This window comes from Callospermophilus lateralis, chromosome 13 (genome assembly GCF_048772815.1).
Source record: "Callospermophilus lateralis isolate mCalLat2 chromosome 13, mCalLat2.hap1, whole genome shotgun sequence".
Classification (NCBI taxonomy): Eukaryota; Metazoa; Chordata; class Mammalia; order Rodentia; family Sciuridae; genus Callospermophilus; species Callospermophilus lateralis.
Window position 1 is genome coordinate 71,139,917 of NC_135317.1, and position 144,179 is coordinate 71,284,095.

The 144,179-nt window shown below is 39.1% G+C and overlaps 2 protein-coding genes and 1 non-coding gene across 5 annotated transcripts; 2 read left to right on the forward strand and 1 right to left on the reverse strand.

The window, feature by feature from the left end:
* The first annotated feature begins 4,942 nt into the window (after window positions 1-4,942).
* Window positions 4,943-5,106, forward strand: LOC143379758 (U1 spliceosomal RNA). Its single transcript, XR_013088537.1, has one exon. It is a non-coding gene; the product is annotated as a U1 spliceosomal RNA (small nuclear RNA).
* A 13,151-nt stretch (window positions 5,107-18,257) lies between these two features.
* Window positions 18,258-94,227, forward strand: Lpgat1 (lysophosphatidylglycerol acyltransferase 1). 3 transcript variants are annotated; one of them, XM_076873119.1, is made up of 9 exons: window positions 18,258-18,426; window positions 18,665-18,874; window positions 19,749-20,013; window positions 57,378-57,496; window positions 59,274-59,369; window positions 63,109-63,382; window positions 65,998-66,124; window positions 85,994-86,100; window positions 87,947-94,227. In XM_076873119.1, exons 3-9 carry the CDS (start codon window positions 19,758-19,760, stop codon window positions 88,096-88,098), a joined length of 1,131 nt encoding a protein of 376 aa, XP_076729234.1. In that variant the 5' UTR covers window positions 18,258-18,426; window positions 18,665-18,874; window positions 19,749-19,757; the 3' UTR covers window positions 88,099-94,227. The 3 variants fall into 3 exon arrangements, with proteins under 3 accessions (XP_076729234.1, XP_076961194.1, XP_076729236.1); XM_077105079.1 differs by lacking the exons at window positions 85,994-86,100; window positions 87,947-94,227 and adding an exon at window positions 68,615-68,812; XM_076873121.1 differs by lacking the exon at window positions 18,258-18,426 and having other exon boundaries at window positions 18,656-18,874.
* A 25,999-nt stretch (window positions 94,228-120,226) lies between these two features.
* Window positions 120,227-121,791, reverse strand: LOC143379160 (zinc finger CCHC-type and RNA-binding motif-containing protein 1). The gene has a single exon (XM_076831578.1). It carries the CDS (start codon window positions 121,604-121,606, stop codon window positions 120,953-120,955), a length of 654 nt encoding a protein of 217 aa, XP_076687693.1. The 5' UTR covers window positions 121,607-121,791; the 3' UTR covers window positions 120,227-120,952.
* Between the last annotated feature and the right edge of the window lie 22,388 nt (window positions 121,792-144,179).

Consider the following 144,179-nt stretch of genomic DNA (forward strand, 5'->3'; position numbering starts at 1 on the left):
TTTTCCCACAATTCAAACCATATTGAAAAAAACTGTCCCCACGTGAGCCCAAACTTTGTTTGACAATGGCTTTTTCTGAATGAGATTATGATTGCTTAATAATACTGTTTTTTTAATCAGAAAAAAAAGGTGAAGATGTATGAGATGTGTCACTAACTACTAAATCAGAAATTCTAGCGGGTAGAGCCTGGTAATTTCATTTAAAAATTATTCTTGATGATTATTATGCATACTAAAGTTTGAAAACCACTGGGTGGGGTGAACTTCAAATACTGCTTTCATATCATTTTATTGACTAGTACATTTTCTTTCTTTTTTTTTTTCCTTTGTAGTTGTAGATGGATAACATGTCTTTATTTTATTTGTTTTATTTTTATGTGCTGCTGAGGATTGAACTTAGTACCTCACACACTCTGCCAAGTGCTCTGCCACTGAGCTACAGCCTGAGCTAGACAAGTGCATTTTCTTAGGCCTAATCAAGTAAATGCCTTGAAGTCTATTATGACTAGTTAAAATGTTTCATGTGCTTATCATGTGATAAGCAATATAGATATATAAATACAATTCAATTCTCACAGCAACTTTTGTGAGTTACTATAATTATAACCCTTACAAATAAGGAAATGGGGGCACACAGTGATTACATAATTTATGAAGGTCACATAGCTATTAAAAGATGGAGGCAGGATTTAAATCCAAGGACAATCTAGCTCTAGGACCACACTCTTGCCACTCTGCTATTGAGCCTAGCTAGGCAACCATATGTTAAGATTACTGGCTATGCCTATCATAAAACTGACCTGTTGTTTACCTCTTATAAAATCAGTTTTTAATGACATAAAGGAAGGAGGCAGTGGTGCAGCTAAATGCAATGAGCATTATGATAAGATGGATTGCCTCTGCTAATCCTCCATCCTGGGGACAAAGCCTTTGTTCTGTGAATGAGATAAGGCTAAAATCTATTTTTCCCTTCAGAGCTCTACTGTGATGTTCCCATCACAGATTTCTAGATCCTCCTCAGCTCCCAGGTACTGAACACAGTGAAATCCGGAGATACCCTCACCAAAGATAGATCTACCCTTAGCATGGAAGGATTTCCTTGAAGAGGTGGAATGTCGTAACAGTTTAAGTAGGAAAGGAATCATCCCTGATAAAACCAAGGAAATCACAGCAATAAAAACAGGAAGGCACTATTCAAGGGTCAGCACAGTCAGTCCTGCCTCCTCTAGTACCACTATCCCTGGGGGCCCTGCACAGAGGACACACCTAGCCCACAGAAGTCAGCATAAAGAAGTGGCTCACTAGGGGCTGGGATTGTGACTCACTGGTAGAGCACTTGCCTAGCACGTGGGAGGCACTGGGTTCGATCCTCAACACCACATAAAAACAAATAAATAAATAAAACAAAGGAATTGTGTTCAACTACTACTAAACATATGTGTGTGTGTGTCTATATATATATATATATATATATATATATATATATATATATTTTTTTTTTTTTTAAAGAAGTGGCTCATTGGACCCTCAATATCTTGTATATGAATTAGGCAGGTTTCAGTCTCACAGCTTATACAGACAGAGCTAGACTGGAAACTAATCTTGCAATTCCAGATATCAAGCACTTTTCATTAAACCATTGTATCTCCTGAATGATTGGGATTAATATCGACAGTTTGTTGAAATCATGTATTCATGCAGATTGAGGGCAATGCTTGAGGTAAAAAACATGTATTTTTTTCAAGTCTACACAGTGGACATGTAATTTGTAAAGAATTTTGTTGAGAGATTCATTGTGTGGGGAATGGGGGGATGGGGCAGGGAGAGAGAAAGAGACAGGAAAAGATATGCTAGAAATCAAACCCAGGGCCTCACACATGTTAAACATGTATCCTACTATTGATCCACACCCTCAGTCCTTTTCTACTGAGAAAAATGACAGGGTTTCAGCAAAAAAGAACATTGTTATTTTGAAAAGTTGAAGAGCCACTCCCAGCTCAGCCCCACCACAGTCCTTGTTATCTTTTCTTAAGATCCTTCAGGTTGCAGGTATCATGATTTCATACAAAGAAAGGAATCTGCCTGAAGGAAAACTTTTAGAGCTAATAAGCAAATTCAGCACAGTTTCAGGATACAAGATTAACATACAAAAATAAATGCTATTTCTATATACTTGCTGTGAAACATCTTAAAATTAGGAAGCCAATTCTATTTATAACACCACCAAGAAAAACAAAATAGTTAGGAATAAACTTAATAAAAGGAGTGCGAAACGTCTACTTTGAAAACTATAAAATTTTATTGAAATTGAAGAAGACCTCAATAAATGATAAAACTTAATGTTGTTGAGTATGGTGGTGGTGCATACCTGTAATCCCAGCTACTTGGGAGACTGAGGCATGAGGATGGCAAATTCAAGGCCAGACTGGGTAGTTTTAAAAATCATCTCAAAAAATTTTAAAAAGGTTGGGGATATAGCTTAGTGCAATTCCCAGACTGGAAGAAAAAAAAAGATTTAATTTTGTTAAGAAGACAATATTCCTCAGGCATTTATAACACAATCCTTATCAAAATTCTATTTGGAGGCTGGGGAGTTAGCTCAGTAGTAAAGCACTTTCTTAGCATGCATGAGGGCCTGGGTTCAACCCCCATCACCACATAAAAAATAAACACAAAAATTTTAAAAAATAATTCTATCTGGCTTCTTTACAAAAATTGACAAGCACATCTAAAATCAAGGAACCCAGACTAGTCAAAACAGTCTTTAAAAAGAATGAAGTTGGAGGATTCACACGTCCTAATTTCAAAACTTATTACAAAGTTGTAATAATCAAGATAGCATGGTATGTCATAAGGAGAGACATACAGATCAATTGAGAATCCTAGAAATAAACCTTCACATTGATGGTCAGTCGACTTTGACATGTGTGCTAAGGCCATCCAATTAAGAAATAATAGTTTTTTTTGTTGTTGTTTGTTTGTTTTTAACGAGTGGTTCTGGGACAACTGAAGAGCCGTATATGAAATAGTAAAATTGAACCCCTACTTTGTACCACATATAAAAATTAACTCAAAATGTAGGACTAAAACTGTCAAAAGAAAACAGTATTGTAAACTTTATGATCTTGGATTAAGCAATGGTTAGATATGACACCAAACGCACATACAATAAAAGAGAAAAATAGATAAATTAGGCATTTTCAAATTAAGTATTTGGGCTTTTCCATCAAAACAGAAAACCTACAATATATATCTGAAGCAGATATATATTGAAAGTATGTTTTCCTATTCTTATATTTATAATTTATGAAAGATTATAAATCAAAAATAAAAAGAGAACCCAATGAAAAACAGACAACGCATGTGAATAGACTTTTTTCCAATTAAAATATACAAGTGGGCAATAGGCACATGCAAATCAAACCCACATTGAGCTACCACTTCACACCCCATTAGGAAAGGATAACCAAAGAGAGGGAAAATAACAAATGCTGGTGAGAATGTGGAGAAAAAGAAACACTCATAATTTTCTAGTGGGAAAATAAAATGGTATAATGGTTTTGGAAATTAGTACAGCAGTTCCTCAAAAGATTAAGCACAGGGTTACCATGTGACCCAGCAATTTCATGCCTAAATAGTCAAGACAATGGAGGTCATATGTCCATGCAAAACATTTGTATATGAATGTTCACAGCAATATTATCCATACTAGCCCCAAAGCAGAAACAACCCAAACATTTATCAACTGATGAATAGATAAATAAAATGTGGTATATCCAGACAATAGAATATTATTTGGTAATAAAAAGAAGTTCCAGTACATTCTATAACATGGACAAACCTTGCAAACATATTAAGTGAAAGAAGCCAAACACTAACGACCACATATTGTATGAGTCCATTTATATGAAATATGTAGAATAGGAAAATCTATAGAGTAGACAGAATATAGAATAGCAATGATCCAGGGCTAGGTAATTATAGGGGAAAGGAATGACTGCTAGTGGACGCATGGTTTCTTCTTGGGATGATGAAAACATTTTAATATGGATTTTACTAACAGTTGCACAATTCTGTAAATATACTAAAACCTGTAAATTCTGTAAATATACTTATATATATGAGATGACAATGTCTAAAAAAAACTGTTACATACTTGAAATAGGTGAATTGTGTAATATGCGAATTGCATCTCAATAAAGCTGATGTATGCCCCGCACATATTACTATATGTTTATATCACATATTACTATATGTTTATATCACATATTTCTTTATATATAACCATATATATTTAATTATATCATGATGTACACACATATCTAAAGAACCCTTGGGTCTATATCTTTTCCCATCACTTGCTCAACAGGTACTCTCGACTACTTAGAAATTAGATTGTTTAAAAATAGTAACAAAATTGAGATAGTTCCAGGAACTCTTTGGCTTAATGTGAATTGAGAAATATGAATTAAAACTTTAAACCATGTAAAGCTGGCTATGGATGGCTTTCTACTTTGGGGCAGGAAAGTAAGGACTTCTGATGAATCCGAGGGGAGATTTCTATTGAGTTTCAAGAAGAGATGCTGATATACCCATCATTAAGTAGAAAATATCATCTAAGTAAAAAATACTTGTAATACACCTAAGCCATCTAATATCATAGCTTTAGCAAGACAGCATACTGTAAAATATTGGTTGTTTACCTTTCTGATCTTCGACTGACTGGGAGCTGCAGTTCTGAGCTGCTCCCCAGCATCACAAGAGGATATGGTACTACATATTGCTAGCCCAGGAAAAGATCAAAATTTGAAACTGGAAGTATAGTTTCTACTGATTGCATGTCACTTTTGCATCATAAAAATGTCAAAAAATTGTAAGTCAAACTATCATAAATTGGGGATATCTATTAAAAAATATATTATATTTGAAATGAGACAAACGGATACTTACCTGACAGGGGAGATAATGTGATCACATAGGTGATTTTCCCAGGGTGGATCTTACCCATTGCACTCCAGATATGCTGACCCTTGTGATTTCTCCAAATGCAGGAAACTCAACTGCATAATTTGTGGTAGTAGGGTACTGAATTTGCACTTTCCCTTGAAAAAGAATAAGAAATGAATCAAACAGGATAGGAATCTGATCAGGGAGCTATAAAAAGATTCCCAAATGACTCAGAGGGATGGTTGAGTTCTGCTGTGAGATTTTTTTTTTTTTTAAACTAAGCCCAACAGCCTCAATATGAGTATGACAAAAAAAGGATTTAGGGCCCATTCTAGTTTGCTGGGTAGATATAAGATAAAGACTAGGGAAGGGCAAGTTGAGGAAACAGTGATCAAGGTGATTAGAGAGGTGAGAGAAGCCCAGAGGAGAAGTGGGAGGAAAAGAATGAGTGGTGGGTTTCAAGGTCTAGATGTGAGGGAGTGAGAACTGAAACAACAGGAAGTTGTGGTCAGAGATGGGAATAATGGCACTTAAGATCTCATAATTGAAGCAGTTCTGGGTGGTGACAAGGTCTAAGATGACCCTGATGGTGGGTTGCTGGTATATGGGTACTGCATAATCGCCAATTCAGCTTCTTTGGAGTGTCTAGACATTGGAGCAGCTTTTTAGCTGTTTTGGATGAATCAATTATCCTCAGAGAAGAAGGCAGGGTTTATTGTAGACAAGCACATCTGCTCCTGCTGCTGATGCACTTGACCCCCAGTCATCTAAGTGTATCCTGGTCACAGTCATAAGATTTTCAGTATTATTTCATTAAAATTATTTGTAGTGTATTTTATAATAAAATTAATTCATTCAAGTTAAAATCATGAAATGCTACTGGGTATAATTGGGCTCTTTTAGAATGAAACTTAATAATATTAAAACATACTAATTATTAATTGCAAAGAAAACATGTATGTACTTCACTGATTTAAAAAAACACTAAAAGTTTCTATAGGCTTATTAAGGCTTTATATATAACTGGAGAAAAACAAGCAAAAAGGCAATTATGCGTAAGTTTTGATTCTATAAAATCATTTTTTTCATTATTTTTTCTTGGCTCACAATTTGAATCTTTTATTGATAAGGCCATCAGTTAGTTTTCTGATGCAAAAAAGAGTACCACAATTAAAAAGGTGGAACTATATATCTACTAAAAAATTGGAACAACTTGCAAAGAATGTTAAAATTACCACAAACCACAATGACAATCATAAGTAAACAATAATTTCTTTAGCTATCTTCAGTACATGAGTCTTGGAATATGCAGAAACAAGTTATTAAAATACTTCCAGAAATGCAGTTCTACCAAAAATTTTTAAACAAATCACTGGTGGAAACCATTGAAGCACTTTCTAGTGGGAGGCAAAAACTTTTAGAGCATATCCAGGTTCTTTTTTTTTTTAGCACAATTTTTCATTTCTCTGATTGTACACAAAGTAGAGTCACAACATTTGTGTCATCATACATGTACCTAGGGTAATGATGTCTGTCCATTCTACCATCTTTCCTACCCCCATGCCCCTTCTCTTGGCTTTCCTTATAGCAGACCTGCTGGGTGTTAGGTATGGTTGGTAGGCTATAAAAAAGACCAGTTTCCTTGTGAAACCATTGATCTGAGGTAGTTTAAATCACCCTCAATAAAGGCAGCAGTTAAAGAGCCATAATTTTTCTTTAAAGCCTTTGATTCATAAAGCTAAGGTCTAGACCAGATAGTTTATACTTTGACTAAAGGCAGTGTCATTTGGACCTAACCTTGTGTTTTAGAGCTCAAAATAATATACAGAGTAGAGTAATCCCATGTGAGGTCTGAATCCAGATTTTACCTTTACATTTCAGATAACCCAGGTTTGTTTGTTTTGTTTTGTTTTGGGGGGATACTAGAGATTGAACCCAGAGGAGCTTAACCACTGAGCTACATCTCCAGTCCTTTTTATTTTTTATTTTGAAAACTGGTCTTGCTAAGCTGCTTAGGGCCTCACTAAGTTGCTGAGACTGGCTTTGAATTTACAATGCTCCTGCCTCAGCCTCCTGAGTTGCTGGGATTATAGGCGTGTGCCACCATACTAGGTCTCCTTGTTGTAGTCATAGTGGCATTTCCAGCATGGACAATTCTGCTATCCTAGACAGGTGAAGGAGCAGGTGGCCTTAGGAATCAGGGGCTGCTACCACTCAGTGTCTCCCCATTTAACCCTGGAACATCTCTGAATTAGCTAGACTTCCTGTTTGGCATTACCAGCTTTTTAATAGAAAAAGAGATTTGTTACACCTGAAAAAAAAAAAAAGAAAGAAAGAAAGAAAGAAAGAAAGGAAAGAAAGTGGCATTACATACCTCTCACCACTTCCTGCCAATTTTTCCTCTAAAATTCTCTCCAAACCCATACTCCTCTCCTCAACTCCACTGTCACCAGCCCAGCATGATCTGCCATTGCCTGCATACCCCAATAATCTCCTAACTGTTCTTATCAATTGCGCTCCTGCTTTACTCTAATTTGTTTTCCACACAGTAGCCAGAGTGTGATCTTCAGGGAAAATTCAGATCATTTACTACTAGAGTGACCAACCCCTTGGTTTGCCTGGAATCATTCCAGTTCTAACACTGAAAGTCCAACATCTGTCCCAGTTGGTCACCTGAGGATTCTGCTCAAAGTCTGCCAGCAGCTTCTAGTTGCCCCTGGAATAAAAGCCTTCCTGGTAGTTTGTGAGGCCCTACAGGGTGCTTAGCTACCTTTCCAGCTTCTCTCAGAGCTGGTATCCTCTGGGTTAACCACTCTGGGTATGCTGGCTCTACCTTAATTTCAAGAATTTACCTGTGTGTTTTTACTTTTTCACCATAGGCCTTGTCCTTCAGTTTCCTTTGGGGGATGTACTTTCTGCTCTCCTTCACTTAGTTAACTCAGGTTCATTCTTCGTATCTTAATTAATCCTCCCTTACTATGTCAGATCCCTCTGATACAAGCTCTTAGAATGTTCTGTTCCTTTCCTTCAGGACACTTATCAGAGTATGTCATTATAGGATTACTCATTAGTATTTAATGTATGCTTCTCCTACCAGGCTGTAAACTCGATAAGAACCATGTGTGTTTTTGTTTATCACTGTGGATTTAAATCCTAGAATGTGCCTGGCACATACAAGGGGCTCAATAAACATCCGCTTCAGTTCTACTGCTAATGCCATAGGCCAGACTTGAGACTTTGAAAGTATTTTCCTGCTTCTGTTTACCTTCCAAACTATGGTGTCTGCTACTGCCATGCCAATCTTTTAGATGTAAATTCTGTCAAAATTTCCACAACCATCGTGTTCCAAATTGATTTGCTGACCTACCCTTGTATATAATTAAAAACAGCAGCCACACATGATGTGGTAGGCCTATAATCCCAGTGACTTGGGAGGCTGAAGCAGGAGGATGACAAATTCAAGACCAGCCTTAGCAATCTGGTGAGACCCTGACTCAAAATAAAAAATAAAAAGGGCTGTGATATAGCTCTGTGGTATACTACCCCTGGGTTCAAATCTGCAGTATTGAAAAAAAAAAAAAAAAGCATACTTATTAAGAGTATAGTATGCACCAGTCCTGTGTATATTTAATATCTTTTGCTCCTCACTATCACCCTCTGAGACCTTCTCCCTTCTTTACAAGTGAGGAAACAAAGGCATAGAGAAATTAGATCACTAACATATTAAGGTCATAGGGTTAGTAAAAGGTGGAACTGGGATAATATCTGGATTATCCAGCTTCTGTTACTGTAGCCAATATCTGAGATAAATCAACTTAAAAAGAGAAAAATTTTATTTTGGCTCACAATTTTGGAGGTTTTAATCCATGACTGATCGGTTCTGCTGCATTGGGCCTGTGGCAGAATATCATGGCAGGAGTATGTGGTTGGCATAAAGCCATTCACCTCATGGTCAGGACACTTTAGAGAAGAAAAGAAAGGAGTTGGGGCCCCAATATCCCCTTCAAGGGCACACTCCCGGTGACAGGAAAACCTCCCACTAGTCCTCAAGGGCTCTCTATTAAAGGTTCCGCCACCTTCCCAAAACCCCACAGACTAGAGACCAAGGCTCGGACCCATGGTCATCTGGGGGACTCTTATTCAAATCATAACAGTTCCTGGTTGCATTTTTTTTTAAACTTTGAATTACATGTTTTATTTGTTCAAGTTAGTTTGTTCATGCATGACAGAAAAATCCAAAGAATAGTAATAATGGTTTAAGAAACTGACATAGAATTTACAGTCTCTCTCATGTTAAAGACTAGAGGAAAGCAGTCCAGGGTTATGTGTCCTGATCATCAGGCACTGGACATGTATTGTTTGCTCACCTTAGTTTACAACTTCCACTTTTAGGTCCAAAATGGCTACCTGAGATCCAGTTATCCTTACCCCTATTTAGTTTACAGAAAGGAGAAGATGTAAAGAATATCTTTAAAAGATACATTAGAGAAGTTGCAGCTGACACTTCTGTTTCTATCTCATCAGCAGGAACATAGTCATATGATCACCTTTGCGAAAGAGGTTTGGAAATGTCTTGGTTTTCATATGATATAGGCCTGAGGTTTTTTTTTTTTTTTTTTAATCCTCTTACCAGAAAGAAAGAAAGAATGGATATTGGGGGAAATAATCAGCATCTGCTAAACACACACATAGCAAGATCTACTTCTGACTTTCAAAATGCTCTACAATTGTGTTTCATTCTGCATAACCTAGTGTTCCACTTCTGGCTCTCTTTAAACCTTTGCCACAATGGGGCCAGTAACTTCTTTAGAACACCTCAGAAAAATAAAAACATTTTAAATTTTGATTTGTGTGTGGGGGGAAGGGTGATGGGGATTGAACATTTTTAGTTTTACTTTCCTTGTGTTCCTCCTTCCTGGGAAGGCTTCCTGTCAGCCAAGATAAATCCCACACACTCTTTACTGACCAGCTCACCCACTCCTTCTCCACTTCTTTTACTGTTCCAGTCTGCTTCCCTTTCTTTGAATTACAGTTGCAAACAATATCCACATAGCATAAGGGCATTTCATTATTGTCTAAAAGTCTCTATATTAGCTTTCTTTATCCCCAATAGAATGGGAGAAGCAACATCTGGGTCCATATTAAACATCTAATAAGTGCTTATTGATTAATATATAAAACAGCTTTATACATCTGTTGTTACACTTAATCCAGACTTTGGTTTTATTCAGATTTTGCCAAGGCAAGTTAGTTTACTTTTTTTTCGGGGGGGAGGGTTGGGTACTGGGATTGAACTCAGGGGCACTCGACCACTGAGCCACATCCCCAATACTATTTTGCATTTTTATTTAGAGACAGGGTCTCACTGAGTTGCTAAGCACCTTTCTTTTGTTGAGGATAGCTTTGAACTCGTGACCCGCCTGCCTCAGCCTCTAGAGCTGCTGGGATTACAGGCATGTGCCACTGTGCCTGGTGCAAGTTAGTTTATGTCTTATAAAGTTAGAGGGACTTCTTTAGTCCCTCTTCCATAAAAATACATTCATCTTACAAATATTTGGTGAGCATATGTCAAGAGCTCCCCCCTCCAGAAAAAACTTGTTCCAATTTCTGAATTGATATGATGTTGTTTGTTGAATTATAGTCTTTTTGAAACTCATGCACACACAAATCACCTGGGAGTTTTATTAGGATCCTAATTCAGGAGATCTGGGGTACAGAGTGAAATTCTGCATGTCCAAAACATCCCTGTTGACACTATGGTGGCAGGTGTGAAGAGCAAGACTGTAGAGAGCCTCAGATCGACTGCCTCAGATCACAGGAAGATGCTTTTTAAAGCCAGAGATCCTTGGATCAGAACCCTGAGAATGGGCCCCCAGAATCAGCATTTAACAAGTTCTTTCAGAAATTTACATGAACATAGAGTGGCAAAAGAGCCCCAGGTGAATCCTATGATTAGACATGTCTAAAAACATTGAAATAGATCATGTTGCTTTTTTTTTTTTTTTAAGATTGTTATTCGGTTCAGCATAACACAGAGCAGCTGAAACTACCAACAATTAATACAAGAATTAAATTATGTATAAATTTAACTTGAATGGTTCTAACCTTTGAAATTCCCATACTTAAAGAGGCCGCATTTTAGCCTCACTCTTTTGCCCACAGCTTTTTAAAATTCCTAGCACTAAAATAGGAACGGATCCAAGATCCCCCAGCTCTACTTGGGGGTTTCTCAAGGCTGGTTGCCAGTTGTTGATTTCAAATATTTTAGATTTCCACTTCAGTTTATGCTTTGAAGGCAAAATTTCAAAGAAACAAAGGTATGAAGAAATGAATCGTAAAATATTTCTTAAAGACATTTCAAGAGAAAACCACCTATAAAGAAATTCTCGTTCCTTCTTCTTCTTACTTCTTCGAAGCAATAATTGTCTACCTATTTCAGTTTGTGCATTTTTAATTTTTTCATTAGCATCAATAAGATCATGTGTGTGCAAAAGAACTTTGATGTCTGTAAAGCACTAGTGAAATGCAAGGTGGCATGGCTTTCAATGCACCAGAGTCTCAGCTAACAGGCTCAGTCCCCAAACTGATAAATTAACTTTAAACACACAATTAATGTAGGAGCAGAGTGAAAAGTTCTGCTCAGACCGCTTATGATTTATTCTACACTGCAGAAGGTTTGGATAAGCAATTTAACTCAGGAAAGTTAAGCCAGGTAAGGACAAATGATATTCTTTAAACAAAACATTAAACAACACTATCAGCCTAATGACTTATTAGCCTCTGATGTGCCAGATCACCAGGAGGCAGATTTAGCAAAGCAAAAGTGGGCAGGGTGTAGAGGGGAGCTGGACCTCTATAACCTTGCTAGGAGATTACATGGAGACCTAGAAGTAAGGTCACATTGGTTCACCAACCATTTGCCAGGACTGAGGACGTTCCTGGAATATGGGATTTTCAATGCTAAAAATATGAAAGTCCTGAGTAAATCAGAATCAGTGGGTCACCTTAAGACCACAGCAACTCAATTTCTGATCTAGTGTGTGGTGAGCAAGTCCCTTAACTTCTCCACACCCTACTTCCTCCACTCTTAAGTGGAATTATCCAGTGTTCCTTTTTTATTGAATTCCTCTCTCTTGTCAAACATCACTAAGTTCCACCACTCTAATACCAGAACAAAGATATCCCCAGTGATTTTTGTTTGTTTGTTTAATTTGTATGGAAACCCAGAAACACAGAGTACTGGAGAAATGAAGGTTTCCAGAAGTTAGGAGTGTGTTGTGAACACCAGGACTTGGAGTCACAAAAGAAAACTTGAGATGTGAGATTTACTGGTTTCTTTGGGGAGGAGTTGAGGCCAGAAGGTAGAGGGTATAATCTGGTTCAGAGCTAGTCAAGGTACTATTCTAGAAATTTCTGTGGGCAAAATCCAGGGAAATGCCAAGCTAGAATTCAGGTGACTATGAGGAAAGCAGTTTGGCTGGAAACTCAGAGGAACCAGGACCTTTTGAAGACCTAGCTTTCCCAAGGATGTAGAGAGGATGAAGAAAGATTTGTGTTTGAACAAGAGGATGGAGTGTGGAAGGTCAGAATTATTAGAAGAATGAAGCTACTGAGGGACCAGCAGATAAAGAAGTGAGATGGGAGAGTAGGAATTTGCTTGCAGTCTGAATGGAGATAGGTGAAACTGCTCCCAGAACTTCTCAAGTGTATTTAGGTTGTATACTGAGATCTCCTCAAACTTGAGATTCATAGTTGGAAGGTTGGTTGTAGCTACGCAGTACTACAAGAATGTAGAAGGAATGTGTACAAAGAAAACCATCTGTAAAGAAATTCTAAAGTAAATTGTGCGTGCTGTTCTCTTCTTTTCATTCTTTGTACTGGTGATTAAACACAGGGGCACTTCACTACTGAGCTACATCCACAGCCATTTTTATTTAATATTTTGAGACAGGGTCTCTCTTACTAAGTTTCTCAGGGCCTTGCTAATTTGCTGAGGCTTACCTATGAATCTGTGATCCTTCTGCCTGAGCTTCCAAGGTCGCTGGGATTATAGGCATGCACCACTGTGCCTGGCTGGATGTAGTGTTCTCTATAAATGCAATAGATAACTCAGGGAAAGGACTTGAGTCCTGGATGAGGAGACAGATTTTTCCTGGTAGTTAAATGATGGTCAGGGAGAACGATGGCATTGTAGGTAGGGGGACCATCAGAGTGAAGGTGTACTACTTTAAGAATAGAAAGGGCTGGTTGGGAAGTAATAAGAATGGAAAGAGAATATGACAATATTTTCCAGCCTCTCAACTTTATGGTGCTCACTGAAAATGGTAATAGTATGGGGTAAAGGAAGAAGCCAGCCAGCTGTCCAGCAGCACCAGCCTCTGCCACCTGAACCTAATTGAAGCATTTCAGTATGTATGGCTGTTGGTTAATAAACTCTTCTAGAATAATCAGTGAGGAATCAGGTGTAGAAGGCCCTAAAGTAAACCAGATTGATTCGGAAGAATGTAGAAAAACACTGTTAAAACAGGAAAACGCAATATTAAAAATGATCCTTTAAGAAAAAATTCTACAACCCTATTATCTAAGATGGATGGGAAGTAGTTGATAGCTTGAGACTAGAAGAAGGAAGATGTTTTAATAATAAAAAGGTACTATTATTTTATAAAGTTAGTGGTTAAACTGAGGTACTTCTAGCCATAGGTTGTTACCGAATAATCTATTTTCAAAGATCAAAGTAAATTTTAAAATGGAGTATTAGTAACATTATTTCTTCTGACCATGGTTTGAAAGATGATAATGATTTCACCATTCACTCTATCCTATTGTTAATTTTTGGGGGGGTACCATAGATTGAACTCAGGGGCACTCAACCACTGGGCCACATCTCCAGCTCTATTTTGTATTTTATTTAAAGACAGTCAAATCTTGGTGATTTGACTGTCTTTAAATAAAAATTACCTTGTCTAAACTATTTTAAAGTTATAAATCCAGTAGGTTCTATATTAAATGATTGCTGATACTAATAGAGAACATTCATACATATATTTCCCTTTTTTGTTTGAAGTTAAAGCTGACATTGGTGGCAAGGCCTAACTCTTTCAGGCTGCTGATTTTTTTTTTTTTAAAAGAGAGAGAGAGACAGAGAGAGAGAGAGAGAGAGAGAGAGACAGAGAGAGAGCGAGAGAGAGAGAGAGAGAGAGAGAGAATTTTTTAATATTTATTTTTTTAGTTTTCGGTGGACACAACATCTTTATTTTATTTTTATATGGTGCTGAGGATCGAACCCAGCGCCCCACAAATGCCAGGCAAGCGCTTGAGCCACATCCCCAGCCCAGGGATGCTGATTTTTAACTAACTACTCTTTTCTAGTGATGTGGGTCCTGTGCCAAGTCATTGCACATCTACAAAATGGTTGGTAGGGTTTCCCCTGGAGAGGAGATAGTTCATTGGAACTTCAGTGTAGAAACCAACACAGGTAAACAAAATGTTTTTTTTAATTGCCACTAGGAGAGGGGGAAAAAAATAAAGAGGGCCCAAGAGGATTTTTTGCCCTAGGGAACTCCTCTCTGGTTATAACCTAATTTGTTGCATATATGTGAACCAGATGGGTAGAATTAAATCTTCTAAGGTGTTATGGTTAGATTGTTTTCAAATGTCTGGAGACTCCAGGAAATGTGAGAAGTCCTATTGCTCTCTTGGAGGACTATCTCTGTAGGGCTTTCAAAACAGAAACTATCACACCTGTGACTACAGGGTGAGGTCTGTCTCCAATTTTTCCTATTGGTGGTATACATGAAAGCTCTGAAATTTTGGATTTCAGGTTTTGATAAAGGTTTAGGGAACAGGAACCTAATTGTCATTGAAGAGGGTCCTTGCTTTCTGCATATCTAACTTGAAAAACTGGCCGTCTAAATCTCCCTGTTACAGTCATCCATAGCATTTATGTATGTATGTATGTACGTATGTATGTATGTATGTATGTACCAGGGATTGAACCCAGGGGCACTCATTCACTACGACATATCCCCAGCACTTTTTATATTTTATTTTGAGACAGGGTCTTTCCAAGTTGCTTAGGGCCTTGTTAAATTGCTGAGGCTGGCTTTGAACTTTCAATCCTCCTGCCTCAGCCTCCTGAATCAGTGTTATTACGGGCATGTGCCACCATGCCTGGCTCTCCACAGCATTTATATATCCATCTGCCTGCAGTGCAGTGGGGGTAAGCAGGTTGCCTAAGTGGTTGAAGTGTGGTAGAGAACAAAAAAGGCAAGAGGAAGGTATTGTATATAAAGTGAAAGAATACAAAATGTATAACTAAAATGAACTGTGAAACCCAAGAAATAAATATAAGCATTATCTGAAATTGTTCCCAGAAGATGTTAGCACAGTTTTTCATGATTTGTAGGTGATGAATTATTTATTTATTTATTTATTGGTACTGAGGATTAAAACCAGGGTGTATATTACTGAGCTACACTTCTAGCCCTATTTTTTGTTTTGACACAGGGTCTCACTAAATTGCTGAGGCTGGACTCAAATTTGCAATCCTCCTGCCTCAGCCTCCTGGGTTACTGGGATTACAGGCCTGTGCCACTGCACCTGGTTGCCACATTATCTTAAAACTCAATGTGCTTATGTGGTCAGAAAGTTAAAGACAGACACACACACACACACACACACACACACACACATACACACCCTTGGCACAAAACTAGGGCATATCTGTACCTGGAACACGATGTGTTTTATTGAGCTTCAAGAAAATTCTAATGACAGGTTGGGGATAGAGCATGTGCTTAGCAGGTATGCAAGCCCTGGGTTCAATCCTTAACACCAGCCACCTGAAGTCTAATGAGGTTGGAGCTGGTCAATAGGAGAACACCTGCAATGACCAATGAGATGAGGGATTCCAGGTCCTTCCTATGAGGAGCTAGTGAAACGGTAGAATTTAGAAAAGAGTAGAAGGATGTTATAGCTCAGCTGTGCCCCCATAATTCATATGTTGAAGTCCTAACCTCTCCTTTTTCAGATTGTGACTCTTTGGAGATGGGGTCTTTAAAGAGGTAAGTAAGTTAAGATGCAGACATCAATGTGGGCCCTAATCCAATCTCAGTTGTCCTTATAAGAAGATATTTGGAGAGAGAAACTAAGAAGAGCAAGCAGACAGGTGCATGTACTGGGAGATGACCATGTGAACACCCAGTGAAAATGTGGCCACCTGCAAACCAAGAAGCAAACTTCAGAAGAAATCAAACCTGCCCACATCTTGACCTTTGATTTTGGTCTCCAGAACTGTGAGCAAATTAGTCTCTGTTTAGGCCCACTCAGCCTGGGGCAGCCCTAGATTAGTACAGATGAGAACAGATATGATCAAATGATTAAAATTATGAAGGGTCTAGAAAAGGATGTGATCATTTCAGGATAACTCTGGGTTGAGGTTTTTAAAGCAACCTGATTGTACTACCTACATGAGAATCATTTATGATACTTTTTAAAAAGCAAGCTTCTAGGCCCTCTGGATACAGAAGTGTTAAATTGCTGTGGTATGAGGCCTAAGAATCAAGGCTTTTCTTTGCTCTCTCTTTCTTTCTTTTTTGGTAAACATTCCAAGTGATTTTATTTTTTTTTTCCACACTAAAGCTTGAGACCCACTGCTTCAGGTCCTGCTGGACAGACCTCTTCTGGCTCTTTTCTGGGCTTGGCTGGCAGGTACTAATTTCATCTCATTAAGTGCTGGTGTATCTGGTGCTCAGGCAGATGTTCCACCTTCAGGAACCAGGCGTAAATCCCATTGTAGGTTATCTCTCTCCAGGTGTCAGCCAGTGTTTACTCAGCATGTGGGAAAGCTGAATGGGAAGGAAAGAATGGAATCTTTAAGGGAATTTACTCTTGCAAAGAAATACGTGCCTCACTAGGTACTAGGTTCCTTAAGAATATAATGACACCTTGTGAACAATAATCTAAAATACATATATTATTTGCTCATGATTTATTTAAAAGACAGAATACAAGGAATAGAATGGGCATATCTAGCTTTTCTATTGCTATACATCAGTTGAGCTTCTGTGGACAGTTTCCTGACTTGGGCTGTGCTTTTTTATGACCTATACAGCTAAAATATAATATTAGCGGGATGGGGTGTAGCTGATTGGTAGAGTGCTTGCCTAGTATGTGCAAGGGCCTGGCTTTAATCCCCAGTACTACACACACACACACACACACACACACACACACAAAATATAACATTAGTGAAATAGACAACACATGAATAAAAATAAACTAATAATAAATGAAAAGAATCTAATATTTTTTTTAAGACAGACTGTGCTTTGAGAAGACTGTACTTTAAGTCAAGAGTCCAAAACAACATAGTGAACAACATTTTCAAAACAAGCAGAATATATTGTACTTATTCAAATACAACAATGCTCTAGGGACATGGAAAAAGTGCCCTCCTATTTAAAATTGTGATGAAGGGGCATAAGATTTTTAAAGTTGGGTTTTTAAAACAAATTTAGGCAGATCATTTGAGTATGTTCAAGTGGACCAACCATTAGGCTATTTCTTTGTTTTCCTTCCGGTGGTTCAGTCTTTCAACCAGAAAGCCGCTACAGTACCTGCCAGTATTGTGTGTCCTGTCTAGGAGTTCCTATAGTCAGTTTTTTGAGGTTTTGTTCAATTCTAGGCACTTGGTTAAGTGCTTTTCCTTTCTTGACTAACCAAATTTCAGTCTCTCTGTGTAGATCACTGTATTCCCACTGAATTCCCTTTTATCTAGGGTGAGGGAGGATGGGAAATTGGAATTGTCATTAATGTTCCGGGTGCTTTCCAGAAACAAGAACTCTGGCGCTTAAAGGAATTGATTTTAAAACTCTAGACCTTAATACTCTGGGGAGGTTTAGTAGAAAAGCCAGGAGCACAACTGGGTTTCATTAGGAATGAAAAAAGGACATTCAGTCTTCAAGGAGACAGCTTCCCACTTTTGGGAAAGGCGCTCTAACAATGAAAAGCGGCGGTTTGGGCTGAAAGGGCTCTCAGTTTGGACCGAAGCACTCGCCGTGTGGTGTAAGGGTTGGTGTTCATTCCTAGACCTCTCAGAACCGCCCTCAGCTTGGGTTCTAGCTCGGCGAGGTCCTGGCCTAACGGCCAGGCAGCCCCGGGCCCAGACCCGTCGACGAGCAGGGTCGGGTCGCGGGCAGCGGCCGCCGCGCCTTCATTAGAGGGCGCTCTGGGGGCGGCTCCGCCGCAGTCCCGACTCCCGCCGCTTCCTCCCAGCGCCCCTCCCCGCCAGCCCCGGCGAACGCAGCTGGGCCCCGGGGAGCAAGTCTTGGAGTCGCCAGGGACTCGGCGCGAGCCGCGCTTCTGCCGGATCGGGGCCAGGCCGCGCCGCCGCCTCCTTCCGCCGGCCCCGCCGCCGGCCATGCATTCTTCCGGCTCCTCTTGCTCCCGCAGCCGGGGCCCGACTCCGGCTAGTCCGAGGTAACCTCCGGCTCGGCGGGTGCAGGCCCGGCGCGGTGGAGCCGGGCCCGGGAAGGCGCTGGGGGCGGGGACGGGGTGTCGTCGCGTGGCCCGGGGAGGAGGCGGCGGCGGCCTGAGGGACGAGGGCGCGGTAGGCCCGGGGGAGGAGGCGGGGGCGCGGGGCATCCGCCCGCCTCCCCGGGACCCGCCCCGGTGACAGGTCCGGCCTCTTGAGTCCCCGCCGTCCCTCTGTCCGCAGGCAGTCGCGAGGGGAGTAGGGCGCTCGCGCGCCCGCTCGCGCAGCGCCTCGGGCCGCCTCGGCAGCCGCCGCGTCCATGACCGCGACCTCTCCGCAGGGGACACCCGCCGCCGCCCCGTCCCGCGTCCCGGGCCGCGGGCCCCGGACCCCGCTCGCCCTAGCGCTCTGCCGCCGCTCGCCTCTCGCTGACTGCCGCCCGCTCCCGCCGAGGTGAGCCAGGAGCGCGGCCCGCGCCCGCCGCCCGACCCCTTCCTCCTCCGCGGAAACCGCTGCCGGTGCCCCGGCCAGCGCGCGGTGGCCGCCTCCTCGTCCCCGTTTCTTTCATCATCCCTCGCTTCCCGGTCCTCCGGTCGCAGATCTCATTCTCTTCATCCCTGGCCCCCTGCCTTTACCTCCCTCCGGCTTTTGCTCCCCTCCCCCTACTGCTTTCTCGTTTTTGCCTTATTAAGCCCCTCTTTCTCCTTTCACCTTTTATCTTCTCTTTTCTAGGCCCCTCTCCTTTTTTTCTTAAAAAAAAAAAAAAAAAAAAAAAAAGGAAAAAAAAAACCCCTATTGCTGCAAATGAGAATTTTGAGCGTAACTCTTGGCTGATGCGAGGGACCTTTTAAAGGGATGAATCAATGTGCAGGAATGGTGGTGGAGAGGACGCCTAGCTCCTCGCTCTCTGGGAAATCTGACCGAGAGGTGCCTGCTTCGGTCCTTTCACTCGTGTACCCTCAGTTGGGAGACACTGAGGGTGTCTGAAGCTAGCGGGTCTGTTTTTCTTCTTTAAAGTCTAGAAAGACGACCGCAGTGAGACGCGGTGCAGGGACCGCCTCCAATTAGGAGTGGGAATTGTATTATCATTTGCTAAATATATTATGACATGCCCCAAGTGCCCCGGTGAACCGCTCCCTTGACCTTGTGCGGTTCCTTCTCCCTCGCTCTCTGTCCCCCTCTGGAATTTGCCCGTGAGCTAGCTGAGGTACTGCACCCAGAAAGCTTAGACCCTAGCTTTTTCTTTTATTTTTGTGCTGGAGGCGATTCTTTGCTGGTGACTATTTAGTCCATTTTCCTTTTTAAATGAATTTTCCTTTCACCCCAGGAAGACAGAATGGACTCCAATGTGAGAATGGCTGCGTCTTTGGAAGAAGCTCCACGAAGGGGCTGGATCTTGGTGAAAGCCCTGATGAGATTTGCCTTCATGATCTTCAACAACCTGGTTGCTATTCCATCCTACGTCTGCTATGTAATTGTTCTGCAGCCCCTTCGAGTGCTGGACAGTAAGCGGTTCTGGTATATTGAAGGAACCATGTATAAATGGCTTTTAGGAATGGTGGCTTCCTGGGGATGGTTCGCTGGATATACAGGTAAGAATGTGAGCACTTTTGTTTAATGCATCTGAGAAAAAATCTATAATGTTATGCTTAAGTTAGTAGACATGACAGAATATTTGCTATGCTTGGGGTTGAAGATTCTTTTATGCTTACACTATTGAAAAATAAACGAAAAACAATCCTATTTGGTTTCTCTTAAATTCCTTAAATTTTTAATGTGATTGACATTCATTTGTTAAAACTGGGAGAGCTCTTGTAGAGAAACAGGAGTGCATTATGTAGGACTTGAGGGCTTATAAAGATGTTTAGCCCATAAACATTGGGAATTGAGAAAAGTGACGAACCAGATTTGTGCAAAGGCTGTTTAATAAGTTTTTTCATTTAATGTGATATTGAACTATGTTAATAACATTATAAGCCAAACAAAAATGGCTTTTTGTGTTTTTTTTTCCCTCTAGAATCTATGTATTGTCTCAGTGTTAAGTTTTAAAAATTAAGTTGTCTGTGTTAAGCTTGTTTCTCTCTTGAGTGCTTTTAAGTAGATTTCTATTTCTGCTTTGAAATTGCATTTTGGGGAGCAGTAATAACACTATTCTGAAGTGGACTGTCATAGAATTAAATGAGAAGTAGTGTTTATTTTCTTTTTATAAACCATATGTACTTTGAGAACTTAATGCTTCTGTGAAAATGCGATGTCCATTATTATACTTACTTGATTTTTTTTTTTCCTCCAAGAATTAAGATAATGAAGAACACATTGAGGTTTCTAGTGCTTGTCAGATGTGGAGGCTTTTTGTCACAGAAATGTTTAACTGGCTGGCAGTTTCCTTAACAATCATGCCACAGATGCTGGTGTCAGTAGTCTGCAGTTCAGAGCTTAGAACAGTGAAGTGGGTACCTACTCTCAAGGTTAAGCAGCATAGCAGTTCTCCATTTTTAAATTTGGTCTCCTTCTTTTCCTGCCAAGGCTGCATCTGCAGATTTTGTCCATACACAAGTGAGAAGGACTGACAGTACAGAGCTTTTATGAAGCCTGTGAGACTCTTGCTGTTGTCAGAATGTTCTCAGTTGCCCCAGATGAAGCCTTTTCTCCTTCCAGCAATGCCATTTATTACTCTGCAAGTACTGAAACCCCAGGGATAGGTGTTCATTGCTTCCTTGTCCTGTGAATTGTTGAGATTCCTGCTTTTTATATACAGTAGGTGAGCTTCAGGTTCACTTTTAGAATCAGAAGCAGTAGCAGTGGTAGAGGAAAAAAATGAAGTCAAATCTGTTATGCTGAATTTTTATCTGAATTTCATTACTGTCTTTGAATTACTTTGCTTGATATATTTGAGCTTTTCCAAATATATATTTCTTAAATATTTATTTTTTAGTTGTAGGTGGACACAACACCTTTATTTATTTATTTTTATTTTATAGAACAGCAAAATGCGTTATAATTCTTATTGCATATATAGAGCACAGTTTTTCATATCTCTGGTTGTATACATAGTATATTCACACCAATTTGTGTCTTCATACATGTACTTTGGATAATAATGATCATCACATTCAGCCATCATTAATTACCCTGTGCCCCCTCCCTACTCCTCCCACCCCTCTGCCCTATCTAGAGTTCATCTATTCCTCTCATGTTCCCTTTATTTTATTTTTATGTGGTGCTAAGGATTGAACCCAGTGCCCCACATATGCCAGGTGAGCGCTCTACCTCTGAGCCACAACCTCAGCCCCCCCAAATATATTTTGATACTAGTTATCTTTGTACTTAAGTATGCTCATTTTAAATGAGCTCATTAGCTTTTTACAGACAGATTCCAGAAGTTGTTTCTACTTTAAATGCAACAAAATTATTGAAATGTTTGGGCTTGTGTGTGATGTATTTATAAGTGAAAAAGGTGAAAAAAATTAATTTGTCATTGATTTTGAGATTATAAGAAATGTAGAGTTACTATTTGAAGTTAGTTATCCTTTGGCCATAGCACAGCTGCAGTGTATTTTTATTTTCTTGGGGGTATCACTCCCTTACTGATTATAGAACTACTGTGTGGTTTATTTTGTTACCTGCTTAGAAAGTGGTCTTGACACGATCTGCATCAGTGTCTTTGATGGATCTGCTCTTTTCTAGGCTACCTCATTTTGACAACTTGGTCAGTTTCTCATTTAAATATAGAATATTTTAGTGTGTATATTTTAAATGTTTTCCCCATATGTAAAATATTTGGTTTCAGAGAATCTGATCATAATAGAACACAGTCAGGTTCTCTAGTTCTGCACAGGTTACTGGGCTAGGGATGTAGCTCAGTGCTAGACTCATCTAGCATATGTGAGACTCTGGGTTCACTCACCAGCACAGCGAATAAATAAATAAACAAACTTCTGTTTGGGGTAACACAAAGTTTTTTTTTTTTTTTTTTTACCAGGGGTTGAACTCAGGGGCACTTAACCACTAAGCCACATCTCCAGCCCTTTTTCATTTTTTATTTTGAGACGGTCTTGCTGAGTTGCTTAGGGCCTTGATAAATTGCTGAGCTGACTTTGAACTTGTGATCCTCCTGCCTCAGCCTGCTGAGCTGCTGGGATTACAGGCGTGTGCCACTGCTCCCAGCTACAAAAATGTACTAAAGTTCTGTGATGTTGCCTCTTAATGTACAGCAGATGTCACAAAAATGAGTTCTTTGAATGCTGACATGCTTCTTGGATGATGAATGGTGAAGCCCAAGGACTTTAATGAATTTTCTTATATTTAGTTTACATTCTCAGAGCTGGAGAATTACTTGTGGGCATAGAAGGTGGAAAAAAGGATTTTCTGGTCTTTCTGCTTATTTCTGACATTGTCAGAGGAACACATTTATTGAAAGAACTCTGAAGACAATGAGTTTGTTCCTCCCTAGCTTGCTATTATTACAAGGTGGAGGTGATAAGTTAACATTTCTTTTAGTGGGAAGTGCTGTACAAGTATCTCATGTTGAGGAAAAGTTTTATACTGCCTTTATCCTAGTATTTTAAGGACAAAGTATTAAGTCTTAAGTATTTTATCCAAAAGACATACCAGTTTAACTAGTGATTCATTTCTACATGCTTTGTTTGGATCTGGGGTAAATCTGTGTACCCATTTTTCCAATTTAAGTGAAGGTTGGCAAATTTCAGAGATTTTGTGAAAAGCAAAATGTGTTTATTTATAGCAGTTTATTTTGACTTTCACTTATTTTAATAAAATTATTGTTGTCCAAGTACATTAAAGTCTCTGTACATGAAATAGTTAAAAAATATTCATGGGGCTGGGGTTATGGCTCAGTGGTAGAATGCTTGCGTTGCACGTGCAAGGCCCTGGGTTCAGTCCTCAGCACCACATAAAAATAAATAAATAAATAAAATAAAGTTATTAAAAAAACATTCATTGTAAGTGGGAGCTCCAGAATTTCTATATAGGATCAAGAGTCTTATGGGCCAATCTGATTGGCAGGGACTTGGGGTACCAGGAAACTTTCTGCTAAGCTGTTTTTGCTTAGCAAATGTTATTTCCCTTAGATTGGGTATTTACTTGGGGTGGCTTTAGGGAAAGCTGATGCATATGAGGTTTAGGTTCCTCACAGCTGCTATGGCTATATGTTCATCTTTGTGTGTTATTTGATTTGGTAGTATTCTACATTTTTTATTGGGATACAGATTTGTTATGTAAGCAAAATTAATTTTCAGGAATTATATCTGACCTTGAATTTCTAGAGAATGTTTTAAAAATGTATCTTCTAGAGCAGTATTTTTTAGCCTTTGGGTCATAAAACCAATATAGAATGTCAAGATGAACGTGTTTGGAAAGTGAAATTAAATATAGTTAAATAGAAAAGATAAGAAATGTGTATATCTGTGCTGAGTGTTGCCTCAGATTGTGTCTTGTTACAGTGTGTTTAGTCAACATTTGAAAGAGACTGTTGTAATGGAAAGAACACCGCAACTTGGAGTCAGCAGAATTAATCTACCTTTAACATTTCTACTCATTAGTGGGGGGTGACCAGCTGGATCTTTTTTATAACCCTAGAGCTTAATTTGTTGCCTGCTCCTCACAGAGTGTTCAATAAATGTCTCTCTCTCTCTCTCTCTCTTTTTTTTCATTTGTTTGTTTTTGTTTTTGTTATTTTTGGTGTGCTGGGGACCAAACCCAGGGCTTCATGCATTCTAGGCAAGTTCTACCTCTGAACTACATCCCCAGCTTAAGTGTCTCTTGAACAATCATTTCTTTTATTCCTGATCCCAACTAAAATTCCTTAGCTGCCTACCTTCCTGAAAGGTCTGATGTCAAGGTGGTTGCAATCCATAAAATATAAACCCTGAACCAGATCACGTGAACTAGATTGTATAAAATACACATTTGTTAATTTAGCACATTTGTTATGTGTAGGAATGGGTGCGTTGGAAGTGCTAAGACGCCAACACAATTGCTCACTTTTAGGAACTCACAGCAGCTTTGGTGGGGAGACAGTGAAAATATATTGAATGATGCTCTAATAGAGATGTAGCATGGTATAAAAGAGGAGGTGCTTCTGATCTAGCATTAGTGGTAGTAGAGAGGGAATAGGGAATTTAGGGGAGGAGAGGCTTCAGATTCCTGTTTTTTTTTTTTTTTTTTTTACCCATTAGGGAGCTGTTTCTCTGTGGGTATCTTTATCTAATCAGTAATTATAATGGATTTAAATTACTTGAATAATGTATCAGTTTGAGACTTACATCTTTGAGGCAATAATGTTAGCTAACATTTATTAAAATGTAAGCCAAGTAGTGTTCTAAGAGTTTCACACTAATGAATTATCTTACTTTGTCATTTTGCTATTAGTCATTTAATACAACAATTTTATCAGTTTGGTACTATTATTATCCTGCTTCTTTTGTTATTGATAATTGAAACAGAGGTTTCACAGGTATTTCTCCTTAAGCATGAACTGAAATTGTTGTTGCCACAGTTTATTTTTGTATTTAAAAAGCCAATATTGAATGTCCCTAGAGTGTTTTCTTAATTTTTACTATCCCATTCTGCCTTTTGTTTGGAAGCATGAAACATCTGAAAGCATTATCACAATGTGGATTTCTGTAAGAGGTTAGAAAATTATTGCTTCAGTGGAAACATTTCCAGTATACTGGAAATTTCATAAAATCCCCCTTCATTCATATATATATAGATAGATAGATAGATAGATAGATAGGTAGATAGATATAGATATAGTTGTAATGGAAAGAACATGTGAGATATATATATATATATATATATATATATATATATATATACACACACACACACACACACACACACACATATAGACACACATATGTGTATATATGTATATGAATGTGATGTATATATATCACAAAAATACAAAGCTGGCTAAATACCTGAAAAAAAAAAAAAGCAAAGAACAATAGCCCACACAGTGAAAGATCAAAAATTTGATAGTAACTCTTCTATGAACAATTCTTTTAAATTCTTCTTTTTTCTCCTTTCTCTTTTCCATTGCCCAATTTTAGTCAATAGTATATTCACGGTAGTATACACTATTATGTTTGTTTTTACTGCTGCCTCTTCAATTGTGAGCTTTGAGGGTACCTTCGGCTCCTATCTTTTACATTAAGGTCATCAGAAAGCTTATTATACTTTTCCCTTGCTCTCTCCCTGCTCCTAGTTTATGTTACTTGCATTTATATAATTGTATGGCCTATTTTTATGTTCTATTTTGTTACACTTACCTCCATCTGTTTTTGTCTTAATTCTTATGTTAAATATGTTTAATACTTAAGTATTTTTGTGAAATTTTTCCCAGTTGTCTTTTTGTTAGCTGAAGTTTATCTTTGTACAGATTGAGCTTCTTTAATATGAAAATCCAAAATCTGAAATGCTTCAAAATTCTTTTGAATATGTATATGACACCTGACCTCATGTGAGGTCAAAATGTAGGTTTACTAAGAATGGCTTATGAAATTACCTTCAGACTACATGAATATAAGGTATACATAAGACTTAAGTAGCTTTTGCATTTACATCTCAGTCTCATTCTCAAGAAAGCTCATTATGTATATGTGCATATCCCAAAACCTAAAAAAAAATTGAAATCCAAACTCTTCTGATCCCACTCATTTCAGATAAGGGATGCTCAACCTGTAGTTTCTCAATAATGGCTCATAGGAACAAAATGAGTTTTCTTATAATGTTTTCAGAACTGTTTTTTTGCTTTACTCTTGAAAGGCAGCTTATCAGGTTATAAAATCCTTGGCTCACCCTTTCTTTCCTGTAGTATCATATGGTATTATTCAAATGCCTTCTTGTATTAAATGTTACTGTGGAGGTGTGAAGAGCCAGGTTTATTCCCACCCCATTATTAGTGAATTGATCTTTTTTTGCCTATCTATACAAAGGATTCTTTCTTTATCTGAGAGCTAGTAACTTTACTAGAATATGTTGTTGTTGACTGTGTATAGATCATTTTTTCGTGGTACATGTATGTTCTTTTAATATACAGATTCTATTTTTATTTCAGGACAGTTTTTTTTTAATCTTTAAATGTTTATTATGTTTTGTTTTTATTTGTGGATCCTAATTATGTGTGTGTTGAATCTCCCTTTTATGTCTTTTATAACAAGTATTTTTCCCTTAATCCTTATAAATATTTTTTGTTTATTTGTCTCTTATTGTGTTTTCTGTAATATCTCTTCTTTGTTCTTCTTTCAGTTTTTCTTATTTGTGTGATTGTTTTGTTTATTTTCTATAACTGTTGATTGAGTTCTGCTAACTCATTCTTCCTCTATTCCTGTTACCTAGACATTTCTGTCTTGAGTTTTTGTATTTGCGTTCTGTGGTCTTGCTTCACTGGTGGTGGCTTGATTTTCTTCAATTTAGACAGGTTTATTAATTTATAATTTTTACCTTCTCCTTTGTAATATAATTCTGGTGACTGTTCTTTGATAAATGGTACATTTTGCTGCTCATTTCTACCATTTTTCTTATAGCATCTCAGTTAGTGCCATGCCAATTATTTTTTATTCCTTATTAGGTATTATATTTGAATATATGAATTATATTTCCCTTTGTGCTAGACAGCTTTGCACCACTCTGACCAAAAGATCTAATAAGAACAACTTAAGAGGAGGAATTTTTTTTTTTTTTTTTTGGTTTATGGTTTCAGAGGTCTCAGTACATGGTTGGCTGACTCCATAGCTCTGGACCCCAGGTGAGGCAGAACACCATTGTAGAAGGGCATGGAGGAGGAAATCTGCTCAGTTCATGACAGCCAGGAAGCAGAGAGAGCAAGAAAGAAGAGTAGAGGGGAGGGGTGGAGGGGCGGAGGGAGGGGGAGAAAGGTGGAGAGGGGTAGGGATAGAGATAAGGATGCCTGGACAAAATATAAACCCCAAAGCATGCCCTTCAGTGACCTACTTCCTGCCACCCCACCCTACCTGCCTATGGTTACACCCAGTTAATGCATTCAAGTGGATTAATCCACTGGTTAGGTTACAACTCTTGATCCAATCTTTTTTTTTTCCCCCACCTCTGAACATTCTTACAATGTCTCACACATGAGTGCCTCCCTCCCCCCAACCCACCCCCTCTACTGGGGATTGAACTCAGGGGCACTGGACCACTGAACCACATCCCCATCCCTATTTTTTTTTTTTTTTTTTTTATAGACGGGTCTCACTGAGTTGCTTAGCACCTAGCCTTTGCTGAGGCTAGAAATTCTCCTGTCTAAGTTTTTGGAGCCACTGGGATTACAGGTGTGCCCTACCGCACCCGCTACACATGAGCTTTTTGTGGGATACCTCATATTCAAGCCGTAACACCTGTGTTATTATTGGTAGGCGATCTGGATGGGGCCAGGGTAGATTTCTAAATTTCTGCCTCTGATGGTTTTTTTCACATATGGAGCCTGATTATTTCTCTGTGTTGCCACAAGTGATCCTCCCCAAGTCAGACTGAGTCTGGTCTTTTGTGGCCAATTCTGGATCAGTTAATTATATTTGAGGTCTGCCCCAAAGCAAGTAGTAGTTTCTAAAATGTGTGTGTGTATGTGTATGTGTCCCTGTCCCCCTCACAGTTCCCAGACTGTTTTTATTCTTGGACTATTTACCAGTTGTACATTCACTGTGTTTCTGCTTGACTTTAGTAGAAAATTCTCATCAAAATGAATGGAGGAAATGAGTTACCTTTGATACTTCAGTAAGGAGTGTGAATGAAATGTGACATGAATAAATAATGAAATGTGACATGAATAATAATACTAATACTTTATGGTCTGATCTGTGGAAAATCTTAAAATGTTTAAGGATCACCAGTGCCCCCCAAGCTCTGATAAAAATTACTATAAACTAGTTTCCTGTGTTTACTACTCCTAATCTAAAATTGGGGTTTGCTAAGTATTTAGCTTTTTTAAAAAAATATTGTTTTTTTATTTGTACTTGGACCTTTATTTTATTTACTTATTTTTATGTGGTGCTGAGGATTGAACCCAGGGTTTTGCACATGGTAGACAAGCACTCTACCGCTGAGCCACAACCCCAGGCCCTAGCTTTTGTTTTAAGAGTTTCTTTTGGAGTTTGTAAATCAGTGGCCATATTCAGCAGCTGATGTGTTCATATGGCCTTATGCTTTTTATAAAGTTAGTTGCCAGCATTTTAAAATTAGGGATATTTCACAAAACATGAAAAAAAATCTGCATTTCCAGCTGCTGTTGAGAAATTGAAATCAGGCCGTGCAAGGGCCTCACTCCTGCTGGCATCAAGCATGAGATGGCTGCCTTCTTTAGATGGGGCCTATGCTCTAGTTCACCCAGCATGCCACTTCTTCCTTCTCTTAACTTGAACCTACTTTGGTCATTAACATTACCCATTCAGATCCCAGAGACTTGGGGATGTTCGTTTAAAAAAAATTAAATTACAATTACTATTGTTTCTGTTAAGTATGTGATAGTTTTGTTTGTATTTATATGCCTTTATAGTGCTTAAAACTGGTGAAGTCTGTCATTAAAAACTATGTAGGCTGGGTGCAGTGGCGCATGCCTGTAATCCCAGCAGTTTGGGAGGCTGAGGCATGAGGATTGCGAGTTCAAAGCCAGTCTCAACAAAAGTGAGGTGCTAAGCAACTCAGTGAGATTCTGTTTCTAAATAAAATACAAAATAGGGATGGGGATGTGGTCCAGTGCCCCTGAGTTCAATCCCTAGTACCAAAAAAACCCCAATGTTTGTTAGCAATCTCACCTACTCATTCATGAAGCTGAGTCATTCAGTAGGAATCAAGAAATGAAGTGCCATTGGTAAGAGCTGTGTTCACAGATTTTTCAAGTTTTGTGTACCATATCACTAACCTAGTAAAATGTTTCCTGCTGTTTGTATACTTAGTTAGCAAAATGTCTCATTTCTTCTTATGAATATAATCACATAAAATCTAGATCATTAAAATTAGTTATTTCCCTTTATTATTTCATATTTTAAAATATGAAAAACAATAAGCCTGGTTGATTTCTGCTCATTTTAAATTATAATATAGATAATCTTTTTTTAATATTTATTTAGATGTACATGAACACACATGTGTTTATATATATATGTGTTTAATATTTATTTAGATGTACATGAACACATTATTTTTATATGGTCCTGAAGATTGAACCCAGTGCTTCACACATGCGAGATAAGCACTTTACCACTGAGCTACAGCCTCAGCTCCAGATAGCTGATCTTTTTAGAATATTATTTTTAGTTATGAGGTTAAACTGATTAATTTGTGTGTGTGTGTGTGTGTGTGTGTGTGTGTGTGTGTGTGTTTGCTGGGGATTGAACCCAGGGCCTTGTGTATCTGAGGCAAAGACTCTACAAACTGAGCTATATCCCCAGCCCACTGATCAAATTTTGCTAGCAAAAACTTTCCCAAACTTTTAAAAATTCATTAAGCATTAAGAAACTATGAATCATGCATATAACATACCTGCTTTTTATTAGAAGTTTTTACTATTTGAGACTTTAAGGTTAAAAAAAATTGTAATTTAAGTACATCAAGATGTTGCTGAGTCATCTGAAAACTAAACTGATCAGCATATCTTTATGTTAAACACAGTTTACATATATTTTAAATTGGGATATAATTCACATATGATAAAATTTACTTTTAAAATTCAGTGTTTTTTAGTATATTAACACAATTAAGCATCCATCATCACCATCTAATTCCAGATCATCACCCTCAAAAGAAATTTCAAACCTGTTGGCTGTCATTCTCCATTCCTCCTCCTTTCAGCCTCTGGCAACCACTTATCTATATTGAGTTTTATAATTTGCTTATTCTGGATACTTCATGTAAATGGAATCATACACTATATAATCTTTTGTTCCTCATTTCTTTTATGTAATATAATGTTTTCAGTGTTCATCCACATTATAACATATCAGTATTTCATCCCTTTGTATGGCTGAATAATATTCCCTTGTATGCGTAGACTACATTTTGTTCATGCATTCATCAGTTGATAAATATTTGGGTTGTTTTTACATTTTGGCTATTATAAATAATGTCACTATGAACATTCATGTACAAGTTTTTGTATTGACATATGTTTTCAATTTTCTTGGACCCAGGAGTCAAATTGCTGGGTCATGTGGTAATGCTATGTTTAACTTTTGAGCAACTGCCAAACTATTTTTCCATGACAGCTGCACTATTGTACATTCTCAGCAGCAGTGTAGAAGGGTTCCAATTTCTCTACATCTTCACTAATACCAGTTATTTTCTGCCTTTTGTTTTTGTGTTTTAAATTTAACCATCCAAGAGAATGTGAGGTAGTATCTCATTGTGGTTTAGATTTACATTTCCTTAATGATTAATGATCTTTTCATATATTTCTTGGCCATTTGTATATCTTCTTTGAAAAAAATGTCTTTTTAAATTCTTTACCTGTTTTTAAATTGGGCTTTTAGGCTTTTTATTGTTGAGTTAGCCTATGATTTGGATGTTGTTTGTCCCTTTAAAAGTTCATATGTTAGGAGCTTGGTCCCAGGGTGGTAGTATTAGAAGGTACTATGGACATCATTAGAGGTGGGTCCTGGGGTCAATTGGGGGCATGCCCTCAAAAGGCATTAGCATATTTCTTATGGGACTCTGGTTGTTCTCTCAATAGGATTGTATAAAAAACCTGAGCTGGTCCTACACAATCTCTTGATTTCCCATTTAGTGAAATGATTACTTGGTCTCGCCATTGCAATATACCATGAGGTGATGCAGCTAAGGTGACAAAACCCTTATCGGAGCCTGCCAGTACCATGCTGTTTGGACTTTCAGCCTCCAAAACTCAATATAACAAACCTCTTTTCTTTAGAAAGTTAGCCTGTTTCAGTTATTTTTTTATAGTAATGCAAAACTGATACAGGTTTTAAGAGTTCTTTATAAATTCTGGATACTAGACCCTATTTTTTTTCCTTGTTTGCTTATGCATTTAGTGTCATAAACCATTGCCTAATCCAAGGTCGTGAACACTTATACCTGTGTATTCTGTTAGAGTTGAACTTTTACATTTATTTCTGCAGTCCATTTCAAGTTGATTTTTCTATATTGAATGAGGAAAGGGTCCAAACCTTATTCTTTTATATTAGATATCTAATTGTCCTAGCACCATTTGTTGAAAAGACAGTTTTTCCCCATTGAATGATCTTGGCATCCTTGTCAAAATTAGATGTGCATTTATTTCTGAACTCTTAATTGTTTCATTGATCTGTAGTTCTTTTTCTTATGCCAGTACCACACTCTCTTGTAGCTTTGTAGTAAGCTTTGAATGCTAAGTATATTGTTATATTTAATTCTTTAAAAATCCATAATCTTTTTGTTATGTATTATAACTTTAATAATGAGGCTAGTTCACTACTCAGAAATCCTAATTAAAAACCATTTGGATTTAAAAGTGTTTACTGAGAACAGTGTTTTTCAGAATTAATATACATAATTGGATTGAATGATCTTTTTATGTCCATATAAAGAAAATATTTACTAGTTATATGTTTCACTAGGAGTTGGTTTAGAAATATTGTTAATACTCTCTCTCGTTCTCAAAAACAAAACAGGACATCAATTATAGAAGTATTTTGTATAATTGATGCAAAAATGTATTAACTACCTACTGCTGGTTAGCAAACTTGTTGATTTGTAAAATACTGGGATAGAGAGTATGATTTAGATAATTTTCTACCAAAAGGATATTTTGGCATAGTTTTCATTTTGCTGGATGGTTTTGGGAATAGCTGTGTTTCATATGAATTCTGTGTTCAAAAGGCATCCCTACAACATTTTCTGAAAAACAGATGAATATGCTCATTTTCACCTAATGTGATGGTTCTATTTTTTAGTTTATAGAGTTCCCTTCAGAGAACAGTTAACAGAGAATACATTTATTTTGTAAAATAAGGGGTAGATACCTGGATAAGGAGCAAGGATGTCAATTGGAGTAATTGTTGTAGGCTATTTTATAAATAGGATAGAATTAGTTTTTGTGTATGAGAGACTGAATTAGACAACTTTTTTTTTGTAGTTATAGATGGACAGCATACCTTTGTTCAATTTGTTTCATTTTTATATGGTGCTAAGGATCAAACCCAGTGCCTCACACATGCTAAGCAAGCACTCTGCCACTGAGCTACAGACCCAGCCCTGAGTAACCTTTTTGAAGCTTAAATAATCACTTTAAGTTGTCTTAAGCCCCCAGATGCTTGAATATAGATGTATTCTCTGTATTCAAATAATACACACTGCCAATAATAGATGTTGCTAAATAAGTATGATATTAGGAATAGCATAATATATTGGAAAAAAAAAAAAAAACACTGTCTTTTGAGTTAGTATGAGTTTGGATCTTGCCACCCCAATGCTATTTGTGTTACTTTGACCTAGTTGCTCAGTTTCTCTGATCCTCATTTTCATCTTCTGTAAAAACAGATTATGATATTTATTTCTTGTGAAGCTTGACTATAAAATGAATAGCAAGGTGTTTGGCCCTCTATAAATGATAAATTTTATTATTATTGTTGGGTAGGAAAACAACTATGCTAACCTTTTGGGTAAAGGCATGTCTAAGTCAATTTAGTTTTAAAATATATTTGGGAATGCTCAAATATACTAATAGTATAGTTTAATAGAGTTCTTCTTTTAAATCAATCAATAAAGTAACGTAAACTGTAGTCTAAAATATTAACTAATTAAACTGTATGTTTATAAATTCTGAAATAGTTTAAAGTACTTAAAGTTTAAGTATCTTCTAATTAATTCAGTTACTTATTCTAAGTTACTTGGAGGCCTACTTTGTGCCAGTCGTTGTGTTGGTAGCTTAGGAGTACAGTGGCAACAAAACAGCATAACACTCTCTCTCTCTCTCTCTTTTTTATTTTTTTATTTTTGTACTGGGGATTGAACCCAGGGGCACTTAACCATTGAGTCACATCACCAGCACTTTTTAATTTTATTTAGAGACAGGGTCTCCCCAAGTTACTTAGGGCCTTGTTGTGTTGCTGAGGCTGGCTTTGAATTTGTAATCCTCCCAAGCCACTAGGATTATAGGCATGTGCCAGTGCACCCACCTAACAGTATAACCCTTATTCTTAATGAGTTTACCTATTGGTGTGGGGAACAGACAGCAGGAGTCATATAATAACCATGTAATCACTACTATGGAGGGTGCTTTGGAAAACAAGTTGAGGGGGGCTGTCAGAATGAAACAGGAGACTTAATGTGGAGACTTGTGGTATCAGGGAAAATGGGTTCCTTGAGAAAGTGACATTGAGACTGAGACCTAGGAATAAGTAGGAGTGAAACCAGGAGAAGCAGGGATAACATGTGGAAGGGTAGAAAAGAGTTTATTGTCTTTTAGGACAAAGGGAATGTCAGGTTGGCAGCAGCTTGGTGAGTAAGGGGAGAGGAGCAGGGTCATTTGGTAAGCTGGTGAGGCTACATCTTCTGAGGCTTTATGGTGCATTTAAAGGATTTTGAAGTTTATCTTAGGAGAAAACTGGAAGGATTTTAAGTAAAGGAATGATGAAATCCAATTCTTATCTGAAATTGTATACCCTGCTTACTTTTTGAGAATGGATTAGAATGAAGTGAATTAGGTATCGTTGGAGGTTGTGGGTTGCAGCTCTGAAAGATTCTTGTGTGGGTGAAGGTACTAGGTGATTGGTTAAGGGTGATGGCCATGGAGATGGAAAAAAGTAAACTAATTGGGAAGTTTATAGGAGGGAAAATTGTCAGGACTTGCTGAGGATGCAGTAAAGGTACAGGTGTCAGACATGCCCCTGAGACTTCTGGTGGGTGCTGCTAGGCGGGATGGGGAATCCTAGAGAAGGAGCAACAAGAGGAAAGATGTTTTAAAATTTAGTATGGTAAATGAGAAACATCCAATTGGAGCTATGAAATAGACATTCGTGTGTACTGTGGAACTTAGAAGGGAAACTGAGCTAGAAAGAGAAATTGGGGAATTTTCAATGGCATTTAAAGTTGTGAAGTTGGGTTGGATCACCTAGGGAGATGGTTAAGTACTGAGTGATGAGAGACCCAGAAGCAATCCCTAGGGAACCCAGCATTCGGAGGCTGGGGAGGTAGAGGGCACAGACTTGGGAGGAGCAGCTGGATAAGTAGTAGGAGTAATGCCTGCCTCCATAGTGCAGTACCCCAGAAGTCCACAGCATTTTGAGGGATGAATGCTCGGGGGAGGGGAGGGAGAGCTGCTGAATGCTGCTACAAGTTTCTGTTTTGTAAGATGAGAGCTAATATCTCTTTTATTGTTTTTGGCAAGAACAGCTTCATTGAGGTAGTAGAATTGGAAACCAGATCCAGATGAGTGATGAATGGGAAGGGACAAAATGGAAATAAGCAAACATGACCTTCCAGAAGCTTGGCTGTCATGGAATAGAGGATTATGGTGGCAAGAAGAATTTAGGGTCAAGGCAGTCTCTTTGAAAATTTTTATTTTTAAGAAGGAAAAGTCTAGATCTTGATCCACTCAGGGTTGTATCTGATGGAACAAGGGTCATTTACGTACACAGCTAATGTATTTTGGAAACTATTCTTGGTGAGAATTGAATGAGTGAATGCCTACCAGCACTGAGTGAAACCACTTAAATGTTGTCTATAGTGGCAAAGACAGCAGAGAGGTCCACAGCCTCCATGATCTAATCCTAACCAGAATTCTTTATTTAGTAATAAGACTGCCTTCCTACAACTCCTCTGCATTTTCTTATTGATATTCTTCCTCTTCCTAAAATCTGTTCTACCATTTCTTTGAAAGTTTCTACCTGCTTGTCTAACGCCAAGACACTCTTCCCCTCTAGTTTCTGCTGTCTCCTTTCTGAAACTCTGGATCTCCTCCATAATTGTGGTTCCCAAACATTAGGCTTTCCTGGAGTGCTCAGAGTTATCCCCTGGGCTCAGAAGTCCATATGCCTCTTAGGTACCATCTGTGGATGAAAAAGAAGTGTGTCTTGAAATATGTGCTAATATTTTCCTAATATATATGTGTATAGTTTCTGTTTTGACTATCACATCTTTTGAAGTCATTATAGACTTTAGTAGCTTTTTGTTATGGATATTTTCACTTGGTGCTAGAAGAACTATTATATAAAGGTCAGCCACATTTTTTTTTGGACCTTAAAAAAATGTTGTTACTTTAAAAGGTTAGGAATCACTTCTCTACAATATAAAACAGTCAGAGTTCTGCTTCTTGTTCTTTACCTTTGCAGTTCTTGTCTCTTGGCAATTGCTTGGGGGCAGTGATTGTTCCTTCTTTTACCTTACAGTAAAGGTTAGCAAACTACAACCCTTGGGCTAAATCCATCTCACTTCCTGTTTTGTAAGTCCCCTCCAGCTAAGGTTTTTACAGCTGAACTTTTGCAATCAATCTGACAAACAAAAACAGTAACTTTAAACTCCAATTAAGCAAAATGTTATCTCTCCCAACAGGGAATTCCATTCTTCTCATTAGTAGATCTATATTACAAAGATCAGTTATTGTCTTTTATATTTTGAGTTTTGTCAATAAAAATCTTGTAGAAACATGTTAGAAAATGTTATATAAATACCTACATAATATCTTCAGTGTTCTGTTTTGTTTGTGTATCTTAAATTTTTTACTGACCATCATTATCATTTTTTAGGAAACGTTTGCCAACTCCTGCTGTATAGTAGTAATTCTCAGATTTATCTGCATATTTGAATTTTCTAGGGAGCATTATGTAAGTATAAATATATACATGGATTCCATCACCCTGAAGATTCTGATTCAGTACAGCAGGAGTAGAGTCTAGGAATCCACATTTTTAGCAAGGTATTGAGTTGTTTAGGAATTACTGCCTTTTAATATATTATGAGGTTTTTAATCCCAAGAAATAATGAAATGAATATTAAATTATGTCAGAGGATATCTTCAACATTTACTAGCTATGGGAACTTATTCCAGGAACTACTTTTTCTGCAGGTTTTAAAAATTTATAGTTTCCTAGCTAGGCACAGTGGTACACAGCTGTAATTCTAGCTACTTGGAAGATTGAGACAGGAGGATCTCAATTTCAAGGCTAGCCCTGGCAATTTAAGAGAGAACCTGACTCAAAATAAAAAGAACTGGGTGTATAACTCAATGGTAGAGTTCTCTTGTGTTCAATTCCTAGTACTACTACCACTACTACCACTTCTACTACTACTACAACTACTACTACTACTACTAAATTACTTTTAGTTCCTTGTTAATGGATAATTTTTCTTTACTTTCCACAGTAGTTCTTTTATCTTTTGGGGTTCACAAGAACATCTTTCAGAATCTGATGAAAAGTTGTGCTACCCTCTCCCCCCAAAAAAAATGTGTACCTGTATTAGTTTCCTGTGACTGTCATAATAAATTACTACAGAAGTGCTTAAAGCAACAGATATTTATTTTCTCAGAGTTCCAGAGGCAAAAAGTTCTAATCAAGATGTCAGCAGGTGAATCCCCAGAAGCTCTATGGGAGATCCCTTGCCTCTTCCAGCTTCTAGGCTATGTTCCTGGGTTGTGACTGCATCACTCAGTCTGTGCTTCCAGGGTCTCATTGCCATTTCCTCCCTCTGGGTATATTTCTTATAAGGACAAGTGTACTTGGATTTAAGGTCTATCTGGATAATCCAAGATAAGCTCTTACTCTTGAGATCCTTAACTTAATCACTTTTTTTTTTTTTTTTAATCATATAGGGTAGCATTCACAGGTTCCAGGGATTTGACATGGACATCTGGGGAAACTCTTTGGCTTCCCATAGTACTTTTGCATATGCTCACAATTTTACAAACAGCTTTAAGAGGTCATAACTCTCTGAAATCCCTTTGTAGACCCATCAGCTCTAGGTTTTGACTCCTTGTTCAGTAAGAAGCTTACACTTACCGTGTTTTCTAATTAATGTAATTTCTGTTCTCTTCTGTTTCTTAATTCCTCATCTTACTAATACCAGGTTTGAAATGATTTTTTTTCTTCTGGCCTTAGATTCTTCAATTTTTAGTTTACTCTTTAAATTAATTTCTTTGATTCTTTTAGGAACCATTTATCTTCTGGTAAGACTTATTTTTAAAAGAAAAGCCATTTTCCTTCATCCTGCAGACTAGAGAGTAACTTTTTTATGTAGATGATAGATAAGTAGTAGTGCCTCCAGTGAAAAGAGAAACTTACCAATATTGGGAGGGTAGCATAACTTTTATTTATACATAGCTTCTTATTTAATACTGAAAACAATACTGAGAAGTCGGTATCATTAACCCTCTTATATGATGAGCAAGTGCAGACTGATAGAAATTAAGTAACTTGCTCTGTGTAGGTGATAGAATAGCAAGGTTCAGAGCTGGTCTCTGAAGTTCTTCTACTCTGTAGCCCATCATACCGTGAGAACATAGCCCATTTCACTTTTAGTTGAATGATTACTAATCCCACCAGATAGAGGCAGTCTTCACTTTGGTTTCAGAGGTCAACAGACCTGGGTTTTAGTTAGATTTCTGTGCTCACTTAGAGTATTACCTTACATCAGTGTCTTATTTGATCCTTAGCTTTAAATAAGACTAACACTTGGTTTTGTATGTCTTTTAGGGCTGTTGTAGAAATTGAGAGAATATGAATGAAAACCCTTTTATTAAGATATAGTACAATTAATTACTTACTCGTTTTATCATATCCTTAGTACTTTCTTTTCATTCCTAAATTTCAAATTTTGGAGATGTGGTGAAGCCTCAAACCAGAGGCTTTTTAAACCCCAACTGTGAATTTCTTTTGCTTAAGATCTCTTGGGTGTTTGGCTGGTTGGTGTGAATGCTTATATTCTGCTTTCTGCTCTTTAATGTTAATGGGCTTCCCCAACTTTGTTGTCTAGCTCAGTTTTACTTAACATATTTGTGAAATTTTGTGAACAGTTCTTTTTCCTGGGCCAGTTTTTAACTCCTCATTACTCTTCTTTGTCCTGGGTTTTTTGGTACTGTGCTCTCTGGAGACTAGTTCCCTTTTGTCTTCTCATTCTCCCCTAATGTCTTCACACCCTCATTCATCTATAGTCTGTTATCAAAGGCTAATATCCCATCTTTCTTGCTTCACCTCACTAACACTACCTCCTTCCACCTTTGTGAAAGACATTCTTATCTTAAAAAATAAATAGCCCCCGTAGCAAACCACCATTTTCCTCATTTCTACCTCCTTTATTCCTTTTCTTCTATTGTCGGTCCCTTTATTACCTGGTTTTCTGTTATCTCAATAGTGTCTTATGGAATTCTGGTGCTCTAATAGGCTTGCTCCCCAAGCTACTTTTTTTTTTTATTGTTCAAAACATTACAAAGTTCTCGACATATCATATTTCATACATTTGATTCAAGCGGATTATGAACTCCCATTTTTACCCTATATACATAATGCAGATTCACATCGGTTACACATCCACTTTTTTACCTACTGCCATACTAGTATATGTTGTATTCTTTTTCCTTTCCTAACCTCTACTATCCCCCCTCCCCTAAACCTTTCCCTCCCCTCCCCTCCCTTCCCTTCTCTCCCTACCCCATCTACTGTAATTCATTTCTCTCTCTTGTTTTTTTCCCCCTTTCCCCTCACTTCCTCTTATATGTAATTTTGTATAACAATGAGGGTCTCCTTCCTTTACCATGCAATTTCCCTTCTCTCTCTCTTTCCCTCCCCCTCTTATCCCTGTTTAGTGGTGATCTTCTCATGCTCTTCCTCTCTATTCTGTTCTTAGTTGCTCTCCTTATATCAAAGAAGACATCCCAAGCTACTTCTTCAGACTTATCTTTTAGTTGTCTTTCCCTTTATTTTTCCTGTTACAGAGTAGAATGTTTCTCCTACCAAGAACATTCCCTTTGTTTTGGATTCCATTCCTTCCTGCTTGCTCAGGAACCTTCTTCCATTGTTAATTTGCTCTTCTTTAACTTTCACATTTTCAATTATAGTTATGTTAAAGAGATATTTTCTGAGAAATGTGTCTTTAGGTGATTTTGTCTTTGTGTAAACATCACAAAGTGTATTTATACAAACCTAAATTATATACCTAGGGTATATGAATTATCCACCCTCATCTATTTAGTCCATCATTGACTGAAACTTCATTATATAACACATAAATGTTTTCTTAAAGATGGGAGTATATGGTGGTCTTGGTCTACATTCCCAAATAACAAATATCAGTGAGAGACTGGAGCTGAAAAGTAATTGCCCTCCTTGGATGGGACATGTGCTATCTATTTAAACAGTCTCAGTTTTCTGATGTCATGTAGGAAGGCTACTTTGCTCAGTTGTCACCTGTGTGGTAACAGAAAAAGAATTTTATATTCCTGGCCTTTGTTTCATTATCTGACATCTAAAAGTTATTCCATACCCCTGGACTGGTATTTACACATACAACCTTATTTCCTCTTCTCACCAACTCTCTGTTCCAGAAGGTTTTCACTCAGGCAGGTTCCCCATGTTTCAGCTCACAAGGATTTCTTTTTTTCCTAGTCCTCCATATTTTCATATTCTCCACCTTGTCTTTTATTTCCTGTGAGCAGATTCCTTGAGGGCAGGGATCATATTTCCTTATTTAAAAGTTGGCTTAAGTTTTATATGATAGGAAATGTACCTTTAAAAAACTAAAATCATAAAGCTCAGTGAGATGCTGGCATGATGATGGGCACATGAGAACTGAAAATGACAGGGAGCAGCAGATTCACAATTCCAGGCTCATGCCTATTCCAGGGCATGCATCTGTTGACTGGAAAGGGAGACAAAATTGCATGTACCATTCAAAATGCTTCTCTTTGTCTTTCTTCTTCTTTCTTTCCACCTTCTCCCTTCCTTCACGGTCTGCTTTTTCTTTTTGCTAAGCACATATAGTTGATTTTTATAATTACTTCATGATAGAATTCCAGTATACTTCTCTATCTCTCACAATGGTGGAACCCTGTGTCTATATGAAAAGAATTAATCTAGTTGAATGAATGAGTACATCAATAAATGCTTTGGGGGATAGTGAGCAGGAGGTGGTGCAAATTAATTATACTTACCATCTGTGTGTTTTTCTTTGCAACTATTCAGTCAGGCAAGGAGCAGCCATAGAGTTCTGTTCCTTGATTTACAATATCTGTGATGAAAATTTCTCTAAATTCCTTTCTAGCTCTAAATTTCTTTTTTCTTTTTTGGAGGGGAGGGTACTGGGATTTGAACTCAGGGGCACTCAACCATTAAGCCATATCCCCAGCCCTATTTTGCATTTTATTTAGAGATGGGGTCTCACTGAATTGTGTAGCACCTCACTTTCTGCTGAGGCTGGCTTTGAACTCGCAATCTTCCTGCCTCAGCCTCCCGAGCCACTGGGATTATAGGTGTGTGCCACTGTGCCCAGCCTCTAAATTTCTTTTTCTTTTTTTTGTGGTGTCAACTGCCTGTAAAAGTGTGCCAGAATGTCAATGCTCAAGGAAGTCAATGACCACTTAATATCATGATAAGTCTTCTTGTGCATGTATTTTGTGTCTTTAATTATTTTAGTATATAATTTTAATTGTACTGTTATTTTTTGGGGGGGGATCATTTTATTTTATTGGTTGTTCAAAACATTACAAAGCTCTTGACATATCATATTTCATACATTAGATTCGAGTGGGTTATGAACTCCCATTTTTACCCCAAATACAGATTGCAGAATCACATCGGTTACACATCCACATTTTTACATAATGCTCTATTAGTAACTGTTTTATTCTGCTATCTTTCCTATCCTCTACTATCCCCCCTCCCCTCCCCTCCCATCTTCTTCCTCTACCCCATCTACTGTAATTCATTTCTCTCCTTGTTTATTTTCCCATTCCCCTCACAACCTCTTATATGTAATTTTGTATAACAATGAGGGTCTCCCTCCATTTCCATGCAATTTCCCTTTTCTCTCCCTTTCCCTCCCACCTCATGTCTCTGTTTAATGTTAATCTTTTCTTCCTGCTCTTCCTCCCTGCTCTGTTCTTAGTTGCTCTCATTATATCAAAGAAGACATTTGGTATTTGTTTTTTAGGGATTGGCTAGCTTCACTAAGCATAATCTGCTCTAGTGCCATCCATTTCCCTGCAAATTCCATGATTTTGTCATTTTTTCAGTGCTGTGTAATACTCCATGGTGTATAAATGCCACCATATAAATCCATTCATCTATTGAAGGGCATCTGGGTTGGTTCCACAGTCTAGCTATTGTGAATTGTGCTGCTATGAACATCGATGTGGCAGTATCCCTGTAGTACGCTCTTTTAAGATCTTCAGGGAATAGTCCAAGAAGGGCAATAGCTGGGTCAAATGGTGGTTCCATTCCCAGCTTTCCCAGGAATCTCCATACTGCTTTCCAAATTGGCCGCACCAATTTGCAGTCCCACCAGCAATGTACAAGAGTACCCTTTTCCCCACATCCTCGCCAGCACTTGTGCCTCTAAATTTCTTGAAGATTGATACCCCTACAATATATCATAGTCTGATTCTAAAGCTTTTTAGAGGTCTGGTAGCAAAGCAGAGAATCTGCATGGTACATTTATTTCCTGATAATTTGCTATAAATTTTTGCCTTCAGAAGTTAGAATTTCCCTTTTTTTAGTTCCTCAGTATTACTTAATTATGTTACTTAAAAGTTCTTCCAGTGGAATAAAAATAAAATACATTTGATTTAAATCCTAATCTCTGAATTTAGTGTTCTATAAGTCAACTCAAAGATAAAGGAGCTATTTAAAAGACTGGGAAAACCAACCCTTTAAGCAAGGATTTTGAGGATTTTGCAACAGGTACTGTTATTGAGATATACTATAGAGGGCTGGAGATTTGGCTCAAGCGGTAGCGCGCTCTCCTGGCATGTGAGCGGCCCCGGTTCGATCCTCAGCACCACATGAAGACAAAGATGTTGTGTCCGCCAAGAACTAAAAAATAAATATAAAAAAAAATTCTCTATCTCTCTCTCTCTTTAAAAATAAAATAAAATAAGCCTGAGTTTAAAAAAAAAAAAAAGAGATATACTATAGAAAGAGACCCAGTAGCTACCCCAGCTTTCAGTGGCTTAACAAAGTAAATTTGAACTAGATTACTTTGGGGGAGAGGTTGTTAAGCAGTTAATATAAGACAAGAAACATATAAGAAACAAAAAGGGTATAGTCTATTTAGTAATGTCTTCCATCAATTACTTTGATTTGAAGGAAAGAATGTTTACTCTCTGGCTCTAGGGGAAGTTTGCTGACCCCTGCTCTAGGGTAAATATGAAGGAGTGGGTTTACTGGGTTATTTGGTGTCTTTTTACCTTTATGAGAAACTGCCAGACTCTTCCATAGTGGCTACACTATTTCACACTGTCTCAATAATTTTCTAATTTCTTTTTGCCCTTGCTAGTCCTTGGTATTATCAGTAGTTTTAAATTTTAGTCATTTTAATAAGTGAATAAAGATAGTTCATTGTGGTTTTGAATTTCATTTCCCTGGTAGCTAAGTATATTGAGCATATTTCTGAATGGTTGTTTGCGGTCCATATGCTGTATCCTCCTTGGTGAAATGTCTAAGTCTTTTGTCCATTTCTTAATTGATTGGGCTGTTTAATACTAGGTTTTGAGTATTCTTTGTATATATTCTGAATACAAATTCTTTGTAGGATATTTGATTGCATATATTTTCTCCCATTTTGTTCCCTGAACACAATATCTTTTCCTAAACAAAATGATACATTTTGGAAAAGTTCAGTTTTTAAATTTTATTTCCTTTTATGGGTTGTGTTTATTTGTATGTATGTAATATCTAAGAACCCCAGGCCATGGAGACTGTTTTCTTCTAGAAGTCTTATACTTCTATGTTTTTCATAGACCCATTTTGAATTAATTGTTATTGAAAGTATGAGGTTGGGTAGAGGTTCACAGTTTTGCAACACTATGTTGTAAAGAGTGTTCTTTCTCCATCCAACTGATTTTGTATTTTTGTCAAAAATAATTTAGACATATTTGTGTGGTTTATTTCGGACTTTCATTTCTGTTTTGTTGATTTATATGTGTGTCTCTTTACCAATACCACACTATCTTCATTTTTGTAGCTTTTATAGGAAATTTTTAAATCAGTATGATCCTTCCAACTCTGTTTTTTTCCAAAATTATTTTGGCTATTATAGTTTGTTGGTCTTTCTATAGAAATTTTAGATGTCACTTATCTGCAAAAATTCTTATTGGAGGTTAATTGGAGTTATATTTATGGATCAAATTATGGGTCAGTAAACATTGTGACTATGTTGAGTCTTTTGGTGCATGAATATGGTATGTCTCTTCATTTGAACTCTCTTGATTTCTTTCATTAGGATTTTGGTAGTTTTGAGCATATAGATCCTGTATATGTGTTTTAGATTTATAGCTAAGTATTTCATTTGGGGGATGCTAGTATAAAGAAAAATGATTGATATTTATGTGTTAACCTTGTATCCTGCAACTTTGCTAAACTTCCTTATTAGTAAGTTTCTGTAGATCATTTGAGATATTCTACATAGGCAATCATTTCATTTGTAAGTAAGAATTTTATTCCTTACTTTACAACTTCCATGTCTTTTATTTGTTATTACATTTTTTTTGGACTGGCTAGAACTTCTGGTACACTGTAAAATATGAGTGGTGAGAATGATCATCCTTGCCTTGTTTTCACTTTAAGGGAGAAAGTATTCTAAACATGACTAAATATTATGTTAGCTATAGGTCTTACGAAGAAACACTTTACCACACTGAGCAAATTCCCTTCTGCTCGTAGTTTGCTGAGAGTTTTTATCATGAGTGGATTTGGAATTTGTTAAATGCTTTTTCTTTATCAATTTATTTGATCATGCAGGTTTTCTTCTTTTTTTTTTTTTGAGAGAGAGAGAGAGAGAGAATTTTTTTAATATTTATTTTTTAGTTTTCAGCGGACACAACATCTTTGTTTGTATGTGGTGCTGAGGATCGAACCCAGGCCACACGCATGCCAGGCGCATCCCCAGCCCCGGTTTTCTTCTTTAGATGGTTAAATGTTAAATGGTTAGATGTTAAACCAACTTTATATTCCTGTAGTAAACCTACCTTGGTCATGGTGTATTTTGTTAGATTCCATTTACTAATGTTGTGTTAAGGATATTTGTCTCTTCTTGAAGAGTATTGGTATGTAGTTTTTCTTTTTTCTTTTTTTTTAGTTGTGTTTGATAACATCAATTCTGTCATTTCTATTCTTTTCAAATGCTTGGTAGAATATTCTAGTGAAACCATATGGGCTAGTCAAATTGTTTTTTTTTTTAAGAAGTTTTTAGACTCTAAAATCAGTTTATTTTATAGAAATGAACTTTTTGGATTGTCTATTTCATCTTGAATGTATGTTGGTAGTTGATAATTTTCAAGGAATTGGTCCATTTCACCTAAAGCTGTCAAATTTTGTAAAATTGTTATTCAGTATTTCCTTGTTTGTGCTTGAATGTCCTTGGTGTCTGTAGCACTGTCTATTCTTTTATTGTGACAGTAGTAATTTATGTATTTTTCTTTTTTTATGAGTTTTTGTTGTAAATTATTTTATAAGTTGTGTTGACCTTTTCAAAGAGTCACTTTTGATTTTATTGATTTTTCTTTTTTTCCCCATATAATTTATTTCATTGATTTGTGTTTTTGCTTTTAATTTTTTGTGTTCTTTAGTATTTTATCATCATCTAAAAAAATAAGTATGAATTTATTCGCTGGCTCAAAAAAATGTTTAAAATCCTTAATTTTTCTAAATTGTGTGTTTCAGCCAAGTTTATAACAAACTTTCTTGTGGGGGGGTATCTGGGATTGAACTCAGGGGTATGTCACATCCCCAGCCCTATTTTGTATTTTATTAAGAAACAGAATCTCCCTCAGCTGCTTAGCGCCTCATTTTGCTGAGGCTGGTTTTGAACTTGGTAATCTTCCTGCCTCAGCCTCCGGACCCTCTGGGATTACAGGCAAGCGGACCTGTGTCCGGTTGAGATGTACTCTTTTTAGTGTATAGTCTTTGTTATGTAGTCACACCATAATCACGATATAAAATAATTCTGTTACCTATCAAAGTAAACCTTTGGGGCTGGGGATATAGCTAAGTTGGTAGAGTGCATGCCTTGCATGCATATGTTCAATCCCCAGCACATAAATAAATAAATAGCCAAGCTTTATTTATTTATTTCTTGGTTTCTTACCATTTGTGGGAAAGGACATTTTTTTTTTTTACATTTTTTTTAAGAGCGAGCTAGAGAGAATTTGAATATTTATTTTTTAGTTTTTGGCGTACACAACATCTTTGTTTGTATGTGGTGCTGAGGATCGAACCCAGGCCGCACGCATGCCAGGCGAGCGTGCCACCACCTAAGCCACATCCCCAGCCCATGGAAAGGATATTTTTAATCTCTGTTTTAAGAAAGTCACACAGAAGTTTTTAGAGCAGAAATATCAATAGTTCTTTGCTTTTTATACTTATATATCTAACACTTCACTGTGATCAATAATCTGTACTCAGCATTAGAGAATTAACTAATCCATAGTACTTACATGTAATACATTATTATACAGCCATTAAAAATCATGTTGTGGAAGAATATTAAATGATACCTGTTTTTAAAATATATGTTTAAAACAATATGTTAAGATTCATTCCTTTTTTTTGTTTAAAAATTACTTTATATGCAGAAAAATCACTGAAAGATATATTACAAAATTTTATTAGTGTTTTCCTATCCCTGGTTAGTGCTATTTTGGGTAATTTTTTTTTCATATTTTTCTGATTTACTACAGTGAACATATATTATTTTAATATTTAGGATGCCATACTTTTTTCAGAAAAAATAAGCTCCCATCTTCTTTTAGATAATATTTTAAAAGTTGATTTTCTAGTTTGTATTTGAACTTTATTGTAATTTGGGTATATAAATAGGTGGAAATTTTCTTTATTTATAGGTATATAAACGTGCTACAACATGGATGATCCATTATGATATATAGTGATTCAGACATAAAAGGAACAACATTGAATGATTCCACTCATGAACTATTTATAATAGGGAAATTCATAGAGATATAAAGTAGATTAGAGGAGCCCAAGGGATGTGGGAAGGGGAAAGGAAGAATTACTGCTTAATGGGTATAGTTTCTCTTTGGGATGATGGAAAGTTTTGGAACTAGTGATAGTGGTTATAGAACATTGTGAACATAATTAATGCCACTAAACCATATACATAAAAATGAAAGGATAAATATTATGCTATATGTTGGGACTATAATAAAATATTTTAAAAATTTAAAAAAGATGATTCTTTAGCAATAAAAAAGAATTATGAAGACAGTATACTTGGATAAATCTCAAAAGCAAAGTGTTAACTGAAAGAATACAGATGAAAGGATAGTTAGAGGAAAAGAAGGATATGATTCAGGAAAATACTTCTACGAGGGGTCTATGAGGGAGATAATTAAATACAAAGGGCCATGAGGACATTCTCTGGGATGATGAAAATGTGAATTTTGTTTGTGGTCATAGTTGTATGAGTATTTACATTTGTCAAAATTCATTAGCTTTATACTTTTTAAAAGATAGTTTTTATTCATCATAATCTATGCCACAATAAACCAAAATTTTAAAAATAATAAATATATAAGCCTATTTGTAACTGATCCATTTATAAAATGGTGTTTACTTTGACATTTCTGCACAGAGTTTCCCCTAGATTTAATAATTTTGGTTTTAACTTTGCTTACTTTTCTATGAGATATTCACTGATTCACTCCCAAACTCTTACCAGTTTTAGATCTCCCTGCCAAGTCAATTCAGGTGTTACTCTGTTTCATCTTTTTTGGAAACTCTTTCTGGGAAACTTATCACTTCCTCCAACTTGACTGATCTTCCTTTAAGCCTAGTAGAGGATAACATCCTGATTATCTTCCTTCCCTATCATCTAGGAAATTTTTTTTCTGGATTATGTTACCAATTTCTTGTTTCTTATGTCTTTCTTGGTTTATGCTCTCATTTTAGTGAAAAATATCATCCAGTATTTTCTTAGAACAAAAGGATAGTTTTTGAAAATATTGCACAGTTGAAAATATTTTGCTATTCTCATGCCTGTTGATAGTTTGGCTTGAGAACTCTAGGTTAGAAATAGTTTTTCTTCCAGATTTTGAAGATGAAACTCCATAGTCTTTAGTCTTTTTTTCTATAATTACTAAGAAATTAAAAAGTCAGTCTGATCATTAGCTTTTGTAAATGGCCACTTTTTCCTTCCTGAGATTTTGTAGGATCCTTCTTTTATATTTTGAAATTTCATGGGGATACTGTGATGATTACTGGATATCCCATGTCAATCTGGAAATCTGTGTTCTCAGATGTTATCTTAATTCATTTTCTGCTACTATAATAGAATACTGCAGAGTAGGTAATTTAAAAACACTAGAAGTTGATTTGGCTTATGGCTGTGGAAACTGGGAAGTCTAAGACCATGACAGTGGCATTTGGTGAAGTCTTTCATGCAGCATTATTCAGTGGCAGAAGGTAGGAGAGTAAGAAAAAGGCAGCGAGAAAGGGGTTAAACTCAACTTTTATTGTAACAATAAATAAAAGGATAATTAACCTTCTCAGGATAATTAACCCAATCTTTTTAGGCTCTAACTCCCAACACCATAGAACTAGGGATGAAGTTTTCAGCACTTGAACCCTGGGAGTACATGTTCAAATCATAGCAAATGTTCTTACGTTTTCCCCCTGACTCCTTTTATTTTTTTTCTCCCAAGAGGCAATGTCTCACTATGCTGTCCTCAAAGTCCTGGGCCCTAGTGTCTTGCCTCATCCTCCCAAGTAGCTGGGACTATGGTTGTGTGCTACCATGATTGCTGGAGCAAAAGCTCTTTAACTATTATTTTTTTTTTAATTTCTTTTTTCTGAAACTCCTGTTATTTTAATGTTTAAATTGCTGTTTTTCTTTTTCTTTTTTTTTTTTTTTTAAGTACTGTTTGGAAGATTTTTCCAAATTTATTTCTCCATCCTTTTATGGAGATGTATTTTTGCTATCAATTTAATTTCCAATAGTTTTTTTTTAAGCACATTGTTCATGTTTCATGGTTGTCACATCATCATCATCTCATCTCTTGCTTTGAGGTAGTTTTTTTTTTTTTTTTTTTTTTGAGAGGTCAATAGTACTGGGGATTAAGTGCCTAGGGCTTTGAGCATGCCCGGCTATTACTCTTACCACTGAGCCACAACCCTAGCCCCAAAATGTACATATCAATACTGGTCTCTTCCAAGTTTTCATTTTCTTGGGTTATTTCTGCTTCCCCCAGCTGCTGCTGCTGCTTCTTGTTCTTGTTCTCTTTCAAATTAAAGTTTGTTTTTGTTTTTGTATGTATCTGATAATGTATGACTCTATAGGGGAGGAAAACCTTTTCCTCTGCCCTCTTGGGTTTTATAAGTGACAAACAAAAAGCAGATTGACATTAAAAAAAGGTATATGAATTTTATGTGATATTAATATTTTTATGTGGGCTAGAGTTACACTGAAAAGAAGTGAAAAATCCAAAGTAAACGACTCAGGGTCTCGTATACCATTTTAACAGAGGGTAATAAATTGTGGAGAAATGACTAGATAAGAAAAGGGGCTTGGGCTTCTAAGAGCAGCAATTTGTAGGAAAGTGACTGGGAAGTATATGGAGGAAACAAATGGAAGGTAAGGGTTATTGTTGGTGCAGTCTCATCTCCATGTCAGTTCCCTGTTTCTGGTGATAAGAATGATTACTTCTTCCTGCGACTGGCACCTTTTGGGGAGGGAATTTGGCAAAAAGAGAAAGAAAGAGAGCCCTTCCCACATCTGATGTTTCTTGGTCACCTTCAGTTCCAAATAATCATTATGACAAAGTGACATTTTGGAGTGGCATGTTATGATTCCCCTCTACTATCCATTCTTGTTTTAAGAGTAAGGGACTAAAAAATAGATTGATAGCCTTCCACTGGCTAAGACTGGTTGACATTGAGCATGACTTGGTTGTAACATTTCATTGGGGAACCCCAGATGTTAATATTTGTAGGTCTTTCTTCTTGAACTAGTCATATTTGCAAGAGAAGACTTCCAGATTCTTGGCTGTCATATCTTAAGAGCTGAGTAGGTGAGGGGTGGGGATAAGAGAAAGAGATCTTTGTTTGTAATAAGCACATGTTTACTTAAGCCTCATGTTGATAGAATGATTTTTATTTGCTATTTAGCCTCACTCTAATTTTACCTCTAGCTTATATTGACTCAATTAATTTTGATTGTTTTAACTTAGTGGTTCTCAAATGGGATGGGAATGGAGGCAGGATTTTTGAAATTGTCTTTTGGGTTGAAGGAGACACTACTGGTCAGGGATGCTAAAAATTTGGTGATGCTAAAAGTTTGTCAGTGCTAATGATTATAGGAGGAAGAATTGCTTCACTCAGAGTGTTAATAGTTCCCCTTTTGAAAACAGTATAAATCTAATATAAAGCAAATCTCAGTACTAAATCTAATTATCCAATATATTTTTTAAAATATTTCTTTTAGTTGTTGATGGACCTTTATTTTATTCATTTATTCATATATAGTGCAGAGAATCAAACTCAGTGCCTCTCACATGCTAGTCAAGTGCACCACTACTGAGCTACAACCCCAGCCTCCAATATATTTTAAAAATTTTCCTTTTTCTTTTAATTTATGCTTGCCAGAGATGTTTCTGATTTTAAAGGTATTTGAAATTAGAATTATGAAGATTTCTTTTAAATGATAACCAGAATAGAGTAAGAAGACTAGTTAGAAGGTCATTAGAGAGGTACAGGCAAGAGTTATTGGTGGCTTAGACTAGAGTGGTAATAGTAAAGAAGGAGAGATACAGAGTATACAGAATGTGGGGGTAGATTTAGAGATGTTTTAAATGTGAAAGATTAAGGAAAGGGAGTAATCAAAGGTGGGTCTTTTCTTTTGAGATGAATGACCGAACAAGTAATTTGCTGAGATGGAGAAGATTAAGGAAAAGAGCCAGTTCTACATTAAGCATGTTAAATTTAAGATGCCTGCATCTGGTCCCAATGATGTTGATTTTTCTAAGATACCCATTGCCCCTTTAGACTTTGTTAGTATTTAACTGTCATTCAAAAAACACTTCTTTGGGAGTTTCCCTCTTTCCCCCTCCTATTACTGCCACCTGCCAACACTATTTGTTGAGTACTTTGGAAGTTGGCCTGCCACTCCACTCCCTGGCATATTCATGTACGAATTTAGATGCTGCCTGGGCAGTTTATCCAAGTTCCTATCCATATGGTTCTTTGACCCACTGCATGACAACAGTGACAGTGTAAGATAGTGGCTTGAATTCTAGTTCTCCTACTTCCTGAGAGTAACTTTGAAAACAGTGCTTAATCTTTTGTGACTCATTTTCCTCATTTATAAATTGGGGATACTGCTATCTATACATTTGGGATTTCATAAAGATTAAATAAGAAAATAATGATTACAAATTATAAACACTTAGCATATAGTAAGCATTCCAGAAATGTCCACTTAAAATTAGAATTATTTATTTATGTATCTATTTAATAATATATGCAGCTATTATTAGAGTAGTTAAGCAACTCCTCCAAAAGCTACACATTAAGACTTGACCCCAAAATTTTAGCCTTATAAATTTTAGGTAATAAAAAAAATAAATTATTTTAGGTAATAAAAAAAAGGAACACTTACCATGATTTCCTAGTTTATTCAGTATACTTGTTTTTAAGGGGGCGGGGGCTTACCAATGCTTTAATCACGGTGGTTCTTAGTTAGAGGAATACATCAGATTCCCCAGCCAGGCTTTTTAAGATGTCTGAGCTTTCCTTCTGGAAGTTTGAATAGAATGTTGTGGAGATCAGGGTGGCATCAAGCATCTCTATTATAATTGCCCTCAGTTCCTTCCCTTTGTTCTTAATCACATTCTTATTTGATTTTGTTTCCTTACCACTCTGCCCTCTATTAATCAGTATTCTATGCTGTTTTCTCACAGCCACCCTTCGTTAACTTACTTTCTCAGTGTCTGCCTTCCTGCCTGTCTGTCTCTCTCCCCTTCTCCCCCTTTCCCTCTTCCCTCCTTTCCTATTTGTTCTGGTAACCTCTGACCTTGGGTAAATACAGTTCAGTCTGCCTCTGATTGGAGCTGCTGAACACTATGGTACTTGAGCTGTGTGAAATTCATTCTTGGGATATTTTGGCTCTTAATATCTTTACTATTTATGTGAGAATGTCTGACCTTACATGACACAGAAGGCATATGGCTCATTTAGTTAATAGTAATTCCAAAAGGGACTTTACTGTCATGTAATCCAATTATCCATGATTTATATGGTATTGTCAATTATATCTCATTTTCATGGCATGTTTGAGTGGTACTAATGATATTAACAATGTTTCATAAATGAGAAAACTAAGGTCCAGAATGGCAGAATAGTTTGTGACATCAGTTGGTGGGTAATTCTTTTTGAGCTCTGGAAAGGAAAGTTGTTATGGTTATATATTAAGTAACCTTTCTTCCCCATATTAATTCTGTTTTGTGGGTCAATATAATGACCTTGGCATTGATGTTTTTAAGGAGTTTTTGATGTGTTTTTGTGTTTGTCTTCTTTCTGAGATGTGAATTGTCTTAATTATAATCTATAATTTGGGGGAGAAATGAATTAATACATGTGTTAGCGTGTCTGAGTGTGTATGTGTATATGTGCATGTGTGTAGTAGTACTAGTAGTAGGTAATAATCTTTAGTTTTGTTCTTTAATAAGAATTTTAAAAATTCATTACAACTATAAGACTTTTCTTTTAGTTTTTATTTAGTTGCCCTTTGTTCCCTTTGAAAATAGTCAACCTGACCCAATTTTTTTTTTTAAGAATATATTTCATAGAAGAGTGTGGTAGAATATTTTTGTTCTTCTAAGCAAGTGCAGTTTAAGAGCTGGCAGGTGTTCATAGTCTCTTCTTTAATATGTGAATAATCCTTTCCTTGGTTAAGATATTAGCTTTATGTTATGTTTACTGATCCTAAAATACCAGATACCAGAATATAATCTGAGAATCAGAACTACTTCATATTTACAATAGTTTTTTCTCTTTGAGCATTTTTAATCTTGACTTAAGTATGTTATGCTCTAAAAGAATACCACATATATTAGAAATTAAACTTGTCAAATAAAATTTTATAAAATTCAACATGACTTTATTGCTGTGTTAGGATAATTTCTTAATATAATGTTGATCTAGCCACCTTCATTTTTTTTTTATTTTTGTATAGTGTGTGAGTTTTGGTAAATTGACATTTTGTCTGAAAGTAAGGCTTGACTAAGTTCTAGTTGAAAGATAAAATGTGTTGGATCAACTCTTACTGTTATACTTTGAAAGTATTTAAAAATGAACAATGAGGACCATTTACATACATAATGTAAGAAATCTATTAAAGTATTCTAAATGTTCAAAGTTGCTGGACAAGGTGGCACATAACTGTAATCCCAGCAGCCCTGGAGGTTGAGGCAGGAGAATTGCAAGTTCAAAGTCAGACTCAGCAACTTAGTGAGGCCCTAAACAATGTGGTAAGACCCTTTCTCAAAATAAAAAAAAATAAAAAGGGATGGGGATGTGGCTTAGTGGTTGAATGCTCTTGGGTCCAATTTCCTGGTTACCCCCCGCCCCCCAAAAAAGTATAATGCCATTCTTTGTCTATTCTTGATAGGAAAAAAGTCTATAATTTGGGGAGAGATAGAATGGAAAGGGCTGATAGAGATTGGGGAAGGTTGGGGGTATTAATTTCTTTTTCTTTTTTTTGTATGTGTTGCTGGGAATTAAACCCAGGGCCTTGAGCATGCAAGGCAAACACTCTACCAACTGAGCTAAATCCCCAGCCCTATTAATTTCTTAAGACTGCCATTATGAAGTACCAAAAACTTGGTAGCATACAAGCAGAGAAAATTCATTCTTCACAGTTCTGTAGGTTGTAAGTATGAAATTAAGATGTCAGCAGGGTATGTTCTCTCTGAAGGATCCAGGGAAGATCTTTCCTTGCCTCTTCCTAGTTTTCCGGTGATTGTTCACTGTTCTTGGTGTCACTTGACTTATAGTTGTACCACTCCAATCTCTGCCTGTCTTCACACTGCTTTCTCCCTTTAAGACTAGCCTTTCTTTTTTTCTTTTTAAAAAATTGCTATTCACTTTAGAAAACACCTGTAATGTTCTTATTTTATAGCCACAACACCTGATTATGACTTATTGAGTGAATAATTAGTGAAATACAGTGTGTGTGTGTGTGTGTGTGTGTGTATCTGTCTGTCTCTGTTGAAGGGTTGTCAACAGACCATGATATGAGGAGTTTTCATTTAGTAAATATGTTCTCCCTCCTTTTTAAAAGCACAGCTGGTGTTGTCCTTCACACTATTGTACATTTTGCTTTTATTACTTATATTATTCCGTATTAGAACATAAATACTATGTTTGCATAGTAGTCCATTGCATGGATATAATTTTAGCTAGTCTACCTTTAAAAGTTTTCTAATTGTGGTAAAATATATATATAACATAAACCTTAACCATTTTTTAAGAGTACACGTCTTTATTAAGTGTATTCACATTATTGTTTTCAAATCGGAAACTCTGTACAATTGGCCTTCTGTATCTGTGGTTTCCACATCTGTGGATTCAACCAACCGTGGGTCAAACATTTGAAAAACAATTGCATGTGTACTAAACATGTAGACTTTTTTCTTGTAATTATTTCCTAAATAATTTAGTCTAACAACTGTTTATGTAGCATTTACATTGCATCAGGTATTATAAGTAATCTAGAAATAATTTAAAAGTATGTAGGTAGGTTATATACAGATACTGTGAAACTTTTTTTTTCGGTCGTGCTGAGGATTGAACCCAGGAACTGTGCATGCTAGGCAAGCACTCTACCAACTGAACCATATCCCCAGCCCTCTGTGTCACTTTTTATAAGGGATTTGAGCACATATTTTGGTGTCCTTATGGGCTCTTGGAACCTATCTACTGCAGATGCTGAGGAATGAATGTACTCATTAAACAACAATTTTCCCTCCCCCAGCCCCTGGAAACCATTATTCTACTTTCTGTTTCTGTGAATTTAAATTGGTTTTTTTTTTAGTTATTTTCATCTTTGCTTTTGCAAACAATGCTGCAGTAAATAGCTTTGCATACGTGTCATTTTGCATATAAATGAGCATATCTGTAGAATGAATTTCTAGAAGTAGAACTGCTGGGTAAAAAGGTTTGTGCATTGTTAATTTTGAAAATGTGCCAAATTGACACTACAAAATGAAAGTGTACCAATTTCTACTTCCCACAGCAATGTATCAGCAGTTTAAATATGTTTCAGTGAAGTTAGCTTGTCATCTGAACCAAATTGGGAACTTGGGAAAGGAAGTGCCCTGAAGAATTGGTGCTGTCACTGTCACAGTTTTCAAGAAGCTGGGCTCTTCAACAGTGTTTCTACCTTTATTCCAAAGGAGCATTTGGCATCATCCATTCACATCATTTCCAAGCTATATTCACTTAAAAATCTTAAAATAAAAGCATTTTTCATAGATCTTATAAGCTATTTGGATATGAGTAATAACATCTAATAGAATGATTGCAGTGCCTTATTTTGCAGGTAGTTACCACAACTTAATGTATGTTCAGCCATGCTGAAAATTTTTAGGATAGAATTTTAAGATCTTTAATGTGAATAGACTAAATGGATTTCAGTAGAAAGAAAAAATGAGCAGAACCTTTCTCAAATGAACTCTTACTACCACTATGTAGTATATTGGAGTGACAGGGGTGAGTGGGGAAGGAAGTGGGAATGTGGGGAAGGTGCTCCCCACAGGGCTCCCATCCCTATTTCATCCAGAAATATTCCACATAGGAGACTCAACTTCTCTCCTAATAGAAGTGAGGGAGATGAGGATAAGATGAAAGTAAATGCTAATGTATAATCTGCATTTGAGGAACCCTAGAAGCTTCTTTGTTAAGATTGTCATGTTTGAAAGCTGAAGCTCTATTTCATTTTTCCTATGAAGTAAATTTACTGTAAAGTAAGGCGTAACTCCAGAGAAAGCACTCTCTTCCTTAGAATACATATATAGGTTTTGGTACAGTGACTATTCATCTGGAGATTTTATGTAAATTTAACTTATTTATTTATTTATTTTTTGTTTTCTTACTGTAAAGTGGAAATTCATAGTTCTACATTGTTCGAAATTTTTTATACATATAATGGGATTTGCAGGGTCTGAGAACCACCTCCTAATGATGATTCATTCCCAGACTTTTTGCAGTGCATTGAATTAACACATAAATTTTATTCCTTCTTTAAAAAGACAAAATGTGCAGTATCTACTTTTTTGCAGTGTGCCTATTCAAGCTCAGGGTCTGAGGGTATAGCTCAGAGGTAGAGCACTTTCCTACCCTGCTTGAAGCTCTTGAATTCAGTCCCCAGCATCGCATAAAAATAAAACAACTTGGGCTGGGGATGTGGCTCAAGTCGAATCACGCTCACCTGGCATGTGCGGGACACTGGGTTCCATCCTCAGCACCACATAAAAAAATAAAATAAAAATAAAGATGTTGTGTCCACTGAAAACTAAAAATAAATATTAAAAAATTCTCTCTCTCAAAAAAAAAATAAAAAATAAGTAAAACAACTCTAGTTCATTTCCTCCTCAGATACTCTCACAACACTGATTGCTTTTGACAGTAGTGTGAAGTTTTTCCCCCCATTCATCAAGCAAGCAGTTCTGCAGCAGACATCAGCTGGGAATCCTTTAATCCAAGTTAGTTCAAATACCGCCTACCTGGAGATAGCATCAGATCTCACAGATTGAGGACTCAGTCCCTAAGACTGCCCACCTCCTCCAATTTTAAGTTCCAGTTACAAGTCTCAGGTTGTTTTACTAATTGACCAGCTGTAAATCAGGGGTCCCGGAACCCCCTTCCTGTGTTTGATTAATTTGCTAAAATAAATTCAGAGAAACGTGTACCAGTTTATTATAAAGGCTAGTATGAAGGACACGAAGTGCATAGGGCAGGGTATGAGGAAAGAAGCACAGTTTCCATGCTCTCAAGAAAGTGCTGCCCTCTGTGAGCCTCCATGTGTTCAGCTCTCTGAACCCTGTCCTTATGGGTTTTTGTGGAGACTTCATTGCATATCTAATGCTGATAGAGGGGAAACCAGCAAGGCCTCAGCATTCCTTCCTCCCTGGTATGGGTCAAGACCCCTTCTGAAATGGGAGTCTTATCATCTATTGTCAGACAAGGTAGTCAGAGAAAGGTGGAGAAGGTTAGAGTTTCTGTGACCACTGTAGAAAAGAGAAATTCTAGTTTCTATGGCCTGCCTTGGGGAGGAAGTTATAAGCCAGGAACCTTAGATAGAAACTAAAATATGTATATCAAAATATCATAGTCAGTAATATGATTTTAGGAGATTATCATATAGAAATACCCTTCATTCTTTTAATACACTTACACTCCTTAGTTTTATCATATTTTTTTGTCCATTTTCCAGTTGGTAAACATTTAAATTGTAATAAACATCCTTTATATGTGCATCTTTGCCTATTTGAACAATCCTATTTGGATTCTATAGGATAAATTTTAGGAAATAGAACTTCTAGATCAGAGATATGACCATTTTATATTAATGGATAGTTTGGGATTGTAGAAATGTTATATTATTAACTTTCTGATTTTTATAGAAAATGAACTTGGTTCTAAATTTTCAGACATTTTAGCTAGGTGACATATAAATAATATATACCATTTTTTTGTGATGGAAAATGCCTAGTCATGTAAAAATATTTAAAACAAAACTTTGAAACTTTTTATTCTTACAGTGATGGAATGGGGGGAAGATATTAAAGCAATTTCAGAAGATGAAGCTATGATGTTGGTGAACCATCAGGCAACAGGAGATGTGTGCACACTGATGATGTGCCTACAGGACAAAGGACGGGTAAGCCAATCTGAAGGCAATAGGTGGATATCCAGAAGGGGAATGCAAGAAAGAATCAATTTAAGTTTCTTACTATGGTTTGAAACAGACTTAAACTTAACATGTATACTTTTCCTGAAAATTTAGAAAATATTAAAAAATAAAATAAGCTACTCCAGGAGGAGAATTTAGAGATTTAGACACACACACACATACACACACACACACACACACACATAGGGATAATGTGAATTATATCTCATTAAACTGTTTTAAAAAATACTAAGTGGGGTGAAAGCAAAGCTGATAAAATTCAAATTAAGGACTGTCTTGAAGTGGAATGGTGGATTGCAAGTTTGAGAAGTACAAATACGAAAAGAAGAGAGGAGAGTAAAATTAGCCAGTTAATTAGGTGTTCTTGGGGATCTTTAGCCAGAAGAAAATAAGGTCATTATTACTTTGGATTTTATTTACAAAGTCCTTTGGGAGGTAAGATATTATGCTTGCTTTATCCAGTGTTACTAAGGCCATGTTTTACATTGCTTCAGTTAGAAGGCTCACCTAAAACAAATAACAAATTAAGTAAGATAGGTCTAATGAATGTGAGATTTGTATGTGTAATTCTGACCTAGTTTATTTTAGGGGAAATAATTCAAACTGACTGAAAAGGTGAATCCACTATAAATGAAAGATTAAACAAGAAAAATAATTTTGGTATTTTAAGCCACTTAAATTGTAGACACTTCATAAATACTGTGTAGAGTTAAAATATTTTATAGGTTTTATTCAGTTACTTCTTGTTTTTTGTTTTTTACTTGGGACACTTTTCAACAAATTTCATTTAGTTAAATTGGATTTATTTAAACAAAGTAGTTATCATTGCAAAGCAAAACAAGAATGAATAATGAGATACTGGTGTTTATTTTACTCTGTATTAATTGACATGGTGACTCATTTCTTCACTGGGCACAAATCTTTTTCTTAAATTACTTTAAAAATGTTTTTAATTTAATACAAAAAAGCTGATGGAGTAGTTATTTCACTGAAAAAATAAGGCAGAGCTGTTGTTACATTATGTTGTCTGTGGGATTTTATGATGCTTTATAAAAGCAGCACATGAGTGTCAATGTTCAGTTTTTTCCTTATATGAGAGTTACATAATTTTGTTTTTTTAGTGTTTACATTTATTATTCCCATAAGAGACCAAAGTAAAGCTCATTGCATTCTACTCTGAGGTTGTAACTTTCACTTTATTTAAAGTTTAAAAAAAGGAAATCTATTTCCTCAGTAGGAAAGAAATTAAGAAGTTTATTAATTAGATCCTGTTTATACTTTTAATTTTTAAATTTACTTGAAGTCTTCTGCTCTCAGCATGGGAATTAACTCACATAAGCAACAGAGAATATTTTGTGAATAAGACATCACAAATTATTGAAGTATTTCAAATAGTTTTATGTTGACAAAGAGTATGACCTTGTATAAACTAACAAATATTCTTTATAACATAATAGAATGTATAAATTTTTTATTAAGATATTTTTAAATGTATACTCATATTCTAGTTTCCTACCTAGTACTTAAGATTCCAACCCTTGGAATCAAGATCTGTGATTTTTCATGTAGACTTTATTAGTACCTATGTTATATTTGTAGAAAGAGCATTAAATTTAAAATATTTAGGTTAATTAAGAATGCTTAATGCTTGGATGACTATGTTTAAAATTTGAAGCCTTGGCTAGATTATAGTCCGGTTACTTCTATACAATATTTAATTATCTCTTGCTTTTAAATATTTTAGGCTGTTGCTCAGTTAATATGGTTGATGGATCATATTTTTAAGTACACCAACTTTGGAATTGTTTCTCTAATTCATGGAGACTTCTTTATAAGGCAGGTAAGTGATGAACATTTCTTCCCCATGATAAAAGTCTGAATGAATAGTCTGGTCAGACTGATTCTTCATTATGAAAAGGTACATAAGAAAGCCAACTATAATAGGTAGTCAGTTCTAGTGTTTCAGGGAGTCCTTCCTCTAGGTCTTTCTTCCATAAACATTTATTTAATCTGAATTTGAGTGTGCCTGAGTAATAAGATACTTATAATGCAAGTATCTTAACCTCTACTACCCTCCCATATAGAGGATACAGTTCAGTTTAATAAACATTTATCAAACGTTCATCATATTCCTTGCTCTTCAGCTTCTTAGTTATATGAATTGGGAAAATTACTTAACCAGCTCAAAGTTCCCTTATTTTTCAAATGAAGATAATATAGTAACACCCCAGATAGTTATTGTGGGAATTAAATGAAGTAATGTAGGTAAAACACTCGGAACAGCGCTTGCTGCCCTTATCATGTTTACCACTATCATCATCTTTATTATCACTATAATTTTTATCTATAAGGGCCTGTTATATGAAATTGAAGATATCTTAGTTACCAGTAGGGAGATTATTATATCTTCATAATTGTTGTCATCATCATCATCAGAAATATTTTGGGAATTTGTTTTAGGGAAATGAGTATCAGATTTTTTTCTGTGAACTCAGAAAAACTTGAGAGGATAAAATGATATTTGGCATAAATTTTAAAGAATTGTTATGGATTTTGATGGACAAACATGGATTGAGGAAGATCCCAAGCATGAGGAATAGTTTAGTGCAGTAGAAAGAATCATAACCTTTTATTCAGTCAGTGTTACATTATATTTCCCTGGTATGGTACTAGTATTATAAACCTGATTTTCTCAAAAGTGGAAAACCTAGATGTGATTTGTAAGAGTTTTCATGTGTGCTAATGCAACACTTACTTATTGTTTCTATAATGAGCATTTTAATCTGGATTGTGCAGTGCTCTGCACATAAATACTTAATGAATAATTCAGGAATCAAATGAAGCCTCTTCTATGAAGCACAAATGCAGAAATAAACTGGAAATGAGTAGAAAACTTTTAAGCTCTGTGAAAAGAAGTGTTACAAAACACATCCATTTTACTCCATACAGTTTTATGTACAGAACCTGTTATTTTCACATGATGTCCAATTACCTAGTGCTTACCATGGTTCTTCTGAGCAAAGACAGATGGAAGTGTGGACTGGAACTTCACAAAGAGGTGGTAGTGGAGATTGGTCAGGAGGTCAGGACAAAGTAAACAGTGACCAAAACAAAAAACCTAAGACTAATATCTCAGAGAAGGTAATAGAACTGACAGAAAGCTTTGCAGTCTAGGGGGTCTAGTGGAAAAAGTAGCCAAGCCTCTTACAACATGAGGTCTTAGGAAATTATTGACTTATAGTGTAGTATAACAGTTGATCTTAGCGATCATGATCCTTAAACATCAAGAAAGTGCTAAATTATCAGTGTACTTCGAGAGAATTTAAAAAAAAATTATGGGGCTGGGGATGTGGCTCAAGTGGTGGCGTGCTTGCCTGGCGTGCGTGCGGCCCGGGTTCGATCCTCAGCACCACGTACAAAGATGTTGTGTCCACCGAGAACTAAAAAATAAATATTAAAAAATTCTCTCTCTCTCTCTCTCTCTCTCTCTCTCTCTCTCTCCCCCTCCCTCCCCCACTCTCTCTTTAAAAAAAAAAAATTATGTACACCAAACTATTTTTGTGGCTATTGCAATATGACGTTTGTATATGTAAAACTACATTTCATAGTATGTGGGAAATTGCCAAATTCATTTCTAAAGAGCAACATTTTTTCCCAATAGATTAGTAATGAAAATTTGTAACATGGAAGGAGGATTGGAATAGAAAAAGTATTAATTTTTTTTTTAAATCTTTGGGGCTTTGCTATGAGATGATTTTTGACACGATTTCCCAAGAATAGTAAAAATATTTTATAAGTAGTCTTGGGAACTTAAGCTATTTTAAAGACTGAATGTGTTGTTGTCGTTGTTGATATTATTGTTATTGTTGTTGTTATTATTTGTCCTAGTGATTGAACCCAGTGAGCTACGTCCCCATCCCTTTTTATATTTTATTTTAAGATGGAGTCTTGCTAAGTTGCTGAGACTGGACTCAAACTTGTGGTCCTCCTTCCTTAGCCTCCCTAGTTGCTGGGATTACAGATGTGTGCCAGGGCACCTGGCCTGAAAGTGTACTAATTATTTTAAGAAGCTTCATAATTATGTTGCCTGGAAATTAGCAAATTGATCATTCTGAAAGACCCTTTGTGATATTTAGTTGTAGGTTTTGGTCGTCCTATAAGTTTTTCTGGATTCCTGTTTTCAGTCTTCAAGTCATCCATGTTCCTTTGTTTCCCTCACAACTGAGATCAGATATATCAGAAAATCCTGGTAACTTTGCTTTCAACTTTTTATTCCCTGTATGTACCGACTTCTCATGAATACCCCTGAGTTGAATCCTTTGAAGCTCCCTTGCAGGAACTTTTACAGTAGTCTCCTAACTTATTTCTTGTAGTCTTTTTGTCACAGGAGCCAGCAGATTTTTTTTCAAATCTAAATAAGATTATAACACTGCTTCATTTAAAATCCAGTGAATTCACATCTAAAACTACCTAGCCATGCATAAGGCCCTTTTCACTTGGTCTCCACCTCCCTCTGCAGTTTCATCTCCTGCCACTGACTACCTCATTCATCTTTTCAGTCATACCAGCTTTGGTACTGTTCTTTGAACATCCTGAGCTGGTCTCTATCCAGATCTTTGTGCTTTTTGTTCTCATTCCTTGGTATATACTTCCTCTTCATGCGACTTATTCCCTCCCATTAACAGCTCTTTGCTTAAATGAAAGCTTTCCCTGACCTTCTTGATTTTTTTCTAGCCTCTTAATCTTTTCTTCCTAACACATTGTTATGGTTTGGATTAGAGGTGACCCCCAAAATCTCCTGTTAATGTAGGAATGCTTAGAGGTGAGAGATTGTATTGTGAGAGCTGTAACCTGATCAGTCCATCCTAGCTTGAATGGGCTGGGTGGTAACTCTAGGTCAATGGGGTATAGCTAGAGGAGGTGGGTCACTGGGGGTATGCCCTGGAAGGGTTCATCTTCCCTGAAGCCCCTTCCATCTCTCTCTGCTTCCTGGCCACTGCAAGGTCAGCTGCTTTCCTCTCTCTGGCCCGTCCGTCAGCCACGATGTGCTGCCTCACCTTGAGCACAGAGGATGGACTTGACTGTCTATGGACTGAGGCCTCTGAAACCATGAGCTCCAAATAAAGTTTCTCTCCCCTGAGTTGTGTTTGTCAAGAATTTTGGTCACAGTGACCAAAAGCTGCTGAAACACACATATCACTGATTCTGATTGAGTAGACACTCCAAATTTACCACTTTCCCAAAACTAGAGTATAATCTCGCTGTTTAATCCTGTCTTTAGAATCTCTGATAGCACTTGGCATATAGTAGGCATTTAGTTTGTAGTTGCTGGATAGGTTAATGACTGAACTTTCTGGGCAATCAGAGCAAATTACTTTTCCTGCAGAAAGAAAAGTTTCTTTATTAAGTGCTATAAATTTTCTCTCTTTACCACTGGGGTCATAAAGGGAAATAAGTCAGGGGAAATGACTCTTTTATTCTGTGACTGGATTTGAATTTAGAAATGATTGTTTTTATTTGATCTTACAGCATTTTCATTTCGGATGTAACTGTCCTTACTATTTGTGTATACCTTCTAGGGAAAATCTCATCGTGAGCAACAGCTGCTGCTTCTCAAGAAGCACCTAGAAAATAATTATAGGAGCAGAGATCGAAAATGGATTGTTTTATTTCCCGAAGGGGGCTTCCTCAGGAAGAGGCGAGAAACAAGTCAGGCATATGCCAAGAAAAATAACTTGCCATTTCTTACACATGTCACTTTGCCAAGATTTGGTGCAACAAAAATTATTTTGAGTGTACTTGTACCACGACAGGAAAATGGAAGTCAAGCAGGAGGAGATGCTAAAGAATTAGGTATGATGTTTTTTAACATTTCCTGTAAAGGGTTTTCTGGAGTTCCAGAAGGTATAGTTGTTCTTTTTGTCAAGTAAAATTAATACTGGGGTAGAATATGAAACTATGATTTTTTTGATGTTTCTATTTATAAAAACAGTATGTATATACTTATCATTTTTTATTCAAATAATAGAGAAGAAATTTAATGTAGTTGGACAGTATTTATTAAGACCCTTAAAGTGTTAATAAATAACTCAGTTATTCCACTGAAAATGAAATAATCTAAAGTACAGCCAAAGAAATTTATCACAGAATTGTTTAAAATAGCAAAAAAAAAAAAAAAATGGAAATAGAAGGTAAGTAATCATCAAATATCCATAAGTGGAGACTACAATGCAGCCATTATATAGTGGCTTAGCCAGGTGCTCATGGTATACTGTTGAAACACACAGCTCTGTGAAACTTGAGCATGAGCTCAAGTCTGTGATCAGTTACCAGTAGGAAATGTGTGAAAGAAAAGATACCCAAATGTTGGCAGTGATTGTTTTTCTAAGTTGTAACATTATGGATAATTTTCCCCATTTCTTAATCCTTTCCTGTATTTTTCAATTTTTAAATAATGAGTATGTATTACTTTTATGGCCAAGAAAAAGATGCAGTCAGCTTGGAAATAGCCTGGTAGATTGTGAAGTTTTGTAGAAGGTATTTGTGCCAACAATATGACAACTATCTTGAGCAAGTTTATCTAAGCCACTATTACTGTAAAAATTTGGTGACAAATTATAAATTTAGAAGCTCAGAGAAATTGACTTGGGTCTGTTTCCCTAGTAGTGGTTTGCTATTCTTTTAATATTCTTTAAATACACTGAAAACTGAAATGATTGACTCTCATAAATGTGTTTCTAAATGGTGATAAAGAGCAGATGTAGAAATAATGCCCATGAGATTGCCCTGAGTTTTCCTTCTTCTTTTTTTTTCCACGCAGCTGCTTGGCAGTCTGCTCTCTTAATCTTTCATCATGTATTTAAAAGACAAATTGAAAGAGTCTTTTAATAGGAAAGTTAAGTTCAGAATAGCTTCACTACTGGAAAGACACTATAGCAATGTCACCAAGCCCAAACTGGAAGGCCAAGGTCTTCCACACAGGATTAATTGGAATAAGTAACATTGCTGTTTAAATAGTGAACCTGGTCCAAACACTGTGGTTGTCTAGATCTTGAAGGAAGGACCAATTATCATACTTAATAGCAAAGAAAGATGCCTAATAGTGAAGAAAGATGGTTTTTCTTTTGGAGAGGAAATGTTTATAACAAAGTAAATTATTATTTATCCTACCTTAATTAAAATATTTTTTCCTAGCTGTTTAGAAAAGATCATTAATAGACCTGTAAACTAGTTTTTTTATTTTACTATTTTCTTCTCTGTGTTTTGGTATTTTTCATTTTATTTTTCTTAGTGTATTTGCTAGTAATTTTATCCCCTGTAAATACAAACCATTTCTCATGTGATCCTTACGCACATATCAAAATTAAGTTTTGTCTGATTAACTTTAAAAGGATTGGCATATGTGTTTATTGCTTGATTAAAATATTAAGCTGAACTCTGGTATTTTTTCTTATCATTTCATCATGAAAATGTTCAAGCATCTGAAAGAATTAGACAAAAAAAGTTTTGTAAAATTTGACAAAAAAATTTTTTTTTACAGATTTCCCCATCTTCAGAATGTTGTTCTAAAATATTTAAAGAATTTAAGGGATATGTATGCATACACACACACACACACCACTGATTTCTAATGCATATGTTTGGACTTATGCTTGAAAATGAGAATTTTTTTCTTCTTTTCTTTTTGGGGATTCTTAGATACTTCAAACATAGGCTTTAAAGTGTAATGGTCTGTTCTATCAGCATTCTCTGAAGATTTCCCTCTCCATTCTTGCTCAATTTTTTACTCCATGCTGGGAATAAAAATAGTGTACAAAGGGACAAACTAAATAGAGCTTCCCCATCCTTACACTTAAATGGTAGTTATCTGCTCTCCCTTCCAAAAGACAGGAGAGTTTATTGCTTTATTTGCATGTAACTTTTGCTAAAATTGCAGTTCTTTTGCTTTGTTTCAAATAAGAACATCAACTGACAATAATGTATGTCTAAAAGTTCATAATTTTATTGCCATGATCTTATATTTATTAGTATCTCCAAGTATTACAAATCTTGGTGTTTGCATTATAATTATATTTAGTGAATGATTTTGTTTCAAAGTCTGTTTTTCATTTTTTGCAGTGTGATACTTCTTACCTTTTCATAGGCCAATTTTTTTACAGAAGTGATAAAATATAAATAAGACTTTGAGAATGCATAATTGTACTGAATACCTGAATTATGCATGTGCAGTAAATAACAGTGCTCAATTATTTGTTTTGAAATTCATCCATTTTATAAAACAATAAGAAATCCTTAAATTTTGTCCTACATGTATTATAGAGCAGTAGCACCAAAGTTCATCCTCACTTCTTAAAGCAAAAGGTATATTAATAAACTTTACACTTCTCAAGTGATTGATACCATGTTATTTACTGCAGATAATATAAAAAGTGATCCAACCTTAAGTAATTTTTTTTCTTTGTTCTCAGAGAGCAAATCAAAAGGCCTTCAATGGATAATAGATACAACCATAGCATATCCCAAAGCTGAACCTCTAGATATTCAAACTTGGATCCTTGGGTACAGGAAACCAACAGTCACACATGTCCATTACAGGTAAGAACTCTTGGGCTGGGGATGTGACTCAAGCGGTAGCGCGCTCGCCTGGCATGCGTGCGGCCCGGGTTCAATCCTCAGCACCACATACAAACAAATATGTTGTGTCTGCTTTAAACTAAAAAATAAATATTAAAAAATTCTCTCTCTCTCTCCCCTCTCTCACTCTCTTAAAAAAAAAAACTGTATATTTGTATTCAGTATATATCCAATAGAATGACCTCAGAACAGTGTGAATGTTTTAATATTTAGTTTTTAACCGGACAGTGGAAATAGTTGGCATGGTATGTGTTTACAGGGAATAAAAATTCTACACTGGCTTTTGAATATGGAAAATATCATTTCAAGTACTTATTTTTACTGAGTGACACAAATCTCTAAAAACAATGTTCCAAAGGCACTTTAGATACCCAATTGCCTGACATTCTTGAGTAAAAGTAACTGAAAGAGCAAACTTCAAGTATAAATGTGTAATCACTTGGATTAGGTAGATAAGTATTGATAGGAATGGAATTTGTTTTGAAATCATTAATCCACATAAGAAGTTATGAATGATTAAACTAATTTAATATGATATACATTTTTAATATTTTGGTATGCCAGTGCCATTTGCATAAACAGCAAAAATGTTGAATATTCTGTGCCATCTTCTTGAGATTTTTTTAATGTAGATTTTTTTTGGAGGGAAAGTTTCATGTAAACATGTGAAGGAATTTATATCAAAGCATAGCACTGATAAGGACTGAATATAGTTGATCACTTTATAGTTCATTTAGCTTTACTCTCCTTGTCAGGGACTTCAACCCATGACAGCTAATTTACAAATATATGAAGTGGGTACCAAGGAAAATCACAGTTGCCATAAAGATCCTTCACAATAAGAGGAAAATTGCTCAAATTACATACCCATTGATAATAGTAGTATTTTTTCATATGTGTAAACCATCAGTATTCTATAAATATAAATATCCAGCTGGGAGGATTTGAAACTTAAACTTTCAACTTAAAATTAAATATTTTTGTTTGGTTTTTTATGTGTACGAGATGACTATGAAATTATAGTTGTTCTAGTGTGTGACTTAATTGCCCAATTAGGAAGTTCATGTGTAATATAAAAGTGTAATTCTTAATGGCTTTTCTAACTCTGTTTCACATATGTTGTACATTTTATTTAAGTTATTGAGCACTTATATACAAGGTGATGTACTAGGCCCTGGAAGAATTTCTCTAGGAACAGTTTTATTTCATGTAGCCTTCAGTAACTTTTTAAAGTTTATATAATCTAACAACAAAGGTCATTGTTAATGCCCAAACTAGGATTATATGGCAGTTGGATATGTGTATTGGATAAAAGAAGATGGTATCTTCATTGATATATGTAGATGTCCTAACAGATCATACCAAAAAAAAAAAAAAAAAACTGAATCAAGGAAAAAAAATTCTATTTTTTGAGCATTCTGTTATAGTTGACCCTCTTTTTAGTCAATAAATATAGGAAATTTGGTTTATAGATAATCAAAAAAATGAGTGGTGTAGAACCTTAATAATTGAAGAATTGGTCTATTTTTTTAGAAAAATTATCAGGAACAAGAATAAGGCTCTTAAGTCACTTGAAGCAGAGGTTCTTAAGCCTGGGCCTAATGGATGGGCCTCAGATAATTTTTTAACAAAGTCTATATGCAAAACTTTTATGGTTTTATGTATGTTGTACTTTCTACAGAGAGGATTCACTACTTTAACTTTATTCTCAAAGTCATCCATGACCAAAACAAAAGTTAAGAAACCCTGACCTGGAGAGTAAATCCAAAGTATAGATAGAAGATAAGGAACTGTTAGTTTGATATAGAAAAATAATTTATTATCAGATGTAAAAATAGTAAAGAAAAGTTCATTGTGTTAGATTAGTAGAGATTCAATTATGGTGTAGAATCATATTCTATCCACTAAAATGCACATTATGCCTGATAATTTATGGGTATGTACATACCCTAGGAGTCTTGTTTGGACAGGTGAGGAGATACACTTTCCTTTTCTTCCCAGGAATCTGTAAGACATTGTCTGGCTAGAGTTAAGGAAGGGGGATGGACCTGTGTTCCAGTAGGAAAGGGAAAGCAAATGAAAGGGGCTAGACAAAACAGGGGTATCTGATGTCAGCACAGTACTGAGGTTTTTCAAAAGTTTGTGAAAAGGGACATGGGCCATGACCTTAGCTCTCAGGAATAAGCTCTATCAACCATAGGCTGACTCTTCATGATTATTGTAGTCTATCAGGGCACCGTTGGAGATGGGAAAAGATATCCGTTCTAGTTCATACTCTGTTTGGTTATATTTTTAAAATATTAATCAAGGTCAAGATGTTTTCAATTAGAGTAAAAGTTTTGAAATGCAACATTAATAATCATATGCATATATATGTATACTTGTGTATGTGTGTGTGAATAAATAAGGTTTAAGTCTCTTCTCTTTTTTTTTAAATATTTATTTCTTTAGTTTTAGGTGGACACAGTATCTCTATTTCACATTTATGTGGTGCTAAGAATCGAACCCAGTGCCTGACGCACGCAAGGCGAGCACACTACCACTTGAGCCACATCCCCACCCCTAAATCCCTTCTCTTTTAATGTAAGGAAGTTGGCAGGAAAACTGAATAGTACTGACTGCTTCAACCTAGGAATGGGAGCCCGAAAAGATTGCCTGAAAACCATAATGTTAACTGAAAAACTGCTTTTGTTTGGTGTTATCTTTCTTATCTTTACCTACAGGCAGGTTTTAAAAACGTATTTATGCCCTGTATGGTGGCATTATAGCAAGAGCCTGTCTCAATATAGAAAATAAAAAAAGCTGGGCATGGTGGTCCACACCTGTAATCCCAGTGAAATGAGAGGCTGAGGCAGGAGGATCACAAGATCAAAGCCAGTCTTAGCAATTTAGCAAGGCCCTGAGCAACTAAGCAAGACCCTGTCTCAAAATAAAAAAGGGCTGGGGATGTGGCTCAGTGGTTAAGCGCCCCTTGGTTCAGTCCTTGGTACCCAGTAAACAAACAAACAAAAAATTTATGAATTGATTTTTTTTCCTATAATGACATTTTCTCCAAAGCATTACTGAGTTATTTTGTTTTTGGTTTGTTTTTGTGTGTGTGAGCGGGGGAGGGTAATACTAGGGACTGAACCCAGGGGCATGACCACTGAGCCATATCCCCATCCCTATTGTGTATTTTATTTAGAGACAGGGTCTCACTGAGTTGCTTAGCACTTCACTTTTGCTGAGGCAGCTTTGAACTCAGGATCCTTCTGTCTCAGCCTCCAGAGCTGCTGGGATTATAGGCATGTGCCTTTGTGCCGGTTACTATGTTATTCTTAACAACCCCAGCTGACTTTTAAAAAACAACTTAGCAGCCCTCAGTCTTAGAGGGCTTTGGTATAGATGGAGTAGTTAGTACTATTGCTAGTTTTTTTAGTCTAATCTTGAGGTGTATGACATATGAGGGTCATAAAGTAATTATTCCATTCTATTCAGCCTTGATCAAATCCAGTTTGAAATATATCATGTATTTTAATTTCTCCATTAAAAATGCAATTGGTAGATTATCAAAAGAGGTAAAATATATAAATCCTAGAACACAAGTACTGCTTGAAAGGAATTCATTTTAGATCAATGGAAGGAAATTTGGAGATGGCAGTAATTAACAATTCTAAGAAAGTACAAACAGGTTTTTAAAAGTTGAACAATTCATAAGTACTCAATCTGTAATAAATTTCTGGATATTTGAGGTGCTTATGTCATACTATAGGTAAATTCCATAGAGAATAGTGACTGTCCTCTCCTGAGTAGTACATTTTGATGCTGCTGAGACCTAAAGAATGTGTTTGGGGTAGCTGGTATACTACAGTATTTCTTACCATCAGAATTCACTTGGGAAATAGGATAATTGACATAATTTATTTAATGTTAGTCAGTGCTTAGATAATTTTTTATTTCCATAATATATTTATTTGTTCTTCTTGTACATTTTAAGCTACCTAATAATTTCCACTATTTTGTACCTCATTGCAATGAACATAATGTGACTCATGACAACTATATGGAAATCTGTGAGTAAAAATGGCATTTTCCCTATAGAATGACTCCCATCATACTGTGTTAATAAGTTCTTAACATTTTTTTCTCTTTATTTAAACAGGAAGGGAATATCTACACTACCAGAAAGTGCAGCACTTTTTTTTTTTTTTTAATTTTAGATTGTTGTACTGATGTTTAGGGAAAAAAAATACAAGAATGCAATAGTTTCAAATAGCAATTTTCTACTTATGTCACTTTTTACTTCTTAGGCTTATGTTGATTTTTAAGATTTCTAAAATCCATGTTATATATAAAATGCTACACAAATACCTAAAATATCACATAGATGAGAAAGTAGCAGCAGATACGTAGTGGCAGTTACATAATTGATCCTGTTTTACGAAAAGGTAGTGTTGTTGTCATTCAAAAATTGAACTTTTAGGGCAGGTATTTGGAGCTTATTCTTTGGAAGACTTGGGACAAATGGTGATTAAGTGCCAAGGCCACTTTGCTAATAACTATACTCAGTGTATACATGACTCCTCAGCAGCCCACCCTAAGACTTTGGTGCTCAGAGATTGCACCAACTTCAGTGAATGAATTATTGTGAGCACCAAATGGTGTACTGGTAAAAAATGTTTTTGACTACAGCGTGCCTTATTTTTATATAAAGTGCAATTATTAAAACATATTGAGTATGTATGAATTACTGATATTCACTATTACTAAATCAGAATTCCCATATGTCTCAGCCATTTACTATAAAGATGTCTTTTCTTATTCTTTCCTCCCAATATTACATTATTTAACTAGGGAAGCAGTTTTGTATTAGTAGGTATGCAACTACATTATTGAACTTTTTGAAAAGTAAAGAGGAGCTAAGGCTAAAGTGTGGGAAACATTTGAGAGTATTTCTGTCAAACTAACAGTTTTCTACATTATGTCACTTATTACAGCTTATTACTAGTAGTGAGCACAGCTCACTGCTATTAAGTGGTTAATATAAATATTAAGCATAATTAGATTTTAATTGCAGTGATAGTGTTTAAGGATAAATGCGAAAGTAACTGCTGCTCTTAACATAAATATCTCCTGCACTTCAAATTAGGACAGAAAGTGAAAGATGATTATTTCTTTTGTGCATAAGTAGCTTATATTTTCAGTTTTAAAAATCTTGAGAAGAAATGTAACCTAAGTATAGTGGCATAGATTGCTATACAAGCAGAGGTGTTATGTTCATGTCTAATTTGACTAGGGCATGGATTACTTTGGAGAATGTATTCAGTGTGGGACTTTAGTTCTTGCTTCAGCAGCATATATACTAAAACTGGAACATTTAGGGACTTTGGACATTAACTTATTTTCAATTTGAGGAAGTTAATTAAAAAATACATAACTAATTTTTAAAGACAAATATGTTACCTAAAAAGACCAATATCAAGTAATAAAATTGAAACAGCAATGTTAAGACTTCCAACAAAGAAAACTCAGGACCAGATGGATTCTCAGCTGAATTCTACCAAATCTTTAAAGAAGAACTAAAACCAGTCTTTCTCAAATTATTCCATGAAATTCAAAGGGAAGAAACAGTATCAAATACATTCTGTGAAGTCAGTATAACCCTGATACCAAAACCAGACAAAGACACATCAAGGAAAGAAAAATACAGGCCAATATCCCTGATGAACATAGCCATAGAAATCCTTAATATAATATTAGCAAACTGCATTCAAAAACACATCAAGAAGATAATTCAACATTAACAAGTGAGTTTCATCCCAGGGTTGCAAGATTGGTTCAACATAACGCAAATCAATAAATGTAATTGACCACTTAAGTAGAATTCAGGACAAGAATCACATGATCATCTCAATATATACAGAAAACGGCCTTTGATAAATCCAGTACCCATTCATGTTAAAAGTGCTGGAGAAGCTAGGAATAGAAAGAACTACCTTACATTATAAAGTTATTTATACTTGTAGAAATAGAGAAAGCAATCATGAAATTCATATGGAAAAATAAAAGACCCAGAATAGCAAAAACAATGCTAAGCAGGAAGTGTGAATCAGGCGGTATAGCTATACCAGACTTCAAACTGTACTACAGAGCAATAGTAACAAAAACAGCATGGTACTGGTACCAAAACAGGCGGGTGGACCAATGGTACAGAATAGAGGACACAGAAACCAATCCACAAAACTACAACTATCTTATATTTGATAAAGGGGCTAAAAGCATGCAATGGAAGAAGGATAGCATCTTCAACAAATGGTGTTGGGAAAACTGGAAATCCATATGCAACAAAATGAAACTGAATCCCTTTCTCTCGCCATGCACAAAAGTTAACTCAAAGTGGATCAAGGAACTTGATATCAAATCAGAGACATGGCGTCTGATAGAAGAAAAAGTTGGCTATGATCTACATACTGTGGGGTCGGGCTCCAAATTCCTCAATAGGACACCCATAGCACAAGTGTTAATAACTAGAATCAACAAATGGGACTTACTCAAACTAAAAAGTTTTTTCTCAGCAAAAGAAACAATAAGAGAGGTAAATAGGGAGCCTACGTCCTGGGAACAAATCTTTACTCCTCACACTTCAGACAGAGCCCTAATATCCAGAATATACAAAGAACTAAAAAAATTAGACAATAAGATAACAAATAACCCAATCAAAAAATGGGCCAAGGACCTGAACAGAAATTTCTCAGAGGAGGACATACAATCAATCAACAAGTATATGAAAAAATGCTCACCATCTCTAGCAGTCAGAGAAATGCAAATCAAAACCACCCTAAGATACCATCTCACTCCAGGAAGATTGGCAGCCATTAGGAAGTCAAACAACAACAAGTGCTGGCGAGGATGTGGGGAAAAGGGTACTCTTGTACATTGCTGGTGGGACTGCAAATTGGTGCGGCCAATTTGGAAAGCAGTATGGAGATTTCTTGGAAAGCTGGGAATGGAACCACCATTTGACCCAGCTATTCCCCTTCTCGGTCTATTCCCTAAAGACCTAAAAAGAGCACACTATAGGGACACTGCTACATCCATGTTCATAGCAGCACAATTCACAATAGCAAGACTGTGGAACCAACCTAGATGCCCTTCAATAGACGAATGGATAAAAAAAAATGTGGCATTTATACACAATGGAGTATTACTCTGCATTAAGAAATGACAAAATCATAGAATTTGGAGGGAAATGGATGGCATTAGAGCAGATTATGCTAAGTGAAGCTAGCCAATCCCTTAAAAACAAATGCCAAATGTCTTCTTTGATATAAGGAGAGTAACTAAGAACAGAGTAGGGACGAAGAGCATGAGAAGAAGATTAACATTAAACAGGGATGAGAGGTGGGAGGGAAAGGGAGAGAGAAGGGAAATTGCATGGAAATGGAAGGAGACCCTCAGGGGTATACAAAATTACATACAAGAGGAAGTGAGGGGAAAGGAGGAAAAATATAAGGGGGAGAAATGAATTACAGTAGAGGGGGTAGAGAGAGAAGAGGGGAGGGGAGGGGGGAGGGGGGATAGTAGACAATAGGAAAGGCAGCAGAATACAACAGACACCAGAATGGCAATATGTAAATCAATGGTTGTGCAACTGATGTGATTCTGCAATCTGTATATGGGGTAAAAATGGGAGTTCATATCCCACTTGAATCAAAGTGTGAAATATGATATATCAAGAACTATGTAATGTTTTGAACAACCTACAATAAAAATTAATTTAAAAAATAAAAAATAAATAAAAAAAAAATAAAGTTATTTATAACAAACCCAAAGCCAACATCATACTGAATGGAGAAAAACTGAAAGCATTTCATCTAAAATCAGGAACAAGACAAAGATGTCCCTCCTCTCTTACTACTTCTATTCAATATAATTTCTCTAAACACTAACCAGAGAAATCAGACAAGAGAAGGAAATTAAAGGGATAAGAAAAGCAGAAGTCAAACTACCACTGTTTGACATATTTACTTCAAGTTGTTTTTTTTTTTAACAAAAGAAATTTGTTATTTCAAGCCAATCAGATTTTCAGAAATCAACGATGATGACTTTGACATAAACAGGAAAAAGTGACCTCTTATATATTGCTAATAAGATTGTAATCTGTTAGACTACACTTTGAGAACTGTTTTACTACATCCATTAAGGTAACTGTGCACAGACCTTATGATTTAGCAGTTGTACTGCTGGGCACACACACACTCTACTCTAGTTTGGAGAGTATTGTCAAACTTACATCTGCATAGTGAAAGTAGTTGTCGAAAAGATTTTTAAAACCTTATTTATGAGAAGTATTGCCATTACTTAAAGTGTTTTGATAAATGTTACACTTTATTTTTATGTCTAAACCTGTGTCTGTTTATGATTGCTATCTATTAATCTAACATTTAGAATATAACATTTAGTATAACATTTTATATCAAAATCCAAATCTGTCTATGATTAATATGTCACTTGGTTTTCCCTTCTGCTTTTACTACATAAAAAAAAACCAAAAAAGTCAGAAGTTTTGGGGGGGTATAATTTCAGAAATAGCCATGCCTCCCAAACATTTCTTATAGAAAATTTCAAACCTATAAATGAAACCTCATGTACTCATCCCTCCCCTTATCAATTTATGGTTAATGTTGATTCTTCTGTATTATTTCCCAGACCCCTCTGAATTGTTCTGAAGCAAGTCTCAAACATATCATTTCATTTATAAATATTTCATTTTGTATCATCTAAAATGTAAAAACACAAAAGACAATACATGGAAAGACTGTGTTCCTAGAGGAGATGACTCAAAATTATAAATAAATCTATAGATTTAAAATAATTTATATTAAATCAGAATCAGTCAGAATCTAGTATTACTTTTTCAGGAAATTTGACAAAAGGGTTTTAAAATTCATTTGAATGAGTAAAAATAAATGAATAGCTGAAATAATTTTGTAGTAACATAACATAGTATAAACAGAATTCTCCAAAGGAACAGAATCAATAGGATATACAGAGATATATAGAGAAAGAGATTTATTACTAGCAGAGAAGTTCCACAGTCTTGCAGTCTGCAAGCTGGAAGCCCAGAAAAATCAGTAGTGTGGTTCCAGTCCAAGTCCAAAAGCCTAAGAACCAAGGGAGCCAATGTTCTAAGTCCTGCTCCAAACCTGAGCAAAGTGTGAAAGCCCCAAACTAGGACATCGATAGTACATATAAATCCTGGTCTGAGTATGAAGGCTTGAGAACTAGGAACTGACTCTATACATCCTGATCTGTCAGGAAGCCCAAGAACCAGGCTTAGCTATGAGAGCCCTCACTTATAAAGAATCAAGAGTTGGGCTGGGGTTGTAGCTCAGTGGCAGAGTGCTTGCCTCGCACATCTGAGGCACTGGGTTTGATCCTCAGCACCACATAAAAATAAATAACTAAAAAAAAAAAACCAGAGTATAGCAAACACAGCCAATTTGCTGAGATATTAATAGTGTGTGAATCTTTTTTTTTTTTTTTTAAGCCATAATGTGACTTGGAGGACTTTATAAATCTGCTGAGTGATTGTGAATAAACACTGGAAATGAAGAGCTCTCTTCCCACCTCTTCCTCCTGGGGTTTACGATGTCTTTTTCACTTTTAAGTCTCTTCAAGGTCTAGGAAAGTGTTCTTGGAATTTTAAAAATATATACTTTTATTTTCTAAATTATTTAGTTATGTCGGGAATTTTATGCCCTCAAATACAAAATATGTTAGGGTTTAAGTTTTAATTGAATAATGAGTATACTTGACTCTCACTGATGTTTATCTTTAGCTAAAGATCTTTAAAGTCATTGAAACTGATAAATGGAAGAACTACCTAGGTCTTTTTGTCTAACCATTTCATTTAACTTACTCTCAAAAATTGAAGGAAAAAAATGCACACTAGAAAAAGAGTGTGTGTGTGTGTGTGTGTGTGTGGCGTGCCTGCATAGAAAGAACAATAAAGGCAGGAGAAGGTGGGACAAATTGAGGAAATTTTCAGTTAAATATATATGTGAATTCTTTGTATTATTTTATAAGTTTTCTCTGAGACTGAAACTACTTTAAAATAAAAAGTTTTAAAAAGTCTATAGACACATGGAAAGTGTAATCGTGATTCTCTTCGACAAATATACCAATACCATGTTTTGCTTACTGCATGGCTCCCTTCTGTTCTCTCAACAAGCATTTGTTAAGCATCTTACAACATCTCCAGGGATACAAAACAAAGATATAATAAATTCCAATTCTGAGCAGTGTCTTCTCATTGTTTATATCCTTAAGTGGCTTCTTGGTTTGCTGTAGCTTTGACAGTTGCAAGGTCTGCTCAGGAAGGGAACTCAGTTATCTACCCCTGACTGTGAAGGGAAGCAGTGGCCTTCATGCTGAGTGTTTGCCATCTCCCTATCTACACAGACTTTAAGGCTACTCAAAATTATTTCTTAATATAAGTGTAAGTTGCTACCTTCAGAGTTTTTGGAAATGTCTTCCTTAGTTTTTCCCCTGTATTTAAAGTAGGTAAAAGTTAACATCTCATTTCTATTTTCAGATACCTAAGTGTTTTTTCTTTTAAAAAAAAAGCCTAATTGTTTCAGAGGAGGATCAGGCCTGAGCAGTTTACCTCAGGATAATGGCTCAAAGTAAAACTTCAGGGAATTGAATGCTGGGAGATATTCTGATATGTTAAACTTTAAAGTGTCTGTTCTTGTCCATTAATCTATTTTTGGTAACAAGCAGTTTGGGAATTTTTGAATTATTATTATTGTACCTACCCTGATAGTGTCAGTTAACTGCCCATTACCCTATCCGATTACTGTCAATTAATTCAATTCAGCAAACTTGAGTTCCCACTAAGGACCAGGCGTTGATTTATACATAGGGTACACAAAGATGAGTATAACATAGTCTGATAACAGAAACAGACATGTAAGAAAATAAGTAGAACATAAACTAATAAGTATAATCATGGATTTAGTTATAAAGGACAGAGTTGACACCAAGAAGGAAATTTTAACTGCCAGAGAAGAAAAGGACAGACATGAGAAGAGAAAATCTTATAAGATAGCCAGATTCTTAGATTCTATAGTAGGAAGTCAATGAATAAATTTTAAATGGAGTAATCTGGAAATGGTGTTATAATAAGCTATATGGAAGTTAACAGCAAAAGAAACAGTTGGAAAGGGTTCTGTCTGGGAAACAGGGATCTGACAAGGGAAAATATAGTGCTATTATTTTTCATTGTCTACCTTATAGTACACTTTGCCTTTTGAAAACTATATGCATATATTAATTAGCTAAAAATTTGTTTTAAATTTAATTCTACTTAATAATTTAGGCCAAACTCAAGTGGTAACTTATGAATTTATCATGTGCCATAGATAAGTGAACATGCACATTCCTTCATTTAAACTCACATGATAGTTCTTTAGACTCTATACAACATTTATCATATTCTCATTGCTTATTTTTCTCATCTCTCTGCTAGATTTGTTAGCCTTTTGAAAGCAGGAACTGTTTTATGTCAGAATCTCCCTTAGTGCTTGATTCCTTTCGTGTAGTTGACAAAATTGAATTGAGGCTTAGTCATGTTGTTTGTTGGCTCACATTTTGGTATCTTGGTGGCTTAAAAATTCAAATGTTCTAACTAATATATACAGTGCCATCTGCTAAGCATTATTTTTTTGAAAATATAATTTCATCTAGTGCTCTTAAATCAGATTCTATGTATTTTGGTAGAATACTCTGTATTTAAGAGCACATTCTAGTTTATTGATAATAAGAATTTTTGTTTCTTAAAAATAATGAGCTGGTTTTTCATTGGGATAGCTATTGTTATTGCAAAGGTTGATTTCTGATATATAGGTTTATTTATTTCAATCCCACAAAAACTGCTCTTATTTGATTCCAAGAAGACTGGTATTTCCTGCATTTGATCCTTTGCCATATTAGGGGATTACTCATTTTAATATTTTAATCCCATGGTAATCAAACAATCAGAGTAATAGAAGTGATTGCTCTTGAGAGCAGACATTTGGTCTGCCCTTCTGGCTATCTCTTAGTCAAGGGAATATCAAGCTATTCTGGACAGTTGGTAGGGTAGGGTGTCAATCCATACACAACCAAGCCTTTGACACAATGGCCTATGGAAGCCACTTATCTATACCATAGCTGGAATATAACGTGCATAAAGGGAAGTTGTGGAAATAAGATTAGGAAATTGAGTACAGATTTTGTCAGGTTTGTATTTGTATCCTTTAAGTAACTAAAAGCCCAATTGAAAAAGAGTTATACTTTAATGATCAGGAAAATTATTGACTGGATATCCAAAATAGGACAAGTTCTATGATGGAATTTGCAATGACTCAAGCTCTGCTTTTCTCAGTTTTGCTCTCCTTTCTATGTCGGTTGTTTGCCTAGCTCACAGCTAGGTAACAGAAATTTGAGACCTCAAACTTCCATGAAAGAACAAAGACAAGAGGAAAAGTAGATTAAGTTTTTCTGGCACCCTTTCTTCAACTTTTCCCTATAGCCCCTATAGAACTTTTATTATCACCTTGACCCTAACTGGTTATGAGTCCATTCCTATACCCTAATTCCTGTGGCTGAGAGAACTGTGTGTGATCACTAGCTTTGACATCAACTTCTTTTTTTTTTTTTTTTTTTTGTACCAGGGGTGCTTAACCACTGAGCCACATCCTCAGCCTTTTTAATATTTTATTTAGAGACAAGGTCTCACTAAGTTGTTTGGGGCCTTGCTAGTTGCTGAGGCTGGCTTTGAACTCATGATCCTCCTGCCTCAGCCCCCTAGTTGCTAGGATTACAGGCATGTGCCACCACACTCATCTGACATGGACTCTTAATAGGAAGATGCCAGGGCTACTATAGCTTGCTAAGTGAGAGCAGATTTGCAGACATTTGCATTGGGTGCATTTATTTCATTCCTTTTTTGAGAGTGAGATTCCTAAGAGTAGTAGGTGAATAGCTTAAAAAGCACTACTTATACTGCAAAGCTGTGTCAAAATAGTATTAAATCATCTAAACATAAAAACTTAGTTATGCCATTCACTTAAAAATAAAATCTGATTTTCAGTTTTACTTTTTAGTTTTGAGACAACCTTCTAGTATCAAGATGAAGTGAATTAACCTTTCTAAATTTCCAAATATTTAAGAGAAAGAAGTAATGAAATTTCCTGTGTGCAGACCATGCTGGCTAAAAACTGCAGGGCATTATTCTGCTTGGACTCTACCCCTTATATACGTTGCTCAAGGGTCATCAGGAGATTTGAATTGAATTTAAAATCGGATTGTGGCTCCCACTGTGGCCTTACTCCTAATGGGATTCTTCTTTTCCAGTTGCAATGGTCACACTAATGTCTGTCCTCTTGAATCTTAAACTAGTAGGACTGACACGTGTTTTTATGTAAATTCAAGCCTACCTAAGTGGCACTGACTGAATTGTTCTCAAGTGAAAAGATGTTTAAAAAAAGGAGAAAATTGCCCATCTTCCAATGCAGACTCTTCTCCAGTGCCTGCCTGCTTTTAGTTCTCCTAAGTGCATTCAATGATTACTTTTTTGTTTTGTCCAAAATTTATAATTGTTACCCATTAATGACTGTCATTACAAGAAGCAGAACTCCTTTCTTGTTTTATTTTAGTGGATACTAAGAGTTATAAGTTGAGTTATAGCTCAGTCTCAAACTTTGAGAGGAGAGAAAAGTTTTTACTCACTTTTCTGGCTTTTTACTTTTAAAATAGGACCACATTTTACAAAAATAATTATAAAAATAGGAACCAGGCCTGGCATAATGGTGCATGCCTATAATCCCAGTCACTCAGGAAGCTGAAGCAAGATGATCACAGGTTCAAAGCCAGCCTCAGCAACTTAGCGAGGCTATAAGCAACCTATTGAGATCCTGTCTCAAACTAAAAAATAAAGGGCCCAGGATGCTGGGCACAGTGGTGCACACCTGTAATCCCAGCAGCTTTGAGAGGCCAAGACAGGTTCAAAGCCAGCCTCGGCAAAAAGCAAGGCGCTAAGCAACTCATTAAGATCCTCTCTTTAAATAAAATATAAAATAGGGCTGGGGATATGGCTCAGTGGTCGACTGCTCTTGAGTTCAATCCCTGGTACCCCCTGCCAAAAAAAAAAAAGGAGGGGGTGCTGAGAATGTGGCTTAATATAAGTTAAGCACTCTTGGGTTCTTGGGTTCAATCCCTAGTATTAAAAAAAAAAAAATTAGGAACCAGAATCGCATTGCAGGACTTAATTATAAGATGCTTATCTTTATGACTCAGAATGTTTTTACTAAATTAAGATTAATATTTAAACTGGGCAAAGGGCCAAAAGTCTGTTAATTTCAGCTATTCAGGAGGCTGAAGCAGAAGGATTTCATGTTTGAAACCAACCTGGGCAACTTAACTAGACCCTGTCTCTAAATAAAAAGGGGGACTGGGGATATAGCTCAGGGTTGAACATCCCTGGGTTTAATACCTAATATCAGAAAAAAAAAGGATAAATATTAAATGAACAAAGAGAATTTATGGATGAATCCCCAAGAATATAGACCAGAAATGGCATGATCCTATTGAGAAACACTGCTGGCCATCATCTACAACTAAATGAGAATTTTCTGACTTGGTTATTTTTCAGTTTAAAAATCTTCTCATCAAAGGCATTTTCATAATTTTTTAGTGGAATATAAACAAGTATAATCCTTCTAAAGATACTGTAGTGATAACTTTCAAAAATTACTAATGCATTTAACTTTTGAATTTCTCATAGATAAATTTACACAGATCATATGGGTAAATTTATACACCTGTGACTGAACATCTGTATGATGTCATTCATTGCCACATTGCTTATAATAATAAAAGATGAAAACTATCCATCAATAGGAAATAAGAGGAATTTATATTATTTAACATTTATCAAGAGGTTACAGTGAAAATTAGAAAATAGTTTTAACAGAATGATTATGCAAATATGATCTCTCAAAACTTGTAGGAGATAGCCCTAAGCAACTTAGTGAGACCCTGTCTTAAAATTAAAAAATTAAAAAGACTATGAATGTAGCTTAGTGGTTAAGTACCTAGGGTCCAATCTCCAGTACCACCCTCCCCCAAAAAAGAAAACAATAAAGTTGTTCATTCTAATCAAGAAAAAAAAGAGAGAAAACCTACATTACCACTATAAGCAATGAAAAAGGGGGATTCCATCAAATCCTGTAATTATTTAAAAGACAATATAAGGATATGGAATACAACTTTTCCAGAACATAGAAAAAGAAGGGATACTTCCTAGCTTGTTTTAGAGTCCAGCATAATACAGATACCAAAACCTGAACTGAGGACTTTATAAGAAAGAAAAATGTACAGACAAGCCTCTTATATGATTATAGATATAAAACCAAACCCAGCAATACATGAAAAACACATCATGTTATATAGCAAGAACATACTTTCCAGGAATAAAGGTTTGGTTTGAAATCTAAAATCAATGTAATTTATCTCATTAATAGAATTGAAGAGAAAATTCCATAAGCAGTTCATTAGATGGAAATTTTTTTTGATAAAATGCAACTCTTATTCATAATAAAAATAAAACACTCTCAGCAAACTGGGACTAGAAGTAGATTTCTTTAATACGATTAATGTGTCTACAGAAAAAATCTACAGCAAATACCATACTTAATTGTGAGCTATTGGATGTTTCTTCCCTAAAAGATTAAGAATGGGGGACAAGGATGCTCATTATCAGTACTTGTAGTAAAGGTCCTACCCAGACCAATATAGCAAGAATAATCGAGTGTACACATAGGACACGTGTTAGTAAAATTGCCATCAGTTGAATTAATTTGTCTTCCTACCTGAAAGTTAAGATTTTTTTAAAAAATATTTTTTAGTTGATTTTATTTATTTTATTTATTTGTATGTGGTGCTGAGAATTAAACCCAGCATCTCACACATACCAGGCAGGTGTTCTTCCACTGAGCCACTACCCCAGCCCTAAATGGGGTTTTTTAAAGATACAAACCCACATGGAAGAGAACAGTATTGGAGACAATGTCAACAAACCTTGGTAAGTTGGAAAACAGATGAAGCAATAAATAACATGACAAAACCCTGAGCCAGCTGTGGGAAGCCATCCCACCTGATTTATACTTTAGAACTTCTAAAAGACTGGCAGCATCCATACCCATAGAAGTGAGGTTAAAATGTTGCTAAGCTTGGGCAGACTGGTCAGAATCTGTTTAGAAAGAACTAAAAACCCCTACCCTATATCCCACAGCTGACTGATAATTCTTTCCCTATCCTGGCAAATATGGGAGGATTACTCTAGAGAAATAGAAACTATGCTGAGGAGCAGCAGCCCTGCTGAGGCAGAGGTCCCAGCATGAAAACAGCATGGTGAAGTAATGTCTGTGTGCCCAACCCCCACCCCACCCCCTCTCTGGCTACAAGAAAGCTTTCCTCTGGAGGCAAGAAATCAGAGGCTCTTTCCCTGGGAAAATGGGTGAGTTCAAGAGGAAAAACGGTTTTATGTGACCCAGCCAGATGACTATCAGTGAGGCTTATAGCCAGTGGACTCCACTTATATGCTGTGGGCTTTCGGCTAACATCCATAAATGTGAGCAAATAATAGTGAATTACCAGGTAACTAGTGATCCAACCAGCCTGAACTCTGAAAATAGAGACTGAAACAAACATAAAACATGACTTAGAGAAAAGAGGCAATACTGGAAAGACAGTGGCTGAAAAATCATAATATACATTAGAGTTCATTAATCCTTTTTTCTTCTTTTGTGAATGTTTAAACTTTTACAATTTTGAAAACCTCTCATAACAATAAGATATTGCAACTGTAATAGAATATTCTAAAAACGAACATAGAACAGTATGAGTTCTAGAAATTAAAAATGTAATAAAAGAAATAAAAACTCAGTAAAATGTTTAGAAATTAAATAAGAAATTCCCAGAAAGGACAACAAAAGAGATGAAAAAATGGTTTCTAACTCTGAATTCTATGTGTAGCCAAATTATCAACCAAAATTGAAGACTAGGTTAGTGTGAGCTTTCTGTCTCTATAACTAAAAACTTAAGATAATCAACTTCTAAAGAGAAAAGGTTTATTTTGACTGAGAGTTTTAGAGGTTTCAGTTCATGAGTGGTTGACCCTATTGCTTTTGGACCTTTGACAAGGCAGCACATTATGGTGGAAACATGTGGTGAAGCAAAATAGCTTATTCCTTAGTCAAAGAGCAAAGAGAAAGGAAGGGGAGGAGGTCACCAATGACCTAAAAGTCTTCCAATAGGTCCCACCTCTTAAAGGTTCTACTACATTCTAGTAGTACCTCCTGGGACCACGCCTCCAATACATGGGTCTTTGGGGGATATTTAAGATCCAAGCTATAGCAAGACAGAAAAAAAGACATTTGTTGCAAACTTTTAAGATTTCAAGTACCCTTTTCCTAGAAACCACTGGAGAATGCTCTATCCAAATGAGTAGAGAAAAGAAAAACAAGGTATAGAAAATACTGTGTCTATTTTAGGAGTACAGAGCATCATTAGGATGGTAGCAAGAGGACTTTATAGAATGAAAATTACAGGCATCAAGTCCTGAGTGTGTATAAAATCTTTAAATAAAATTTTACTTGAGTAGTCCTGCATATCTATGTGTATATTGTCTCTGACTGTTTTCATATCACAAGGCAAAATTGAGCAGATATGACAGAGACCAAATTACCAACAAAGCATAGAAGTGTTTGTTGTTTTTTTTTGAAATAGAGATTGAACCTAGGGGCACTTAACTACTGAGCCACATCCCTAGCCCTTTTTATTTTTTATTTTGAGACAGGGTCTTGCTAAGTTGCTTAGGCCCGTGCTCATTTGCTGAGGTTGGCTTCAGCCTCTAGAATCACTGGGATTACAAGCATGAGCCACCACGTCCAGCAAGCCTAGAGAGTATTTTCTTTTTAGTCTTCTTAGAAAAAGTCGTGGACCCAAACTAGAGAACTGATTCTGGACAATTGGCTTGAATTAGTTGTCTGTACATAGAAAATTACATAAATAAAAATAATGTAATTGCTTAATCCAGGGAAAATAAAAATGGGCAAGAAAGGAATAGAGGCCATAATTCACTATATGATTTGACTCTGAATGTTTGATTATAATACAGAACCTAAGTTTTACATTAAATATCTCATTGAATTTACTGCATATCTTACTGTTGATAAGGATGATGGAAAGGATGCACATGTGTGGTGAGAATAGGAAGAAACTTGATCATCTTCTGTTGGCAGGAAGTTAGTAGATAAGATCTAACACTAAAGAATAAACATAGTGATAAATACCAAGTTAATTGGCCCAAAGAGGTGAATAGTGTTCTAGTAGTCATTTCTAATCAATGAAAGTGCCTACTCATGAAACCATTATTATGGTGTAATTACTGAAAAGCCACCAAATTTGGGCAGATTCAATCTGGTTGTTTGACTTTCCTGCCAAAGGACATTGCTAAAATGTATCATGATGCCTAGTAATATGCCTAGTGAAATGACTGAGCATATTCTGCTTAGCTGCATTTTAAAACTTCATCTGTTCTACATACTGCTCCCACCTGGAAATATAAAGACATAATTATTCTCAGTAATAATTTCTAAATTAGGACAATATAAAAGTATGTTTTCAGCCTCTAGAACTGGACCTAACACATGATAGGCTAATAAATGTTTGAATAAACATATAAGTGAACTATAATGAACAACAACTTCAAAAGTCAAAAGGCCTGGGGCTGGGGTTGTGGCTCAGAGGTAGAGCATTTGCCTGGCATGCATGAGGTGCTATGTTCAATCCTCAGCACTGCCGCAGTCTCTGGCTGGGCACAAATCACGAGTCTCCACACAGCTTGTAGATTCAAACAGCAATTCGTTATTCCCAATCTCACACCGGCAGTCTACAAGCACGTTCTGGGGAAATCCACGTTCTCTGCCCAAATCCACTTCTGCCCAAATCCACTCCACATGGGCTTCTGTCTCCCAAAATATATTGTCTGACCCTAAGAACTCAAGAGGAACTCAGCAGCAGGATACGCCCTATTCTAAAGGGGGAACACCCTAATCTCCTATTATGCTAAACTGCCCTATTCTAAAGGGGGAACACCCTAATCTCCTATTATGCTAAACCGCCCTATTCTAAAGGGGGAACACCCTAAACACGGATCCTGCCCTGGTCCTTGAGCAAGGTCACCTTTCAGAAGTCCTTCCACTAGACAGCATGGGAGTAAGCTGGCAAGGAATTTGTCATACCTACTTGGCTGATGGCTCCCAGCACAGCACCACATAAAAACAAAATAAAATAAAGATATTGTGTCCACCTATAACTAAAAAATAAATGTTAAAAAAAAAAAAAAGCCAAAAGGCCTTGAGAAGTTCAGACCAACTCTTAGAAAGCAATGATGGAGCCAGGCATGGTGCACACACCTATAATCCCAGTGGCTTGGGAGGCAGAGGCAGGAGGATCACAAGTTCAAAGCCAGCCTCAGCAAAAGTGGGGCGTTAAGCAACTCAGTGAGACCCTGTCCCTAAATAAAATACAAATATATATATAGATATATAGATATAGCTGGGGATGTGGATCAGTGGTCAAGTGCCCCTGCTATCCTCTTCCCCGAAAAAAAAAAAAAAAAGCAAAGATATTTTCTATAAATTTATTCATTTTTTCATTACTAAAGCTAAGTTGTGGTTCTAAATGATTTTCACTTTTGAATTAAACAAGTTTGTCCTTTTTCTTCCTAACCCTTGATAGGATCTTTCCAGTTAAAGATGTACCCCTGGAGACTGATGACCTTGCCAATTGGCTTTATCAACGCTTTATTGAAAAAGAGGACCTCTTATCACATTTTTATAAAACAGGTACACAGTATTTTCTATTATGTACATTTGTGAAATTACCAGAAATCTTAAAGGTAGGCTTAAGGGATGATAGCCATTTTTCAAATCCTTAAATTCCCTAAAGTAATCAAAGTATTTTTGTATTTAAGATATGTCAGCTTATAATTTTTTATAAAGACAAATTTATGTTAAGTTCACTCTGTATTAGCTTGTGGGCAAAGGCAATGAGTATGATTTCACACAAAGGAGAGAGAATCAGTGAAAAACTGTAGTCATACATGTATAATCATGTGGGGCATTTTATAAATGAGACAGAGAGAATGTGTGTGTGTGTTTGGGTGGGGGGCTGGGGATCAAATCCAGGACCTTACATATGATAGGCAGGTGCTCTTAACATTGAGCTACATCCCAACCCTACATGGTGGGATGTTTTATGAAGTAGCAAATAGCATAGAGTTTTGGCATTTCATCATATAATCTCATTGTAGCTATTCGAGGTCATTTTTAACTGCGTTTTTACTGGCTTATTCTTTACATGAAAGGATAACATTCATTTTTTAAGTTTTCTTGGATTAAAAACTTAAGTCTTTTATTCTTAAGAGAAAAAGAAATGTTTATGTAGTCTAAGGTTCTTTCTAAATATTCTCTGCACCCTATAAAAAACTAAAGTGCAGTGAAAAAAAAAAAATAGGAGGAGGGAAGAAGGCAGCAGAAAAAAGGAAGTTAGGAAAGAAGGAAATTACTATTAGTAGAACACCCACCCAGCCTCAGTACTACCAAAATGCTTTATGAATTGCTATGTTATAGGCCTATTTTCTAGCTCCTTTATAGGGAGAAAAAGGTAAACAGAAAGTTGTTCTTGACCTGAGAATGGCCTTGGTGTTTTAGTTTAACAGAAAGCTGAGAAGGTATGGGTGATAAGAGACTACCAAGATCTCTGCTTTCTCAACCTCAATTTCTTGCCTTCATATATTTGGCCTAAATTATAGTAACAATAGTAGAGGCCTCTTTTTAAGAAAACTATTTGCATATTAGACCTTGAAACTTGAAAGTACACCCTGTAAATTGCTTGTGAGCAGCAAATCCCCTCTTGAATCAGCTTACCCTGGGAGATTATCAGCAAGGACAAAGATTGTGTGAATGCTGAAGAGTGTTAAAGATGACCTTAGGTAAAATTGCTCTGAAATGATCTGGCTTTCCAGAAAAGAATTTGGAGGCATCTGTTTGCTTTGTATTTTTCCTTTTTATTATTAAGATATATTTCATAAGGCCTACTGCCTTTTAAAAATATTATTGGTGTTATATAATCACTTTTTGTGGCAAAAAAATTTATTTTCAAATGGGCTAGTATAAATTATATTGTTTTAGAAATTATTTGGTGTCAGTTTCACAGATCCTGTGTCCCAGCCACTATAGAAATGTCTCCAGATAAGGGGAAAAAGCTACCGGAATAACTGTTCTCATGCAGATTTTACTCCTGTGGAAGACAAACAGTAAAAGTCTATAGATAGAGAAAAGGACAGATGAGACCATTACAGGGAAAATTTAAAATTAGGGGAAATTTTAAGAAGGAAATAAACCTGTGAGTGACAAGAGCCAGGAGTGGCATTTTTTTTTTTTTTTTTTTTTTCTGATATGGGAAGGATTCACTGAGGAGGGGCATTCCAGCAGAGAGAATAAAGGCTGGAATGAGGAAGAACCTAGTGGCTTGGAAATTGTATTTCAAATGAGATCTCTTTTCAGGAACAATGGAAAGTTACAGAAGGCTTTCAAAAAACAAACAAACAAAAAGACCCCATGAGTCTCATTAAATTTATTGTAGGAGACCTGCCTTTGCAGTAAACAATATTTCTGTCTTGTCTTTCAGGAGCCTTTCCACCTGTAAAGGGTCAGAAGGAAGCTGTTTCCAGGGAGATGAACCTCAGCAACACGTGGTTATTTCTTATATACTCTTTTGCAGTGTTGTCAGCCTGTATGTGGTACAACATCATTGAGTATTTTTACCATTGCCTATTTTAGGAATTGACTTGGACTTGTCAAGGTCACCATAGGAGTTCAGACTTTCATGAGTGTGCATTATTTTACATGTGCAAATCAGAATATATAAAAGAAGCGAAGGAAATTCAGTGGATGAATTAATATTTATCCCCCTTTGGGATATTTTAAAACTCTATTAAAATGAGGATCAGTAATATAATGACCTGCTGATATATTTTAAGAACTTTTCATGTTTTAAAGAGATACATTCTACCACATATAGGCAAACATCACATTTGGAGAAGAGGAAATCATAAAAATCATTCTGAAAGACTGTCTGAAAGAAACTGTTGCCACAGGATCTACCTGGTCATTTAGTTCAAGCTCAGAATTAGATCTCTCCTAGCTAGCAGTCCCTGTTAGAGCAGTGCGCCACAGTGCCCACATCTCCACCCGTTTGGGCTGTGGTACTAGTAGCCATGAGGGGAGGGAGCTGGAGGCACCTCCCAAAGAGTGTTTTCCCTGTTGCTTGAAGTAACAAACTTCAGTCCTTAGCACCTGACCAGGTGCAGTGTTGATATTCCCTGTGGGGAGGAACCAGTGTCCACTGAACACCTCCTGGCATAGACTCTGATTTTATGAAGGCTAGCTCAGTCCAGCACCATGTTTACATGTGCTAGTGCTTTCCTTTCCACCAGGGTAGGGTGGGGTGGGGGCATCACCCCGTTTCTCTTTTTGTATAGAAGGCATATTATAAATTGATAATTGTATTTTACAAAATGCACTTTTATCAGATGCCAATATAGCAAATGATAGTAACATAGCCTGAAGACAAAAGTAAGCCTCGTCAGTGAGTGGGCTTCCTGGGGGCTCTCCTGTCTCTGCAGTTTTGCCCGCAGCTGCTGTCCAGCACCACCCTGCATTGGGCACCTCCCTGACAGGGTGATCCTGTTTGTAACTAGAGGCTCCCTGTACCCCTCTTTGACATAGTATCACTAAACGCATTTGGGGATGGATGAACAAATTAACATAAAACATTTAGATGATCAATTTAAGGGAAAATAGACTAGTTCATTAGGAAAATAAGAGCAAGAGCCAGACATTGGCTTCTACTGGTGACTGGTTCTCAAGTGGCTCCCCTCCATATCTGTATAGACAGCAGTGTGTTCCAGCATTATATCAAAGAGCTGCCCCTCTCAGGGTTGGTGTAACCAGGAGAGGCCTGCACAAAAGGCTTCCCAGTCTCTTCCAATTGCTTTTGAAGAGGGTAACATCAAGTTTCTGTTATTTCTAGAAAACTTTTTTTTTTTTTTTCCTTTTGGTCAGTATGTTTATGTGATGTACCTCACAGGAGAACCAAACTTTTCTCAAAAAAATGCTGGCCCTACATCAGTGTTGAAATAGAGAATGTTTTCAGTTTAGGGTTGTAAGATTAAGATCTAATAAGTCTGTGGTAGTTTTCTGTGATTTGAGCACTGTAGACTCCCCTGTTGTCACGAATTACACAAATAACAATTCTGAGAAGTAAGCTGTAAAATAAAAATAAAGGCTAATGTTTCTGTTTTCCAATGAACCAAAAAAAGATGTGAATTTTCCCACAGTTGTGTGGGAAAGATAAAGCAACACCAAATAAAAGCCCACAGCAGCTTCATCTTTAGGATAACTCAATATATGTGAAGGGGAAGGATGCATTAACTGAAATACCTCATTGAATATTATATTATACTATTAAAATGCAGAAGACAGTTTTGATATGTTTGGTTTGGTAACAATTGTTATAAAATGCAATTTTCTTGAAACTGAAGCATTTCATTATGTGTTCTACAGTGACAATGAGTAAGACCAGTCTCACTTGTAAGGTGTCAGTGATGATAGGAAGCCAAAGAGAAGCTCAGTGATGCTTCTGGTTGAGATCCAGCAAACATTACTTAATTACAAGATGAAATGAATTGTTCATTTGAGATATTAGCCATCTGGGGAGAGGTTGCTCACTCTTAAAAAATAGTTATGCATAGTCCTAGCTTGTAGACCTTTCCCTCATTGCAAAGCAAGTCACAGGGTAGAGTGAACAGTTCTCCTATTTTTTAAAAAAATGTATACATAAATGTGGCTTAGAGCCATTTTTGACATTGCTGTGCTCCAAAGGAACGTGACACTGTTAAATATACTGTACACATTAAACTTTCCTGTAAGATGCTTTATTTTTCAAATGCAGTATCATTTCCACAGTCGTTATAGATGTGAGTTAATTTTTGAAAATTGATCCATGAGTTGTAAATAGATGTGTATTTGATCTGCCCTGCCCCTCTTTGATTCTTTCTAATATGTTCTTTCTCTTCGGTTTGCAAATGTATTTGTTTGAGAGCCTTGATAGTGCTTTCCTTGTCAGTAACTGGAGTTCACCTGCTGTACTAGGAAATATAATGAGAAAAATCAGTGTTCTTCTATGGCAATCTGGGGAAGCAGCAATGTGCCACTATACAGAGCTGAATAAAAATTCGTATTTGAACTTTCTTTGTAAAGTGAGATGAAAGGAGGTCATATATTTTGTCAAGGGGAAAGAAAACAAAACTATGCCAGTGTTATACCAGTGGTTCTTTAGAATCTCAGCACTTCTTGGTCTCAGCTGGACTGCCTAGATTCCCACAGGAGATAGAGTTGAGAGCTCACTGTTGGAATCCTGGCATCACCAAAAAACAGTGATAGAGCATCTGCTTGGCCACAAGCAGATTCCGTGACTGCAAAAGTGACCAAGCCAGCTAGTCACTCTTAACTTCAGAAACAATTATCAGTGATGAAATATACACATGATAGATGGACTTAAGAGCAATAGAGGGTAAAGAAAAATTACAGAGTAGAAAATGATGTTTTGGAGGAGCAAACTAGTTGGTTGAGAATTTAAATAGAAGATTTTTTTAAAAAAAAGATAGCTGAGTTCAAACCTGTCATATCATTAAGTAGTTTTTGGTTTTTGATATTCAACCAATCCTTAATTTTTCACAGTAAAGGAACTAAAGATTACTGGAAAATTAATTACTGGATACTTAATCCAGTTATAAGTCATAAGGAAGCCAAAAATCTGATTCCTGAAGGAGTTTGAAGTTTTACTTTTCATCAAACTCTTTTTTCCTTCTTGGGATGCTTCTAATTTAAAAAAAAAAATGATTTGAATTGTTATTAGCTTTTTCTTGCCTGTGTATGTAGGACTGTTAATGAATAGTGAAATAACATGGAAAGACAGAGAGATATGAGGAAGAGGAAACTCCAAAGCCTGAATAATCAATGGGCTGGAAAAGGCATCCCTGATTATCAAGAATAGGTTGTACTGATATTGTTATCAGCCTTTTTATCAAAATGAAATCTTACATCACCCAGTGTAAGCTTCAGAACATCATCCTAGTGTTGCTGCCAACTGCTGATGCTTAGGATGGCCCTTCATTCTTTGTTCATGTTGCTTACTTCTTGTGGATTTGTCTTAGTAGTGTTTTTTTGACAATCACTTCTCTGAAGACTCTCTAAACTAGTTGGTCCTGGTTATAATCATAGAATGTAGTCTTTAATCATGGGTAGTCTTCTTAGTATTCTTTTTTATATTTAAAAAGGAAATGTTTTATTTGCACTACTGAATAGGAAGAGTTAACTGTTTCTTTGTTCTTTTTCTGAAGTCACTACATAGGACTTCACTCCAGAGTTATCATTGAGTGTGCTCAGCTCTAGTCCACAAAGGATGGATAAAAATGGTTTGTTTAAAATATTTATATTTTTTTCCTTTTTTTTTTTTTTTTTTTTTTTTTGCCCTGCAGAGCTATGAGCTTTACATGTGTTAACGTGCCAGGCAAAGTCAAAAAGGAGCACAGGGCATCAGATATACTAGTTCATTTTATAAGGGGTAGAGACTAAGATGTTTGGGACCAAAACACCTACGTTGTGAAATTCTGTATCACAGAAGAGCCAGTGTACTCTGGAGCAGTTATTGCTTGGTGCTTTGTTGTAATCATTTTGCACCAGTCCCCAGCAACTAGGAACTGGGCCCTAGGAAAATGCTGGAGGTGCTGATCTGTTGGGGGAAGGTGACTGTAGCCATATAGAAGATTAAATATGGGTTTTTCTGTAAAATGTTCATCTGAGGATTTTTACATTTAATATTTTTAAGACAGTTTAAAGAGCAAAAAAATATTAAGTGTATTCTAATTGCAAAGTATGCACACATTTTGAATGGCTTTATTTTTATTGTGTAAAACTGTTGGACACATGACTGTGATGCACAAATTCTTTACATGTAAAGAGTCTATGCATTTTACAGTAACTTATTTTATGATTGGGTAATGAGACAGTTATACTTTAAACTGCCATTATTTTGTTAATTGCTTTCATTTTCTTTACAGTTATTACAAAGTTGTATTTATTTTATACAGATGGATTTTCATTTTCCTGATGCTGTAATGTTTATTTCAACTTGTTTGATCTTTCTTTGTATATCTGCATGTTGTAATGTATGAAAAGAATGAATGTAAAGGCTGTGGCAAATGTAATTAATTTTTGTAAAGGGCTGGTCACACATGGATCTGGTTTATGAATGCATTCGGGATGATTTTAATAACCAGGTTGCATTTTCAGAAATTTAGACATGAACACCAAAAGAAGCATTTTCTTAGCAAAAATTAATAGCTGGTTCTATTTTTTTTTTTAACCTAGAGAAAATAAAGTTGATTTTTTCCAAGTACAGTGCTTTAATTCTTAGCAGTGGGGATGGTCTGTGTCATACTGGAATTCTTTGGGCATTAATACCTGTAGGCCTGTGCTTAGGGCCCCTCCTGCAGTGCATGCTGAGAAGAGCAGGCTGAAACACCCAATGAGAAAACTCTGAACCTCCTTCCCTGGGTCAGAGGGTCTAACCTCTCCTCTTCATTCTCCTGGTGTGCCAATAAGTGTTTAAAGGTCCACTATCTCAGAAAAAAAATATATATTCATATATGTTACACAAATTTCTTATAAATTTTCCTGATAGCAAGGATGTGTGACACAAAAAGACAAATTAGAATATAAACATTGTATATAAATTCCACATAGCCAGTTGATTCTCACAAGATTCCTAATTGCTTTTTTCTGAACCCTTTTGCCAACCTACAATTGCATTTCAACATGAGTTTAATTATGGTATTATATCCTACTCCACTTGCTCATCTCCCAGGAAATTTACTGTCATTCAATCTAGGATGTGATCTACTCTTAAATTCTTTCTTACCCATAATAGAAGACCACTTTTTAGCTTTAGCACTAATTGTAAGTTTATATAATTTTAATAACAATTGTTTAAGAACTGCTGGCAAAACCCTGAAATTTAATGATTGGCCCTTGGGAGCCAGTTGTATATGTCACCAGCACACCATTACCCTGTTCTTTTTGTTTCATTTTGTTTTAACTATTAATATTGAATAAACTTCTTCCAGTTAATTTGCTCACTGTTCTGAGAAAATTTCTATTATTGACCCTAGCAGGGGATTGAAGGGTAGGAAAAGCATTAAGATCAGTTCTACCACATGAGCTTTAGATTTTGAGGAATCTGACAAAAGCAAACTTTGCCTGAAGTACAGGGGAAGTATATAGTTCTCAATCCGGTTTTATGCTTTCATTTCTCAAAGTAAAGTAATTGTGGTATAGGCATCTCTAAGATTTTGTTTTAAGCATATAAAACCTCAGTTGTTCAGTTCCTTGTAGAATATGTTTGATCCGACTGAAAATTTTAAATGTTTTAAAATATTTTGCACAATCTACCAAATAAGTTCAATAGTTACAGTTCAGTCTACCTCTTTTTTCTGGCTGGATTTAGGCTACTGTTTTGGTGAGGTTCTAATTTCTTTTCCCCCAGACGTATTTTATGTAGAAGACAGGACAGATTGGGGGCAGAGGTGGAATGCAAATTTGAAGCACCCAGAGATCTATCGCTGACCAGCCCTATTCCTCATGAGTTGGAGGGGGGGGGTTTGTTTGTAATACCCACTTAATATGAAAATGTTCGTTTTTAAAATGTTTCTTCCTGCTGAAAAAAAAATGTATTTTTAAATGGAAAAACAGAATCCTCTTTTGGCTCTAAGAAGTCAGCTGTGTGAACACGCGTGACCATATCATAACATGCTGATATGATAGAAATCAATAAATTTTTACCTCTCAGGATTTGGTAACATTGTTCTTAAACTCTTATAGGCTTGAGGGGGGGGGACCCTAAGTCTCTAATGTTTCTGTCAAATGGAAACAGAAATAAGAATGGATCTTGGGAGGAGGGTGGGCTGACCACTGGAAATGAGGCAGGCCCCTTTCATAATCAGAATACTCTTAATTAGGTATGATTAAACCTGTTGTGCATAGGGAAAGACAAGACAGTGTTTTCTGCTAGAAAGCATGGACCATATTGCGGTGTGCAGACCTGGTCTCAGAATACTTTTTGCCTTTTAGGTGTCAGACTCAATGGAGCTGGAGATGAGGCTCCCACTCATTACTCACCTCAGGTGGGAAAGGACTCAGCCATGCTTGTGATTATAGCAGCTTAGCAGTGTCATGATAAAACATAAGGCTGAGCTACTGCCCCTAAAATATCAATGGTTGCATCTTCATCACTTTGTTTCATTTTTTTATGCAAGAAACTCCTGAAAGTCTATCTGCAGTTTTCTATGGATCTACACTCAGCTGATGGACAGTTGAGGGAAAAGAAAGTAGATACTTGGAATGAAAGGGAGAGATCAGAAGAGCTTGAAGTGCCTGGAAGAAGAACCCAGGAGTGTTGGAAGACAAAGGGAAGGCCAGAAGCTGCTGTCCACAAACAGATGCATATACAGAGATTTTCAAGGAGTATTCAAACTCATGGTTGTCAAGAAAATCAACTTCCATGTGAACTCTTTAGCGTCCCATTCCTGAACATTACTGCTCATCTGTGAGAATCCTCCCATTTCAGATAACTGCCCCCCATTTATAGTAGAAAGGCATACCTCCCAGCCATTCAGCAGTTCCCTCTAGTATGCCCAACAAAGGAACAATTCAAAATATCGATGACACAAATGATCCTTTAAACCAAGGCATCAGTAGGCCACAATAGAACTTTTTGTCATTCCCCGATTTGTACACATTCTAGTAAGGACAAAGGATGGCATTAGAAATGGGGCATGTGGGCCTGTATTGGATGTGTTGAATTCTGATAGCTTTAGTGTGAGACAATGAGAGCAAGGATAGCTTGGAGCTCCCAAAAGCATAAAAGCAGAAACTACCAAGACTTCTTAGGGCATTGGGCCAAGACTGGCATGATGACACTTTGATGCTTTCAATGTTGCATTCCTTTGGTCACAGGGTCAGTCTGATTCAGTTTGGGAGAGTCAACGAAAGGAGAAAGGACATAAATACCCAGAGGCCTGGTTCATTGGGAGCCATCTTTGAAGATCAGCTACCACAGCAAAGCATTCCTTATCTTAGAATAAAGACCATCAGTTAGGTCTGGAAGTTTCTGTGCTCTGGTCAGTTTGCCCATAACTTCCATTAAATGAAAATGTTGAGTTTCCAAATATTTTAAGAGGATTAAACCTGTTGTACTATCACTCAATCAAGGACACCTATCTAAGAGAGGTTTTGTTTGAGAGTAATCTTTATTTTTTACACTGATTGATGCATGGCTCATTGGTTTTTGGGATTTTAAAATTAGTAAACTTCAGAAATTGCCTTGTTTTTAGAATGGCACATTTCATTCTGGTGCAGTTTTGATCAACTGCTGGTGGCATCGAATGGCATGGGTAATTGATAGAATTGTGAAGACTACAAACAGCATTTCTCATTCAAATGTTTACCCTAAACAGCAGATTTGCCTCACTTCAAGTTTCTGTTTTTAGTAAATAACAATTTAATGACAAGGACTAAGTATACTTGTTAAGGGGTGATGAATCTAAAAACTTCTTTAATGTCCTCTTCCTCAGTTTTAAAAGTAACCATAATAGTCCCCAAACCCTAAAGGATAATTTTTTATGTTTGCCCTCAGCTGTTGCAGAGCTACAGTTAGCCATTTAAAAAAAAAAAAAAAAAAAGTCTAAATCATGATTTATCATGATTTTTATCTTTTTGAATGTGGAAGTGAAATGTGTTTCGTTTTTGACTTTCCCTGGTGCAGTACAAGATAAAAAGAATGCCTTCGTTTCAGACTAAAGGGAATAAAGATTTCAATCTCAAAACAGTTCCTTTTATTTCTGATTTCCAGGTATAAGACTGGAAGTGGTTAATAAATTCTAGGTCATGATTGCATCTAGGGCTCGAGTGTCTTATTATGACACCATTCAATTCAAGGTCTTATCTAAGCACAAGCCCAGAGAAGAGCAGCAGAACCACTTCCCCAGCCCTTTTTATTTTGCGATAGGGTCTCACTAAGTTGCCTAGAGCCTCGTGTAAGTTGCTGAGGCCGGCCTTCAATTCGAGATCCTCCTGCCTTACCCTTCTGAGTTTGCTTGTATAATAGGCATGTGCCACCGAGCAGCTCTTTTCAGTCTTAAGTAAGATGATGTATGTGAGGCACATAGGACATTAGTAAATTTTGCTGAGTGTCGGCCCAGGGGCTGTATTTATCCCGCCCCCACTGAGTTTAATGGAATGTAAGTTATTCCCATACACACCTGTGCCTAAACTCCAACCTAATTGTATCCCTGCCACATAAGCTATTAATGTCACATAAGCTTTTAGGAACTCTGGGTCCTTTGAGTTTCTAAGGTAGACAGATACAATCAGCATAGCCAAGCTCCTAACCCTGCACACTCAGACTGTATCTGATATACCCAGGGCCCAGACAGCAGCAAGAAAGAGCTCTGAGGTTGGAGAGGCAGTTAGGAAGGTGAGAAGACAAGGGCATAAAGAGGAAATAGGATCCGCTAGACAGAAGACATTACATAGTCTTAATAGAGACCTATTTTTGCTTCTGAGACATGATGTCACTGGTGAAGACCTTGAACTAATTATCAAAAAGGAGGGAAATGTAATTTCTAGTGTTTGGGAACTATCCACCAGATGATGGTTCTCTATGCATAATTCATAAGATCCTAAATATAAAACTGCATTGAAACCATCCTAAAGCTTCAGGAAGGTGAAAGTAATATTGAACTGTTTTCTCTTTCTAGTTGCATAAGTCTCCAAAGTTTATATCTCAAGAATTGACATTTTATCTTCCAGTGTAAGTGCTCAGAGTTCACTTCTTAGGAAGTGGGGTATCAGAGGAAAGGGGCAGATCAGAATCAAATAGACTACAGAAGAATCTGAGGCAGAGCTGGGTCTGCAGATGAGCTGAGTGGTAGGAAGAAAGAGGTGCTGAGAACCTCGAAGAGCCTGTGATTTCCCCAGCCTGATGCTCAGCAAGTTGCCAGCCCACCATTCACAGAATACCTGAAGAACAACACCGGAAGGTGGGGATTCTAGGAGAGAAGATGCAGGGTGAAGTCAGATTATAGAACGGGTGTTTTAGAGGAGGTTTGGAACTGCTCAAACCATTGTGCAGTGGGGAGCTTGCCTTGAACCACTCATGGACCCAGAACTTCAGAGAGTGTTAGCCTGAGATCAGGAATAAACTGGAGAAGTATTTGGAGCTGAATAGCTAGAGAGCCTGGTGGGTCGAGAGGCACACAGGCCCAGACTGATTTATTCTCCACTAGGCCTTGAAAAAGGAAGGTCAGGAACAACAGCAGGGCCACCTCTCCAGCCCCACTAGAGGCACAAGGACATTCTAGCACACGCAAGAGCCTCTCATTTGTTAGAGGAGGAGTGACAGGCAGTGATGTAGGTACTAAGACTGAAAACCACAGCCAGGAAGGAAGTGAGAGGCTTTGAGCTACTGAGGGTTTGTTCTGGGCTGCGGAAGCAGGAGAGCACTAGGCCTAACCAGCAAATGGGAACAGACAAGCTCAGACCCACACATCTCAGGGGAGTGCGCACGCCTGCTGGGCCCAATGGTGGGTCCACATGATGAGGCTCATTTCACCTAGAAGTCCCCTCACTGGGTGTAGCTAAGATCCTAACCCCACGTGGTCAAACTTCATCGGTTATATCTAAGGCTCTCAGATGGTAGCAAGAAAGATCCTGGAGGTGGGAGGAACAATCTTCACCCCTGCATCCCACCTGGAAAACAGCAAGCCAAGGACAGCCCTTCCCATGGCTCAGGTCCTGGGACCTGAAATTTCAGTTCCTCACCCCGCCCCCACCACCTGCTCAGGTGTTTGCTCTATGAATTGGTGGGGATTGGTGAAGCGTTCAGGATATTATTTTTATTTTTTTATTGATGGACACAATATATTTATTTTTATGTGATGCTTAGGATCAAACCCAGTGCCTCACAGTGCGAGGCGAGTGCTCTACCCCTGAGCCCCAGCCCCTGCCCCCGGTTCAGAATATTCTCAATGAATATTTTTCCTCTGACGTGGTGGTGAAGTAAAAGCCACTTGGTTCTAGAAGCTTCTGTGCCTTTCCTTGATTGGCACTTTTTGGTGTGTGCTCTGCCCTCTGTCTTCCATGTTGATGACTATGGTTGTTGGAGCTTCTTGTTATGCTTTTGCTTTGTTTGTGAATTTTCAATGTTTCAATGTTTATTCCTTGGGGTACTAGGAGAGGGAAGTTCTGGGATCCCGCTTTATTCTGTCGCCTTTAAACTGAGGTCTAATATATTTAAAGCATTTGAAATGAATGCATAAAAAGGCTGCTTTGGCTCATACTGTTTTAGGGCTGTTATTCAAACAAAGCATATCTGAAAAACAGACATACCATTGCCTACATTCTGGCTGGGTGCAGTGGTGCATGCCTGTAATCCCAGCAGTTGGGAAGGCTGAGGCAAGAGGATCATGAGTTCAAAGCCAGCCCCAGCAACTTAGTGAAGCCCTAAGCAATTTAGTGAGACATGGGATATGGCTCAGTGGTTGGGTATCCTGGGTTCAATCCCAGTACAAAATAATAATAATAATAATAATAATATATATGTGTGTGTGTGTGTGTATACACACACACACACATACTGTATATTATATATACACACACACACATACATAACCTAGGGAGGGAAATAATTTTATTACAAAGAATGAGAAGTTTTCTCTGCCCCACTCTATACACACACCATTTTTGTTGTTGTTTTGTTTTTAATTTGCAGTACTGGGAATTGAACCCAGGGCCTTACACGTGCTAGGTAAGCGGCCTCCCACTGAGCTACATCTCCAGTCCTTTTTAAAATATTTTTTTCTCGTTGTCAGTGGACCTTTATTTTATTTATTTATATGTGGTAGTGAGAATTGAACCCAGTGCCTCACACATGCTAGGCAAGTGCTCTACACTGAGCCACAACCCCAGCTGCCCCCGCTCAACTCCTTTTTATTTTATCTTGAGACAGAGTCTCTCTAAGTTGCCCAGTCTGGTCTCCAACTGGAGATCCTCCTGCCTCAGCCACCCAAGTAGCTGGAATTACAGGCATACACCACACTGCTAGGCTATTTCTTTGGACGGCTGAGAGACTTCCCAGATGAGCTGAGATTTCCATTGCTGCTAGAAGGAAGGGCAAAGGCTGAGTGGGGAGAGTAATGCTGCTCATGTATTTTTGATAATTTCCTCAATTTTCACTCCTTGGAAAATGCTCTACACAGAGGCGAGGGCAGTGGGCCTCCAGGGAGATCCCCCTTGTGAAAGCCTGGGGCCTCAGAACACTTCACAGGAGTGGGGGCAGTTGTGACAAGAGTCCACAATGAAACAGGAGCTCTCTTGTCATGAGAAGAATTCACAGAGGCTGGGCGAACCTGTGCCAGGGGTGCTGAGTGGGAAAAACCAACTCTGGGGGAGGGAGTGGACCAGCTAGCCCCTAACGCCTGTCCCCCACCAGCTGTTGTCACAGGACCCTGAGGGAAGCTCCTACTGAACCTTCATTTTCTGTTGTGCTCAGAGGACAGAAAAAAAAACAGTAAGTTCAGCTTGACCAGAGGACAGAGTTCACTAACTCTCATCACTACAGATCGAACCCTGGGCAGGACCGCCATGTAGTCTGTGTACTGCACAAACTGAAAATGTGGAGGCCCTGGTTCTGAATAGTAAAATTTCAAGACATCAACAGCAGAGCATGAAAACCAGGACAGGTCACCCATTCGTGAAGACAGCCCTGCTCTCAGGACCACCAAGGAGGAAATGAGAGATGGGAAGGAGCCAGGCCTTTCGGGTCCTCTCTCTGTCCATCCTCCCAAGGCACTGCACAAAGGGCTCTTAGAAAGTAGGAGGTAAGAGGAGGGTGAGCTCAACTCAAAGGCCTCCCAGACCTATGTTCTGAAGGACAGGAGATGGACATTCACCCACCACCTCCCAGCTCTGTGACCCTTTGAGGCTTCTGGGCTGCCCCTGAAGTGGATGGAAAATGCTCTCCATTACCAGAGAAGCCTCAACGCCCCAAACAGAAAGCCTCAGGTGTGTGCTAGCAGTGGGAAGTGGCCCATGATGAGTGAGTCCCAGGAGACGGGAATCATCATCACAATGGCGGCTGCGAAGAGTGAGCCAAGGGAATATGGGTAACGCCATGTACAAGGCCCTCCAGATTCCCTAGGGACCAGCCTCCCAGTAGAAGATGGGGCAGGAATTGCAAGGTCTGTGGAAAAAAAAAAAAAAATCTCATTGGCATTGTTCTGTGAATTCCTCTCTCCTTTCCTCCCTCTCCTCCCCTTCTCTCTGACTGCAGTTGTCCATTTTTATCCCCTTACCCCACCCCGGCCCAGCCGCACAATGGAACCAACACTAGAAATGCCCAGAGAATGGGGCAATGGGGTAGGGCCAGTCAGCTGTCCACAGAGTGTGTTTACTGAATGGATGGAAAGGGGTCAAGGGAGGAGACACAACCTCTGTCAACAGCACAGATGGCATCAGAGATCAGCTTTGGCAGTGTCAAAGGGCTGGGGGTGGGGTTAGTTCCTAGAGGCCTCCAAGAGAAGGAGACAAAACCTACAGACAGATCCAGAATGAACCTCCTGCTGGCAGGAGAACACTGAAACTCAGTGCCACCTGCTCCTCAGCCCCCTTACCCAGAGCTTGCCTTAGGCTCCACCTGGCTGCTGGCCTGGGACTGTCCTGGGCCTGGTGGGGATGCTCAGAACCTCAGGCCAAGTCCTTCCTTTCCCCCTCAGGCCCTCTTCCTTGGACACATTTCCTTGAAATCACTTTCCAAGCCCTAGTTGCCTCCCACACTGTTCTGAGAAACTGATTGGCAATTCATCCAGCACAGAGCCCCTGAAATTTCCAGCAGAGGAGCAAGTTTAGGAGTCTTAGCAATCTGCGCAGGGGAACAATCCAGGCTGAGGACCTGAGGATCTTAGGGCTGGCCCAGTTCACCTTCCTTCTAGCTAGATGGCTCACATTTCCTCAGTTTCCACATCTTGAGACAGTGTTCAGCCCTGCCACGTCTACCTCACAAGGTGGTTGTGAGTAAAATGAAATAACACATGTGGATGGAACTTTTGCAGCCACGGAGTCCTGTGTGGATGTGGTGTGAGAACTTTGCATTGCCGCCATATGTCTGGTTCTGGGCTCACCTCTTGCCACACACAGTGGACTTTGTTATTTGAAACTTCTTAGCTTGGCAAACTCCTGTCTGTTTGGAAACTAGTCTCACAAACAGGCCAATTGCAAGTTGTATCAGGGTTGAAGAGGCACTCTATTGGGTCAGAACCAGAAATTCTCTTTCCAGATCCAAGTCTTAGCAGCTCTGTGGCCTGGGGCAAATTCCTCCAGATGGACCCCATGTGACCTAGCTGACAAAAGGGGTTATTAACTGCCCTGTCCGCCTCCCCAGTTCTCAGGAGGGCCAACTAGATGTGGGTTGGGCCTGTGCAAGAGTGAGCTAGATGGTCCCATGCTACGTAAATGTGGGTATTGCTGTTGGACCAATAAGCTTTCTGACTTGATTCTGCCACACACATCTATTCACCCATCAGACCTAGTGTGGACTTGAGTGTGGGCAAGATTCCTGAAATATTTTCTGGAATATCTGAGTAAAGGTCAGTGCACAAAGAGAGACTTATCTTACTAGCCAGGTGCTTTGGTTTTGAGGTAAGAAAGAAGAAAGAAAGATACAAAGGAGGAAAAAAAAAAAAAAAGAAAGAAAGGAAAATACTATAGCTATATATCTAAAAGCTCCATGATGGGCTGAGGTTGTGGCTCAGTGGTAGAGCACTTGCCTCACACATGTGAGGCCCTGGGTTCCATCCTCAGCACCACATAAAAATAAATAAATAAAAATAAAGATATTGTGTCCATCTACAACTAAAAAAAGAAAAAAAATTAAATAAATTAAAAAAAAAAAATAGCTCCATGATCAGACTTCTTTCCCCATGGCTGTCACTCTCAAGTTTCTGATAAATCTACAAATCTGAGATGCTTCACTCATCTATGAAAAAATTGCCTCATTTTTATTAAAGCTTACATGTTATTTTAGTCAGCTTTTGCATTGCTGTGACCGAAAGACCTGACAAGAACAAATTTAGAGGAGGAAAAGTTTATTTGGGAGCTCACGTTTTCACAGGCAGACGATGGGCTCTACTGCTTGGGGCCAGAGGTGAGGCAGAACACCGCGGTAGAAAGGTGTGGCAGAGGAAAGCAGCTCAGGACAGGACACCAGGAAGCAGAGAGAGGGAGCTTTGATCACCAAGAACAAAATATATACCCCAAAGACACGCCCTTCAATCACCGGTCTTCTCCAGCCACCCTCTACCTGCCCACAGTTACCATCCAGTTAATCGCTATGGAGGATTAATGCACTGATTAGATTAAGGTTCTCATAACTCAATCATTTCACCTCTGAACTTTCTTGCATTATCTCACACATAAGTTCGGACTCCTCATAGCTAAACCATTACACATGCATTTTCAGATTAGATAACACAAAGGAGCCAGGCACAGTGGTGCACACCTGTAATCCAGAGACTGAGGCATGAGGATCACTCATTCAAGACTAGCCTGAGCGACTAAGTGAGACCCTGTCCCAAAATAAAAAAGACTGCGGATGTAGCTCAGAGATGGAGAGCCCCTGGGTTCAGTTCCAGGACCACAAAACAAAACAAAAACAAAACCCCAAAGGAGATACATTTTAAGAAACTTATATCGGGGCTAGGGATGTGGCTCAAGCGGTAGCACGCTCGCCTGGCATGCGTGCGGCCCGGGTTCGATCCTCAGCACCACATACAGACAAAGATGTTGTGTCCGCCAAATACTAAAAAAAATAAATAAATAAATATTAAGGAAAAAAAAAAAAGAAACTTATATCATGAGCACATTTCAAACATTATGTAGATAGAGGGGACAATGTCATCCTGACACCCATGATCTCTGATTGAAGAACTGAGTTCACCAGGGTGACTTCATTTCGGCTGACCTTCCCGTGCCCACCCTTGCAGAATTTCCTTTGTAAGAAGAGCCCCAGGCCTTGAGAATCTTCTCAAGGACCCACATTTTACTCTGAGAATGGATCCCTCCTCACTTTTCACTTTCCATTAAAATGCTTCCTCTCTTTGGTAAAACCTGATGTGTCCTTAAATGGTTTTCTGCAATAAGTCAAGAGCCTGGAAGGTCTGAGTAGAAATTTTCTCCTCTCTGGAGAGAACTTCTCCAACTCCCTTATGATGACAGTTTGAGTGAGTTCCTCAGAGTTCACTGGTTGGAAACAGAACCCCTAATGCAGCAGCCTTGGGGACTGGGAGCCTCTGGGGGGGTGATCGGGTCATCAGGGCGCTGTCCTGGGGAATGGGTGAATGGGATTGTAGGAGTGGGTTCCTGATGAGAGGATGCGTGTGGCCCCCTTTCCTTGTGCCCCTGCTGTCCCTCTGGTGGGCTCTTTTGTCTAGTGCTGTCCTTTTATCACAGGATGATGCAGGAAGAAGGCCCTCACCAGACAGTCCCTCAATCTTGGAGCTGTTTTTGTTTGTTGGTTGGTACCCGGGATTGAACCCAAAGCCTTGTACATGCTCAGCAAACATTCTACCACTAAGCAACATTCCAGCTCTTTTAGTATTTGTTTATTTATTTTAGTACTGGGGATTATGTAGATAGAGGGGACATAACCCCAGAGCCGCATCTCCAGCCCCCTTTTTAATTTTTTTCATTTGTTCTTTTTAATTATATATGACAGTGGAATGTATTTTGACATAGCATATGGAGTATAACTTCCCATTTCTGTGGTTGTACATGATGTGGAGTTACACTGGTCATGTATTCTCATATGAACGTAGGAAATTTATGTCTGTTTCATTCTACTGTCTTTTCCATTTCCATTCCTCCTCCTTTCCCCCAATTCTGCCCTGTCCAATCTGGTGAGCCCTATCTTATTACCTCCCCATACCCCCCCCCCCCATTGTGATACAGCATCCACATATCAGAGGGAATATTTGGCCTTTGGTTTTGGGGGATTGGTTTATTTCACTTAGCATGATAATCTCCAGTTCCATCCATTTACCAGCAAATACCATAATTTCATTCTTCTTTACGGCTGAGTAATATTCCTTGTGTATATATACCACATTTTCTTTATCCATTTACCTGTTGAAGAGCACCTAGGTTGGTTCCACAGCTTAGCTCCTTTCTGTATTTTATTTAGAGACAGGGTCTTGCTAAGTTGCTTAGGGCCTCACTAAGTTGCTGAGGCTGTCTTGGAACTTGCAATCCTCCTGCCTCAGCCTCCCGAGCCGCTGGGATTACAGGGTTATGTGCCACCACACTGGGTTCAATCTTGGAATTGTGAGCCAAATAAATTTTGTTCTTTATAAATTACCCCATTTCATGTATTCTATTAGAGTAGCACAAAGTGGCTAAGACACAAGGGGTAACAGTGCTATTACCATTGTGTTGGTGGCTGCTGTATGTCCCCCAAATGAAAGAAGATGTCAAGAAGTCTTGGGAGGAGTGGCAGAAACCAGGAAGAAGGAGCAAGGCAGAGTCTAAATTGGAGAGCCTGGAAAGAGACAGGGTTGGAGGGTCAGGGTGGGACGCCACGGAAGTGGTTGCAGAGGAGTGGGCGGGGAGATGAGGCAGCATGTGTGGCAGCGATGTTGACCCCCCGGCCTGACTCCTGGCGGAACCCCAATTGTGCTCATGGATTAGATGAGCTCTCTCCCAGCTCATGAACTTTGATTGGCTTAGACATTCTCAGCCAGTGATTAGTTGAGAAGTCATGGCCCGTCCATTCTGCCTGGCCCTTAAAATTTGAGGTGGCATCTACTGGCAACTTCTGGGAAAGATTTTCCCCTCCTTCTCCCCATCAGCAGCTCCCCTGGTGCCCTCCTGCACTGGTCACTAAGTACCTGGGCAGGATAGTAGTGGGTTTGCGTTGCTAACCAGCATCCTGGACGGCCCAGGCCTTCCTGTTTCAAGTGTTGACATGTGAGGCTGAGCCCTGGAGCGGCTCCAGCCATCTGCTGAGACAAAAGCCAAGAGTAACACAGAAAAGCCGACCCAGAGCCCAGGGAGCGTCCCTCTGCTGAAACCACCTCAGGGTTCCCTCCAGGCCCTTGGGTGTGTGACCAAGAACGCTCTCCCGATCCACTGACAGAACCGAGGATAAAATGACCCGAACAACTTGCTGAGAGCCATTAGCCAAGTAGGTATGACAATTTCCTTGCCAGCGTACCCCATATTGCTTAGAGGAAGGACTCGTGGAATTGGACTTGCCTTGGACATTTGCAGTGACATTGCATGTAAGGTGACCTTGCTCAAGGACCAGGGCGGATCAGGGTTTAGGGCTCTCCTTGGGTTTAGGGCGGTTCCAGGTTTAAGGTGTACCCTGCTGGGAATAGGGCGTATCCTGCTGCCTCAGGCGTGCCCGCTCCTGGAGTTCCCGTTGAGTTCACACGGGATTCAGAGAGTATTTGGGATCCAGAACGCGGAACTTGGGGGAAGAACGTGGATTTCCCCAGAACGTGTTTGTAGAGTGCCGGTGTGAGATGGGAATAAAGAATTGCTGTTTGAATCTACAAAGCTGTGAGTGGCTCGTGATTTTGTGCCCAGCCAGACTGCGGCAACAACTGACACAGAAGGGAATGTCCCAATTTGCACAGCACTTCTATACCCACTTATCTTAGGTGATCATCATAGTAGACAAGATAGTGATCTTATCCTCGACAGATGAAGAAACTGGGAGTAAAGGATAAATGGCCCCCAAAGTCCCACAGCTAATGGATGGTAGATCTGATACCGTGTAAGTCAGGGCTTGTGACACCTGGTCCAGTTGCACTCTCCACTCTGGGAGAGACTGAAATCCCTGAAGCTAAACAGAAGGATACGTGAATAGTTCAGATAGCTAAAATCAAAGGCCAAGGAAAGTTCTCTCTAATATGCAGATGCTAACACACAATTGGGGGTGGGGATGGGAATAGAAGTTCATTGGATTCAACTATGGGGTATGAATGAAAAGGAGGGAGGATGGGAATAGGAAAGACAAGAGAATGAATCAGACATAACTTTCCTACGTTCATAGATGACTACATGACCAGTGGAACTTACGCTCCATGTATATATGATACGTCAAAACCCATGATACAGTGGGTATACTGTCATGTGTATCTAAAAAGAACAAGTCAAAAAATAAAATTAGGGCCTGGGGTTGTGGCTCAGTGGTAGAGCGCGTGCCTAGCATGTGTGAGGCACTGGGTTTAAATCTCAGCACTGCATATAAATAAATGAATAAATAAAGGTCCATCAATAACTAAAAAAAACATTTAAGAAATAAATTAAAGGACAGACAAGCTCCCTACTTTCCTTCTCAGAGGAGGTTCAGGATCAGGGAGATGGATAAAGAAGAATCATAAACTACTAGTTAGCCTTAGCTGGGAATCAGTTCCAGAGTACAGCTGTGCTCTGGGGACCAGACAGCATGAGAGCAGGAAGGAGGACAGATGACGGAGGTGGCATGGTCCCACACCTCCCCACCAGGAAGCTCAAAGAAGAAGAGCAAGATGAGAAAGTATAAAGCGAAGACTGGCAGTCTTTCCAAATCATGGAGCCAACTGACTTCCTGCAGTGTGCAGGCAAGCACGGATCTGGGGAGCAAGAAGGGAGGGTATGGGTTTGCCCTTCCATGGAGGAAACAAAGAACCCTGAGGAGTTTTGAGAGAATGCAATGAAGGTGTGTGGAAGAACAAGGAAGGGAGTAGCCCTGTGGTCCCTCTGAAGCTGAAGGTCCCGACAGATGTCAGGAGTGGAGAGAAGCTGGACTTCAGTATTATTTTTCTCCTTTCCTCCCTCTCTCCCTCACTTTCTTCCTTTCTCCCCCCCACCCTTTGGTCACTATGTTCTGAGAGCCTATACATACTAGGTACTCTGCCAAGTGCTGGGTACAACAAATAATGTAACCAACAAGGCCTCCCAAAACTGACATGCTGGTCAGGAGAAACAGAAACCTGCACCCAGTGTGTCTGTTCTCCTCTGGGAGGACATTGTTCCTGTGGCCACCAGCAGCTTGATCTCTCAGCTTTGCCACTAGAATGAGCCTAAGACTGGTGTTGTCGGGCTCAAGTCTACACTGCAAAGAGGCAGCTCTGTTTTTCTCAGCTGCCTCTTTTTTCTCACATGCCCATTTCTGAATCTGTGGAGGTCAGTCAAGGGTGTCCGGTGTGGGCCCCAGGTGAACTCCTGGGCCTGGGAAGGGGCCCTGTTGGAGCCAGGTGCCTCTGCAGAACACACGAGTGGGAAGGGCCAGAGCCAGTTCTCTAGAAGGTGAGAGAGAAGAGCTGGGCAGATAAGGACCAAAGCTCCTCTGCCCTCATTGTTTGCCTGTCTCCCACGTAATGTCCCCATAAGGTATATGTGCAATAACACTTGGATGGCGAAAGGATGCCGGAGGAGGAATTTAAACCTGGGATCTACTCCCACCACCTGGTTACATGACCTTTGCCTCATTCCCATCTCGTACTCGGTTCCCAATGTATAAAAGGGAATGACAGAACTTATCTTTCTTTCTCCAGAGGCCACTGTGAAGATGAAGTATAGTGGGTTGAGCAGTGCTCCCTTCCCTGAAGTTCAAGTTTACTCCGAATGTGACCTTACTGGGAAATAGGGTCATTACTTAAGGATCTTCAGATGAAGTCACTCTGGGTTCAGGCTGGGCCCTAAATCCAGTGATTGGTGTCCACGTCTTTGTAGGAGGAAGAGAGGGCACTGAGAGACTCAGAGAAAAAGGGAACTGAAGAGGGAGTTAGAGGTGCCAGCGTGTGTCAAGCCAAGGATTATTAGAAATCACCAGAAGTGAGGAGGCAGGCATGACTTGGATTCTTCCTTATAACACTCAGTAGATTTCACCCTTCCTGATCCCTTGACTTCTGGCCTCCTGATCTGTGAGAATAAATTCCTGTTGTTTTATGTCAGATGCTTTGTAGCAATTTGTTATGGCAGCCCCAGGAGACTTAGGCACTGGGTCGAATAAAAAGTGAAAAACACAGAGTGCCTTGGGATAAAGGATGTTATTATAAGAAGCCCAGTGATTATACAGAACCTATTAAACTCAGTTATTTTGTCTAGTTCAGGCTGCTCAGATCTGTCCCCAAGGCTGTTCCCATGGCGTGGTTATTTGAGCCAATGTATTTCCCCTATTGCCTAAACAGGTTCATACTTGTTTTTTGTCATAGGCAACCAAGGAAATCTGAATTATCATCCCAGCAACAAAAGCAAACATCAGCTCACTCTGGCAATCAGGAGTTCAGTAAACAAAGTGAGAAATCATGTTTGGTTTTCTACTTAATGTTTGAGAATAAACTATTTAAGTAAATCGGTATGCTTTTAATCAGGGGATTAACACCAAAGTATTGATGGAGCTCTGTTTTATTCAATGTAAAAGAGCAAAGGTGACATTTAAATACAGTAGTTTCACTTTTTAATGACCCTACTTTGTGGTAGGCAGACTTCTAAGATGGTCTCCAGGGACCCTCACTTCCTGGTACTTACACCTTTGTGAAATCTCTTCCTGTGAATGGAGCCAGTAACTTGTCAAATAGAATACAGCAAAAGTGGTGGAATGTAACTTCTGTGATTAGGTTACAAAGGACTGTAATGTGGACGCTCTCTCTTGGTGGCTTTGATGAAGCAAACCGCCATATGGAGAGGCCCATATGGCAAGGAACTGGGGGTTACCTCTAGCTAACAGCCAGCTAGGAACTGAGTCCCTCAGTGTATCAGCCCACAAGGAATTGGATCCTGCCACAAACTACATAAGAGAGCTTAAGGGAATCAGGCCCCAGATGAACCTTGACTGCACCTGGGTAAGAAGACCTGAGACAGAGGATCCAGCGAAGCCATGCCCAGATCCCAGACACATAGAAAGCGGATAATAGGACATGTTGGTTGAGGGCTGGGGATATAGCTCAGTTAGTAGAGTGCTTGCCTTCCATGTATAAGGCCCTGGGTTCAATCTCCAGCACCACAAAGAAAAAAGAAAAGACATGTTGGTTGAAGCCCCTAAATGCTAGGGTAATCTGTTACTTTGACAGATAACTAATATAACTTAAGTAATAAAAAGTCTTGTATAAAAACTTCCTTTAAAAATCAACATAATAAACAAATAGAAGTCAAGTCAAGGAGTTGCTCTGTGTAACTTCCTTGATGCTGGTGTTAATTAGCTTTGACTGGGACATTCTCAGAATAACTCTCCTCTATAGTTCAATCCTCAAGAAGCAATTTCTAGGGTAGACTTGGAACATGCTCTTTATATGATCAAATGGGTTATAAGTAGTGACATTAGTCATAGAGTCCTGAGTGTGGAAATTATTTCTTTTTTTAAAATGAAATGCATTCAAGACAACCCCTATAATTTAATTCCATGTGGTAACCCTTTGAAAAAAGAGTGGAATGTGTTAAATGCATTAGTGCTCATAAATGTCATTAGTTCCATGTACTGCAAAGGAAAGATTCTGAGAACATCTTTTCTTTTTTCTTTTTTCTGTGTGTATGTGTGTGTGTGGGGGGGGTGCTGGGTGGAACCAGGGCCTTGCATATGCTAAGCAATAACTCTACCACTCCCAGTCCCTGAGAAAATGTTTTTCTGTTATACAATATTGAGTTCATAGGGTTCAATTTAGTATATTCTTAGAAAAATACTTGAAGGGCCTTATATCAGTACCTGTATCATGGACTACTGTGTATGTGTCTCTGTGTGTATGAGTTTGTGCATCTAGTTTGAAAAGTATTTCTATACCTCTGTGTTAGGAATGCAAAACCTCAAGGGATAAAACTCTACCAAGGGCTACAATAGTATGAAAAGTAAAACTCAAACTCACAATTCAGAAAAATCACATGACCATTCACTCTTAAATTAAAACACAGTAACAAAGTATTTTGTGTACACACACATGACATACACACCGCAGATTTCAGTTCCATGTTATGTGTGGCTAGATAGGTAGAGAGAGGATGTGAAGAGTGGAGAAAAAGAACATGAGCATTGGAAATTAAGACCTTTAACATTTTCTATTTTTCAGTTATGGGTGTGCTTATATTTATCAGTCTTAGTGGCAGGAAGTGGGGCTCATTTACTCACATATCCAGTGTCTACAGCGTTCTGGGGACTCTCCCTGCAGTTGGGGTCAGAAATGCCCTGGGGTAGCCACGGGCACAGGCACACACAGCATCTGGTGCAGAACCAGATGCAACACCATTGCAGTGCTCAGTGATGACTGCTAAGAGGGATGTGTGCTATGGAAGCAGAGAAAACCAGGTCGAACCCAACCTGGAATGAAGCGCAGAAAACTCCCTGGAAGAGCAGATGCCTTGATTTAAATTAGGAGAGACCAACACAGGAGCAAGCACAGACACAGGCCTGCACTAGAGGCAGTGCCACAAAATAGGGAGAAATGGTTAATTGGGAGGGTTTAGGAAGGACTTGGTCAAGGAAGATGACTCCAAGAGGCCCCTAATTTCTGGCATTGGCAGCATGGATGTACCATTAATTGAAATAAAGTAGAAAGGAAAAGAACAAGTCTATGGGCAAAAGTAATTTTTTCCCCAGATTGTATAAATATCTGACATAACATTTTTCAAAGATTCCCCATAGTTTTCAGGATAATATTCGAACTCTTGTTTAACACATATGGTCTTGCAAATTCTTTCTTCTCTAGGTTGGTTTCTTGTCTCTCGCCCAAGTTCATCCTTAGATCCAGCTATATAAAACTACTAGTAATTCCCATGCACCATGGCTGGTGCATATGTGGTTCTTTTTGTGTAGAAAGTTCTCTATGATGCACAGCTGTGGTTGTTGTGTTCTCTGTGCACCGTGCTTTGCATTACCATTGCTCTCACTCCACGTGAACCTGGTGGAGTTTCCAACCACAGTCTCCTGCTTCCTGGCTCCAGTGCTGGGAAGGAGGTCCAGGCCTGGTCAATCACAGTATCTCATCCTCTAGTCACATGGCTTGGCCCAGGATTGGCATGTGACCCACACTGGGCCAATCAGAGCCCTTCTGTGAAATTTTATATGTGAGGTACTGGGAGAGTTCTTTCTTTCTCCTAGGACTGAAATCCTGAAGTGACAGAAGCCTGGAACTGCTTACGGCCATGCTATTTCTGCTCTATAACCTCGGAGGGAGTTTGACTGATGAGGACAGATTGAATCCAGTGCAGAGGCAGAAGCAGCAGAGATGAGTGGGAGGAAAAGATCAGTTCCAAAAATGACTTGCATGAGTCTGAAGTCACTTTCACCTAGTTACCCCAGCTCTGTGGATCTCTGGTTTGCACTGTTTTTTTTTTTTTTTTTTAAAGACACAGAGAGAGAATTTTTAACATCTGTGTTTGTATGTGGTGCTGAGGATCGAACCTGGGCCGCACGCATGCCAGGCGAGCTCGCTATCGCTTGAGCCACATCCCCAGCCCCCCCCCCCCTTTTTTTTTTATAACTTAAAATTGAAGGAGTCTCACAGCTGAAAATTTCAATTTCTTCTTATTTCCCTCACATCACTCAAAACTCAGTTCTAGCCTCACTCCTTCCCTGATCAGTTGCTCCTTCTCTTCCAGTTTGATGCTTTTCCTTGGGTTCCCATAACATCTGGACATATCTCAGTTGAATCCCTTAGCAATCAAACTGGTAATGGTTGGTTTGCGTCTCTCCTCACCATCAAATCATAAGCTCTTTGACCTTGATCTCACTTTACAGTGCCATGTCTGCACAGAGAAGGTATTCAAACAATTTTTGATGAATACTAAGTTCAGAATTTGCCTTTGGAATATTAAGCTGTCCAGGAGGTATTTGGGGGTCTATCAATCACCATGGAGCTTCTGCTTCAGTGGGGCAGAGGGTGGCAGGGAGCCAGTGGGCAGTGTGGTGAGAAAGCGGGTCGTTCCCTCAGTGGCTTTCAGTGACTTAGCCAAGAAGCACAGAAGTAGATCAGGCCCTGGAAGGGAAAGATGGGGGTGGGTATTTTAAGATGCCAAAGACCTAAGTATGTTTCTATGTGAAGGGAATGGAGCTGGCAGAGGGGGTCCGGATGAAAAGGTAGGAGGACCAAGAACACAGGAAAAGGACAGGGGTGGGCCTGGAGCCCAGGTGAAGGAAAACAAGTAAGAACGACCGACAAAGGCTGCGGTGTAGATATATGCCAGAGAGGAGGTGGGGGTTGGGCATCCAGGCTACTTAAACTCATTTTGCATCCCCAAAGGCTAGTGAGAAACAGGTTAGTGAGAAAAATCAGGCCTTTATTGTTTTCCTAAGGTTCCCAAAGCATTTGGCTTCCTTCTTCTTAATTATCCTCCACCTCCCAACAAGTGAAGGCCATTGGTAAACTGAAGCAGCCTTTCCAGGTCCCTGGAGTTAGGTCCAGCTCTCCTGGGAAGCTGGCCAGAGTTCAGAATAATTCTTGGTATTATGCCCCTTGTTGTTGTTACCTGACCGAGGAGATGAGATTACCAGTTACCACAGGATAATGTTCATTGACTTTGTTCAGGGTCATGGGATCCTGTAAAAGGAGGAGAACGATGTAAATTATTAAGGAAATCTCAGGTTCTCAACAATTCCCCAGTGGTTCCAATATGCCAAGAAACCCGAGAGGATTCAGTCCTTGAGGTGCTGTGGCTTGTGTTGAGCAGGTAATCACTTCCCAGCCTGCAGGCCTCTGGGCCTGCCACCAATTGAAATGCAAAGGTCTGGTGGCTCACTAGAGCCCCAAGTGGAAAGTTCTCTGCAGACAGTTTCCCAAAAGATCTGTAGGAAGGGGAGAGAACACCAGCCCACTGAGAGAAACCCAGCTCAGAAGCCACACTCATTCAGGGCCCTCGGTGCATAAAGACAAGGAGAAAGCAATGCCTGTTCCTCACTGGAAGGGCCCAGGGGAGGCATGGTCTCCCTAAAGAGATGCTCAGTCTAATTGTGGGACGTATGATCCTTATCCTCAGAGAGCTTCTTGCCAGACAGAGGACACGTGGGTGGGCATGCACACAATCCCCTGTGATTATAACTGATATCAGCTGGAAAAGGTATCAGGAAGGTATAAGCACTGAGCAGGAAGCCAAAGCTCACCAGACCTCTGTGGGGCTATAGCTCACAGGATAAGATCAGTATGGAAGTTGCTGACTCTCCTGTGGCCTCCCTCCCATTCAGTGCCGAGGTGTGCAGAGAAAGTTCTAACTGGCTTGATGCCTTTTGAGCATTGTCACAGGATGCAGGATGCTGTGGTTCATTATAGAAGATAGTGCCTGCAGTGATCTTGCTTGCCTATTGCCTTAAGTCCTAATTACAGCTGGGCACGGTGGCACAGGCCTGAAGTCAAAGTGGCTTGGGAGGCTGAGGCAGGAGGATCGTTAGTGCAAAGCCAGCCTCAGCAACTTCAATCCTAGATTACTTTCTGGAAAAGAGAAAAAGAAGGTGGAGAGAAGGGCGAGGGCAATTCAAGATTCAGCGACTACAGCTTTCTTTGACTTTGGTTATCAAACCTAAGTGTTTGCTCAGGGCTGCTTGCCTGCCCTTTAACTTTTATCACAACCAGTTGTTTTACTTGGACCACAAAGATTGTTGAGTGTGTGTATGTGTGTGTGTTCAATTAACAGGTATTCTATATTCAACTCTAGTGCCCAGATATCCAAGTGTATATTTGCACATCTCTATATGGGCGTGTCCACCTATGCTAACTCCTGTGTTTGCCTAAGTTGTCTGTGTGCATATGAGTGTGTGTATTTGTGTGTGCTCTAGATCCTCTTTAGCAAACACACTGATGCTTTATCCTCCAGGTTTTAAAGTTCAGTGGCATGATGACATTGACACAGCAGGCTGCACATTGAACCGAGTCTCACCACCCTTCTGGCTTTGCCAAGAGCTGACCCATATATCTTAATGTCCAAATTATCCTCCTCCCTGTCAGTCTATCCTGAGTCCCTGAGGAACTTTTGCATGCAATACCCAAGATGTCCCCCACAAGGCTGAGAATGCCTGCTTTTTTGGTTTTCCACTGAATCTCAGTTCATTTGTTTTTTTCACTCCTCAAACCATCACTGAGCTTCTGCCAGGCTAAGCCTCATGTCCACAGAGATACAGAGTAAGACATGGCTTCTGCCTTCATGAAATGTGACATTTGTCAGAAAGAAAGGCCTGGTCACCACTAATCAAGTTCAAACTAAAAATTCAGAGAAAGAGGGTAGCAATGTCCCTGAGCAACCTGAGAAGACTTAATGAGGTCACATTTGACTAGGCCATGATGGTTGAATAGAATTGCAATAAGCAAATGAGCAAAATAGCCTTCCAAGCAGAGCAATGGTGTGGCCAGAGATCTAGAAATGACAACGCCTGTGGGGTGTCAATTTGTAAGCTCTTCCTTGCAACACCAGGGGAGTGCCTGACATAGACCGCAGGGGGAAGGGAGCCCCTGAAGCTGTGCAGACTGGTCCTGTCCTTCATCTGTGTTCTTGTCAGTCTGTGCAGACAGCCTTACTTGTTGCATTAATTCGATTCCAAATAGGAGATCTAAACTAAAGTGGGGTTCAAAGAACATGAGGTGCGGGGGCAACTGAACATGCAGTAGGAGAGGACTTTCAAAAGTGGAGGCAGTGATTTGACGCAATATTGTAAACACATCAATTCTCCCCTGGTAGATTCAACACAGTCTCAAAAAAAAAAAAAAAAAAAAAAAAAAATTCAAAAGTGTCTTCAGAAATGGACATACTGATTCTAAAATTTTATGGGAAATATAAAGAACCTAGAATGGCCAGAACAACTTTGAAAAAGAGCTAGAGGACTAATACAACCTGATTTTTAAGACTTAATATAAAGCTATAGTAACAACACTGTATGTTGGTGTTGGCAAAAATAGACCAATAGATAATGGACTAAAGACAGCCCAGAAACAGACCCACACATAGATGCATATTTTGGGTTGATTTATGCCCCTTTGCCCAAAGCACATTCTCTGGGATCTCTGAACATGAACTCTCTTGGAAAAAGATTTTTGGCTGATGTGATTTAAGTTAAGATCCTCATATGAGATCATCCTGGATTTAGAACAGCCCTTAGATACAATGACAGATGTCTTTATGAGAAAGGGAGATGACATGAAGGGACACCTGGAAGCCTTTCCAAAAATGGAGACAGAAATTGGAATGATGCCACCACAAGCCAAGAAATGTCTGGAGCTACAGAAACAAGAGGCAAGAAAGGGTTCACCCCCGAGCCTACAGAGGGACCACCGCCTAGCCAGCACCTTGATTTCAGACATCTGCCCTCTAGACTATGAGATATTATAATTTTCTGTTGTCTTAAGCCATCAAACTTGTGGTAATTTGTATGGCAGCCCTAGGAAATGAATACAATGCACACGACTGATTTTTTTTAACCAAGTTATAAAGGTAAGTCAGTGCAAAAAATAGTCTTTTGACAAATAATGCTGATACATATACAAATAAATATATTTTTATATTTTATTTATACCTCTCATCACATAAAAAATGGATCAAGGAGCTGGGGTTGTGGCTCAGTGGCAGAGCGATTGCCTAGCATGTGTGAGGCCCTGAGTTTGATTTTCAGCACTGCATATAAATGAATAAAAACAAAACAAAAGTCCATCAACTACTGAAAAAATAAAATAAAAAATTTTTAAAATGAGTCAGAACCTAAATGTTGGACTGGGATTGTGGCTCAGTGGTACAGCGCTTGCCTAGCATGGGTGGGACCAGGTTCGATTCTCAGCACCACATAAAAAATAAATAAATAAATAAAGGCATTGTCTTGTATCCATCTACAAAAAAAAAAAAAAAAAAAAAAAAATTCTCTCTCTCTCTCTCTCAAAAAAAAAAACCTAAATGTAAAACCAAAGTTATGAAATATCTGGAAGAATTCCTAAGAAAAAAACTTGGTGCCCATCTGCTAAGCAAAGATTTCTTAGACATGACAGTAAAGCATGATTCATATAATTAAAAAAAAACCCTGAGAGCTGGGAAGGGTGATGTGTTCCAATAATCTCAGCGATTCAGAGGTGGAGGTAGGAGGATTGCATGTTCAAGTCCAGACTGAATAACTTAGTTAGACCCTGTCTCAAAATAAAAAAGGGTTGGGGATGTAGCTCAGTGGTAGAGCACTAGCATTTGTGAAGGCCTCAATTCCCAGGGCTTTCACCAAAATAATAAATTCATAAATTAATTAATTAATTAGTTAATTAATTAATTAATTAATCAGATTGGGGATATAGCCTAGTGGTAGACCACCCCTGGGTAAAATCACCAGTACAAAAAAAAAATTGTACTTTTTGAAATAAAAATCTTCTGCTACTCATGAGATACAAAAGAATAAAAAGTCACAGATTTCAAGGCATATATTCAAGAAAGTATTGTTCACCCTGACACAAAGAAAAGACCACCAACTCCAGTTTTAAATCAAATTAAAGCAAGCTTGTATTCGTATACACAAAGAGAGCTGATCAGCAGCTGTCTCTCCTAATGCAGGCTAGAGACCAGCACTCCAGCTCTCTAGGAACAAGATTTTATAGCACAAAAAGTTGCAAAGGGGTGTTCTTGAGAACTTACAGATAACAGGATTTTGACAAGCATAATACAAAGGCAGATAGTAGGTTAATGATCTACATGGTATGATATTTCAAGGTAGGGAGTAAATTCAGATCCCAACATCAGAATTTATGAGGTGCCGCTGAAGTTTCAGAGAGGGTTGCTACTTGGTCGGGGAGAGCCAGGCATGGGTGAGTTCAAGGCATGAGCAGGAATTCCAAACAAGTTTAGAAATTTCAATAATTTATAGTAAAACAGAAATTAACTTTTCATGACTTTGTGATGTGATGGCTCCCAATCTTAAGATGAAATGAGGCTAGGTTCATCAGTATCTGTTTTAAAAAAATTCTCAAAACTCATCAATAACCCATTTTTTATTATTTATTTTTTTACACAAATGGAGCACAACTTTTCATTGTTTTGGTGGTACATGATGTAGGGTCACACCATTCATGCAATCATACCCATGTATAGGAGTAGTATTGTCCATCTTATTCCACCACTCCTCCCATACACCCCTTCCCTTCTTCTCCCTTCCCTCTGCTCAATCCAAAGTTCCTCTATTCTTCCCTTGCCTGCCCCGCCCCCCTCCTTATGGATAACATCCACTTATCAGAGAAACCATTCAGCCTTTAGTTTTTTGGGATTGGCTTACTTCGCTTAGCATGACATTCTTCAACTCCAGCCATTTACCTGTAAATGCCATAATTTTATTTTCTTTTAATGCTGCGTAATATTCCACTGTGTATATATACCACAGTTTCTTTATCCATTCATCTATTGAAGGGCATCTAGGCTGTTTCCACTGTTCAGCTATTATGAATTGAGCTGCTATGAACATTGAGGTGGCAGCATCACTGTAGCGTGCTGCTTTTAAGTCCTTTGGGTATAGCCCTAGAAGTGAGATAGCGAAGTCAAATGGTAGTTACATTCCAAGTTTTCTAAGGTATCTTCATTCTGCTTTCCAAAGTGGTTGTCCCATTTTGCAATCCCATCAGCAATGAATCAGTGTACCTTTTTCCCCACACCCTCACCAGCCCTTATTGTTGCTTGATTTTTTGATAATTGACATTCTGTCTGGAGTGAGATGAAATCTTACTTTTGATTTGCATTTCTCTAATTGCTAGTGATTGTTGAACTATAATCCAAAAAAAAAAAAAAAAGACCGCCAATTCCAACTTTAAATCAAATTAAAGCAAGTTTGTACTGTGTACACAAAAGCTGGCCAGAACTGTCTCTACCAAACCCAGGCTAGAGATCAGCACCCCAGCCTCCAGGAACGAGGTTTTATAGAACAAACAGTTGCAAAGGGAAGTGTTTTGAGAACTTACAGCTAACAGGATTTTGATAAGCATAATACAAAGGCAGATAGTAGGTAATGATCTACATAGCTTTAATATTTCAAGGAAGCAAATAAATTTAGATCCCAACATCAGAATTTATGAGGCACTGCAGAGGTTTCAGAGAGGGTTGTTATCTGGTCAGAGGGAGCCAGGCATGGGTGAGTTCAAGGCACAGGCGGGAATTCCAAACAAGTTTAGAAATCTCAGTAATTTATAGTAAAACAGATATTAACTTTCCATGAATTTGTGATAAGATGGCTCCCAATCTTAAGATGGAATTAGGCTGGGTTTATCAGCAATGTTGAATAATTTTTCATAAATTTGTTGATTGCTTGTATATCTTCTTCTGTGAAGTGTCTGCTCATTTCCTTAGTCCATTTATTAATTGGATCATTTGGGTGTTTTTGTGTGTGTGATAAGTTTTTTGTGTTCTTTATATATCCTGGAGATTAGTGCTCTATCTAATGTGTGTGTGATAAAAACTTGCTCCCATTCTGTAGGTTCTCTCTTCACTTTATTGTTTCTTTTGCTGAGAAGAAGCTTTTTAATTTGAATCCATACCATTTATTGATTCTTGATTTACTTCTTTTGCTTTAGGAGTCTTGTTAAGGAAGCCAGGTCCTAAACCGACATGATGAAGAATTAGACTTGATTTTTTTTTATTATTATTATTAGGTCTAAAGTCTCTGGCCTAATTCCTAAGTCCTTGATCCACTTTGAGTTGAGTCTTGTGAAGGGTGAGAGATAGGGGTTTAATTTCATTTTGCTGCATATGAATTTCCAGTTTTCCCTTCATCCATTTGTTGAAGAGGCTATCTTTTCTCCAATGTATGTTTTTGGCACTTTGTAAGAGATAACTGTATTTAATGTGTATTTGTTTCCATATCCTCTATTCTGTACCATTGGTCTACATGTCTGTTTTGGTGCCAATACCATGGTGTTTTTGTTACTATAGCTCTGTAGTATACTTAAGGTCTGTAATGCCTCCTGCTTCACACTTCTTGCTAATAATTGATTTGGCTATTTTTTTTAAAATTGTCAAAAAAAATTTGGAGACTTTTCATCAAATAAGATAAACAGATGGCAATATGCTCATGAAAAGATTCTCAAAATCATTAGTTGGTAGGGAAATTTAAGTCCAAAACCACAGTAAGATCCTATTAACACAAATCAGAGAATCTACATGAAAGACCAGCAGTGACAAAAGCTAGCAAGGATACAGAACAACTGGAAATCTCCTACACTGCTGATGGGAACTGCAAAATGGTACAATGACATTGGAAAGAAGTGGACTAGTTTCTTAAAAATGCACGTACATGAGGGGTAGAAAATGTATAATTTTCTCTCCTCAATCTTCCTAAATTCTTAACCAGGACAGGTTCCTGGCTTGTAAAAAATAGATTAACAGGAGAAAAACAAGTCAGTTTTTGTGCATACAGTACCTATCACGTGAGATAGAAGTCAGTCTCTCAAGAAAGTAATTCTCTCAACAGTGTTTTGGGAGCTTTGCTTAAACCGTGTTATAAAAAAAACCAAACTAACAAAAAAACATACACTTTAGAGGAATGAGAAGACAAAGGAGAGATCAGTCCCAGGGTTTCTTTTTTTTTTTTTTCTTTTGAAAATTTTATTTAACATTCCTAATAATAAACCATTCAACTTTCCAGTCTGTATGAAGTTTAGTTTTGAGATTAAATTTATTTGCAAACCCTCATGTAATCCAATTGGATATGAATAAAGTTTTTAATATCAAGTTTTTAAATAAGTCATTTGAATATCTGCCTTTTCCCATGGAATAACAATAATATTACTATCATATTTTTCTTATTTTTATTACAATTAGTTGTTTACAAGATTATTATTAACATCCTGATTTTTAGTACAGGTTGAGAATTCCTTATCAAAAATGCTTGAGCCCACAAATATTTTGGAATATTTATACATATATAATGAGATATTTTAGGGATGAGACCTAAGTCTAAACGTGAAATTCATTGATGTTTCCTATATTTTTACACATAACCTGAAGGTTATTTTATACATTTTTATTTTAACAAATTTTTATTTTTTGCAGTATTGGGATTTGAGCCCAGAAGCTCTTTACCACTGAAACTATATTCCCTTTATATTATTTTATCTTGAAAATAGAGTTTTGCTATTGTTTAATTGTCCTGGAACTTGTGATCCTTCTCCCTCAGTCTCCCAAGTCACTGGGATTATAGGTGTTTGCCACCACACATGGCTTATACACATATTTAATAAAGTGGATGAAACAAAGTTTTATGGTATGGAATTTTCCACCTCAGGTGGCATATTGGTGCTCAAAGTTTTGGATTTGGGGGCATTTTGAATTATTTTGGACTTTTGAATGAAGGATGCTCAACCTGTACTTTGCTAAGGCAAAAGAGAAACATGATGCTTTAAAATTATTTTTAAATTTTCTATGAACTATTTTATAGTACAAAACTATTTGATATTAAGTATTCTTACGTTCAAATACTAAAAGTAATCTTTACTTCCCAAATTAAGTTTATACTCCAAGATTTTATTTTTAAAATATTTACATAATAAATACAATTTTAATCACTAAGTTCTTCCTCATCACTGAAATATGTACTTTTCTTTATCCTTGGGCGTCTTGAATCATCTGATGTTGAAGGACCCCCGGCACTGGGTTTCCATTTGTTTTGTTCTTCTTCAATTTTGGCTTGCTGAAATGCAATGGCCTGACTGAGACTGTCAAGAGCAGGATCTTCCCCTTCATCTTCACTTTCTTCTACTTCCTCAATTTCTTCTTCTGGTTCAGGAATTTTCTTTTTTTTCTTTTTTTCTTTCTTCTTTGGAGGCTCCCGTTCTCCAAGCATATTTTTAGGACACGCATAACTTAAGTGTCCACTTTCCCCACATTCATAACACTTAGATTTATCAAAGTAGTTTCGCCTCCTGATGAACTCTGCTGCTCTTCCATTGTCAATAGCAATGCTTGCCTTTATCACTCTACCAAACAACTGTTTGTTGTTTATTGCCCTTGTGCAGTTTTGTGCAGAGTCTTTATCCAAAAATAAAATAAATGCAACCCCTTTACTTTTCCTGGTATCTTTGTCTTTCATTATAGTAACCTTCACAACTTTGCCATACTTGGAAAATATCCGATATAAATCGTTGTTTGTCAGGGAGAAGGGCAAGTTGGATACATACACTGTGCTCTTACTTGGAGCTAAGCCACCACTCATTTCTTCAGGTGGGGCGAGCCCGGGAGACCAGAGGACCACCAGCCTCGGCTCGGCTGGGGCTCAACCCCGACTCTTCCTCGCCGCGGGCAGCGGATTTGGCATCATCTGTTCCTGCAGGGGTCAGAGGAAAATACCGGGCGGTAGGGCCACCTGTACCCCTTCCCGGTTCGCCTTAGACCCGGGCCCCGGAGTCCCAGGGTTTCTAAAGGTGGGAAAACTGTAATGAAGAAACTAAGTTAAAATCTGCTCATAACTTTCTTTGGTCTCTGGGGTCCACTGGTGTGTACTTGGGCTGGGTGAGCGGCTCTCTCTAATAAGGGAGGATTTAGGTCCCGCCTTTAGGTAGACTTCTGAGAGCAGAAAGTCCCTCTATTTTATAACCTTTTTCAGTTAAACAATCCTCAATAATTAGAGACCCAAACCGAAATATTTTGGTTTCCTTCACATTTATCATATGGTTCAGCTATTCCACTACTAAGTACTTACCCAAGAGAAATGAAAGCACATGTTTATACAAAGACTCCAATACAAAAGTTCAAAGCACCTCCCTCTGTAATGGCCCCAAAACTTAAGATAACCCAAATGTCCATCATAGTTGTTTGGACAAATCATGGTATATTAATACAATGGAATACTACTCAGTTATAAATTGAATTATCTATTGATATAAGCAATAATGGATAAATCTCAGAAGAATCAAGTTGTGTGAAAAAAATATGATCCAAAAAGCGTACATTGTACCATACTTTAAAAAAGTTTATAAAATGAAATATATCCATAGTGGCAAAAAAAAAAGGCAGATCAGTAGTTACTTGAGAGTTGGAGGTGGGGGTTCAAGGGTTGATGGCACAGAGGAGGAGGAAAAAATTAGAAAGAGGGGCCTGGAGACTTTGGGGTCAGATGCATATACACACTATTTTGCAGGGACAGTTTCACAAGTGTGCACAGACATGAAAACTTATCAAAGTGTTTACATATATGCAGTTTATTAAATGTCAATTATACTTCAATAAAGCTATAAAACAAACAAATAAAAAAAGATAAAAGAAAAGATAATGTCCCCAGCATCCCCAGCATTGATGCTGCACATTGATGAGGCAGAGGGGCGCTTCTGGTCCTCGGTCCCAGGCACACACCCTGAGGCCTGGATGAACCAACAGCAGGCAGACCCTCCGTGCCCCTCTCAGAGCCCCTCTCAGTGCCCTCCGGATTTGCTAGTCCTTCACCTTTGGGACAGTGCCCTGTGCTTGCCTGAGGGTTAGCTGCAGGGGAAATGAGGCTATTAGATTTCTCAGAGCAAGATCCCAGGAGAGTCAGTGCAAATGTCAGAAACCATTTGATCCAACAGATGTTGTAAAAGCCCTTAGAGTAATCTTCTTTCTTTGCTTCATTTATTTTTTGCTGCCCATCAACAGCCAGATCTTTCCTTAGAACTCAGTTCATTTGCTGTCCCTCCCAGTCACAGTGGGGGATATTGGGGAGAGGAAAGTTCAGGCCCAGGGCCCCTGGCTTTCTGGAGAGTTGGACCCCAATTAGGGTCTATACTTCCTAGAATTTCAAGAGTGGGATTCTTTTCTTTTAGTGCATTTTTAACTAAATGTGATTGCACTTTATGGTTTCAGCAGACTTTTTTAAAAGCACATTTTCAAAAATTGCACATTATGAATATAAAAATTACACAGTACTTATTACTACTGAGTTGCACACTTAAAATGTTTAAGATAGTACATTTAACAAATGTGTATTTTACCAAAATCAAAAATACAAAAGATTTTGAGGAATTAATTAACTAAAAAAAAAAAAAATGCTACAAGAGTCTGCTTGCAGAAGATGAGAAGATTTCCAATGCTCTTCCTGGAACCCCTTGCTAAAGGCTTTAGAAGCAGATTATTCTTTTTTAAGAAATCTCTCTTGTAACCAACATTGATGAACTCCTCCATCTTGCAGGGTAGACGCTAGGGTCATGGAGCAGGACTGCTTCCCAATACGCCACCTCTCCACATGTCATCCTGGTCCCCTTTCTCAGAAAAGTCAATCACTAATACACCTCCTTTGTGCCCTGCTTGACATGATACAGTCACAATAATAATAGTGACAAGAGAACACTTAGATGGCTAGGCACCACTGTGAATTATTATGCAGTGAATTCTCCTATTTTATTAATAAGGAAATTGAGATGAACTCAAGAGTAGGGTATCAGGGCTTTCTATTTTGTTTATTTATTTAGTGGTGCTAAGGGTTGAACCCAGGGCCTCATGCATACTAGGCAAGCATTCTTCCACTGAGCCACATTGCCAGCCCTTACAATCTTTTAATTGTGGAAAAATACACATAACATGCAATTTATTATCTTCACAGTTTTTAACTGAACAGTTCAGTAGTGTTGAGGACAGCCATACTGCTGTGTATCCAAGCCCTAAACTATTTTCAACTTCTCAAACAGAAACTCTCTATCCATTAAACAGCAACTCTCTATTATTGTCGCTTCTATTCAGCCCTTGACAATTGCAGTTCTACTCTCTTTTGCTTTAATTTGATGACTGTAGCTAGGTACCTTATACAATTGGATTCATATAATATTTTTCTTTCTGTGACTGGAGCTAACATAATTCTTCAAGTTTCATCCATGTTGGCCGACATATCCGTATTCCCCAGACAAAGATTTCTACAGATGGATAGTGGCAATCTGCACAACATTGTGAATGTACTTTTCTTTTTGTTCAGATATTCAAAACTTTATATCTAAAAATGGCCTTCATTACAAATTTAAGTCTGGGTAGCTCCTTCCCCCCTCCCCCATGCAAAAACTTCATATGTATGTACAGCAGAGCAAACTCATTTTTAAAAGAACATTTTTAAAAAGGTAAAAGAACATCCATAGGCATTGGTCCATCTTCTAAGAGGCAGTGCAATCCTCAGATCACTGGAGTCCCAGGGCTTGTAGGCTTGTCTTCACCACCAGAATCTATAGCTTATTTCCTCCACTTTACACCAAGGAATAAAAATTAGACCGTCCAAGGAAAAACTGGTCCAATTTGATGTTCCTGGAAGAATCCCCAAATTTTCCACTTCAGATGTTGTTGAGTCTTTGGTTTTCACTGGCCCTTGGGGTTTTTCCCCCAGATGCAGTACTATTATTTTGTACCCATTTTTTGTGCAAAGGTGAATGAAAACTTTCTTGGAATCGTGCATGATATTGGAATGTAACCTCTGATATTTAAAAACACTGGTTTGTATGTAATAGAACTTTCAAGGAGAATGTCCCATGGGCGTTCATATTTCCTGATGCCACAGGAGGTGAGAGCATAAGTGAATTTGAAGAAGTCAGACAGCACTCTGCTTACTGGACAACCAGTTCCTAGACAGAACTCACAGACTGTGGCAGCATCTCCTTCGCAAAAGCTATCCATCTAATTTTGACGAGGAGCCAGAATTCAGAATGGTTCATAGACAAATGATCAAGGTCACAAAAACAGGAGGAGCAGAAAGTAGGAGAAGCCCTCCTCACGTGCCAGAGACCTTCATCGCTTCAGATGGCAGATCAAGGTGTCACAGAAAACAGGAAATGACACTGTGAATGGACCTAACGCCACTAAACTGTGCACTTAAAAGTGGTGAAAATGTAAAATTTTATTTTGTGTATTTTACCCTAATTTTAAAACAGTAACAACAACAACAAAGACAAATAAGATGATTTGCCCAAATAGCCAAAAAAAAAAAAAAAAAAAAAGTGAGCAGCAGATTCAAGCCCAAATAGTGGGCCCCTGGGCCAATTGCCTTCAGCCCTGTGCTGTGAGCGGGTGGGGGGGCTTCCACAGCTGTGAGTTCTGCATCCACTGATTGGACAAACGGAGGGTAGAAATATTTTTAAGATGTTACCTTGTTTTGCTGACATGATAGTCCTAGGTGGTTGGGTCTATACCCAACATGTAGAGATTTAGTTTTCCTTTTCATTATTCCCTAACAGTGCAGTAGGACTATTAACATAGCATTTATACTATATTAGGTATTGTGAGTAATCTAGAGATGACTTAAAATATGTAGAAGAATAGGTTATCTAAGGACTTGATACTCCTGTGGCCGAGTCCTGGAATCCATCCCCTGAGGGTAGTGAAGGACGACTGCACAGCCTCTCCCAACAGCAGTTACGCAGATGTAGAGCCTGAAGGGCTAAGTCCATCCATGATGTAGAGTCAGGATTAGGGACCTCATCCCAGCAGGCAGAGACCCTAAACTGGCCTGTGACTCTTCCTCTGGGAAAGAATGTCCCTGATGGTTCACCCAGTGATTCTCCTAGCCCCTGGGGAATTCCTGGAAGGAGTGAGGAAAACCTGCTCAAACCTCCACCAACAAGGCTGAGCAATAGTGTGGGAGGAGGAACACAAGTCTGGCCCATTGCCATTAAGCAGTCCTAGGAGTTTAATGACACCGAAGCCACCTCCAGTATCACCCAGTTGAAAGTATTAGAACAGGATGCACAAGTTCTGAAAATCAGCCCAGTGTGTTTGCAAATCTCCCTTGGCCTTTCTCACCTGTGTGGGGTGGCTGTCCACAGCAACGACGGGGCTCAGACCTTTATTACAATTTAGAACAACCTCCTGTTTGTGTAGACAAGTCAGGTTGCTTAAAGGGACAAGTGAGTCAAAGAGGCAACATGAACACTAAAATTGCACTCTGGCTCGCTGGCACAGGAAGCCTGGAGGGGTCTGGCATTCTCTTTGGAAAACATTTTGGAACCACTCTTCACATGCACTGATTTAACCTTACCTCCAAGCAACACCAACGCCCTTCCTTGTTTAGAAGACACTGAGGAGGTTACATTGCCTCCAGTCATGATGACAATTTGCATATATAACCTGACTCGTGGGCTTTGGTTCCTGAGGCAAGTTGAGGCCCAGATTTCTGACAACCTTTGTCCCACAGGCCCTCTGGGCCAGAAGGCACAGAGCCAGGCAGCCTCTCTGGCTTCACCAGTCCTCAGAGTGCAGAGCCAGCCAGCCGGCCAGTTGGAGAGGGGGCTCGGGTTACACTGAGGGTTTTTTGACGACTTCCTAACTAACACTCTGACAGTCTGGATAGGTAGGCCTGCTTTCCACAAGCTCATGGGAGAATTCTCATTCTAGTAGAGTATTAATGCTTATGGTACTTGTACCAGGGCCCTAGCATTTGGCATATGTCATTTAATGTAATCTTCACAACGTTAGAAGTTGGTACTAGGAGTTAGGTGCTATTTTTACCCTCTTATTAAGGATAAGGGAACTAAGCCTCATAAGCCAGGAGGACCGTTGTCAAACAAGGGTCTTTCTGTCTCCAGAACCATGCCTGTACCCTCTTCCAGTGTTCTCAGCTTCCAGGAGCACCCCTCCTTCATCAGAATCCCCCGCAATGGCATGCTGTAGCTGAGTGACCGTTGGGCCCTGCCCTTGGGTTCCAGAGTCCCCAGTTCTGGATGGAGCCTGAATGTATATTTCCCATAAGCTCACTCGAAGGACTGTTGGCGGGGGACCCACCCTCTAAGTAGCACTGCCATACACCATCCTCAGGCCCCAAACCTCCTGCAGGCATCTTGGTCTCTCACACTTTACTGGTGTTGTCACCTCTTGGTTTTTATCCAAGAAATTCAGCCACTAAGGAGTGTCATACATCGCTGCCACCTCGGCCAGAGAGCCCCTCAGTCCCATGCAGAAAGCAGGGCTGCAGAGGAGGCACACCCACCGCTGTGATCAAGACGCCACAGCTTTCACAGTGGCAAAGCACTCAGCATTCTGTACATAATTTGACCGTCCTTGTCCTCACAGGAAGCACGGGCGTCACACACAGGCTGGGGTCTGTATCAGGGTTAGCCTGGAGATAAGGTCCCAGCTAATGGCTCCCTGGCTCTGGGCACCCTGTTTCTGTTGTTGCGCTCACCGCCAGCATCATTTTACCCTGATTTCAGCATTGTTGAAACAATGACCTTACACCATGAGGACAGGCTCTTTCAGGTCTGTTTCCGTCCCCACTGTGCCCGGCACCTCGACAGCACACAGGATAGGGGCAAGAAAGTTGTGTTGGCTGAACAAAAAACCAAATGGACAGATGGACATGTGGACAAATAAGAGAAGAAACAAGTGCCAAGAGAGTCCTGGACAGGCCGTGGAACAGGGATAGAAATGACTTGTTGAGGTAGATCTGGAATAATTTTGCTGGATAGAGACCAGGAAAAGACCCTGTGGGGACATTCACCTCCCTCCTTTCTGAAAGAGACCACCCTTCATTGGGGTGAAAGATGTGGCCTTGTGTGTCCCTCCCTCCCAGGAATGTGGGCAGAGGTGTATGGTCCGCGAGGGCGGTCCTAACAAAGCACCACAAACTGACTTACATAATGGAACTTACTGCCTCGCAGTTCTGGAGGCTGGAAGTCTGAGATTAAGGGGTCAGCAAGGTCGGTTCCATCTGAAGGCTGTGACAGAATCAGTCCCAGGCCTCTTCCCTGGCTTCTAGTGGCTTGCTGGTGATCTTTGCCTTTCTTTGATTTTATAGATACAGCTTGTCAGTCAATCCTGTCTCCATCGTCACATGGCCCTCTCCCTGTGCAGTGCATGTGGCCGTCTCTAAACCACCTCCTCTTTTCATAAAGACACATTGGATTAATAAAGATCTATTTTAATGTCCATTAAAATGACCTCTATCTTAAATAAATATGGCTGCAATGACCCTATTTCTGATTAAGCTCACATGCTGAGATACTAGGGTTAGAGGTTATGAAGTGGCACCCCCTTTCTCCACAGAAAAGCCCTCTTCATCATGACAGATTTTAGGACTGTTAGCAAAAGAGTCTCTGAGAAAGAGTCCAATGTAGATAAACTTCCTATTTTTGTGTCACCCTGTTTTACTTGGCCACTGGCAGGGAAGATACCAGCACTCCAGGTGCTGGACACCCCTTTACTAGGTTTTCACAAACATATCCAGTATAGTACTTTGTAGAAATGTGCAAACAAGGCCTCTGGCCTTGAGCTGGGCTTCAAAGAGATGTGTATATTTTTTAAGATAAGTTACCAACTGGGCTCCATGGTAACAGGTGGCAGGGGGAGGAAAGAAGGGGAGAAGAAGCTCTCCCCTTCTCAGGTGTTGTCCTTGAAGGGTTAACTTACCCAAAACAGTGAAAGAAAAAGCTGCTTTTATGTGAACTTCTGCAGACTGTGAACTTCTGGGCCCCTCCCTTACATGCTGGGTATAAAACTCTAAAACTCCCTGAACTCGAGGTTCAGGGGATTAATTGATTACAGCAAAAGCTGTGCCCTCTGAACCTGGCTGCAGCCAAATAAAACTGTTTCCTGCTATCTTCCGTGCCTTGCCTCGTTTGTCCCTACAACAGTTAGGACTCCAATATACCTTTTTGGGGGAGGGGACACAATTCAGCCTGTGACAGGGGTGGTTGGCAGCAATGCTTGCTGGCACAATTTGCAGCAGCAGATCTTCCTCATTCATTCCTATAGGTCATCTGTCAACAGCGCATTTAGGTCTATGAGGAAATCGCACTAGAAGTCTCTGGAAGGGAAGATGGTGAGAAGAGCTGCTGAGGTGAGAAGGTGGTCAAAGGTGCTGGCTTCCTGAGGCTGTGGGAGGAGCGGAGGGTAATGCCCAGGTGGTGGACTCACCCACACGCTTTCTTTTGCAGCTGCTTCCTGGGGCTGGTGGAGAAGAGCCGAGGGCATGTGGTGGGGGTGAAGCCCCGCAGGCAGGGCTGCAGGTTCTGGGACAGCTCTCCTCTCAGGGTCTGTCTCAGTGGACCTGCCAGCTTGCATCCCTGGCACCAGTCAAAGTCACCAGAGGACCAGCTGGGGCTTGAATTTCCAACTTCCTTTTCTGGAGCTTCCTATTGTGGGTGCAAGTTACAACACCTGCCACCTCCGCCCTGCCACCTCTTCCTGTGGCACAAGAAAAAACGAAGGTCATCTGGGGGAACAGGCCCACTGGCCCAGGCTGAGAAGGTGCAGTTCTGATACTTCCACTTCCCCTTGGGCCTCAGCTGTGTGCTTATGGACCCCCTTCCCCACCCCATCCTTCGCTCCAGGGCCTATCACCATCTGAGTGTTTGTCCTGGCACACGCAGAATGGGGAAGGGCAGGGAGACACCTCAAACTTGCTTCTATAATATCTTTTTTTGGGGGGGGGGGTGAGGTGGGCACCAGGTATTGAACTCAGGGGCACTGAACCACTGAGCCACATCCCAGCCCTATTTTTTTTTTTTTTGTATTTTATTTAGAGACAGGGTCTCACTGAGCTGCTAAGCACTTCGCCTTTGCTGAGGCTGCCTTTGAACTCGTGATCTTCCTGCCTCAGCCTCCGGAGCCTCTGGTATTACAGGCGTGCACTACCATGCCCAGCTAATTTTCTTATTCAATCATGCTTCTAATGAAAGGAGCTGCCAATAAATACAAAGATCACCTACTGGAGAGCAACTTTAGATCCCAGGTACCCTTCCTCTTGTAAGGACTATAAACAGATCGAGATAGATTTGAATTCAACAGAACAGGGATTTGGCAAAGTCCTTAAAGACAGAGATCTTTCTCCCCAGGAACACTGCTTGGCTGGTCTGTCTCCTGTGACCCTCTGCTCACCTCACACAGTCCCCCCACAGTCTCCTCCCCCTAGCCCGCCTTATCCATGCCCCATCTGTGGCTTCCACTATCATTCACCTGCTGATGACCCAGGTGTCCAGTCTCTTCCTCCCAGATCATCTATCCACTGCTGCAGGGATTCTCTGGCAGAGGGCTGCAGGACCCAACCCTCCTCCCAGACCTGCTCCCCTCCTCCTCATATCAGGTGCCACCATTCCAAGAACCTGGACATCGGCCTCAGTGCCTCCCTCCCATTTATTGGCCACATTCTTGTCACCAAGTCCCAGTCATTCTACTTTCTAACTGTGCCTTGATGGCAGCCTCACCTCTCTAAACCCATCTCCATGGCCAGGGTTTAGGGGCCTTCCTGTGCCTGGTGGTAACTTCTTATCTGGATACCCTGCTTCCAGCCATAAGATCTCTTTTGGTCTTTGTGGCTCTATATCTGACTGCGCCGACACCCTCTTGCTGAGAATGCTTCAATGCCCCCCTGTCCCCCCCAGGGTGCACCCTCCTCAGCCAAGATCCAAAGACCTAGAAGCCTGGATCAGCCTCCAGGAGCTTCTTGGCTGGCACCGAGGGCTCCCCCAGTTCCCACTGTTGTAACACTGTCCCTGAGACAGGAATTTAGGGATACAAAGCGAATACTGAGCCTCAAAAGAGAATTACCCATAATTGTCGAGAATTACCTATAATCTGTTGCATGTAGAACAACTCTTGAGCAACCCAGGCCGTGGCTTGGCATTGGCTGATGAAAAAAAAAAAACCAGCAAAACCACCAAGATAACCAAGAGGCATCTGGGGGAACCACTCCTTTAGGGAGCATGCACATTAGAGGCTTTGGTGACCAAGAAATGACCCTAACCTCATTATACTAATAAGATGCACTCCTCCCACCCAGCCACTTTGGGAGAGATTGAAGATGCTGAAGAGATACACATGATGCTAATGAGATATGTGATGCATAGAGCGAGCTGGGTGCTGCGCAATCACAGGGAAATTGCATAACCCCACCCTGACTCCTCCTCTAGTCTGGCCCCCTAGGTACTGTCCCTCTATGAATGTGAAAATAACAGACTGTGAGGAGGCAACTCCCCGCCACCTCCCTGTGTGCCCCCCTCCCCCAGTGTGTACTTTCTCTCTATAATAAAACTCTTGCTCTGTTGCTGAAAAACCTGGAAGTTCTGGAAGTTTCTTCCCCTCCCAGAGACCTCTGCAGTCTCCGACATGGTGACACCCCCCACCCCCTGTCTTTTAAGTGTGCATAGTTTTTGTCCCATTCCTTGAACAGGGCTCCCTAAACCCTTGGAATTTCCTGAGGTGTAGGGATGTCTGTTATTCATAAGAATCCCTTTTGATCCTGTTTATGCTAATGAGGTGGGTTAGGTAGAAGAGGAGCTAGTAGCCTCAGGCCAGGACTAGTCACCACAAAGACCAGAGATTAAGGGGTCTGAACTCCCAGCCTCTCCAGCCAGTCTCTGGGAAGGGAAGATTCAGACCTATAACATGGGAGTGAGCATGAGATTTGACCAGCGTCTAGCTGGCATCTGTCTGCCTGAGACCTTCTGCTCACTTCACTTTGGCTGGTGTCTGGGCTGGTGAACACGTAGCAAGAACTTAGATTCTTCATTTGGGCCTGCAAATGCCCAATGGGTAACTAAAAGCAAGATAAAATACTTGGCATCTCTGCCTCCATTTTTAAAAAAAATATTTATTTATTTTTTAGTTGTAGGTGGTGAACATAATATCTTTATTTCATTTTTATGTGGTTCTAAGGATTGAACCCAGTGCCTCACGTGAGCTAGGAGAGCACTCTATCACTGAGCCAGAAGCCCAGCCCCTCTGCCTCCTTTTTTAAAAATGTATTTACTTTGTTTATTTTTATGTGGTGTTGAGGATGGAACCCAGTGCCTCACATGTTCGAGACAAGTGCTCTATTGCTGAGCTACAACCCCAGCTCCTGCCTCCATTTTGTGCCCGTCTGTCTTGCTCTGAGTCACCTTGGACTTCAGAAACCTCTTGTGATGAATGGAAACCACTTCCCGCCCCCACCCAAAACAGCAACATCCTGATTGCTGACAAGTCCCCTCTTGACCAATCCTGAGTGAATGACAGGCCAGACGGTGCAAATCCCCAACTCCTGCACTCATCCCCCTTTCTAAAAGACCTCAGAGTCATTGTCAACCCCTCAAAAACAGGGCTAAAGATGTGGGTCCTCTTATTTTTCTGGTGTGCCTATACCAATTAAAGTTCCTTTCTTGTTTTTCACCATTACTTTTTCCATTTGGTTTTGGGGTACATGGTCAGACCTGATTTGTTGGAACCCCTAGATTCAGGACTCTGGCCTGAGACTTGAGTAACAAACAGAAAGAAGTGCTAGGAGGGTGGTGTGCCCAAAGAGAACATGGAAGCTCCACTCCCCACCTCCTAGCCCCTCCCAGACTCACCTGCGTCTCTCCCATCCAGTTCTTTCTTAGTTGCATCCTCTCTAATAAACCAGCCAAACATGGACAGTTTTTTCTTGAGATCAGTGAACCTGTCTAGCATGGACTTCAAGGAGGGAATTTGGGAAGAAGTGTAACTGGTTGATCAGAAGTCTGGGCTTCTGACTGGCATCTAAAATCGGGACAGTCTTGTGGATCTGACAGTCTATGGAATCTGATGCCACATGGTAGGCTGAAATGAAATACATTATAGGATACCCAGCTGGTATCAAAGAATTAGTCAGTATAGGAAAAAACCAGTAACCCTAGTGTCAGAGATTATATGTAGCCAGGTTTGGTGGCACATGACTGTAATCCCAGTGGCTCAGGAGGCTGAGGCAGGAGGAAAGCAAGTTCAAAGCCAACCTCAGTGACTTAGTGAGACCCTAAGCAACTCAGTGAGACCCTGTTGCTGAATAAAATACAAAAAAAGGGGGGGGGCTGGGGATGTGGCTTAGTGGTTAAATGAGTTCAGTCTGTGGGGAAAAAAAAGAATTACTAAATTGACACAAAAATTAGTGAATTCCTTAAGAGACATAATTTTGAAACTGATGGGGTTTTGCACCCCTATTTCAATCCCAGGTTGTTTTTTTTTTTTTTTTTTTTTTTTTTTTAATAAATGCAAAGAAGCTTTCTCACCTACTCTAAACTTTGTTTCCTGGCTAACTCCTACTTGGCTTTCAAAACTCAGCTGAAGGGGAGCCTTCTCTAATTCCCATTGTGGGAGGCAGGTGTTTGCTTTTGCACATTCACTGAGCACAGAGACTGACTCTGTCAGAGTGCTTAAGATATTTTTATCGTGATGATTGATTTTGCTTTCCTCAGCTCAAACTGAGTCTTAGAGAGCAGAGCTATGCCTTGGGCATCATGGGATCCCCAGCAGCCAAGACACAGCCTGGTACCTCAAAAACAGATAGTTTTGGTTTATCAGTGCATGGGATTCTATCATTTTGGCCCAAAGTGAGGCATGGGCATGGGATCACCTCATTGCTGACATGGGCATGGTGCACTGGTACTGGGATATGCTCTGAGAACAGCCAGAACAGCCAGAATCTTCACATTTCACTAACTGCATGACCCTGAACAAATGTCTTAACCTCTCTGAGCTTCAGCTGCCTAATGTGTAAAATGAGAATAAAAGATGTGGGGTGGGAAAGGAGATTTGGAATATATGTTGATGGTGCTCCAACAGTTTTATCTATGCTGATTATGCACCAGAATTTTAAAAATAAATAAATAAATAAACACAATCAATGACGACAATGTCAGAAACCCCAATGTGCCCAGTGTTCCTGAAGAGCTCAACTCAGTCTCAAGATAAACAGTTATATCATAAAGAGGTGTCAAATATTTTGTTAGTGTCAAAAAATATTGATTTAAAAGTCAATCTAAATTTTGTTCTATATTGAGATGTTAGTTCTCAATGGACAAATACTTCATGTTTTATGAGCCAAATGGTGATACAATTGGCCCATGCTAGGGTTTGAATGTCCCCTATGAGCCAGGTTAACTTCTATTGTTTCTATTTACAGAGTCTGTGATATTCTGTTAGAGCCACGGAAAAGTACTGAGATAGCCCATTTTTAGTTCAACAGGGAATAGCTCCCAGCTATTTGGTACATTTGATAGTTTAAACTGACATTAAACTTTCTTCCAACACTGAAATAAAACCAAACGGGATAAATGCTACTTCCTCATAAGCTCATGGAAGGATAGAAAGAGATAAATGTGCAGGGCCCTGGCGTGTGACAGTCCTCATTCCCCAGTATCAGGACCATTGCTGGGATGGGGGCAGCCTGCATCTGCAACAGGGAAGAAGACACAATGAATCTTCCCCACCAGATCCCTCAGAACTTGTATCCTAAGAGGATGCTCCCATGGATGTGTCCCGTGAGTGTTCCCTGCTGGTGCATTGGTGCACAGGGAGCTTATTCACATATAACCTCTCACATGGTCATGGCTGTGAAAAGCTGGGCCATATCCCAGAAACCAAATGGACTGACTCACATCACATAAAGAGGAAAATTGAGGCCTGGACAGAGGAAGGGATGACCCGAGGCCACACATTTCGCAACCTTCTGGGCAAACCTAAGCTAGAAGGCAAGATTCCTAGTTTCCCATCAGTGGAAACCCCTTAGAGTCTCCTTCACGTGCCGCCCAGGCCAACTCCTTCAGGTTACAGCTGGCCTCAGGGGAAGTGGTGTGTGGGGGTCACTGCCAGCCCCTTGATGTTCACTTGTAGAGTCCCTGAAGGCAGTGAGGAATCCTCTGTCTGCAAAGACTTCTGGGAGGAGCTTTTGTGGCACATCCAGAGAAAAAAGTCTCACAATTAGGGACTGCACCTGGGCCCTTCTCAAAGTCAAGTCATAGCAGGTGGGTACAAGAGAAGAGAGATAAAGGCTCAGAACAAACTGCTCTCAGTTTGGGCAAACAGGCCCCGAGGCCCCTTCAGGAACATCTCTGCCCACGAAACACAGCAGTTTGCTATTACTGTCGCAGTAACGGGGTCAGCATTTCTATATTCAGACACTGCAGTCTCTAGGCCTCCCAAGGGTTTTGGATTCTCTAGAGTGCAGTCTCTCATAATCCACACTCCCTCAACCATACCCCCACCCCCAAGAGTGTGTCAGAAGAGACAAGGGGTGGGTTGTTCCATTTCCTTCAGTGATAGTAGGACAAGGGCGCCCCCATCCAGTGACAGGCAGGATGGCAGAGAGGGCAAGGGCTGATCAGGAGCACAGATCGTCTACTGACAATCTTTTTTTTAGATATCCCCCAAATGACAGAAGCCCAGCCCCTCACCAGAGAATCTGGAAGAGAAGCTCCCAGGATTGGCCCAGGCATTACACATAAAACCATAAAATAAAAAATGAACTCCATGGGACTTCTGACCAATACCCAAGTTGAGAACTGCAGGGTCAAGGTGCTAACATTTGCGGATCATTTGTTGTTGTTTGTATTACAAAAGAGAGCAGATTGGAGGCCGTCCCTCTAACACTCCCTTTCCCTTGTATTCCCAGAGAGAAAAGGCTGGCCTGGTGGCTCTGCCAGGCACCCTGCAGACATGCAGCCCTCTAGAGTCTTCCCTGAGATCACTGCTGACACCTGCTCACAGTTGGGATGGCTTCAAATGGCTAGTGCTTGACTGGTCTCCCAAAGTCTTTGGACCAAGTTGAATCGTGGGAGTCCCTTGGAAGAAGTGACTTGAAAGCAGATGGTGGCCATGTGGAGCTTCTCAGCAGGAAATCACCCCTCGAGGGCAGGGGAATCCCTCTGGGACTGTGTGAAGAGCAGGTTCTGACTCAGGAGGCCTGGGCAGGGTGCCAAACTGCATTTCTGACAAGCACCCAGGGATGCTGGTGCTGCTGCAGAAGTTGAGGATGATTCACTCCCAAATAGGACAAATTGGTATCCTGACTATTCAAGGTAAAGTTGCTTGAGCAACTATGATTGCAGAAAGGACCGCTTGACCTATCCTTTTCCACATATTGCAAGCTGTAAAAATCCCTGCATCCCTGTACCAACACGAGGAGATAACCCTATTTCTAGGGACTAGGAATTGATGCTGCAATGGATCTGTAAAAATAAACCTACTTAAATAACCCTTGTCTTCCACTAGCTTGACAGCCTCCGGATATTTCCTGGTGACCACTCTGGAATTTATTCTCCCTAGCTCAGACTCTTCTGCCTCGTTACTTCTTCACAAAAGTAATCATTGTCTAAAATATAAAAGCTTTCTGCTTTGGTCATTTCTTCAGACTTTCTTTCAAGTAAGTCTTTCAAATAAAGACTTTCTTGTCAGGATCCCCAGGTACATGAATTTCTTTCTATTAATCTGGCTTGTGTCGATTTGGTTCCTAAATCCAATCAGAGATTCCACTTAAGAACTGTATTTGTCTGTTTTCTGTTGCTAAAAACACCATACACAGACTGGGTGAGTTTAAAAATAGAGAGGCTTATTTTTCTTATTTTGATTATAGTTCTGGTCCAATGCCGCAGTCTGGCTGGGCACAAATCACGAGCCATTCACAGCTTTGTAGATTCAAACAGCAATTCTTTATTCCCTATCTCACACCGGCCTTCTACAAACACGTTCTGGGGAAATCCACGTTCTCTGCCCAAATCCACACCTCCACTGGGCTTCTGTCTCCCAAAAATACTGTCTGAATTCCTAAGAACTCAAGAGGAACTCATGCAGCAGGATACGCCCTATTCCCAGCAGGAATAATCTTCCTAAACCAGGAACGCCCTAAACTCGGATTATCCTAAACTGGGAACACCCTAAACACGGATCCGCCCTGGTCCTTGAGCAAGGTCACCTTCCAGGAGTCCTTCCACTAAGCAACATGGGGGTATGCTGGCAAGGAAATCGTCATACCTACTTGGCTAATGGCTCCCAGCAGTCCAAGGTTGAGGAACCATGGCTGGAGATGATCTTCTTGCTGTAGGGTCCCAACGTGGTGCAGAGCATCACATGAGAAGGGATAGGGAGAGAGAGTTTATGTGTGTAGCACATGTGTGTATGCACGTGTGTGTGTGTGTGTGTGTGTGTGTGTAAGTGTGTGTGCGCACGCGTGTGTGTTCTGGTCTCCCTCCCTCTATATTATAAAATCACCACACAGAATTATGAAACTTCGCCCTGATGATCTTACCAAATCCCAATCCACCATAGATTGTTTTTGCCTTCTCATACCTCACAATGGTGATTAGACTTCAACATCACCATAGCAAGGACAGAGATGGGTAAAGGTGAAGGTTAGCCTTCCCCACCCTGCCCTCCAAGGACCACACGTGAGGACCCATGCCACATACTACCAACGCTGACCTAGCTATGACTGGGCTGGGTGCTTCCCATGAGGGAGTTCCATAACTAACATGACCAGCTGTCCTGATCAGCCTGAGGCCCAGGGGTTTCAGACAGTCCTAGGCCAACCAGGATGCTTGGTCACTGGTACACAGCCAGTACAATTGATGGAGCTGAACTTTTGATATAGACATCTGGGAAAGTCTCACAAAAGAACAGATAGATGTTGTAAGTTTTCCTAGTGTAGGAAACATACTTTCAAAGTACCAAGGGAAGGTAGATTCAACTCCTGATCATCATGAAGTGGGCCCTAGATTGCAGAACTCTGAGCAGGCTAGGGGCAGGGAAATGAACCAGAGAATGATCCAGGCTACAATGATGGGAAGGAATCCTATTCCTGCATAAGCCAGCTTGGTGAGCCTTGATTTCACGTGAAGCCCTTCCATCTGCGTGTCAGAACCTACTGGACCATTAACATCATATTCAAGTGCATGCTGGTATATTTATATTAAATACTCTTATTTATTTGTGTGTTTTTTGGGGGTGCTTTGAAATTGAACCCAAGGCCTCACCCAATAGACAAGTGCTTCCCCATTGAGCCACCTCCCCAACTCTTTTAGGTTATTTTCTCTCCCTTTATGTTCATGGCAATCGACCTGAGCTGCATGTAGGTTGCCCTGGTCTCCCTGCCCAGGTGGCTTCTAGAGAATGCCACACAATGTGGTAATCTAATGGCCTCACCTGGTAACCACAACCCTGGTCTGCACCCTGCCACATGCTGAGTGATTTGAGTAGCAAGGGAGCCAGTGTCTTTAAGAGTCTGGGAAAACTTTCCATTTGCTCCATGAAGATACTTTACTATGAAGACTGCCACAATATTTTTTGGAGTACAACCATACTCTGGCCTACTCTGGTTGAGTCCTAGAACTTGGAGTATGTGGATTTCCTGAGTATGTAGAATCCTGAGATGTGGTAATAAACTGTAGCCTCTGGAATGGGGTACAAGGAGACTTCTTAATTATAAAACATATCAAAATAAGCACAGCTTTATTTCCTTAGCAATGGTGAAGACTTGAGCTTTTGGGGATATAGCTAAGTTGACAGAGTGCTTGCCTCTCATGAACAAGGTCCTGCCTGGGTTCGATCCCCAGCACCACAAAACAAAACAAAACAAAAAAAACCCTTGAGCTTTGGAGTCAAGGGTGCAAGCCCAGCTGACATTTTCTAGTGGTCTGATCTTGGCAAATTACCCTCCAGAGCTTTGGTTTTCTGTAACACAAAGATAGGCATGGCACCTTCTGGGCAGGGTTGCTGTGCCTTGGTTGACACACAGTCAATGCCCTGGGACAGTGACCACATTACAGTGACAGTGACCACGGTTACATTTCACAGACTGCAGAGGATGATCACCTAGCAGGAGCCCCACAGGGCCCACTTTAAGGAACCAGTTGTTATGAGCATGTTGCTAGCAATTGCAAGCTCCAAGATGCTGCCTAACTACTTATTGAAAATAAGTATTAGGTATCTACATTTGGTAAAGAACAAAATTCTCACATCACAGAGCTAAGCCATAAGTCTACTCTTCTCCCTCCTCCTTTTCGTTTTTGTTTTTGAGTAAATTATTTATTTTTGGTGCCGATAATTGAACCTAGGGCCTCCTGCATGCTAAGCATGGACTCTACCACTGAACATCTCTAGTCTCAAGTAATGTTTTTCCTTTTGAAGAATTTTAGATTTACAGAAAAGTTGTAAAGAGAATACAGAGAGCTTCCATTCTTTTTTCGGAGAGTTCTGCTCTGGCTTCCTGCCGGGGCAGGGCTTGTTGCTGTCCTGTTTGTTTGGTTTTTGTCTGGCTTCCCCTTTTTTGGTGGTGAGCATTCAACCTCCAAACCAAACTATGGGGAGGCTGCAGCTTTTCTGTTAAAACGACCCATGTCCCCACCTGCACCCTTTCCTAGTGTATGCGCAAACATGTGCGCACACACAGCCCACTCAGTGTGAGAAGCACAGAGCCAGGCTCAGGGCCTGTCTTCCTACAGATCCTCTGGGTGGTCTGGATTTGGGGGTGAGGACTGGGTTTGTGTGTGTGGGGGGGGGCTTTTCCAAGGGATGATTGAACCAGACTTCCAAGAATATCAGGGGTGGGTGGGCACATTGGTGCTTTCTCTGTTTCAGGCCATAAGTAGTCATAGGGGCCTGAGACTTGAGGCTTAACCTCTATGGGCCTTGATTATCTTTCCTGGAAAATGGGAATAAACCAATGCTTCAGTTGTGGGATGTGGTGAAGAGTGAAGGAGAGAGACTAGCATGGGTTTGGCCTGGATGAGTGGGGGCTTTCCTCTTCTGAGCTCTGTGGGCCACATCAACCATGCCAGATGCGCCTGTGACCTCAGCTCACTCCTTCTGCAGCTCTGGGGCTGCCCAAGTGGAGGACAGTCCCAGGCAACTCCACGGTGCCACAGTCCAGCAGGAGCCTGGATTGCTGGCTGTATGCTTGAGAATCATCAAGATCTCCTCAAATTAGACCTTCCCAATTCCTCCAGGAAACAAAACAAAACAAAAAGGGTGTAAAGAACCTCTTATAATTTAAAACATGTTTTGAGAGTACTTTGGAACACCAGTATTTTAATTAAATTAATTAATTAGTTAATTAATTATTTTGGAATCAAGGGTGCTTGCTTAACCACTGAGTCACATCCCCAACCTTTTTTTTATATATTTTTTTCCATTTTATTTATTTAATTACTCTAATTTGGTATATAATACAGCAGAATGCATTTTAATTTATATTACACATACAGAGCACAATTTTTCTTGCATCTGGCTGTACACAAAGTAGAGTCACACCATTCGTGTCTTCATACATGCTCACAGGGTAATAATGTCCATCTCATTCCACTGTCTTTCCTACCCTCATGTCCACTCCCTTCCCCTCCCTCCCCTTTGCCCTATCTAAAGTTCCTCCATTCCTCCCATGCTCCCCATCATCCCCATTATGGATCAGCATCCTCATATCAGAGGAAACATTTGGCATTTGGTTTTTTGGGATTGGCTTACTTCACTTAGCATGATATTCTCCAACTCATCCATTTACCTGCAAATGTCATGATTTTACTCTCTTTTAATGCTGAGTAGTATTCCATTATGTATATATACCACATTTTCTTTATCCATTCATCTATTGAAGGGCATCTATGTTGGTTCCACAATTTAGCTCTTGTGAAGTGTGCTGCTATAAACATTGATGTGGCTGCATTACTATAGTAACAGTTTTTAAGTCCTTTGGATATAAACCAAGGAGTGGGATAGCTGGGTCAGATGGTGGTTTCATTCCAAGTGTTCCAAGGCCCTTTTTATTTTTTATTTTGAGATATGGTCTACTAGGTTGCTTACAGCCTTGCTAAGTTGCTGAAAACTTGCTGGTTTCAAAACTGAGATCTTCCTGCCTCAGCCTCAGGAGCCGCTGAGATTACAGGCAAGTGCTACCACACCCAGCTGGAAAACTGGTATTTAAAGTATTCAACAGCAAATACTCAAGATGATGAGTGCTTTGTGTCACACAAGGTCCCCTTCCCAGAATTGCTCTGCATGATTAATTTTGACTTCATTGTACTATGGGCTTAATGTATTACGTATTAGGGAGAAAGATATGCATGTCCTTTCTTACAATGTCCCCAAAATGAAGAACTTATAGAATAGACAGGAATCTAAAGTGCTGTACAGGCCTTGTGGCAGATCTATCCCAAGAAGGTTCCAGATATTGCCAGATATTTCTTGAAAAATAAGAGGAAGAGGGAGCTTTTTAATAGGGTGCCTCAGACCTGACTGAGGTCAGTTCCGAAACCTGAGGCTTGTGAAGGAAGGAATTAGGTCTGAAGGGTCAGGGAGCTGGGCCTCTCTTCTCCCCAGCTGCAGCTCAGCCACCTCTCTGTCACAGATGAATAGCTGAGAATGATATAGAAGAGAGAGAGGAGGAGGCAGAGGGCAGAGGCGGAGACAGAGGTGACTAGGGCAGCAGAGGAGGGGTGGTGGCCTCTCAGAAGCGGTTTACACCTGCTCAGTGGGAAGTAGATCTGACATCACCCAGGAACACCTCACTCTCCCCGTCAGGTTACCTAAAGAAAGAAATAGACATTTGAATGCTCCTGAATGCAGGTTGAGAATCCATCCACCCAGGTGCTTGGGGACAGGCAGAGCAGAAGCCAGGTGAAGCCAGGCAGCCAGCGGGGGCAGTCTTTGCCCTAAGAAATGCTGACCCTGGAGGTTGTATAAGGTCTCCCTGGTGGAACCTCAGCAGGCAGCTGAAAGTCAGCACATTGGGCTTTCCTTAGGACTCCACCTGGTAAGAGAATTATCCTAAAAACCATAATAGCTGTCCTGTCTGGAGCCTCTAAGCAGGTCAAACACTGCATACTGCATTTCCTTCAACCCTCCAGGACCTGGGCAGGAGGTGTTAACCCCAGTACACAGGGAGGTACTATGGGCTCAGGGGTAACTGCTCCTGGTCTCAGCTGCCTTGTGCACGCAGGGCTGAGCATCAGGCTCAGGTCGGTGTGACTCAGGAGCAGGAGCTCAGAACTCCTGCCCCTCTCATGAGTCCTCACTCTCCACACTGTTGCAGGGGGCCAGCTCCCGGGGGCCCAGCAAGGATGGTGACCTCTAATCAGAGGGCACTTGCCAGGCGTCATGGCAAAGCTGCTAAAATGGACCCTAAATAGAAATTGATTTCTTTTGTAACCCCTCTACCCTAAAACAAACTAGACAAGTCACATGAACCTGCTTCTAAGATCTTGGACCCCCAGCTGGCGTTTAATTTGTATCTGTCACTCACATCCTGTGTCGATTATTTTAGGTCTTTTGTGCCTCCAGATCCTCACTGGGAGGTTTCCGCATGGGCTGTTGTGAGGGGGAAGGAGTTGATCTGGCCCAGCACCTGGCCTGAGAGCAGTAATCAAGCCTTCTGAGAACTGGAGGGAACAGGCTCTAGCTTCAGGCTTTCTCATCTGCCTTTGCCCAGGGATGTCCTCCCAGCCAACAGCAGCACAGAGATTGTGGTCCCTGCCAAGCCACATCAAAGGGCCATCAAGAGGCAACACCAAAAGCAGGCCAGGAGCTCTTCCTGCTGGGCTGACTCTCTGCTCCACTGTGTTGCTGATGGGAGGCTGCTGGGGGCTCGCCACCCGCCTTGTCTGTGGAACAGGCTCATGCTGGTGCCAAAGACTCTCAGTTCTGTCCCCCTGAAGTCAAAACAAAAACTCCAGCTTCCACAAAGCAAATGCCCGCCACACCTCCCGTGACGCCCACTTGGCCACCCACTGCCCTGTCCTCTCTCACCTAGCCCTTCCTGAGGCCTAGGCTGGGCTGCACTTGGATCAGCCATGGTCACAGCCTTGCCCGTGGCCCAGCCAACTGGGGCCCCTGCTGACAGCTGACGTGGGGGAGGTGCACGCAGCCCTGAGAGGTGACACAGCACAAGTGTGTAATGTGAAGTCAGTCACGGCTGATGCCAGGAAAGTGGTGCCAATGAGGGCAGGAGGCCTCTGGGGCAGGATACTCATTCTTGGGGGACACAGGAACAAGGGACAAACAGGCAGAAAGGCGGGGCCCATGGCCGCCCTGGAAGGCTGCCTAGGGTTGTCCACACACACTCCATCAACCCTCCCTCACCATCTGGTCCTGCTGCAGGCTGGCTTCTGTCTCGCTCAAATTGTAGATGCTCTTAGGGATGGATGTCACTAGACTCTCCAAATGACAAATGCAGTGTTCACGTGTCTTCTGGTGCCTTATTTGCTACACTGTCAGGCACTAGGGACCACCTCTCCGTCCTTGAAGTCATCTCCTCTGTTGGAACCTGGGCTATGAATTATTCCCGTGTTCTCTCACTTTCTTGGTCTCCTTGGCCGACTTTCTTCCTCCTCCTATACAGAATAACCTCTGGGCTCTTCCCATCTTCCTACTTACTCTGCCATTTGTTGGGTACATCATCTCCAAACCTGACTCTTGTCACCACCTGCTTTCTGTGTCACTCAGCTTTCTGTGTCCAGCCTGGACTGTTCTGTTGAGATCTTGTATCCAGCTGCCACTGGCCAGCTCCCATCAGGCCTTGGGCTCAACATGAACTGAGCACCACACACTTGCTCCAGGTTCTGCTCTGGTAGCACCATGCAACCCATCACGTAAGCCAGGATTTATCTTCCCCAGAAACTACCCCCAAGCATCTCGGGATGCCTCCCTCCTCCGTCCCCCTGCATTGCCTTAGTTCAGTCAGTACCACTCCCTCTGAGCCTGGATTTCTGGGCCTGAGGGTGCACTGCTCTTAACAATTTCACAGTGTTGCCCCAATGGAAAAATTTAGGGTATTATTTAAAAGTCATAAATACATTAAAGCTGTTTCTTAGGTTTTTCATGTTACTATAACAAAATGCCTCAGACTGGGAATTTATAAATAACAGAAATTTATTGCACACAATTATGAAGTCTGGAAAGTTCATGATGAAGGTGCAGCAGATTCTGGCGAGGGCCTTTGACTCATAGATGACACCTTCTATGTGTCCTTACCTGGCAGAAGGGGTGAACAAGCCCCCTCAGGCTTCTTTCATAAGAACTTCAATTCCATTCCAAATCACCTCCCAAAGGCCCACCTGTTAATGACATTACCTTGGGGATTTGGTTTCAACGTAAAA

Excerpts from the sequence above, each read along its gene's own strand:
- Lpgat1 (XM_076873119.1), top strand. The coding sequence starts at position 19,758 with ATGGACTCCAATGTGAGAATGGCTGCGTCTTTGGAAGAAGCTCCACGA. Across the intron at positions 59,370-63,108 it reads GAGACTTCTTTATAAGGCAG|GGAAAATCTCATCGTGAGCA; the intron begins GTAAGTGATGAA and ends TATACCTTCTAG. Across the intron at positions 86,101-87,946 it reads ATCACATTTTTATAAAACAG|GAGCCTTTCCACCTGTAAAG; the intron begins GTACACAGTATT and ends CTTGTCTTTCAG.
- LOC143379160 (XM_076831578.1), bottom strand. The coding sequence starts at position 121,606 with ATGAGTGGTGGCTTAGCTCCAAGTAAGAGCACAGTGTATGTATCCAAC.